Here is a 144,179-nt window from a genome sequence, read left to right as displayed (position 1 = left end):
CGACTCAGCTTGTGAGATTGAGAGAAAACCAACTATGAATATATGATTTCAAAAGATATTATTACAAGTGGTAATATTTATTTGAACGAAACACTCTATAAGACTAAATTTATTTTTTTAGTAATATGGATTTTATTTTAGTGTGTAATTCGATGACTTGTTCTATTAGTTCAATTATATATCTCAATTTGGTCTTAAAATTTAATTTCATACCCAAATTGTTTCTAAATTAAATACTTGAACTTGTCTTTTAGATTCAAATTGATATTTAGATTTAATTCAATAATTGAAATAAATCATTTACCACAACTACTAATTTAGAAAAAAAATTAAATATATATATTAATTTGAATTAAAAAGATAAGTTGAAGTACTTAACAAGGGGAGTTATGTTGCGTGACAACTTAATTTAAGATTAATTTAAGACGGTTTTAATCTAAAATATTATCACATTTAATTTAAAAATTATATAAATTTATAATATTTTCGGTTAGAATAAAAAAGTTACATTTTTGAGATCTAGGGCTCATAATAAAAAAAGGTTTTACAAATTTGTATTTTTTTTTGTTGAAACCAAAAATAATATGAAAAATATAATATTTTCAATTTTAATTTAAAATGTTAATTAGTTAGTCTACAAAGTTATGATTTTGATAAAAAAAAATCGATTATAATTAATTTTTTATTCTTATATTAATAGGTTTGTATTTTGAAATTTTCGATTCAATCAAAAGGAGTGGACCCACAAGTCTCAATCAGCAGCCATCGGATTAGAAAGAAAAACAGAGTAGGGCCCAAGGCTCGGACAACTCTCATCTCTCAATATCATTCGTGTGAAACACCCTCTTCCATGCCCTTTTTTGTCCATTTGTCTTAATGTTGTTTAACACGTGCCGAAATTTAAAAATAGAATAAAATTAATATATTTCACTATTTATGCGATAAAAAAATGACTTGATGAAGACCGTAACACGTCATGGATCTTTTGGAGATATACTCGAATGCCCTCAGCAGTTACCACGTGGCCTGAGAATTATACCTCAGACAACCAAAACTCGCATTTGTTGAACTTTGCATACAATTGACAATTTTTAAGGTGCGCTTAGTTCACGGAATGTAAGATTATCGGTAGGAATAAAAGATTATTAAGAAATAAGATTACTGAAAATATTATATTTTGTGTTTGGTTAGTTTAGCAGGAATATAAGATTACCGTGTTTGGTTAAAAAAATATTAATATATATTTGACCAAATTATCTTTATTATATATATATATATATATATTAACAAGTTAAAAAATATTTATATATTTTCTTTAAAAAAATTAAATTCATAAAATTTATATATATTTTTTATAAAATTAAAAATATAAAAAGGTTTAATGAAATAGTAAAATTTTATTTTAACCCCTGAACTTCATATAAAATTTTAATTATAGAATTTTTTGTAAATCTAAAATAGTTTAAGGATAAATTTATAATTTAACTTTCGTATAATTTTTATTATTCAATGACATAATAAAGATATTTTTGAAAGAAAAGAAAAATAAGGGCATTTTAGTCAAAAACACCGGTAATCTAACAATACCTAAGGAAAGAGAGATAATAACATTCTCGATAATATACCCAAAAAATTTACTATTGGTAATGTAAGATTATCGGGAATGACATTCTCACCAACCAAACGGGAGAATGTGAACTCCATTCCTATAAAAATTTCACATTCCCCCAACCAAACACACCCTTAGTGTTTGGAGCACAATTCGAAGATGACGATCGTGGTCCTCCTTCGACCAGGAGTACACTAAAATATCGACTATAAACACCACGATGAATTTATCCAAATAAAGGTGGAACACCCGATTCATTAAATCTATAAAGATGATAGGTGCATTAGTAAGCCCAAATAACATCACTAGGAGCTCGTAGTGGCCATATCTAGTCCTGAACGCCGTCTTGGCCACTTCCTTGTTCTTGACTTTCAGCTGGTAGTATTTTGACCTTCAAATTGTATGTTTTTTATTTTGAAATTTAATAATTACTCGTCCAACTCAGTTGGTAAAGCGCAAGACTCTTAACCTTGTGGTCATGGGATGGATCGAGTCTCACGGTGGGCAATTCATAATTCTGACTGTCGGAGGTCTCTCACGGAAGCTGCTCTCAACGTGGCGTTTGGGACAACCTACTATCCTACCTCCCCCTTACCCAATTACACATGAGAATAAGGTCAGCTAATTTTTATTTTAAAATTTAAAATTTCTATCATATTAATATTTAATCTATCATTTTATTCTATGTCCAAAAAAGTAACAAAAATTTTTTTGTTGAAAAAGTTGGAATTAAAAAAATAACAATTATAGTAAGAATATGATACGTTGGCAGATCTAGGAATTTAAGAATAGGATCTAAAATTTTAATTTTCTTTTCTTAAAAATAATAGGAATACAAAAATTATAATTTTTTCTTTTTTCCTTAATACATTAAGTTAAATTTAATAAATTTTTAAAATAATATGATACACTTGACCCCTATGGGGGCTTAGTACATCCGTCATTGCGTTATAGATAAACCATCTATATAGGTCAATAAATACATGGTTAGTTTTCATTGACTGGAATTATAATTACTTTTAATTTCGTTAATTTAGATATCAAAGATAAAAAAAATAAATATACTAAAATGAGAGAAGAAGAAGAAATTAAGGGTTAAACGATAAATAAATTGAAAGTTGAATGAGGGGATTATTCCATGAACACCGAATCGAATCTGATGAGTTTCGATTCAACCTAACTGATTGGGTCAGATTTTTTTAAAATTTGGATTGGATCGAGTAGGGTTAATTTTATAGACATTGTGTTAGGGTTGAATTGAGTTCGGATTAGAGTTAAAAATATTTAATCCTGAAAAATTATAATTTTATTTTATACATTTAAAAATAATTACAATAATAATCACCAATATATCATTTTTTCAATTAAATTTTTATTTTTATTTAAAATAATATATTTCAATAAATATATTATTTGGAGATAGAGCTAAGAAATAAAAACAAAAGAGCAAAAGGTATTGAGTGGAGTGTTGGTGGTTATCACCTTGATAACCGTGTCATCGCCCACTTAGCACGGCGGCTCCCAACTTTCTTCAACCGGCTCATTGTTTTATCAATAAAATTAATAAGTATACACAAAATAAATTTATATAAAAAAACTACTAGTGCGATGGCAAAAACAAGTTTTGACAAATTATGGATCTGATTAAAAAATTATCAAAAATATATATTATTATAACTATTTAATCGATTATTTTAATTTTTATTCTTTTTAAGTGTTTTAATCTCAAATATTTTAATTTGTATTCAAAATATCTCATATTAGACGAAAATAGTTGGTTATTTAATAGTTAATGTATATTAGTGACGCGATATTTTTTTACATGTACTTAATTGATAAAGTAACACGTGTCACGTCATCATTTTGAGTGATGTGTAATATAATATGTTATCAATTAAGCATATTTAAAAATATCACATCAATAACATACATTGATCATCAGTCAACTTATAGTTTCTAATCTAACATCGACTATTTTGAATAAAAATTAAAAATTAAGAGTTAAAATGTTTTTAAAAAATAGAAGTTAAATTGATCATATATACAAACGTTGGAGTTAATTTTATGATATAATGTCAAAAAATGCCCACAACACTCCAAAATAGGATTCATTTCACTTAAAATGAAGCGTTGAGGGACAAAATGTTTAAAAAATAAATATTAAAATGACTATTTGATTAAATATTAAATTTCTTTTTATCCTAAAATGAAACGTTGATGACTAAAATACTCAAAATAATTATTTTGAAAAACGAAGAGCCTAACTTTAGTATTATGCTTAATTTTATCATTATTCCTTAATGAATTCTAACAAAGAAATTATGTTGTAGAAAAATAATATGAATGTTTTAGTTAAAGTTAAATCATATTAGAAAAATATATGATTTAAATATATAATGTCAAATTTTCGTTCGCTAAATAATCTAGGTGGAAATTCTTTTCGAAAAACAAAAGTGTTTTAAAATTAATTTAAGATCTAGGTCATTTGTTATTCTGCACGTGAAACTTATCGTAAAGGTGTGACAAGTTCCATAAAATATATTAAATTGTATAGAACTCATCACGATGGAATGATGAATTCTATACAATTTTGTTCAATTTCATATGACGAGTTCTATTTTTCAATATATTGAAACTTGTCATGAAAGGGTGACGGGTTTCATAAAATATATTAAAAAATTATAACTTATCAAGAGGGAATGATGAGTAGTATACAAATTTTGTTCAATTTCATATGACGAGTTTTATTAGAATAAAAAATAGATTGGTATATTGAATGATGTTATATTTTATTAGAATCATGTAAAATTTTATAATATAGTTTGAAGTATTCTTAAAACCGCCATGAAAAAATGAGAACCAGCCCCTCTCAAAATTTTTGGTACAATGACATTTGAGGTCCTTATAGTTTAAATATTAGTTAAATAAGATCTTTACTCCTAATTTTTAAATTTAAATATTTAATTAATTCTTATTTTTTGATATAAAACAATTTTACCCCTTCAACACTGGATATTAGCTCAGTCATGCATCATATTATTTACACATTAATAAAAAAATCACCATTGAGAACATGAAAACCCGTGACTTGATACAATTTACTAAATTATGAGAAATTCTCACGTGTGTCATACTCAATATACAGTTAAAAAATATTACTAGTTTTATTATTATTTTTTAATAAAATTTATAAAAAAATTAACGAAAATATTATTATTTCTATTGATTTTGTTATTATTGGACGTTTTACCGGTTTTGTTAACTTATCTAGTAAAACATTACCTAAAACATTATTTTTCTTCTGATTTTGTTATTATTTGACACTTTACCGGAAACGTTAAAAAATATTAATGTTTTAGGTAGAAATAATAATATTTTAGATAATTTTTTACCAATTTTATTAAAAAATAATAATAAAATCGGTAATGATTTTTCTTAACCTTATATTAAGTTATCACACGATAGAATTTCTCCTAAATTCTTTATAAAATTGAGGGATAAAATTAAAAGATAAATTAATTATTCAAGTATATCTGTTTTATCAGCCCACAAAATACTCTAATAAATTTTTTAAAAAAATATTATGAAAATTTTAAGAGTAAATATATTTTCACGAGGCATTTATTATGGGTCCCGTAAAAAAGAAAGACTTTCTTACCGTTTATAGGCTAAATTGACACCGTTTGCTTTAAATTTTCCTTTTCTGACACCGTTTGACTAATATTTCCAGAAATAACACCCTTTCTGCTGATTTGGCAAAGACGCGTCTCCGGGGACGCGCTTTACCCGTGTTTTCGCTGACTAATATATTATGTAAAATGTTTCGATTATAATGTAAGAATTATCAAATGTATTTTGTTAATGTGTGTTAAAGGTGGAGTGAATTATCTACATTAATATGATATAACAATATATGAAAACCAGTTTTGACTTTATTGTAGTTATAGGAAAAATGTATGAAATTATAATATTACACATATGGTTATATTATTATTTTTGATTTTGATTATCGATCGCGCCTTTGCCAACTCAGCAGACACGTATATTGTTTTATAATAAATAGTTTATTTTTTTATTATTATAAATTAATAATATATTATGTAAAATGTTTTGATTATAATGTAAGAATTATCAAATGTATTTTGTTAATGTGTGTTAAAGGTGGAGTGAATTATCTACATTAATATGATATAACAATATATGAAAACCAGTTTTGACTTTATTGTAGTTATAGGAAAAATGTATGAAATTATAATATTACACATATGGTTATATTATTATTTTTGATTTTGATTATCGATCTATTAATTTTATCAGTTAATTATTTAAATGTTATCAATCTAGTCATCTCATATCAATATTTAACGAAAATATTGATGCATAAGTTAATAAATTAGTATAATTACATATTTAATCTCCAGGACTTACATATTTTATAAAATTAGTCTTATTGAAAATTTAATTTAATAAATTTAATCCTCCAATCAGAACATGAAATGTGTCATCGTATACATAAATTTTTTAATAACTTTTAATTTGTTTAATTTAATATTTTTCTCTACTTAGAAGGTGGAATTATTATTATATTTAAAAAAATTATAACTAATAATATTAATTATTATATTAAATAAATATATTAAATATATTTATGTATTTAAAAGTTAAAAAAAATTATTTAGGTGTACATACATTGACAAATTATATAAATGCAATAACATTAAATTATTAGAAACAAAAACATTCATTTAAATACAATATTAATTACATAAGAGTTAACGGTTATATGATGATAACAGAGCTGGACATTTTTTTCTATTGTGCCCGATGTTTCTACAATGCCCACATCGTTTTTGTTCTGTTGACTTCTCCCGAATATCCATATCACAATGTATTCTAGTAGATTTTGGACGACCTGAGTCCCTCAATAGAAATGGATCTGGTACAATTGTAAGCCAAGTTTGAATCTCATTTGGGTCTCTTTCGTTTCCTATGGGCAGAAACTCAAATTCATATACCTTGAATACTTGTGAAAGTTGGTATACGGGATCAACATAATTTTTGTAGTCCAAATGCGAATGTGAGCAAGCAGCAATGACATGAGAGCATGGATATTTGAGTGCTTGAAAGAAACCACAATCGCACCACCTCTCTTGCAGATTAACTCTGAAAGAGTTAGCTTCAATCCCTTGCAGCGGACGTGGCATTTCGGTTACACGAAACAATTCACGGGTGCGAGAAAAATTTGTAACTAACATCCCATTTGATGCAGCCACTTTTTTCTGTAAATCAACTACTAGTCTTGGGTGGTAAATATGTCCGTTTTGCATCCAAGTAAGAGCTTGTCCACCGAGCTTTGCAAAGAGTTGACCCAAACGAAAATAAGTCGTTTTAACCAACGTCGTGACTGGTAAATGACGCGCCCCCTTTAAGGTTGAATTTATTGCTTCAACCAAGTTTGTTGTCATATGACCATAGTGATACCCCCCGTCATATGCATTTGTCCACATTTCTTTGCTGATGTCCATAATGTACTCGCACCCCTTCTTATTTTTGCCAAACAGCTCTTGTAGCATCGACTCAAACCTTTGAGGTAAGAGTTCGTAACCTAAGCCATTAGGAATATGTAATAGTTAATATGAAGTATAAATAAGTAATAAGAAATTGATAGAAAAATTGGGAAAAAGTAACATACCCATCCGCACGACTAACTGACGTTCATCGTTCTTCTTGTATTTTCCGTAATAGTTTGCAGCAATATGACGGACACAATAACGATGTTGAACATGTGGAGGTCTATACATTGTACCCAAAGAGTCCATTTATGCTTTTATCCCGGCTCCTCGGTCTGAAATAATGCATAGTCGTTCCCTGGTGACAACATGTAAACGTAAATTTTTAAGGAAAAAAGCCCAAGACTCAATGTCTTCTCCTTGAACGAGGGCAAACGCAACAGGAAGAATATTACGGTTTTCATCTTGGACCACAGCCAATAATAAAACTTGCTTGTATTTCCCATACAATAAAGTACCATCAATTTGGACAATTGGTTTACAGTACTTGATTGCATTAATACACTGAGGGTAAGTCCAAAAGACTCGGTAAAATTGGTAGCGATCGCGAACCATTCGATCATTCACGTAATGATGTTGAGTTTCGAACTCAACAATTGTCCCGGGATTAAGTCTTTGCACAACATGAAACCAATTGGGCAGCTCGTTGTAAGAGGAATCCCATTCGCCATGAAGTTTGCAAATGGCATTCTGTTTTGCCAACCACGCTTTTTTATATGAGACAGTGTACCCATATTGTGACTGTATAGCAGAAATCAACACTGCAACAGCTATATGAGAGCTTTGCTTCACAATGGGCATGATTGCTTGAAAAATAATGTTGGAGTCCAAGTTGGGATGATCCTGGTTTATACCTGTTGCACAACATGTATGAGGACCGTTGTATCTGGTTAGTTCCCATAAGTTGTTCTTCCTCTTCCTCTTTGATACACGGACCATCCATTGACATCCGTTGTCACGTTGGACGCAGTAGCAGACATATTTCTCCGTGTTAGATCGATCAACTCGGGACTGAACTGAGTTACGAATATTGTAACTCTTTATTGCCATCATTGCTTCCTCCTTCGATGCGAACTCCATTCCAATATATAAATTACCGTCATTGACTGATGATTGAAGTCCATAGTTGCCAACATCAGGAAGATCTAGAAATTCAGGCTCATACATTGCATCATAATCAGCCTCATACATATGTGCAGGAAGTTCGGCTGGTGTTGTATTTATCGGAACGTCATCCTCGTCATCATCAGAATGTACGTTAAACTGTGGTGAGTCAGGTTCAACGAATAATCCCGTTTCAGCACCATCTGCACCTGGCTCCCGAAGAGGTTCTTCTGGTGGAGATGAGGGTTCCTCCGATAATCCAATGTTAAGGTCAAATAAGTTCCCGCTTGCGTGTCCTCCCCTTGAACTTGAGGCCATTGTATCATGTGGGATGTGATAGACTGTCGTCTCGTTGGCATTTCCATATGTAAGTCGAAAACATTGGCAGATGAATGTCTGCCCCTTGAAGTATAAGAGATGTTGCCATATGGATTATTGGTGAAGCCACGTGGGTTGAGATCATAAGCAGTTGCAGATGAATGGCTTCCTATTGAACTTGATGGCATGGTATATGGCGTTGGATCCGCCATTAATGATGTGAAATCATTACAGATCAGTTGTGTCGGGCTATCAACTTGATCAGTTTGATATGTAATGCCAAAGTGAGAGGAACATGAGAGACCACGAGTTGCACGAACCTCAATAAAAGTGGCATACATTTCAATAAGAGATTGTGAACTCCCCATATGAGCATCAACCATCATAGAAACATCATCATCGTTTGAAAGCTGAAATGATGTATACGTAAGCGGAAAAAGTTCAGTAGGAAATCTGTACTGAAGTGAAGATAGTCTTCTCTGGCCTGCTACACGAATCTTTAACGAAATTTTTGTGATTAACTCCTCAATTGTGATGTTTCTCTTCAAGGTTAAGGGGATATAATGATCTGACTCAAAAACAACCCCCTCTTCAGCTTCCTTAATTTCTCCATCATACAAAACAATAGCAGAAAGACGACTCATTTTCAGAGAATTTGAGAATTTAGAGTTTGGGAATTTGAGAATTTGAAAAATTGTGAACTGAAGTTTGTTTTGAAAGTTTATAATACGTTGCATATAATAGTGTCTATAATCGGAGTACTATTCACATGAAGACGCGTTCCCGGGGGCGCGCCTTCCATTATTTCGTCAGAGAATATGTTATCATTGCCCTATTATGTCACTCATGTCCCTCGGGGACACTAGATATATCAGTGCCTATTATTTCTCAGGGGACATGAAGGCGCGTTCCCGGGGGCGCGCCTTCCATTATTTCGTCAGAGAATATGTTATCATTGCCCTATTATGTCACTCATGTCCCTCGGGGACACTAGATATATCAGTACCTATTATTTCACTATTCACATGAAGGCGCGTTCCCGGGGGCGCGCCTTCTATTATTTCGTCAGAGAATATGTTATCATTGCCCTATTATGTCACTCATGTCCCTCGGGGACACTAGATATATCAGTACCTATTATTTCTCAGGGGACATGAAGGCGCATTCCCGGGGGGGGGGCGTCTTCCATTATTTCGTCAGAGAATATGTTATCATTGCCCTATTATGTCACTCATGTCCCTCGGGGACACTTGATATATCAGTACCTATTATTTCTCAGGGGACATGAAGGCGCGTTCCCGGGGGCGCGCCTTCCATTATTTCGTCAGAGAATATGTTATCATTGCCCTATTATGTCACTCATGTCCCTCGGGGACACTAGATATATCAGTACCTATTATTTCACTATTCACATGAAGGCGCGTTCCCGGGGGCGCGCCTTCCATTATTTCATCAGAGAATATGTTATCATTGCCCTATTATGTCACTCATGTCCCTCGGGGACACTAGATATATCAGTAAATCAGGTAAATTATAACCAAAATTTAACTTCTTTTGAAAGTTCAGCAAGTTAAGAATAACTTAAATTAAAACGTTATGTGAAGTTTGAATAAATTAGATAAAATGTTATGGATAAATTGAATAAATGTGAAGTGATAAGTTGATTGTGAAATTGAAATTGTATGGAATGAGCATTGAAATGTGACATTGAATAAATTGCCAATTCACCCCCCTCTTGGCTGATTCCGTCGATCGATGAACTCAACATAAGTTGATTTTAATGTATACGCTTTAATATATATGTTAATGATAAAATCATATGTATGGATAAATTTAATTTCAATTTAAGTATTGTGAACTATAATTGGAATATAACTTTTAATTTCGAATACAATTGGAATATTAAGTTGAAATTTAATGTTAAATTTCGAATACTATAATTTATATTTTAAATTTAAATTTGAATAATATTATTTTTATTTTTATTTTAAATTTCGAATAATATAATTTGTATTTTAAAAACATTTATCAAACATTTAATGTTAAATGTGAATAAAAATAACATTAAAAAATATGTATGTAACAACCATGAAACATTTAAATAACATAACCAAATTACATAAAATTCTGAAATATAATTATTTAAATAACATTAAATATAACTGGATCACCGATGTCGTCTTCTCGAATGAGTTCCATATGGCGGTGGTTGTCTATTTCGTGGAGGATTTCTTCGTGAAACTTGTTCTTCAGTCTCCTCATCTTCACTATCATCATCAACAACATTTTCTTCATTTGGTGTAGATGACGCTGAAGGGGCTGAAGGGCCTGTATAAAATAACGACCCTGGAGGAGTGCTAGTAACAATCCCACCGCTCCCCGGGAACTGTGAAAACTGTGGAAACATTGGCATCGATGTATGTGATCCAGATGGAGATTGAGGTGTCTGCGGAGAAGCACCACCAGCCAAATAAGATGCATATGAACCATATGCTGGATCATTAAACATAGTCGTATATGCACCTCCATATGGTATAAAACCCTGCGGGCTAGGCATGTAACCTGGCGGGCTAGGCATGTAACCTGGCGGGCTAGGAATGTAACCCTGCGGGCTCGGAATGTAACCCTGCGGAGATGGCATATAAACTGGTGGGATTGGCATATGAAGTGGAGGGCTGGGCATGTACCCCTGCGGCATCGACGAATAAGGATGTTGTGGTGGGACTGATGCAGAACCGGTAGCGCCTTCTCTCCGTCCACGCGTCGGGGGACGATGATATTGAGACGGTTGACGTCTTTCTCGGCGCCTAGGAATGTTAACCCCTCGTGCTTCCGCCGAAAGTAGAAACGGCTTCCCATTTTCATTAAACCAATCCATATAGTTATCCGTAACCATATGACCAATTTCAGCGTAATATTGTCGAGGGGCCAACAGTGTATATCGGTTCTCCCAAAGCGCAATCCAATCTCTGTGTCTCACCACCCAGTTAACATCTTTCTTTCCTCGTCTATCTATGTTATGCACGTCGTCTAAATTCCTAGGAGCTCCAGGAATATATTGCGTACAACCATACTGACGGAGCACGCGATCAACTGGATGCCACTCAATAATAGCATAACATATAAGAGGTATAACCGATATCCATACCTCTAATGACCCACTAAGGTGGGGTGGGATGCAAGCTTTCACTTCATCGCTCGCATAAGGTATCCACTGAAACTGAAATATAAATATACAATTCAAATAAATAAAATATTCTAATTATATCTAACAGTTTAAATTAAAATATTAATAATTAAACAAATTTAAAAACATACCTCAGACCCAGCTTTCGTATCAATAAGTAAACGAATTTCCTCTAACCCAGTAGGTATACTTTTATGGTCATTTCTTTTCATCGACCACCTATGAAATATAATATAAACTAAATATCACCCTATTTAATTGAAAATATTTAAATCAAAATTTAGTTCGAAAATTACCTCAACAATAAGGGGAATACGTATGGTTCATTCACGATCGGGCATAAGAAAGGCATGCGGAACCACGCCCATGATTGTAGAAGCAGAAGACATCCACCGATAGCAGTTTTCTTATAATTCGTCGCCCGACACATTTCTCTAAAGAGAAATGCCAAAACTGCAGCACCCCAACTATATCTTCCAGCTTCATCAAAATCGATCAGATGCCGTAACCACATACAATGCACCTGGTTGCGAGATTTATCGGGCATCAATATTCCTCCAATTATTCGTAGAATATATGCCCGAGCACATGCCTTTGCTTGATCCTCTGAAGCATTTTCATTTAAAACCTCAAAATTAGCTTTCAACCAAGATAAAGCTATTCTACCTCCATTAAACTCTGGCGGAGCAGCTCCAAGATAATCAATGCACATTGATTGCCAATCACCATCCGCCATACCACACATCATATTTCCGTCGACGGGAAGCCCCAGATGCATAGAGACATCCTCTAATGTAATTGTCGCCTCTCCACATGGAAGGTGAAAAGTGTATGTCTCGGGCCTCCACCTCTCAATCAGTGCAGAAATTAGGACAGGTTCGAGTTTGCAACCGCCTATAATTGTTGCAATATACCCGAACCCGGCAGAAGCCAAATATGGCAAAATACGTTCCGGTGTCGGTATACGTGGATTTTTAATAAAAGTCTCTAAAATACGATCAGCATCCTAAATAATATACATTATAAAAATAAAAATTAATATAAATTCATAATAACTTTAAAATAAAAATAAATTTAAATATTAACATTAATTATAAAAAATATTACCATATCGCTAAAATGTCTGGAGATATGATCAATATCCAATCGCAACAGCATTTCGTTTTCCATTATAACTGTAGACAAAACAATATAATTAGCAAAAAAATTAATAATTCTAAATAAATAATAATTATATAAATATTATTTTAATAAAAAATAATATTTACATAAATATATTAATATAAAAAATAATAACTATTTAAAAAAATACTAACATAAAAATAAATTTCTTACCACTAATAGCAAATTTAAAACTCAAATAGTTGGAGAATTTGAGTTATATAAGAGAGGAGAATATGATTTTGGTGTGAAGAATGAGGGAGGGTTGAGGGGGTTTATATAGGGGAGGAGGAGGGGTAGTTAAGAAAAACGGATGGGGGCATATATGACATTTAATGGAAGGCGCGTCCCCGGGGATGCGCTTTCCACACGTGTCTGTTGATATGGCAAAGGCGCGTCCCCGGGGATGCGCCTTCCACACGTGGCATCCAACCCAGCGAAAACACGGATAAAGCGCGTCCCCAGAGACGCGCCTTTGCCAACTCAGCAAAAAGGGTGCTACTTCTAGAAATATTAGTCAAACGGTGTCAGAAAGGGTAAATTAAAAAAAAACGGTGTCAGTTATATAATTTATCCCAGTTTATATCAACACGTGTCGAGACTACTGGATGGTGACGTGGATGAATATGAACGGTGGGATAAGTTAATTAAAATTAAAAAAACAAATTTTATTAGCACGGAATTTTCTGGTCGCTTCTTAATTTTCAAAGAACCAAACAGAAGTGAAGAAAAGGTTTCAAAAAGGTTGAAAGAACAAACTAACGACCACGAAAATATGCCAAAACTGTCGGCGGCGGCGGCGGGCGGTTGTAGACGACGTATGGGCCACGACCAATTGATTGAATACGGTCAAACCACGCAAAAAATTGTACGTATAGTAGTATGTTTCGTGGGTCCCATAAAATCATTACTCCTTTATATTTGGACTTTGGAAATATACACACACACATATATATTAGATTTTTATTTTAATTCATTTGTAAACTCTTAGCCTTTCTCTTCCCCTCTCTCCATATTTTTTATTTGCATTTTATGTTTTTTTATAGATAAAATCAACTTGATTTTATAGTATATTTATCTTTATTTTTATGACATATTTTTTTAATTTTTTTCTCGGTTGTTTAGTTGTTTCTTTTATTTTATGTTTTCTCAGTGTTATAATAGACAATGTTACAACTGATCAAGATAACGTTTATTTGTAATTTTGTTGATATTCCTTGCTATAGACCTTGAGATTGAATTTGAATAAGTGATTTTGTATTCGTTGATAGTTTCTCACGACACTCGGTCATGATTTACAGTTCTCGATAGTCTTTTAATAGTTTAATCCCCTTTTATGCTTTATTTGTTGATGCAGTCAGATTTATTTGTATCTAATTTTTATTCGAGTTTTTTGGTTGGGGTTTTAAATTTTTTTTTTCATGTATGGCCCTTATAATCTAAAGTGATTAGTTTTAATGTTATATGAAAATTTTCAAATTATGTATTTAGTTTATGATGATAAACTTAAACTCTTTTTGTAATTTATTTTCATTTTTTTAACAAGACTACTAGCTTCTATTAAACAAATTAAAACTAAATTTATCTTAATTAAAATTTTAGGATAAATTACGTATTTAGTACTTAAACTATCGATTTTTATCTGTTTTAATATCTAAACTTTCAATCTTTTTAAAATTATACCTAACATTTATTTTTTTGTATCATTTTAGTACCCTATCGTTAAAAATTTAACGCGTTTAGTATTTAAACTATCAATTTAGGTCTGTTTTAGTATCTAAACTTTCAATTTTCCCAAAACTTGACGTTAAAATTTGAACAAGGGTACTAAAATGAAATAAAACTAAACTTTAGGTATGATATAAAAAATAAAATTTAATTTCTAAAATGGATCAAACTGATAGTTTATGTACTAAATACCTAATTTATCCTAAATTTTATTATATATAGGAATATTTTTGATATTATGAATGTATCGTTTACTATTGTAATTATATATATATATATAAAGTAAATAATTTTAATTTCTAGATTGGAATAATGTTAAATTTTGTTATTAATTTCACTATTATACATAAATTATATATTTAATCCACATATTTTAATTCATATATTCAAATAATATATGGATAATATGAATAAATCATAATGATTTAAAATGATTAAATTGAAGAATATGTACTAAATTTACAACTTATCATAACGTAGAAACCCTTTTCGTTTGGTAATGCTTTATAAAAAACTTTCAACTAAAATGTTCGCTTTGAAATTAAATTATAATTTTACCTTTATTAATATCTGTACTCCACTTAATTTTGTATTTATATTTTATTTTAATAATTTAATACTAACATCCTTAAAAATAATTTATTATTTTTAATAATTATTTTTAATTATTTAAAAATAAATAAAATTCATGTTTTGTATATTAAAATATTAATAGTTAGTTATATAAATTATGTTTTTATTATAATTATATTTTTTTATATTTTTTATTTTATTATAGTTTAAATTGATTTAATTCATATATAATAATATATTTTTTTCAATTTATCATAGTTTAAATTGATATGATTCATATATAAGTGTAAATATAACTTAAATATTATATTTTTAATTTACAACATAATTTCTATAAAAGATATTTTATCTTTACAAACTCACTTTCTAATAGTAATCCCAAACAGTTGAATTTTAAACTGAACTTTTATACTTCACTTTAAAAGTTCATTTCTACAATACTTTTAATAGGCCTGTAAATTAACTGAACGTTCAGAGAACCGTTCATGAACCGTGCGGCGGGAAATTCGTTTATGTGTGTTTATTTATTAAATGAGCGAACATGAACAAGATTTTTTGTTTGTTTAATTAAATGAACGACCATGAACATAGGTCTCGTTCGTTCATTTACGTTCGGTTATGTTCGTTTATGTTCATTCATTTATGTTTAACCCAATCTTCTTAAATCAATTTTGGTGACCAATTTGTAAGCATCTTAAAAATATTAATTAATATGATATTCTGATGACCAACTCCATAATTAACCCAATTTTATTTGGAGATTAAATCCAATATGTTAACCCGTGAGGCACCTCTCACCTATATTCATTTTCCATTTTTTTTCCCAAACCCTTGTGTTCACTGGAGAGTAGAGACGATCGCTGAAAGCTTCAAAACAAGTTATATTATAGTGCAATATGAAGTTTTACAGGTCTGTTTTCATCTCTTTCTTTATTTTATTTGGCTTAATAGTTGATATGTAAAGTTATTGCGGGTATCTTCACATCTAAAACTCAAGAAAACATCATACTTCTTTCTAGAAATAGATGGGAAGATAAAGGTCACAATCAGAAGTATATGAGCATCAGTAAAGAGAAAAATATATAGAATTTACCAGAAAACAAAACAAAGGTTTCTATGCAATTTCTGAAAAAGAGTGTAATAGCGGAAGTAATGAGTTTTCCAGGAAGAACCCATTAATAAGTAAAAAATACACTTTGACAATGAACTTTTGTTTTCATAGTTCTTGTGTGACCTTTAGTTGTGGAGTAGACTTTAGGTACGTTAAAATTTTGAATAGTAGTGGTTATAAATAATATCAGTTACGATATATATCATCGAAGGGACTCCGGATCTATGTTATTACCTTGTAGTCTAATTTGTACCGTTCGAAATCTTCATGTTGTTAAATTTTCTACTCTGCCAACGGAAAGGACCATTATTAATAAACCTCACTAAAGTCTGACATTGATGTCACAAAACTTTTAGCCGACGAATTTATTAGAATAACGTAGTGGAAAATGATTGTTCATATGTAATCATGGACCACTAAGATAAATGTTATAGCGTTAAATTAAAGTCATGTGAATTATTTAATATCATTAAAAGATCGATCAAAATATTTGATATCTTCAAACATTTCATCACTACTAATTAGCTCTTACGCTATTTATCACTGTAGATTTGGTTGATTTGCATTGTCTATTATTTTTCATGAAAGAATAATGGAAGGTAGGGTCTCCAACGTTTATGTTCGTGTTCATTTACGTTCGTGTTCGTTTATGTTCGTGTTCGTTTATGTTCGTTTATTTATTAAATGAACGAACATGAACAAGTTATATTCCTTAATAAACGAACATGAACAAAAAAATTTTTTGTTCGTTTATGTTCATATTCATTTATGTTCGTTTATTTATTAAATGAACGAACATGAACATACCTCCATTCGTGTGCGTTCGGTTCGTTTACAGGCCTAACTTTTAAAAGTCACTTTTCAAAATCTATACTAAACTAACTAGTAAATTTGACTTAAGATCAATTTGACATTACTTTTGAAAAGTGTTGTAGAAAAGAAATTTCAAAAATATTTTTAAAAATTGCAGTTTAAAATTTAACCGTTTGCAATTTTGTTAAAAAGTGATTTTAGAAAAATAAAATATTTATTTTAGACATTATTTTATAAATTTAAAATATAATATTTAAATTATATTTACACTTATTAGTATTATGATATATAAAATATATCAACTTAAACTATAATAAAAATATAAAAAATATTTTAAGATAAGTGAATAATAATATTCTTATATATAAAATATTTTATTAAGAAAAAATATATTATCAATACATTTTTAACATTTGAATTTTAAACTAATATTTTAATTATTATGATTTAACCACAATCACTCATTCAAATTTAAAATAAAATAATTTAAATGATATATTTATCCTTTTAACAATTTAAAAAAAACATATATATTATAAATAAAAATTTAAAATTATTATTATTATATATGAAATTTATCAATTTAAACTATAATAAAAATATAAAAAAAACAAATAAAATATATAATTATAATAAAATATATCTTATAATAACCCACTATTAATATTTTAATATATAAATCATAAATTTTATTTATTTTAAGTAATTAAAATAAATTATTAAACAATAAGTTATTTTTAAAAAGATATTAGTATTAATTTATTGAAATAAAACATAAATACATAATTAATAAAATAAATTAAATTTCAAAGTTCTTTTTCCAGCACAAATGAGGGAGCCAATATATTAATAAGGGTAAAAATATAAATTTGTTTCTAAACGAAAAGTTAGAATTGAAAAAATTAGAAATCTCAGCTTTTGTGGTTGTTTGAAACCATCGTTTTCAGTTTTCACATCATATTTTTTGTAATTTTTACCCGTTTGACATTAATTTTATGGTCAAAACAATATGTTTAATTAAAATTGCTTTTAGACAATATTACCAAATGCGATCTTAATAGATTTAATACTATTGTTAAGATTAAAATCAAAATTTAAAAATTTAAAAAGTGTAGAGAGTCAAAATAATAAAATTAGAATACAAACACTAAAAGTTTATGATTTAAATATTGCTGAATTAGTTTTAAAATTAACTAACGTCTATCAAATATCCGTCAATTTTGTGAAGGAAAGTGAATAATCTGTCAAGTAGCCTGCCTTGTAGATGATGATTTGCCTCCTGCCTCGAGGCCAGGAGTCCGAATGCGAACGTCGTTACGAGACCAATGACCGCCGTCCGACGAGCGGAGGATGGTTGGCTGGCTCCCAATGCTTGACTAACCCTTGTGGAGATGATGCTGCTTATTGGGAAAGGGAAATCATACAGCATATCGGTTGTTTGTATCAGGATCCCCATGGCTGCAAGCAACGCTACCCTTGGGGTTTTCGAGCAAGCTGCCACAAAGGAACAACATGATTTCAAACCACCACCATTCGAAGCGCGCCGAGTGGAGACTCGGCGACGCGAGTGCGCGAAAGCAACCAGCGCCAACCTTGACAGATTGAGATAACGGTGACTCCATGGCACGGTTTCAAAGTGGCATCCAGTTAGATGTTCCATCGAATGTTGGGCAAGGAATTTAAAGTGAATAGGACAGATACTAGCAGAAATCCCTTGCCCCTTTATGGTGCCCTTATCCCTGTCTCTTCATTTAAATTACAGATACGTGTTTGTTTCAATTAATTGTTGTAAACCCTATTTGTTTAATGTAAAAAAGGTTCTTTATTTTTCCTTCTTTGGCTAACGTTCAAATTAAAATTTAAAAGTTTTGTTTTATATTTTATTAATGATTTTTAATACCAATTAATATAATATATTTATATTAATAAAAAGGCTTAACATAAAATAAGTGCTCAAGTTATACCTCTTTTCTATTTAGGTGTCTAAATTTTTTTCTGTCAATTTAAGTGTCTAACGTTTCCAACGTTAACATTTAGGTGCCTACACTGTAATGCATGTTAAAAAATCCGTTAAAAATAAGTGAATCAATCAATATTCGACATGTGACATGATTTTTTATTTCCTTTATTTAAAAAAATAAAATTCATAATTTTTTTAAAAAGCTCAATTTTTCCTATTTTCATAAAATAGCCCAAGACCTTCAATTTCGACACCAATCACCACCACCGCTGGTGATCACTGACTCACTCGCAGGTCACCAGCCCGTTAGCCACCCACTCACCACTTACCCACCGATTAGGAATTTAGGTTTTGAATTTAGGGATTTGGGGAGTTTGATGTTACGATTGATGACCAACGATGGGTGGGTAGGCAACCGATGAGGGCGATATCGACGGTGGATGACCGACGGGTGGGCTGGATTATTTGAGATTAAGGATTTTGAGACTTTTTTGAGATTCTAAAAATATTTTGGGTTTTTCTGAAAAATAATAATAAATTTAAATAATTTTTAATATATTTTTTTAAATTTATAAACATGTTATGTGTCACATTTTGAATTGTTGACGGAATTTTTTAAATGTATGTTACGACTGAGGTATCTAAATGATAACGTTGGAAACGTTAAACATCTAAATTGATCGAAAAAATTTAGGCACCTAATGAAAAATAGTATAGTTTAGACACTAATTTATATATTAAGCTTAATAAGAATTGGTATTATTTTTTTACTTTTAATCTATTTTAATTGATATTAAATTTTCTAATTTGAATTTAAAAAATAACTTACGATTTGATTTTTCATGGTCTATAGAATTTCTTTTATATTTTCTAAAAATAACTTACGATTTGATTTTTCATAAGTCGTTTTCTGAAAAACATAAATATTCAAAATAATATTATTTTATATATTTAATATTCATATTTTAGTGTATCAATTTAATATAAAAATTAATAGTTTAATATTAATATAATATTTTAGTAACAATTTAATAAGAAAGTAATTATTAAAATATATTTATTAATAATTTTAATAATATAATATTTTATTTTTAATATTGTAATATATTCAATTATATTATAATGATATATGATATTATATTTTTATTTTAATATTAGTGCCAATTAAAATAAATTAAAAGTAAAAAAGTTTTAATATCAATCCTTATTAATATAAATATATTATATTAATTGACAGTATTAAAAATATGAATAAAACATAAAACAAATACTTTTAATTTTAATGGGTGAATTCAAATATCTGAAAACTTGGTTAACCCGAGCATGTCAAAATGCGGAGGAAAATGACTTAAAATATATTTAATTTTAATATTAATAAATATATTTAAATATTTTAATAATTAATATTTTGATTAAAATGATATTAAAATATTTTATTAATATTAAATTTATAAAATAAAATTATTTTGAGTATTTATTATTTGAAGTAAAAAGTTCGGAAAATGACTTACGGAAAACCAGACTGTAAGTCATTCCCAAAAAAACACAATAGAAATTCTGTTGATCAGGAAAATGTTTTACGTTGACCAACTAGTTTTCCTCCAATCAAACACTAGAAAACATTTTCTGAAAAACGAATTACGTGAAACAAACAAGGGAAAACATTTTTCGGAAAATAAATTACGTAAAATAAACACGGGATTTTGGGGAAAACCAATTCCGTAATTGATTTTCCCCCAAAACAAACAGACTCTTAGGGTGCGTTTAGTTCACAAAATATAAGATTAACAGTGTGAATAAAGGATTATCAGGGAATATGATTACTGTGAATGTTGTATTTTGTGTTTGGTTGGTTTAATATGAATGTAAAATTATCGTGTTTGGTTAAAAGAATAAAAGATTATTAAAAATGTATATTTGACCAAATTATCCTTATTATATATTTATTTTTTTAACAAGTTAGAAAATATTTATATATTTTCTTTAAAAAATTTAAATTCATAAAATTTATATAATTTTTTTTACAAAATTGAAAATATAAAAAGGTTTAATGAAAAGGTAAAATTTTATTTTAACCCTTGAACTTCATATAAAATTTTAATTATAGACTTTTTGTAAATCTAAAATAGTTTAAAGATAAATTTGTAATTTAATATTCGTATAATTTTTATTATTCAATGACAGAAGAATGATATTTTTGAAAGAAAAAATAATAATGACATTTTAGTCCAAAACGCTGTTAATCCAACAATACCTAAGGGAATGGGGTAATGACATTCCCGATAATATACCCCAAAAATTATACTATTTGTAATAAAAATATTACCAGGAATAACATTCCTGACTAACCAACGGGGGAATGTGGATTACATTCTCATAGAAATCCCACATTCCCCCAACCAAATACCCCATTAGATTTAATTCAACCGCATTTAAATTAAGTATTATTTATTTGTTTAAATTTACTTTTGGGGTCAAATATTTTCAAATCGTTGATAATAAGTACATCACGTGATATATGAGATGAGAGTCAGCAAACACCAACTCTCACACGTGCGGTGTTAGTGTACAGAAAAATCAGATAATATTTATATTTATATGATCTCTGATTTCAGCATGATTTTTCTGTCCCCCCCACTCGTGCACAAAATTACTTGTACTAACTATATATACTATTTTGTCTCCTTTTATATTTTAAAAACATAAATAATAACTTTTGATTTAATATTTTTACAAATTACAGATTAAAATAATGCAATGTAAAACAATCTTTTAATTCTTTGAAATCTACATGCAAATATAAAATAAATATTTTAAATATAAAAAGCCCACAAAATAAATATTTTTTCTTTTTCTTTTTACACGTGCAATGCATAATTAGTTTAGGTCTAAGGGTTCAAGTACTCACATTGTTAAAAAAATCAATTTTTTAACTCATTTGAGTACTCGAACTGATAAAATGAATCAATCAAGTCCTACAACTCAAATAAATTGTAGATAAGGAAAACGAAGATTTATTATACAAAGTCCAAACAAAAATAAATAAAATGGTCCCCAACTGATAAAATTAATGGGTCCAAGCAAGGGAAATATACAAAGTCCATCAAGTGGGAGGTGGGTTTGGACATACTCTCAACTTCCCCACTTTAATCTTACCTCACCCACATGCAATAATAAAAAAAATAAAAAAAAATAATTCTTACCTACCAAAAATAAACAATTATAGAAGACCAATTCAATTTGGATAAAATATTTTGTCCATTAAAAGTCGAATCTATGTCTTATTATAACTCAATCCAAAGTCTCACAAGAAAAGAAAGAAGTTTGTCCTCTTTCCAACACTCCATTTTACCGTTGAGGTCGTTCAATGGATTAATAATCTTTAAAAACAGATTAAAGTACGTAAATGGTCCTCCGATTATAGTGTATAACTTTATTAAATCATTCAACAATTAAAAGTTATAAAATAGTCATTTGACTATAGGATGTTGGTTTATTAAGTCATTTGATTGTTAAAAGTTACAAAATGGTCGCCCAACTATTAATTATGTAACACCCTAAACCAGTACGACACACAGTCGACCGATCAGAATGTCACACGGAACCACCAGAGTGACTAACCAAAATTTTCTTTTAAATTTTTCCGTTTTAAAAACTACCACTTGTAACCACTAATGCTAAAATAAATCAACTACAATTCAAATAAAATAATTTACATTAGGAGCTCCCAAAATGATATTTAAATCATACAAATTTTCTTTTAAAATGCTCATCGACTAACCTGCGTAAGGAAACAAATTCCAAACGATGAGCTAACTAGCCCAAAGCCACACTAACAACCATGCCATACTAAAAGTGTTCATGTCATGCTCAAGCTAACTGATAACTGTAATAGTGAGTATACTCATATACTCTACTCTTTACTCTATGATAGACATCATGGTGTGGATAAGGGTTTTGCATCTCGGAGCTCACACACCCCTCTAGTCTACTGAGGTTGGTTACTTAGAATCTTTGCATCGGGCAACCCCTTCGACTAGTCCACTCCTTGAGTGTCGGACCTTGTGCCTAAGCTAGTTAGGTTTAAGTGCCTCGCGCACTACCTAAGGATATATCCGAACTGAATTTATACTTTTGATAATGCTAACGTTTTCTAAAGAAACTCGGGTGTCCTGATCGTTTCTCGAGCATCGTCCAAGGTTATTTTTATGTCATCCTAATTGATATTGTTTCTAAGTGTAATATTAATATCATTAATATTCTCACTTGTAGTCTTATTTGATGATAACATGGAGTGTTGAGGTACCTCGTGTAACACCCCTAACCCGTACCTGACCTGAATACGAGTCTGAGGTGTCACATTGACTTTTCAAACTTTGACTCTTGAGAAAATTCAAAGAAAATTTAAAACTTTCATTAAAATAAAAGCGGTTTATTTAAATTAAGCAACCAAAATCAATCAGAGCATTTTCAACTCAATCACTTAGTACATGCCAACTATATTCAAAATAACCAAACACATTTAAATTATCTATTTTTTGATCTGAAATTTTGTAAAGGAGATGCTGACCTGTCTTGCTCTTCTTCGCTTCTCTTCTCGATTCTGTACCTACGTGTGAAACAATCACACGCTAAGTCTATGACTTAGCGAGGCAAATAAACATATAATGTAACTATAACTTATAATCATGCAAATAAACATATATACACATATACTCATCATTTTCATCATTAGCCTCATTTCATTATCAATATCATTATTATTTATTTCACTTCATACATATCCTCTTATACCTAGCATTTTAACCAACATTTTACTCATTTAATCATACAATCCACATATCATCATATAAATCATATAATACAATTCATAGCATAAAAGCATACAAGTCACATGTAATATGTTTGTTGTTATTTCTTTATTAGCCCATGTACACATGTGAGAACTATAAATATGTGAGCCTATAGAGGTTGTGCACAAATGTTGTCACCACAGCTCGTATAATTGCACCGAAGTGCCGCATAGAAATGCACTGTAGAGCCACGTAGGATTGCACCGAAGTGTCATATAAAATGTCCCTAAGGACCAAGTAGAAAATTCCTTAAGAATCATATACATATACAAAGGATCAAATATGTGTCTCAAAAGACATCACACATGTTCCAAGGAATACATATATGTCCCGAAGGACCGCGTAGACCCTTGACTCTTGGCATGCCAACTATACCCCTAGCTCTCATGACACATATCATGGGCATTATCTTTTATATCCTTTTTCATATTCATGTAAATATATCACATATTCATAGCTTCATTAACATATACATTTAATCACTTAGTTCATGTAAATTCTCATATCATTTCGTATTCATGTATCACATGGCAAATAACACTTCTCATGTGTTCCTATAAACATGTCATATCCTATGACTTATATCTTTTCATATAATTTATACTTTAATCTCTTATATTCACCTGATTCAATATCATTTAACTTGTTTCACTTTCTCATATCACATATACTTTCTCTTTCATATATCTAATATCCGGTATCATATCTTGTAATCGTGTAACCATATCTCTTTAATATAATTTACATAGTAATGCCCTATATTTATATCCTATAATGATTTAACTTAAGTCCTCCTTTATAAAGTTTATAATACATGATCAAATAGTCTCATTCTATCCTATAAATAATTTCTACTTATTTTATCTCATTTCCCCTTTCACTTACATAATCCATCTATATATACTAATTTAATCTATTTAATTAGTTCAATTTCTCATTACTTCATACATATACTCTTTCATAAAGCTTTGTAGCTCTTCACTTTATAATTCATAAACCATAGTTTCCTTTAACTATATAAATCATCCATATATAACTTATGTATCCTTATTTATACATAAACCCACGAATTTATACTATCCTCATAGAGTCTTCTAATCTTTCTCGTGTAATCACCTATACCATATAATATGACTTATACTCGATTATCTTATACTCACTCGTTCATTTCATTCCTTATGTCTCTATCATATAATTTATTTCCTGTTCTTCCATTATTACATTTTAGTGTTTTACACAAAATCCTATAGGATATTCAAAGCATATCAATATCTTTAGTTATGCATACATACACTTAATGTAAAATATATAATCACATATAACACATATAATAATAACAACCACATAATCTCATTCATGACTTCATGCATATTATTCTAGGAAATAGACTCATCACAAGTCCTATTTCCATTCAACAATACATGTCACTATTATGCACTCACCTTGGCCTAACTAAGTTTCGACCCCCTTTTATGATTTCCTCTCTTTTGATCGAATCTTAACTTGATATTTGTTCCAGAACTTGTTCATGTTCGATATTTACATAATCATACATTAATGCATATCAATATCCCATTGATATACTCTAATCTATCATTTCTTAGACTAAAAGAAATGTCTATTTCAATTTCCCCTTGAAGTGCATCGATGCATTCTTTAACATGTGCATCGATGCACTACCCATGCATCGATACACAAATTACCCTCGATGTTTTCATTTTAAGGGGGGTGCATCGATACACTTCTAATGCATCGATGCACTAACTGCATTCGATGTTTCCATTTTTAATGGGTGTATCGATACACTTTGAACAATTCTGGAAATTTACCCTTAATGCATCGGTGCACATTGAATGTGCATCGATGCACATAGCCCAGAATTCATTTTTAAGCCCGAAAATCTACTCAATTCAACTCAAATGCTTCATCTTTCATCCTCTTTCATGTTCTCAACTTATATACACATGTTTAAACTCATTTATGTTCATTTACCTCTTCTTGAACCTTAATATCCTCTCCTCTTTATTAACTTCCAGAATCATACCATATTTTCAACATGTTTTAAAACTCATTTTATCACTTCATATCTCTTAATTTAACCCTTGACAAGTCAAATTCAACTTCAAAATCTATTAACTCCTTCTATTTCACTAATTCACTTAAAAACTCTTCATATTTAATCCTCCCTAACTCATCCATTTTGAAGTTTCAACATACTTTAATCTCTAAATAATCTTTCTTAGCACCCCAAGAATCAAAACTAAGCTTAAAACTCAAGAATTAACCAACTGAAATTAAACTTACCTTTTCCATGGAGCTTACGGGAAAATAAGAGGAAGGAGATAACCCAAGCTCCAGACTTTTCTTTTCTTCTCACCCTTTCCACGTGTTTTATAACCTTAAAAGTAAGATAAAAATCTTTCTGGTCAAATGACAATTTTACCATTTATTTCCTTTAATAATTACTAAATAACCTTTATCATATATTTCTAATAATCATTGAACTATTTCATTCTTCTACTTTAGTCACCAAATTCTGAAACTTTACAATTTAGTCACTAACCCGGTATTGCAGATGTTACACCTCGAGTCTAATTCTTTTAAAAACTGTCATTTTTGCCCAAAATTGAATGAAAGTATTGATAATATCCCAAGAGTATTGATACTCCTGCAAAAGTTTCAATACTTTATATAAGTACTAATACTTTTAAACATTATGTTCTGCCTAATTTCAAAACTTTCTGGGAGTTTCGAAACTATGACTCAATGTTTCGATACTCTTGCCGAGAAACTCACAGATTTTCCCAAAACGAAGAACAAGTAATGATACTATCCCTATAATATCGATATTCTACATGCATAAGTCATAAAACAAGTACAAAACACTCTATTTTTCAATCCCAAAGACATTAGTGAGGTCCATAAACATGCTTAAAGTTTTATTTGATCAACAAATGTCATAATAGAGGCTTTAAACACATTTATAACTCTAAAACAAGAATTTCATCATGAAAATGCTTATCACGCTCAATTCAAACATTTAAACTATCTTGAACTTCTAATGACTCACTAAGAGTATAGAAGAGTTATAAATGTGTTACCTTGCTCTGTGGATGGCTAGAAATTTCTCAACTCACTCAAGATTCAAATTTTCTTTTCTTTAGCTTTTGAGCTTTATCCTATCTCCTTCACTAAACAAAATGAGAAAATGGAATACCAATCCATCTAGGGGTTGAATAACATCTAAACAAACTCCTTATAACTTAAAACTTAGTTAGAATCCATAGATTCTCACAAATGTCTCAAGACCCATTTTTGGTTCTATGCTTAAAAACTAATTAAATGGAACTTAAAACAAAGCTTGGAGGATGAAGATTGGCATTCTCACCTTAGTTTCACCACACTAGACTTAAAATGCTTGAACTCTCACTTGGAATGAAAGAGGGAAGAAAGAAATTATGGAAGAGGGAAGAAAGAAATTATGTAAGAAAGAATATGAGCATTTGGTGAGAAGATATGGGGGAATGGTTCACGTAAAAACATAATATATGGGAGGGTTTCCAGCTTCCAAAATTAACCATTGTAAACTATACTTTTACTCCCCCAAACTTCTAATTTACACAACACCCATAACCAACCACCAAAACTCTTAGGCCCTAACTCAAGCCCAAAAACAATAAACTTGGTCCACTAATTTATAAGGTCCTTTGGGCTCATCTTTGGGTCTCGGGTTGACCCGAAATACTAACCCGAGTTTCAGGGTGTTACAAATTATGTTCCAAACTCGTCATTTTCCGTTAAAAAAATTGGTTGTCTAAGCTAGACGTTAACATGATGATTGAGATATGATAGTCGTTTGAGATTATGTGATTAGATTCTATCATATCATAGTCAACATATAAACGTTCAGGTCAGAATACCATCATTTTTTAACATAAAAGGACGAGTTTGGAACATAATGAATAGTTAAGTGACCATTTTGTATCTTTTAATAGTAGAGGGACTCAACAAAGCAACACTCCATAATCAGAGGATCATTTTATAACTTTTAATAATCGAGTGACTTAATAAAATAATATCATGTAATCAGGGATCATCTATGTACTTTACCCTCAAATATACAAAGTAATAATAACCATTAATGTATCAAATAGGAAGAGTCTACAGCGCACGTCGCATACCGTAACGTACCACTAAAGCTACGTACCAAAACGTACAACAAGTAAATTTGTCCTCATTATGTAAATATTAAAAAGTATAAGGATTTATTTAAAATTATCATTAATTAAAATTTAATTATATTTTTAATATAATTATAATTAATTTATAATTATTAAAAATAATAATTAATTTAAGTAATTTATTTATTTAGAATTAGAAGTCATAAATTATTTAAGTTAGGTCACCGTTAGAGGTGCACAAAAAATTCGAATATCTAATTTTGTGTAAAAAAATATCCGAAATCGGATTTGGGAAAAACCGATTTTTTTAAACCGGATCGGATATTTTAAAACCGGATAGTATAACCGGTTTGAGAAAAAATTGGACGACCGGATTTTTTACCACATTAAAAACCGGTTTGAAAAAACCGGATAAAAACCCGGTTTTTTATCCGAAAAATATCCCGTCTGGGGTTTAAAAAACTAGCTTTGAAGGATTATTTGGATAGAGCGGATTTTTTACTGGATTAAAAATCTGTTTTTTTTTAAAAAACCGGTTTTTTTCAAACCGAAACCGGTTACACCATCTGGCCCTCCAAACAGGTTAGAATCCGAACCGATTTTTTTAAAATCCGATTTTTTGGCTAGGTGAAAAAACCGGATCGGATTTAAATCCGACTTTGTGCATCCCTAGTCACCGTCGGAAACCTTAACTCGCCGGTAAACTCATCGGAAAATTCACCAAAAAACATTATATTATAAATCCAACGCTATCGTTTGTCGTCACCTAGTTCGTCGTCGCCCAGCATTCACCCAATGTCAGCCGTCGCCCATGAAAAACTCTGCATAAAGGTTAGCCGGCACCCCCTCTGTGTTCCAATTGGTTTGCGCCGGCGCCCCCGTGTGTTTCAATTGATTTGCACAAAGGTGGGTTTTAATTTCGAATGGTAAAATTACATTTTAACCCCCTATATTGTGTTTTATTTAGAATAGTTAAATTGCATGAAAACCCCTCATACTTTCTTCTATTTATATTTTAGACAAACGATGTTTTTGTTTTAATAGACATGGCAAAATTACAATACCCATACTTTTGTTTTAATTTAAAGGTCAAATTGCATGTAAACCCCCTCACTTTTCCCAATTTAGATTTTATACTTCTAGGTTTTAAATCTTTTATAATTTGTACTTTATTTTTTTTTGATAATTAATTTTGAATTTACACTTTTATTTTAATTAACAATTAATACTTTATTTTATTCATTTTTTATTAGTATTAATTTCATATCATTTTATATTATTTGTTATCATTAATCTTAACAATTTGATATTTAATTTTACTTGATATTAATTGTGACTATTTGAATCATGATAATATTAACTTGCTAATTCGAATTATTCTAAATCATATGCTTGTAGTTGTTTCTTATTGTTTAAATAGAAATGTCATAACATCAATGTACAAGTACCATACGAGTTGAACTTTTAATTCAAGAAATTAAATAAATATGTAACAATCATGACTTAGAAATGTATTGTAAATCTATGAATAAACCCACAAAAGCAATAAATAAAAGTTCAAATTTATTGAATCAATATGAATAATTAATATTAATAGCAAGTCAAACTTATGTATCAAAATTAATATTAAATCAAAAGCAATGATAAAAATGAATATCAAGTAAAAATTAAGCATCAAAATTAAAATTATCATGATTCAAATACTCACAATTAATATCAAGCAAAATTAAGTATCGAATTGTTAAGATTAATGATGACAAATAATATAAAATGATATGAAATTAATGCTAAAAAAATAATGAATAAAATAAAGCATAAATTGTTAATTAAAATCAAAGAGTAAATTCGAAATTAATTATCAAAATAAAAATAAAGTACAAATTACAAATTATAAAAGATTTAAAACCTAGAAGTGCAGGGAAAAGTGAGGGTGTTTACATGGAATTTGACCATTTAAACTAAAACAAAAGTATGGGTATTGTAATTTTGCCATGTCTATTAAAACAAAAATATCGTTTGTCTAAAATATAAATAGGAGAAACTATGGGGGTTTCCATGCAATTGAACCATTCTAAATGAAACACAAATAGATGGGGTTGGAATGTAATTTTACCATTCAAAAATTAAAACACACCTTCTTCGTGCAAATCAATTGAATCACACAGGGGCGCCGGCTAACCTTTATGCAGAGTTTTTTCATGAGCGACGGTGGAGTGTGGGTGACGAATAACAGGGTGACGGCAAACGGCATCCTTGGATTTATAATATAATATTTTTTGGAGAAATTTTTATGAATTTTTCGACGAGTTAAGGTCTTTGATGATGACCTAAATCAAATAATTTACAAATCCTAATTTTAAACAAATAAATTATTTAAATAAATTATTATTTTTAATAAAATAATTATAAATTAATTATAGTTCTATTAAAAGTAAAATTAAATTTTAATTAATGATTCCTTATACTTTTAATATTTACATAATAAATACAAATTTATTTGTGGTGTATTTCTATACATCGCTTTAGTAATACATTAAAATATGACTCTCTATATCAAATATAGATAAACCTCAAAACAATATATCATTATTTAATGATATGCAACCGATGATTACATAACACAACAAAGTTAAACTGAGGAGCTGGTTGGGCCATTAATTATGGACTGTTATGTTAATAATCATTAATTTAATCGGGAAACTTACAACCTCACCCTAGACCTCTGTAGGGTACCCTTAAATTTGCCAATTTATTATAAATTTGTAGGAAGGAAAGACAGAATCTTGTTGGGACATGCAGCAGCCAGAATCTGCGGACTCATGCTGGTCGAGTCGTCTCGTCTGCTCTTTCATCTTTTTGCTCCTCTCGTCGCACCCCATTTCCATGCATATGATATTTTCGAATATAATTATATGACAAGAGTATGATAAGAGGATTTTTACCATATAAAATCATGGTACAAATATACAAATATTTATAATATATATCTTCATGCATTATTGTTTCTTTCATGGTATTAGGTCATGGAGCTTGCACATTCATTTACTTGCAAAAGACTAGAGATTAATTAACATAATAAATCCTCTTATTAAATAATAATAATAATAATAATTTCATGGGTAGGTAAAAGTAAAATCAAGTTTCAATCTCTTTGTCCCACTAAGGTAAAAGTAAAAGTAATATATATGTATATATATAGGGTTAGTATCGACTAACACAGTGTAAAACTCTTTAGTTTTACATATATTTAGAACCATTAGATTAGTGAAAATAGATGGATGAGATTGATTATTTGTTTTTTCCCTAGTAAATATCTTCACATGTTCTACTTTTAATCTCAATCATCTGTTTTCACTCATCCAACGGTCCTAAATCTGTGTAAATCTAGAATATATATATATATATATATATATATATATATGATCCACTTACACAATGTAAAACTTTTTAGTTTTACACAGATTTAGGACCGTATGATTAGTGAAAATCGATGACACATATTAACAGTAGAATATGTGAAGATATTCACTTGAAAAAAATGAAGAGTCAATCTGAGCCATCTATTTTCACTCATCCAACTGTCCTAAATCTGTGTAAAACTAAAAAGTTTTACATTGTTAAGTTGATTCTAACCCAAATATATATATATATATATATATATATATATATATATATATATATATTAGTCTTATACTGATGTAAAATTACTAGATAAATATAAATTAAAAACAAAAGAATTTTTATAATTAAAAATAATTTTGAAAGAGTTCAATAATATTATATTATAACTCAAATTTACTTGAAAGATTTGAATTTAACTCGATTTAATTATCCATGTTCTTCCCTAAAGGTAAAGCTCTCAAGCCTATGTGGCTATGTCTTCTCCATAAACAAAAAGGTTTTGAGCTTTCAATATACAAGAATGAATTTTAGCGAAAAATAAATGTTGATCAAAATTATTTTAGGGATGTGGAGATGAAGGGCTAAATATTTAGGAAATTAAAGATGTTTGAACATTACATGAAGAAGTCGTCGATTGCAGTAGGCGACTTCAAGGGATGTCGTTGTCTCCTATAAACAAATTTTAATAATTTTATATATTTTTAAACTGAATTACTTGTTTGTGTAGGAGGTCCTACGTTATCAAAATATATATGTCTTTGACAAATAGCATGTGTTTATTTTTTGGGGATAAAATTCTCATAAATTTTACCTTATTTTTCCATTTTTTTCATCCTAGCCTAATCTTTACTTGTAATGCCATATAAGTGAAAGGTCTAGTCTGTCAGTTTTAAAGATGTGTCTAACGTGACATGATTTTATTTTACGTGACATAAAAATATGTTAATTTGAGATTTAATTCATAACGGATGTTAATTTAAAAATAATAATTTTTAGATGATATATATAGGTGGAAAAGCCTTATCCTTTATTATAAACCCTTAATTTTTATTCTCGTTATCTATTTTTTTCATTAATTTTTATAAAATTTTAAGCTTTTAAAAGTAAAAAAATTATTTTTCACATAATATTTATATATAATGAAAATTGAACTTACTTCCTCAAGGTAAGTGGACCTCAGTGTCACCAATCTTATTTATTTTGATTTTCAAAAAGAAAATCGTGGAACATAAATGACGGTAGATACTCTGACTTTGAGAAGAAAAAAAAAACTTTGGTAACATGAATATGGTCATTATCAAAGTTTTAAAATAGTAATTTGTTTTCGGAATAACAATTATTATATAGTGATTAAAGTATTGATTAAAATCGTTATTGTGTAACCGTGATACTCGTAGTGATCATAATAATATTCATTATTATTTTAATTACGATAAACATAATGCAATCGAAAAATAACATTCATCGTAATTTAAATGTCTTGTCGTTATTGATTACGTTATCAAAGGCCTTCAACCAGTGCATGAATTGCAGGAGGTAGCTATGAGCACTCAAACTATCTTAAATGTCTTTGTTTCTTTTTCATTTGTCCATTTTCGAAACAAAGAGAGCTTGTCAAGATTTTTTGCTGCAAGAACATATTGAATTATGTTACAAATCATGTCATTCGGACATCACAGAAATCAAACCAGATTTGCTTGAAAACCTTGACAATAACATCATGGTATTCGTTAGAATTGAGGGAAAGATAACAGGCAAGCAAATCCTCTAAGTCCTTTGATGTTCTTATGTTGTTCTCCATGATCATCTCCACCATTGATTCCCTGAAGTCCTTCTGAGGATCCGACGACGACTTCACCACCGCGAAGCTACCCGAAAGACTCGAACTCGACGACGACGACGACGCCGCCCTTCGCCGACCGTGAATCCTTCTGCTTACTATTCTCGGAGAGTTTACCCTAAGCTTCACACCGGGAGAATTCACGGTGAATTTCTTTACACCACTATTGTTCTTCTTAATTGTCTCTTTCACCTTGGCCGAGCTCCGATGACACTTGATCGGAGGGAGTTCAAGTTTGAGCTCATCGGCTTCGGAGCTCACGAGTTTACAGCTAAATTCAGTAGTGAGAATGCAGTCAGACCTGAATTCTTTCTGCAGATTAGAGCAATCATCGGAAGTTGATTTTCTTGGATTTATTTTCCCGGCAAGTTGTTTCGAAGATTTGGTCTCGAAATCACCACCGGGGATAAGCTCCCTGGTGAAATGATACGACTTTCTTGGACAAAAACGGTGGGGTTGCTCAGGGTTTTGTTTTCTCCTGGTATTATCATTACAGCGGCCGCCGCTGCTACTGGTGTGGTTTCTTCTGCTTCTGCCCATGTCTTTCAGCTTGTTAAACCAGACATTGGGTATCATGTCTGATAACCTAAACTTGTAATTGCCCATGATAAGAATCTATGTCTCTCTTCGTGTCGAAACGTTGATGGTATTTTCTGCAGAAGAAAATGCAGAGAGAAACACAGTGATGAAAAATGGTGAACGAGTGGGGGTCAAAGGAAAGGTAGAAAGAAAGAAGAATGGGTTTCCCGGTGGTCTCTGGCTTTTGCTACTTTATAACGCTTGATCATCAAACCAAACCTCAAATTTTGGATTCTTTATCATCCGCACTACTTTGTTCGCTTTCTCAAATACGTGTACAAATAATTCTTGTAAGGGTTGCAAATAATTGAATTCTAAAAGTTTAGGGTTAATTACATGATTGATAACTTATGTTTGTGTTCTGTCTACTTTTTCTCGTCGATATTAAAAAACATAATATATGATCACTTTCGTTTTTATTTAATTAAGATGTGGTCATCACGAGTTAACCGTCTTTAAATGTTTTGGTATGATTACACATTTGGTTCCTTCTATTTACATACTCTATCAATTTAGTCCTACGTTTAATACATTAAAATAAATTTAATCCTCCAATCGAAGATATCACGTCACTAGTACAACTGGCGTGTCATGTGTCACCATTCGGTTGGAAGACTAACTAAATAATAAATTAAAATAAACTAAAATAAAATTAGTCCTCCAATTGAATGGTGACATGTGGCACGACATGTGGAACCAATGACATGTGGCATCATTCAATTGTAAGATTAAAATTATTTTAATTCATTAAAAGTATGACAAAGTTGAGAGAATATATAAATAACAAGGACCAAATATGTGATCATACCAAAATACCACATCACCTAGTTAAAGACAGCTAACTCATGGTGACCACATCTTAACTAAATAAAAATGAAAGTGACCATATCTTAATTAAATAAAAACATTGATGAGGAAAAGTGGATAAAAACAAATATAAGTGATGTCAACATCGTTTTTTCGCTCGGGTGGGGGGAAAATATTGCGACTAAAAATGAATGGGGTTTTTCTTTGAAAATGTTTTTTTTGAAATGCTGGGAGTCTCCACCAATCATTTTAAGGTGTAACTGAAACACCAAAAATCAAGTAATTTCAATAAAACATTTTATTTTATCAAAAATACCAAATTTGAGTATATGAAAACCAGATTTTGGGTTCAGGGGTCAGTTATACGTGGGGATGGATTAGCACCCCACAACGCCTATAAATTAGTACATAGTCGATTACCCTATATTTAAAATTAAAAATTTTGGAGTTCGAAGTTTTATTTAATTTAGAAATCACTATGGATGCAAAGTTGAAGAGGGTGCTCGTTTATTAAAGCCAATAATATTCACCTCCTAGCATGAATGTGTGAGATCAATCATTGTGCCCAATAACCAGACATTGCCTCAAAATTTAAAAAAATGAAGGGTTTTGAAAAGGATGTCCATCTACTTCAGGAATTATCAACGGTCACCCATGAGCATAATACAGAGGATAAGCCATTAACTCCTTAGTAAATCAACATTGCCTTGTTATTTTAAATCCAAATGCAAGCAAACAACTTTTTATTTTACCTAATTAGGATATGTGAGTTAATTAAGGCTTTCCCTAACCTAAAGTGTCAACTTATGTAATTTAAAGAAACTAGAGGACTAAACCTAGAAATGGAGGCTCTAATATTAATCCTATTTGATTTTAACGAGTTATTAGATCGAATAATCGAGATGGTCCCTTGAGCATGCAGTCAAGGGCCAACTCAGACTACTCCCTAAATTAAATGGCTAGATAGTAATTTGCCCTAAAATGGAGGCTCTAATTAACCTAACTGATTATTTCAAAAAGAATATCTAATTAAGGATCTAAAGGAGTAAATTGTGAAAAGTCTAAGGTTAAGGCTTTAATTATTAACCCTAATTAATTCTCCTTTTTATTGAATTGAATAATCGAAATGAGCCCTCAGGAATCTAAATGCGAGAGCCAAATCAAATTATTCTTAAATTAAAGTCTAGGTGTGAGAAGTCTAAATCTAAGGTTTAAATCTAAAATCTAAGGCTCTAATTACTAACTAAACTAAGGATCTCGAACTAAAAGATTCATCCTAAAGTCTAATTGATTAAAGAAAAATGCTAAACTTAAAGGTAAATAAATTAAAACAATTAAAATTAAAGAATCAATAAGCATGCAAGAAGGAATAAAATTAAAGAAACAAAATTAATAATTTACAAATTACAACATGAATTTACTTAACAAAATTAATACTATGACTAAATAACAAATATTAATCTAAGGAAATCTACACAATCAAGACATGGAATTTGAAATAAAACGAAAAAAGAAATATGGGATCAAAATGCAAAAACACAGTAAATGTTGGAGGACTTGAAGGAAAATAACCCCAATAGAAATTACTAAAACATAAAAACTGGAAATAATAAAATAAGGACATAAATTTTTAAATAATATGGATTAAATTGATATTGGTGACCAAAATGTAAGCCGATGAAACTTAGGATGGTTGCGGGTGTGATTTGACCACCAGGGACCAAAACGCAAATGTATAGTCCAAAACGGTGCCATTTTGCTTTGGGTATAAATATCATTTATCATTTTTTCATTTTAAGCATGTTCACTCTCTCCCCTCTTCAAAGCTTTTTCCTTTCTCTCTAAGCTTCTCTAGAAACCGACGAGAGCCCAACCGCTGACAGCCGCGTCGGACACCACCGACCACCATCGTTGGTGGACGTTAGGTACTAAAAAACACGGGGAGGTCCACTACAACGCCGAGAGTGTGGATCCCCGAGAGTGTGGATCCGGGCTCAGTTTTGAGATAATCGACCCAACTCCATGGAAACGGTCGAGAACGCTTCGGCTTTCGAGGCTTCAATCACCTCCGCCCACCGTCGGATCAAGTTGTTTTTCAAGTATGTTGGTCCACCCATCGATATACTCCTCCCCACCGTTCAGATAGCCACTGGAGGTCCCTAACGCCAGTTAAAGGTCCAGCTGAAAGGTAATCCTCTTTTTTGTTTTTTACTTTGTTTTGAAATGTTTATCTCTCTTTAGTTGATGAGATTTGTTGAAATAAAAAAATAAAATGGTGCTTGATTCCTTTTTGCTGAAAATGAGAAGAAAAAAATTTATTGCTTTTTGAATCAAAACGAGGAACCCCTATTACATTGCTTGCTTTGGGTTTTATAATAACCCGGTTACAACAATAAAAAATAAATATTACATCTCTGATTTGGGTGTTTTTGGGGCAGTTTGCAGGAGATGGAGATGGCAGTAGTTGGGGCATAGGCACCAGCATGAGATGCCCGAATTTCGTGGGATTTACGTTCCCTTTTTTTGTTTTTATTTTTGTAAATAATAATATAATAGATATATTGAGGGTAAAAATGGTGATTAAAGTTGCCCCTATTTGCTCATTGTTGTGGAACATGAATTAAACAAAGATAATAAACACATTTTTTTATCCAGCTTGAGCTGCTGAAATGCTTGAGCTACAAGTTCTTCTTATTATGAACTCTTCACTCTCATGTTATGAGTTCTTCTCATTATGAACTCTTTATCGGGAATGTTTATCCACCTCATTCTGTAATGGAATCAAGTAAAGGTGACACTGATTGAACTCCTTATACAATGGAATCAAGCAAAGGTGATGCTGATCTAACTCCTTATACGATGGAATTAAGTGAAATGGTGATGCTGATCTTACTCTTTATGTTATGGATGAGCCAAGGTTTGAACATTTGCTTGTCATTAGGAACTTTTTCCCTGGAAATGCTAACCCACCTCCTCATTCTGTGATGGATTCGAGCAAAGATTGAACAAGTTCTTCTCATTGTGAAATTGGTTGAACAAGTTCTTCTCATTATGAACCTCTTCTCTGGAAATACTGGTACATCTCCTTATATGATGGGTTTAAACTATCTCGAGTGAGATGATGTTGATCCAACTCCTTATGTGATGAAATCGAGCGAAGTGGTACTGCATCCAACTCCTTATGTAATGGATGAGCCAAGGTTGAACAAGTTCTTCTCATTATAAACTTCTTCTCCCCCATTGGATGAGTTCTTCTCATTTTGAACTCTCCACTTGAAATGTTGATTTATCCCCTTCTGTGATGGAAAAACCAAGGTCGAACAAGTTCTTCTCATTAGGAACTTATTATCCCTCATCGAATGAGTTCTTCTCATTATGAACCCCTTTATTAGAAATGTTGATCCACCTCATTATGTGATGGATGAACCTGAAAAAGAAACTAATGTATTTGATTAGCACGTCTGAATATTTATTTTTATTATTTATTATTTGTTAGAAATGATAGTCTTATGTGAGACTAAAAAAATGATCTTTTTATCTCAAGGGAGATAAAATCCGATTTTCAAAGTACGGGATTTCAAGAAAAGTTTAAAAAAATATTCTGAGTGAGGAAAAAATTGTTTCAAGAGCAACATCCTCATGTGAGATAAAAATTTTATTTTGAGTAAAATGATATTAATATTTATATTTCAAAGGAAACTATTTTATAGAAGACAAAATTTGTTTAAAAAAATATTAAGTAAGATAAAATTCGTTTTAAGAAAAACAATCTCGAGTGAGATGATTTTTTTTTAATAAAAACAATCTCGAGTGAGATAAAATCTTGAGAGAAATTAATGGTTTTTTGAAATTTGAGTTTTGAGGGAAATTATCTCAAGCGAAATGATGTTGATGAAACTCCTTATGTGATGGATGAGCAAAATGTTAATGTTGATCCAATTCCTTATGTGATGGACGAACGAAATGTTGATGCTGATCCAACTCTTTTTGTGATGGATAAGCCAAGGTTGAACAAGTTCTTCTCATTATGAACTTTTTCTCCCTCATTGGACAAGCTCTTCTCATTATGAACCCTTCCATTGAAAATGTTGATCCACCTTCTTCTGCGATGGGTGAACCAAGGTTGAGCAAGTTCTTATCATTAGGAACTTCTTCTCCCTCATCGAACGAGTTCTTATTATGAACCCCTCCATTAGAAATGTTGAATGGTCTATCCTCTCTTTGAAGAGTTTTAAATCTGCAAAAGATTATCATATGTCAGTGACATGTATTAAAGTACCCAAAGGTTGTGACCCGATGGTCCTCAATTATTTGTTGAGATCCACTTCTTTCAATGATGAAAAAGTAGATTGAATATTTGTTGGGATCATGTTCTTGTGCACAAAATTATGAAATGAAATCCTTTTGAATTCCTGTCAAACATTCAAGGCTTTGGTGAAAGAATGAATACATATGCTCCTATTTTGCAAATGCCTAAATATGCATGCATAAAGTCATTTTAGCGTTGCGAGCTCCACTATCTCATTAATCTTTGCTTCATTCTCTTTGCCAAGCCCTTATCCACCGGAGATCTCCAAAAGATAAACCTCTTCATTTGTTTTTTACTTCTTTTGAAATATTTATCTCTCTATGGTTGTTAGTATTTGTCAAAATAAAAATAAAATAAAATGGTGCTTGATTCTTTTTTGCTGAAAAATGGAAAAGAGTTTTTTTTATTGCTTTTCAAATCAAAAAGGGGAACCCCACATTACATTGCTTGCTTTGGATTTTATAAAAATCCGGTTACAACAATAAAAAAATTATATCTCTGATTTGGACACTGTTAGAGCACTTTGCAGGGAATGGCGATGACAGAGAATTGGTGATGATAGCAGTTGGGGAATGGACACCAGCATAAGATGCCCGGATTTCGTGGGATTTATGTTCCCCTTTTTCTTTTTAAATAATAATATAATAAATATTTTTAGGGTAAAAATGGTGATTACAAGTGATCAGTCATATAGTTAACTCAAAATTTTAAAGGAATTAAAATGTAACTATGTTATTATTTTATTTTGAGAGAGTAAAATTTAGTTTGATTTCAAAAATTTACTTTTTTTAATTTTAATTTGTTTGAGTTATTCAAGTTATTTGAGTAATTTATATTTCTATTAAATTTTTAAAATTTGAATAATCAAAATGATGTTATTTTGATCTTTATTTAATTAATTTGAAATTTTTATTTATTTGATTTCTTTTTTTTCCAGTTTATTTTGACCAAATTTAATTTCATATTCCTTAAACATTGTAGATTAAATGTGTAACTTCAATTTTTTAGTAATAAATTTTTTAGTTTTTAAATTATTCTCCCAACTTTATTTTTCATTCATTTTAGTCCAATGATTACAATTTTTTTACAATTTCTTTCCTCTTATCAATTATTTAACTCCTTTATTATTATTTTTTTGATTAAGATAAGATGATTACAAAGTAGTATTTGTTCTAAATACTCTCAACCATTTGACAATAAATTCTCAATCACCCCTTGCATCCGTTGGTGCTCGAACTCGTGACCTCTAGGAACAACAACGATTCCTTTAACCACTAAGGTAAATTGATTCGTGCTTTAAAATTTATTATTTAAAAATAATATTACAAATATATTATATAAATTTAAATGGTTTAGATTTATTAAATAACACTACAAATCTTATTTACGCGTGTGAAAAACAATATATATATATATATATATATAAAGAATAGTTTAAATTGGAAGCAATCTATACATAACATTATAAATAAAGGTAAAACATTTAGTACCTAAACTATTAGTTTTAGTCTAGTTTGTATCTAAACTTTCAATTTTTTCAAAATCATACCTAACGTATAGTTTTGTTTCTTCATTTTAGCATCCTACAGTTAAAAACTTAACGTGTTTAGTACCTAAACTATCAATTTTAGTCCATTTTAGTACGTGAATTTTTTTTCCAACATTTAACGTTAAATTTTGAACAGGGGAACTAAATGAAACAAAAACTAAACTTTAGGTAATGTTTTGAAAAAAATTGAATGTTTAGGTACTAAAATAGATCAAATTGACAATTTATGTACTACACTCGTAATTTACCCAATGAAGTAATTACATTTAAAATTTAAAACAAATATATTCGATTTAACTCAACTCGAATTCCATAAACTCGAATAGATTCAATATAATTTTTTTAAATAAAGTTTGAATGGTAAGATGATACTCGTTAATTCAACCGATTCGATTTTTTTCCACTCAATACGATTCAACTCTTATAATTTTAGAAGAATTAAATAATATATCTTATATATATATATATATATCCCTCCACTACAGACCCCAGGCCCCATCATATTTGTCATTGGTACTAAGGTTAAAAATGATCAGTTGTTCCATATGATAATTCACCAAACGTTGTATCGACGTGGCTCACATGACGGCCATTAGACTGATCCCACAATCACCATCTCTTGTTTTCCTTCCAAGTGTAAACTGGGAAAGTGGTTTTGGTAAGATAATAATGGGGCCTGTTTTCCTGAATATGCCTTTAAACCCTCAATTTACATGCACTTTGCTTTTTCTGCATTTGAGGAATGGATTGGTTTTAGATGAAATGGAAAGCTGAAAAACAACAAAATAAAGTTTGGGATTTTGAAAAGGAGCTTGTGGGAAAGCAATGCGTTTGTCACATTGAGAAATACTATGGCCCATCGATACAGATTATTATTATTTTTTATGTAAATGAAGTCTGCTACTGATATTGGACACTTTGCTGTTCATGGGAAAGAGTCTGATACATTATTTCGATACAACCAAATAGTTGGTTGTCTCGATACAATAAATCTATTGTTGATGAAAATAAATGAGCTGTGTCGATCGTTGAATGTTCATAATTTATTCTTTTCTATTTCGATAGAAAATTGTAGTTGATCGATGTACTGTTGATAACCGGTTGAATATGATAAACGATTTGCTTTATGTGCCGATAGGGGGAGAGGAAGCATAATAAGAACCAAAAGAAAAAGAAGTATGAGAAGAATCCACATTTCTATGTACTTGTAGTGTTGGTGTCAGATGCAAAATCATGGTAATTACTTATAGATTGATAGGTTAAATAAATTTATTGTTAGATAATGGATCACGTAATCCTATCATTGGTCGTGTCAAAGTTCTTTAGCAACCCAGTATAATAAGATTAAACCATTAGATTTCAAAATTAATGGAGATCTGAAAAGTACTTGATCTCAAATTTAAAAGGAACATAATTTAATTTGACAATTTTTCTACGATAAATTCTAAAGTTAATCCTAATCCTACCTAGAGGGCGGGGAGGAGATTCTAAGAGAAGGAAGAAGAGTGTTTCTACTTTCTAGTGAGTTTAGCACACAAGGAAATATGAGGGAACAAAGATGAACAGCTTGCTCAACCCGCTAAATGAAAAGGCAATTTTGTGGTATTATTTTCTAGGTTAAACTACGTATTTAGTCAATAATATATTTTTATGATTTTGTTTTAGTTTCCCAATTATTTTTTTAAAATTCATACTTAATATTATGTTTTAGTTTCGTTTTGGTCATCCATCATTAAAAAAATAAACAATGATACTGACGTGTCAACATAAGATAATGACTAAAATAAAATTGTGAAAATAAGTGGTGACTAAATTTGTAGTTTACCATAGTTTCTATCAATTAAAGTTGTTGATTTGAAGAGATATTCCGAAGAGGACGTATACAAAATATTGGTTAAACTTTGTGGCAAAATTAGGTGCTTAGGGCTTAAATGTTGGACAACCGAGGTTTTTATCAGCAATGAATCTTTTTGCAACAATTAGAGGACAAAATCATGAGTCAAAACAAACACAGAACGAATTGAAGCAGAAACTATGGGGCATTGAGTCATCAACTGTGTGATCCCACAAGGTTATCCAATCGTTGTCTCATTTCTGGACATCCTTAAAGTAGCTAAAACAAAACTGCAAACACAACCTTTCTTGGCCATCGCCCCTTTTCACTGATACGTTAGCGTCGCTGAGAAATATTCTTAGAAAGCTTGTTGGTACGCATTTACAACATCGTGACAAACATATTCATTTGTCTTCCATCACTGACACTTCTTGATTTATTACACAGACTCCATCGTACAAAGATAATGGCAAGTTGTTCAGAGGATTCTAATTTAAACAATAAGGGATGGAGCTAGAATTCTAATTCAAGGGGATAAGGTATATTTAACAATAAAAATGAGGGGATAAAATCAAAATAAACTAAAATTTAAAGGTCTAAATATATGTTTTTTCCCATATATTTTTTAACAATAAAAAATGGGGGGCAGTGTTTCCCCAGCCACACATAGTCTGTCTGCAAACAACTGCATCTCTAAGGTGTATCAGATACTATTTTGTAATCGGTTTAAACCATTAAAAAACAAATAATAATAAGCATCAGTGGAGCTCCATTTTCGAGGTTTTTAGATTTTGGTCCCGGTCAGGCCTGGTGTGGGCGTGTTGCTTGAGGACGAAGACCAAAGAGTGTAGGGGTATAGTAAATGTGTCCAAAGTCTGTAATCAATTAGGGTGGGGACCTAGTGGAGATTGTTTGACCTGCCTCGAATATTTTTTTTTTTTGATGGGCACGTTTGTTGAATCATTGACGAAGGAACCTGAATGTTTTTTTACACAGTTCGATGTGAATGTAGGTGTGTTTTCACATGATTCATTGACCGGAGATTTTGGGATCCAAGGAGTTCTGAACGTTAAGACAATGTGGCCTTAATATAAGACATGGGATATGTGTAGACATGTGAATTGTGATTAGGGACGGGCATACAACTCGAAACTTACGGGTTTTGATTTGATTCGATTTGATCGAGTTAATTTTTTTTTAAATTGAGTTTAGATCGGGTTTTCTAGAGGTAGTGTTCAGGCCGGGTTAGATTCGGGTTTAGGGTAAAAAATATCCGACCCGACCCGGAAAAATATAATTTTACCTTATATATTTAAAAATAATTACAATAATATCTCTCTATATATTATTTTTTTCAATTAAATTCCTATTTTTATTGAATAAACATAATATTTTTTAATAAATATATTATTTCAGATCAGATCGGGTCGGGTTTGGATTTTATCTTAAAAGGTCAGATCAGATTCAAGTAAGATGGAGGATGTAAAATTTTCAGGTTGGATCAGGTTAACCGAAACTCGACCCGTGCCCATCCCTAATTGTGATTCGAATAATCTAATTGTATAATATGTTATTTGATATTTGAATTTGTCTTTTTTTCCCTTATGAATGTGGTATATGTGTTTTTTTAACTAATTTAGTTCATGTCTTTCACCCTATGCTGTATCGATATAGGTATGGAGACAGATACAGGAATGGATAGTGAGACCAAGAAATGATAATTTCTAAACTTGTAGGATGTAGGTACAATAAAATTACGATAACCCAAATTTTAAAATGATTATTTTTACTACACTTGGATTTAATTTATTCCTTCCGAGTTGAAGGAATAAGTATTATAAATTTTTCACAACGAGAGAATGAAATAAGTATTATAAATCCTAAACCCTAAATCCTAAGCCCTAAACTGACATTAACCCACCAACTTTTCGTATCTAAAGAATATCTCTTTACAAGAAAAAATTAAATCCTAATTAAAAAAATAAAATCATATCCTAATTCATCTATATCCTCTTTATTATATAAATCTTAAAAATAATCTTGAGTTCGTGCGTGAATATTAGATATTGTTCCTGATACGTCTCTAAGGCATACCAATTAAATTCAACTAGACTCCTTAAACATAAGACGTACTCGTTCTGTATGCATGTCGAGGACATATCAAGTGCTTAGTACGACACTAAATTAACATACTCTACTCGTCCTACATAACGGACACCAACACCAAGGAACTTACTAATTACTTCAAGTACCATTCCTTTGATCGGACTTTAAAAAACACAAACACCCAAGATATCAGACACACAACGGTGTATCACGAAGATGCCGATAGGGCCTATAGGACTGAGCATCACAAGCATGGTTTAAGTAGACCCTCGTTAAAGATCTCAAAGTAGAGCGGGGATGGATCGAAATGGGTTGACGAGGGAGGTCGTCTTTTTTAAAATTTTAAATTTTCATATAATATATATATATATATATATTATATTAATAATCTATTTACACCTTTAAACTTTTATAAATTTATCCCTTATAATATTTTATAAATTTACTGTTAACACAAAATTCTACATCTGTCATGAGAGAATATTTTATATGGATCCCTAACCCATCAGAAAGAAACAAAGGTAGACCGTAACACGGTTAGTTGAGATGGCAACATTTATTTCTGTGCCCAATTTAACAATCAAACTATACACTAGAACTATGGGTGACCACTTTAACCACAATAGATCATGCTTCACTCCTGGGTCAGGGAGAGCAGCCCAAACTGATCTTATGAGGCAGTTTCAGCTGGATGAACTATTGCTGGTGTCTGGTAATCATCAACCTCGGGATGGACTCACCAAGTTGGAAACCATACAGTTTGAGCTGCAGATAAATTTAAGTATTAAACTTCAGATAAATTTTCAGTCTATTGAATATATATGTCGTATTATAGGATCAAATACTAATCTCGAGTAAACTTTTTCTCCAGGTTCTACTTGGTGCAGTGGCAGACTTGGACAGCATCATTTTCCCTTGTTAATATCGAAATATATTAATTTTTCAAAGTTTTTTATAATTAGAATTGACCGAGGATCACTCGATTCATTAGAAAAAGAACCCTAAATCAACCTGAGCTATATAATTAACAAGTCCAGCAATGGATGAAAAGTAGAATGCTATTCAACCAAAACAAGCTTCTATTGGATCAAAATTTGCAGGCAAACTTATTAACCAAGTATTAACACCATGAACAGCATTTGAACATAATTTCCGCAATGATTAGTGCATGTTTTTTTATTAATCCAGGGTGCTTATATTTGTTTTAAAGACTATCAATCATTTGACAATGAAAACTTAAATACCCTACAGTCTCTGATGTTCGAATCTAATATCTCTAGGAAAAACAACAATTCCTTTAAGATCTCTAGGGTGCTGTTTTCCCGTTTGTTAGGGCCAGAAGGTAGCAAAGTTCCCTTCGGTAGAAGATTTAGCACAATAAGCAACCAGTTCACATTGTCATGCAGGTGATAACAGAATTCCAAGCCCTGATTCTTCTTGATGTACTTAATAACTCGAAGTAGTACTTCCATACGACTCCTTGTTACTTGTTGCACAAACTGACTCAAGTGATGAAACACATAAGTAATGTCTGGTCTAATGTGAGTCCATCTCGAGGGTGGACTCACTGAGTTGAAAACCATACAGTGTGAGTTGTGGTAATGTATTTTAAAAAAATTATTTACACGAATAAAGTGACCTAGGTGATAAATGAATTGATGTTATTTTTTTAAGCTCCGGGTTTGAGCACCATAATTGAATGTTATGGGTATGAACTTTCAATGTTAAATAACTGATAGTTATTTTTTTGACAGATATTACCATATACTTATCACAAATTAAAAAAAAAATTCTTTTTACCTACGATCACTCTTATTCATTGGCATTCTTCAGATTGATATCTTTTTGTTTATTTTATTCTTCGATGTCTTCAGCATCATCAACATCTACTTTGGTAGATTCATAAGATCTCTAAAATTATTAAAATGGTTAGTTTCATTTAATTTTTGTTCAATTTTAATCACTGTTTTTTTTAAATAGCGTTTTGATCGCTGAGACGTTTTTATCGTTACTTTAACGACATGATATGTTAGTAAAAGAGATTACTTTTCAATCTGGCTCTTAAAATTTAAATAAAAATATTAATTTGTCTCCTAAATTTTAAATAAAATACCAATTTAACTCTTAAACGTTAAATAAATTTTAAGTCTATTCAACATATGTCATATTATTGGATCAAATACTAATCTCAATTAAACTTCATCTTTAGGTTCCACTTGGTGCAGTGACAGACTTGGCCAGCATCATTTTCCCTTGTTAATATCGAAATATATTAATTTATTTTAAAGTTCTTTATAATTAGAATTGACCGATGATCACTCGATTCATTAGAAATTTAGCCCTAAATCAACCTGATATAATTTCATAAGAAATTACCGTTTTAGTAATTGTAGAATTTTTTACCTAAATAATATATTTTTATATGACTAATCACACTTAAATAATAAAAAATTGCTGTTGACTCTCATGTTTTATTTTTTTTTATTTCAGCAATAAATTTGATGACTTACAACCCTTGTGAATACGATTACAAAAGATGAATTTTAGTATCAAGAGACTATTATTTTGATTAATATTAGCGTAAATCACGCGTTTAGTACATAAACTATCAGTTTTGGTCCGTTTTTGTACCTAAAATTTCAAGTAAAATCATACCTAAAGTTTAGTTTTTGTTTCATTTTAGTACCCCTGTTCAAAATAACATTATTTTTTGAACAAAATTGATAGTTTAGGCACTAACTGCGTTAAGGTTTTAATAGTAGGATGCTAAAATAAAACAAAAAACTAAACTTTAGGTATGATTTTGAAAAAAAATAAAAGTTCAGGTATTAAAACAGACTAAAACTTATAGTTTAGGTATAAATATATAGTTTACCCTTAATATTATTGCTGCTATAATATTTATGAGATCAACTAAAATGATAGTTGAGACATTCTTCTCCACACATTTTATAAATATAAACACTGGAATTTATTTGAAATAAAACCAGCCACACCAAACTCCAATAATTGCACATATCATAATCTAATAATAATAATATTCGATTTAATATCCGAATATAATTTATATTTGTGGATAGTGATTTCAGAGGGATGAATTTGAATCCATTAATCGTTTTCATTTTAAAATATTTTTAATATATCATATTAGTATATTTAAATAAATTTAAATATACATATAATATTATTAAAGGTAGATTACATCAAGCATCATTAAACTTTACTCTTTCTCTTATTTTACTTACTGTAATTTAAATCCATTCAATTTCATCACCAAATTTAATATAATTAACATTTTGACCGCTCAGCCGTTTTCTTACGGCATTATAAGCTGCTATGGCTTTTTTAGTTTTGCCATTCTGCTTTGTCTTTTCAGTTTGTTTTGTTGGGTCTTCTCAGTTTTGTTTGGTTGGTTCTTAGTTTGTATTTTGGAACTTATTCTCTAATAATATCATACGGTACCAATTTCATAAAAAAACTGAGTAAAAGAAATAATTTATATAAAAAATCAATGTTTTCAAATGATAATAAATATAATTATAATAATATTTTAGAAAATTCTATAGCGTTCGACGAGCAGCGATGAACACTACTAACGACGAGTATAATTAATTTAATTTATAAAAATTTAAATTCTAAATGACTCAACGTATAATTATAAATTAGTTAAAAATTTAAAGATAAATTATTTAAAATAAAGGGTAAACTATACTAGTGACCACCTAATTATTGCTCCTTTTCATTTTGACCAATATTTTTGAAATTTTGTCAATCAGGTCACTCAACTATTTAAATGCATTCAATTAAGTCACTTGCCGTTAATATTTAATGGAAAAACTGATGTGGCGGTTAAAATACTTGGTATAATTACACATTTGGTCACTGTTACTTATATATTCTATCAATTTTGTCCTAATTTTAATAAATTAAAATAAACTTAACCCTCAAATCAAATGGTGCTATGTATAATGACCCAAATTTTAGCTTTTTATTTTAATATTAAAAGTTACGACATATTCTATATTTATAACAAAACCTTTTTCTAAAAACTTGAATAACTCAAGCAATAATTTATGATACTAAATTTAAAGCAAACTAAATTTATCGCCCTTTTGATATAGGTCAATCTCTCAATGCAAAATTTTCCATGCTAAGTGCACCGGGAATCTTATCAGTATAAACTTTTAATAAAGATGGACATAAAATTTTATGGTAGGAGATGAATTTTTAATATTTTAAAGGAAGACAGTGCTGTGAAAGAAATATATGTCACATTTTTCTATTAGAAATTTACTGGATAAAATTTCTTAGTTTTACAGATTAGACTAAATCACCTTTTTCTAGTAGAATGTCATTTACAAATAGTAGTAGGATAAAAATTTTGTCCATCTAACTTTATATGCATGGGCCAATCAACTACATTTTCCTTAAAACCAAAAGAGGTGATGGTACCATTGACAGGATGCTTCTGAGAACCATAAATGGAATTTCTAGTAAAAAATTTATTTTGTTATAAATATAGATACGTCGTAACTTTTAAAATCTTTTAAGATTAAAGATTTGAGGGTTAAGTTTATTTCAATTTATTAAAATTAGGACCAAATTCATAGAATATATAAATAATAGTGACCAAATGTATAATTATACAAATATTTTAACTGCCACATCAGCTTTTCCGTTAAATATTAACGGCAAGTGGCTTAATTGAATGCATTTAAATAGTTGAGTGACCTGATTGACAAAATTTCAAAGATATTGGTCAAAATGAAAAGGAGCAATAGTTAGGTGGTCACTGGTATAATATACCCTTTATTTTAAATAATTTATCTTTAAATTTTTAACTAATTTATAATTATATGTTGAGTCATTTAGAATTTTAAATTTTTATAAATTAAATTAATTGTACTCGTCGTTAGTGGTGCTCATCGCTGCTCGTCGAGCACTATAGAATTTTTTAAAATATTATTATAATTATATTTATTATCATTTGAAAACATTTTTAATAATAAAAAAAGAAAACGAGTCTTTTAGAGAAATAATATTTAGATAGTTTGTTGGTCAAGTTGCTCATATTTATTTTCTCATATTTTTCAGGTCACGGGTTCTAGACCCACTATGAATATTCTCATTTATTCTCCTAAAATCTCTCTATGATAGGATTTGTTTTAGAATTTGTCAAAAAAATATCTTATTTTTCTCAATTAATTTTTTTACTCAATTAATTAATAATATCAACTTAAACAGCAGCAATATTAGTAAGTTTTTATTTTAGTAACCCATCATTATTAAGGTTTTATTTTATTAACTCATTATTAGTAAGCTGTTATTTTGGTAATTTACTTATAAAATATATATATATAATTTGATTATTAATATTGTCGACAAAATAATTTTTTTTATGTTCGTCAACTCTAAAATATTGATGATATGATTGTATAATCATATTTTTAATATCTAACTTGACAAGTGAATTATAATTGAACTTTTGATTTTTTGTGTGTACTTGATTAAGTCCTTATATTATAAAATTTTGCCAATTCATTCCTTTTGATCAACAATAAATTTAATATCTAAAAACATATAAAAGCTAATAAATTTAAACTTAATTTGATTTGTCAATTTCAAACTTTAATTGATTTAATTTTTAAATTTAACGATTTAATTAAGTATATAACTTCAAAAACTTGATTATTTTTAAAAAAAAAATTAAATAGCTTCATACTCTTAAATAGCTTCATACTCTTAAATAGCAAATCTAGAATTCTGGCAATTAATAGGGATGCCCCTCGCCCATGTGTGCCCCTCGTGCTACCGAATCAATCTCAAGAAATGAACATTTTCTTCATAAAGACAATTACATGAGGCGAGGAAAAATGGATTTGATGCATTATGGAAAGCACTTCAGAGAAGAAATATCCTTGTTTTTGTGGTTATAAAAGATACATACTATGATTTTATATTACGAATTGAAATTCTAAAATTTTGAGAGGGAATGAAATTTTAACGAAAACATATTATCAATAAAAAAAATTAGGATAAATTATATCATTATTCACTGAACTATATTGTTTTTTTCCTATTTTACTTACTGTACTTTCAGTTTTTCTAATTTACTCACTGAACTTTTGAATTGCTCCTGTTTTGGTCTCTCCGAATTGTTGTACTACTATTTTCGTATGACATGGCATTTTTTTATTATTATTTAGTACAAAATAATTTAAAATATAAAATAAAAACAAAATGTGACCAGACACCATCGTCGATCGCCGTCAACCGTCGTAGATGATAGTCGCTCGATCCTAAATTCCATGGGTCGCTTTGCCTCGACACAGTGAGTTCGAATCCGAACCCAATTTTGTCAGAATTTGCTCCGAAATCCACAAATTAGAGATTGAAAGTGAGAAAGCCGAAACATTTCAGTCGTGATTCACGGGTTTTGTAACCATCAAATTCGGACTCAGGGGGTCGAGACGAACCAACCCATGAAGTTTGGGACAGACCACCATATACGACGGCTGACAGTGACGTCCGACCACCTTCAGTTTTATTTTATATTTTCAATTATTTTAAAAAATACAAATCGTACCAAAATAATAATTATAAAATAATTCAGAGTGATCAAAACATGAGCAATTCGAAAATTCAGTAAGTAAATTAGAAAAAAAAATAAAAGTAATATGAGTAAAAAAAGAGAGTATAGTTCAATGAGTAATATTATAATTTACCCAAAACTTTAAAATATATGATAATTAGAAATTTTTAAAGATAATGTCCCCGATCGTTCTCTCGATCTATCTCTGGATGTAAACTTGTGCATATGAGTAGCTAATATAAAATCAATAACGAGTGAACAGAAACAGTTTGCAGTTTCGCCCATGCCCTGTAATTGTTCGAGGAAAGTCCCAAGAAAGTGGAAGGATGGAGACTTGGAGATTCTCAGGATCCCAAAGTATTAATGCTGTTTCGAAAACATATTCCAAATGAATCAAACCACCAATGGCATCGAGCGAGATATATAACGAATAAAACGAGGGTAAATTATGTAGTTAGTACCTAAACTATTAGTTTTAATCCGTTTTAAAACCTAAACTTTCAATTTTTTAAACTCATACCAAACGTTTAGTTTTTATTTCATTTTATTACCCGTTAAGAACTTAATGTTAAGTTCTGAAAATAATTGAAATTTTAGGTACTAAAACGGATGAAAATTTATTTTTTATATACTAAATGCGTTAAATTAGGGATGATAGACTGGTACAGTTTCGTGAATTTCGTTCCGCGACCGCTCCAATTGGGGCGGGGATTGATATAAGGTTGATGGGTAGTTGGTGGTGTGAATGTAAAAAATCATACTCGTTGTGGGTAGTAGGTAGGTAATGAGTTTAATACCTTACCCGCTCCGCATTCGCCTACCCAGCATCTTCCCGCCCACTAATTATCCACCACATAAATTTTGGACCATTATGAATTTAGGTACAATTTCAGAGACTATTCTATAAATCTTAAGATTTTATAGGACATAATTTGTAATTTAACCAAATGTTAGGGTATAAACACAATTAATCATTGGTTTATTTTATTATGTTTCTTAATCGATGTATTTGTTTTGTATTTTGTTGCTTATATAATCTGTGAGTTTGTTGATAGACGGGTATTGACGAGTACAAACAGGTACAAGATGGATGGTGGGTATCCAATTGAGTAGTGGGTGTAGGGATAGTTTTAAGAATGTACCCGCATGAGCGAATATGAATTTAAAAATTTTACCCGTCTAGGTGATGAGTAGGTGAAATTAAGTGGGCATGGGGATAGGAAAAGGGGTATCTACATCTGTCTCGCCCGTTTGTCATCTCTAAATTAAATTTTGAACTAAACTTTAGGTGAAAAAATTCAATGTTTAAGTACTAAAACGGACTAAAACTGATAACCTAGATACTAAGCTCGTAATTACCCATAAAATTATTATGCTTCTAGCGAAGTTGGGTCATTGATAGCGGTGTTTATTAGCAAAGCAGAATAGATTATATTTCAGTACATCGGCCACTCTGACACCAAAAATGGCCAAATTTTGGTAAATAATACATTTTATATAATTATTTAATAAAAAAATTATTTACAGAAATGACATTTATTTTAGTTAAATATAATAAATATACACTTTATCAAATTGCATTTTTCACACGTGACAATCCGAATAAAAGATGTTGTTAATCAAGCACGTCTTTTACTAATTTTATTTTTAATATTGGGTTTAAAAAATTAAATGATTTAGGGTTCTGTAAATTTGATTTATGATTTTTCAAAAAGGGTTTAGGGTTTTTATAAAAAAAATAGTTTAGTTTGGGGTTTTAAGGGTTACAGTAGTAGGGTGTTAGTAGGTTTTAAAGGAATTAAACTCATCTTTATTTTTAATATTTATTTTTCTTGTCTTTGTATTTTCCAATATCATATTATTATTTTTAATTTAAACCTTAATGAGGAAAGACTGAATTGTAAAGAATTCATATAAAAATTATTATTTTATTTAAGATTATATAAAAGTACAAAAAAAATTTATCCGCATGATTATACATTTATTTAAAAAAATCAATCATAAATTATTAAGCCTAAAAAATATTCAAAGTTAGAGACTGGGAAAAAATATTTGAAATCAAGTATTTTTTTGACTTAACTTTAACCCTAAAAATCTAGTTTTCTTTCATTAATATACCGTTCATCTTTTTTTTTATCTTTGTCATTGATGTAATATTGGTTATCGACCATCGATATTTTTTATTATCTTTTTTATATATATTTTATCTTTATTTTTTTTTTGATTTTTTATTTTCAATAAGTCTGCATGTGTTGCATGTTTTCATATACCTTTACGACACGTTTTTTTATATTTTTTTTGATATTTTTTCGGTTCTTTGGTTGATTTTTATTTATTTATTTTTCTAAGGGTTTATTTAACATCGTCACGACTGATCAAGATGACACTTATTTGATATCTTGTTGATCTTCCTTGCTTTGGACTCTCAGATTGGATTTAGATACCCGATTTGTATTTGTGGATAGTCTTTTTGTATTTGTGGATAGTCTTTTACGTCGCTCGAGTCTAATTCGCGATTTTCCGATGATCTTTTAATAGCTTGATCTCCTTTTGTGGTTCGTTTGCCAATACAATCAAATATGTATGTATTTATCTTTGTTCGAGTTTACCGTTTAGATTTAGTCTTTTCTTGTGTGGTCTTTATGTGGTCTTAAATTACTAATTTTATTTCAATAATTATAATAAAATTTTCTAATTATGTATCTAACAAACGGTTGTGATTATAAATTTTTATTATAATTTAAAATTTTTCTTATTTGGAATAAAATTAATATTTTCTATAAAAAAATGATTTGAAATCTAACGAATTAGAGAAAAGCATAAGTTGAGCGAACGAATCCTTCAGCGACGACTGATGAATATTCGCATGGAAGGAAGCGTGACACGTGGGACAACTTGTCTTCACGCCATCTCGAAGACAAAATCTTCAAGCTAACGCGATGTGTGAGAATATGGGAAGTTCTACCATTAGCCCGTAATATGGTGATACCGATTTTGTTATTATTTTTTAATAGATTTAATAAAAATTTATCTAAAATATTATTATTTATATTTAAAATATGAATGTTTTTAATGTTTCTGGTAAAATGTCTAATAATAACAAGATCGATAGAAAAAATAATGTTTTAGGTAACGTTTTATTATATATGTTAACAAAACCGGTAAAGTGCCCAATAATAACAAAACCGATATAAATAATAATGTTATATGTAATTTTTTATCGGATTTGTTAAAAAAATAATAATAAAACCGGTAGCACATTTCCTGAGTCGTATATTAAGGTTATCGCACGTGAGACTTCTCCATGGGAATAGAATTTTAAATTATTAACACGAGTCGACCTTAATAGTTGAAAAGGTCATTGTTATTTTTAAAATTTTCGGGTTTGTGCACTAATTATTAAGAATATTTGAGCGTTTATTATTAAATGGTTGAAAGTCTTTAGAGTATATACTATCACTTTTAATCACTCTAAATTAATAAAAAAATTTATCAGCATGAACAAATGACATTGGTGATAAAATAATTGTTGTTATTTTTTGAGATCTCAGGTTCGAGCATCATGAATGCCAGGGGTAATGAGTGTTCAATGTCAAATGGTTAAGAATTATCTTTAAACATATATTACTTTATAATTACACTAGATTAATAAAAAAAAGATTTTTAAATTATTAATTATGTAAATTTTTATATAAAAAAACATATAAGATTATTATATTTTTACGTGGATTTTAATTCATTATACAATAATATAATCACCTAATATATTAAAAATTAGGGTAAATTACACATTTAATACTTAAACTATCAGTTTCAGTTCGTTTTAGTTCATAAACTTTAGGCATAATTTTGAAAATTGAAAGTTTAGGTACTACAACAGATCAAAACTGTTAATTTATGTATTAAACGCATAATTTACCTTGAAAATTATAGGGGGGAAAAAGTGTGAATCAAGCAACCTCTATGATTAAAAAATTATTGTTATTAGTTGAGATCTCGAATTCGAGCATCATGTATGTAAGGATGTCTAAGCATTTAATGTCAAATGATTGATAATCATTAAAATAGTACATTATATTCGCCTTATACTAATAAAAATTTGTAACAAAAAAGGGTTTAATTACAAATTACATACACCTACTTCATGAAAACTAAAAAAACTATACTATTTACTTTATGTGTTTTAGATATATTGTTAAATTTTTTTCGTTAAATTGTTGATTTGGAAATCAGACTTACGAGGAAATTAGAGAGTGTATAGTGCAAGTGGGATTTGATAGTTTATTTGGAATTTTTATATAGTTAGGATTAAATTGATTCATATTTAAAAGTTAAGAATTATTATTATTATTTATTTAAGACTGAATTGACGTAACGAATAAAAGTTATTTAAAAGTACAAATTATAAAAATTTAATCATATACCTAAAACACATATATCATAAAATTAATTAACCTTTCTCCCTCCCCATTCCTTTTTTTTTACTTTACGGACACATCAAATCAATTTATTCTTCATTGCTTTCTTTAATAGGTGATAATATCGATTTTGATATTGATGGCTGACCGTTGGTTATATTTTCTATTTATTTTTTTTAATTTTTTAATAAAAATAATTATATTTTTGTGACATATTTACTAATGTCTTTGTGGTAAAATTATCTCTATTTTTGTGACACGTTTTTATTTGTATTTTGGTAGTTTTCGTTTGTTTGGCCATTCTTTTCGTTTATCTTTTTTCTCAGGATTGGATTTGACATCGCCACAACTGATAAAAATGATACTTATTTTATTATCATGATGATCTTTCTGCTCTGGACCATCAGATCGATTTGGTTACATGTTTCATGTTCGTTAATAGTTTTCTCACGTCGTTCGACTTTGATTTACAATTTTTTCTATGGTCTTTCTTTAACGATGCAATCAGATTTATTTGTATCTTTATTTTATTTGAGTTTTTCTTAGGTAACTATGTGATTTAGGTGACTAATTTTTGTGTGAATCATGATAAAAAAAACATCCTATTATATTTTAATTTAAGATTATCCTTGTAAATCTTCATTGTAATTATGAATATTTTTTATTTTTAATAATACTAGTTTATATAAAAAAAATATATATCATAAAATTAATATACATAGATTCGAAACTATATATATGATAAAATTGAGACCTTCCCCGCATATATATATAATAAAATTATAAGTTTTATATTAATTTATGATAATTGTTGATATATATGAACAATTATCACATTTGGGGCCATGAAAAACATTGCACGTTATCACAAGCACTAAAATAGATGAAATTTTAAAGAACTCAATTATTATGGTGAAATTTAAACAATAGTCCCTTAAAATTTGAAAATATACATCAAAAGTCAAGTATTTGAGAGTATAACGTAAACGCTAAGCATATGATAAAACAATATAAGATTATTAAGTATTAATTGAGCCCTCAAGAATATTCAAAACAACGACTACGTCACCAAAAAGACAAAACCGAGTGATTCCGCCATGGATAAATAGCTTCAAACGATTGCCTTCCTGCTGGAAGAAAATCAAATCTCATTATCATATTCCCATTTCCTTCGTGGGTTTTTGTTGAAGCTGTAAGGGACAAAAAAAAAATTCAGTTACTTATCCATTAAAAAAAAATCAGTTTCTGAATCGAAAAGAAATGCCTGAGGTTGAAGACACTGCTAGCTCCAGTGGAGCAGGTGAGTTGCCGGAAATCTCATCAGAGATTACCCTGTTCGGGAAATACGAGATGGGGAAGCTGCTTGGATGTGGAGCTTTCGCAAAAGTCTACCACGCGCGCAACGTGGACACCGGGCAGAGCGTGGCGATCAAGGCCGTCAGCAAGAAGAAAGTCTTCAAAGGAGGGTTCATGGCGCAGGTAAAGAGGGAGATCGCTATCATGCGCCGGTTGCGCCACCCGAACATCGTCAAGCTCATCGAAGTGTTGGCTACCAAGACGAAGATTTATTTCGTCATGGAATTCGCCAAAGGCGGGGAGTTGTTCACGAGGATTTCGAGGGGTCGTTTCAGTGAAGATCTCAGCCGTCGGTATTTCCAGCAGTTGATCTCCGCCGTCAGATTCTGCCACTCTAGAGGCGTTTACCACCGCGATTTGAAACCGGAGAATCTCCTCCTCGACGAGAATTGGAACTTGAAAATAACGGATTTCGGACTCAGCGCCGTCACGGATCAGATCCAACCCGACGGCCTCCTCCATACACTATGCGGTACACCCGCGTACGTGGCACCGGAGATTCTAGCAAAAAAAGGATACGACGGCGCTAAAATCGACTTATGGTCATGCGGCATCGTTTTGTATGTTCTCCACGCCGGATATCTACCGTTCAACGAGACCAACCTAATGGCGATGTACCGCCGTATTTATAAAGGCGAATTCCGGTTCCCGAAATGGACGTCTCCCGATCTCCGACGATTCATATCACGATTTCTAGACACCAATCCTGATACAAGGATCACCGTCGATGAAATCATCAACGATCCTTGGTTCAAGAAAGGTTACAAAGAGATCAAATTCCAAGCCGAGGATTTCGAATTGAAAGGAGACGGTAGTCAGAGCACCACCGGCACCGACTGCTTAAACGCCTTCGACATAATCTCATTCTCAACCGGTTTCGACCTCTCCGGTTTGTTCAACGAGCCTGACTTTTCCGTTCGGAGAGAGCAGTTTGTATCGGAGGAGAAGCCGGAAAGGATAATATCGAGAATCGAAGAAGAGTTCCGGAGAATCGAGAAGGTGAAGGCGAGGAAAAGGAAGGAGAGAGGGGTGTATTTGGAAGGTCAAGATAGTAATTTTATCCTCACCGTGAATGTTCATCAGTTGACGGAGAATTTAGTGGTGGTGGAGATACGGCGGCGGGAGATTAACTCCGGTCCGACAAATGATATTTGGGGAGAAAAGCTCAGGCCGAAACTTGTCGATATCATATATGACCCGGTAACAGTGAATGCTTCAGAATAATTATTGGACAACTATTATTGTAAGCCGTGAACCGCCGGTCGAGCTCGGCAGTTGTAATATTAAGGTGAATTTTTTTTATCAATCTCTCCCGAATAGGGTTGTAAATGAGATAAGATAGATCGTGAGTTATTCGAGATCGACTCGATTAAAGCTCGATAAATATTCGGATCAAATGGACTCGACTCGAACTCAACTTGAGTTCTTAACGAGCTTAAACGAACTACTCGATATTCGACTCGAAAAGCTCGTAAGCAGATCGAAAATATAATATATTAAGATTTTATTTTAAAAAATAAATTAATATTAATATTAATATTTATGTATTGATTTTTTTAAAAAATATAGTAAGATTTTATATTTGAGTTTAAGGTTTCAATCGAGTTAAGTTTAAGAATTTTTTTTTTCATTTCGAGCTTTTTCGAGATGCAGACGAGCTTCGGTTCAAAATTTTGAGTTCGAGTCGAGCTTGAAAATTTTAAACTCGCGAGTTTCTAGTCTAGTCGAGCTCCACTTCAGATTTTTCGAGTCGAGTCGAGCTCAACAATACTCGAACTCGACTCGACTCGATTACACCCCTACTCCCAAACATGAAGTAAATTTCTTAATTGGTTTTTAGAGTATGTATTAGTTTACGTGAGGATTCAACATTACATTAAAGTAATCGTTAATCTTATTTCGATTATATTATTATTAGGGTAAACTATATAATAATATTAAAACTACTAATTTTAGTTCGTTTTAATATCTAAACTTTCATTTTTCTAAATCATACATAAAATTTAGTTTTTATTTCATTTTAGTACTCACTAAAATCAGATATGAGACCTGAGTCGATTCATATTAGTTGAGACGAAGCCTTGAAATTAATGAACAACCAAAAAAATAATTATAGAAGACTTGTGGTACCAAGGGTGCACCAATATTTAGGGGTGTTCAAATGGGTAATTAGGTTAACCGACTGAACCGAATTACCCAAATTTCATTAATCGAATTACCCAAATTTCATTAACCGAATTTTTTCTCCCTTAACCGGTAATCGAACCGAATTTTTCTAAAAAAATTAACCAAGCTAAACTAAGTTTGATTAATTGATCGGTTAACCGAATTAACCGAAATTTTAAATAATATATAAATAATGTATATTATATATTAAATTTTTAATATTTTTTGGTTTATTTGGTCGGTTAATTAACCGATTTCGAACCGGATTAATTGAATTTTTAAAAAAAAAATCATTAACTGTTAACCGATCGAATTTAAAATTAACCGACCAATTAATCGATCAAAATTTCGATTCAATCGATTAATTCAGTTTTAACATAACACTGAACATCCCTACCAAAATTCCCTTTTAAAGGGTATCACGTGGCCTTTTGATATCCTTGACATTAGTTCTCCAATTTCCATTTAGTATTCTATCTTCTAAATTTTTTTATTTTAATCCTATAAATCTTAAAATTGTTCAATTAAATTCTTATGGTTCTTTGTTTAAATTAAAAAGGAAGAATCACACATAACTATCTCCTAAAAAAACTTTAATTAAAGCATGGTTAGGGACATAAGTACAATTTCATGTTAGGGGTACAAACTCGAGTTTTTAAAATTTTTAGGGGATGAAAACACATTTTCAATAGAAAATACATAAAAAATCTAAAATGTATAATCATTTTTTTAGGAACAACTTCCTCCATATGTTCCTCGATCCATCCCTTGAATCGAAGGGAAGGCTATAGATCGATGGAGATTGAAAGAGCTATTCAATTATGACGAATAAGAAGATTAACAATTTTATAATGTCACGTCATTGTCTATATAACATGATTATAAGAAGTACAAATCAAACGATTTTAATGATTAAATTCTTATTATTATTTCTTAAAATGATGAGATTAAGCATTACGGATGTGAAGGTATAGACACTCATTGTAAAATATAAGTTTAAAATCAATTTTGGTATATCGTATATCAAAATCGATAAAAAAATATTTTCATAGTTAAAATCTCGATAAAAAATATATCAACATAAAAGAAGCATATCAATTGAGACTATCTACCCTACTAGAACCATAAATAGTCATCATAATTTTATGACCGAGACGGACATTATAAGATTACTATAAAATATTTCGATTAAGATCAAGAGAGGGAATTGAAATATGAAATCCAACTTACAATTTTTCTTTCTCACAAAATATCAAATTTTAACACCACTCAACAATTGTCTGATAATCGATTATGACTATCGATCAAAACTAAAAATAATGAATCGTTATAGTCATCATAATCCATTTGTTCAAGGACAAACGCATGATAATCGATTATGACTATCGATCAAAACTAAAAATAATGAATCGTTATAGTCATCATAATCCATTTGTTCAAGGACAAACGCATGATTTTATTTTAGGGGCGAACTTGAATTTATAAAATTCCAGAGGGGGCGAAAACATATATTCAATAGAAAATACATAGAAAAAAATTCTAAAATTTATGATAATTTTAAATTTTCAAGAGGAGCGACTACCCTCACCCACTCCCTCGGTCCATCCCTACTTGTTCCATCAACAAATATAAAACAAAAATAATAATGGTCAATTGTGGAAGGAAAGTACAAGAGTTGAACATATAATTAAGTCTAAAAAATCAGGTCAGTATAATGAGTTGAATTATGTTAAATTAAAGAATAACGACTGAATCTGGAATTCAAATACGATAGAGGGACTGAAACTATAATTTAACCTTTTTTGTAATCAAATCAAACAGGGGCAATGTTATATCTCGTACTTATCTAAAACTTGACGAATCAAACATGGGATTATATTGGATTTTACCCTTGTAAGTAAAGAATAGTTTATATAGGGGGTGTTTGGTAAATAACTGATTGTTGATAGCTGGTAGTTGATTACAGTAATTGAATTGATTGATTGATTTAATTAACTGTTTATATATAATTGTTTGATAAAATTTAGCTTATAGCTAATAGCTGATATGAGTAAAATGATAAATAAGGGTACATTTAGTCGTTAAGTAAATATATGTTTTATAAACTTTAGTATTTATTAAGGTGAAATTATTCGGATAAAATGTTTTTGACAATAAATTAAAATTTTCTTTAAAAAATCAGCGAATATTTTTAAAAATTTTGAATATATTTTTTAAATTTAATATTTATAAATATTAACCTTGTGAGATTGATACATACTATTAATTATTTAATTTTGTATAAAATATCAATACTATATTTTTTTTATTTTCGTGTTTTGCTATATTTTTTTAAATAAAATATATTTGAGAATCTACAACTAAAAAATAGAATAATAAAATAAAATTTCAGCTTAAATATATTAGGAACTATTTCATTATATTAGGTGGTAAGGATGTAATTATAGAAAAATTAAGGTCAAATATGTCATTTAATATCTTATTTTGCAATCAGCTCTTTTAAATCGTTAAATATTTCAACATTTTTATTTTTAATTTATTTTGTACAATAATTTTTTTTAAAATGTTTATCAAACATTAAAAATAAAATATTTAACTACTAATTAATTATTTACGCTCAAATAAATAAAAAACTGTTTTAAAAAGAGGGCTAAATTTATTATTATAATTTATACGTTTAAGGGAAAGTGGAAACCAAGGTGACCGCACGGAATAAAAGACATGGTCCTAATTAAACCGTTGATTCCTCGCTTTTTATTTTTTTGTGGTTGAAAAGGGAGGGCACATATTGCTCTTTAATCATTAATTGCCCCCACAAAATTTTGAGCACGAGGGCCACATTTTAAGATCTAGACATTTGGTATACTTATTGTAGACTTTTGTACTTTATTTGATATTATTTTTCGAAACATTAACTCGATTTTGTAAAAATTAAAAGGTACTCCTAGTGGCGGAGCCACAACTTGACGTGTTCATTTTGAAATCTAAATTTTTTTAATTAGTTATTTGTTTTATTGGTGATGCTCATCTTGAAATTTTTCATACCCACCTTGAAATCTGAGTTTGTTCGATTGATTACTTATTTTACGAACGATGCCTACCCTAAAATTTTATTTGTACCCGTTCCATTTAAATTTTTATGTTATTTACATATGTGTTCCCACCCTGAAAAATATTTCTGGATTCGCCACTAGGTACTCTCAATATTTTGAAAAAAATAAATTCGGGTTAATATCAAATGCAAAATTCTAAGAACATGATTAAATATAAACTGCTCAAGTGACTTCAGTGATTACAAAAATTTCCTTCTCCTTAGAGATTTTTGGTTCGAGCAGCTAAGTTTGAAAGGTATGTGCATATTGTTAATGATTAAGAAATATTCTAAATAAGTATCACATTATAATTAACTTATACTATTAAAAAACTATTATTAAATCTTAATGTAAAACTAATAGTTTTTAGGGTAAAGTACACAAATGGTCCCATGACTATATGATACTGCTTTATTGAGTTTCTTGACTATTAAAAGTTACAAATTAGTCTCTCGACTATATGTAGTTGCTTTGTTGAGTCTATCTACTATTAAAAGTAACAAAATGATCACTCGACTATTCATTATGTTTCAAACTTGTCCTTTTTTCTGTTAAAAAATTAATGAATATGAGTTAGAAGTTAACATACTGACTGTCGTTTGAGATTATTGAATAAGATTTTATCATATCTCAGTCAGCAGGTTAAAGTATAGTTCAGACAATCATCAAATTTTTTAACGAAAAAGAACAAGTTTGAAATATAATAAATAATCGGATGAACATTTTGTAACGGGGACTCAACAAAACAACTCCCTATAATCAGAAGATCATTTTGTAACTTTCAATAATCAAAAAACTTAATAAAATAATATCCTATAATCGGAGAATTATTTATATACTTTACCCTAGTTTTTACATCGTTTAAGTGACCATAGATAGGGGTGTTCAAAATTCAAATTTTAATCAAATTAATCGACCAAATCGAATTAGTTCGATTAATTCGGTTAGCCACCAAATTAGTTTGGTCGGGGAACAATTAAGGATTTTTTGGAATTCAGTTAATGGTCAATTCAGTTCGAAATTGGTTAATTAATCGAATTAACCTTTAAAATATAATTATATTAAGAGACTTAGTCGGCCCAACCTATTTAAAACCCAAATCAATATTAATTAATTAAAATAATCTCAATACTAAATGCAAAATGTTTGAATCAAATTAATTAGATATTATTTATAATTAGATATTATTTAAATTAATTGTAAATTATTTTTTTAATTAAAAAAATATTAAATTCTAAAATTCTAAAAAAATTCGGTTAATTCAAAAATTAACAGAATTAACCGAAATTTATTCGGTTTGATTAATACCTTCAAAAAAAGTTCGATTCGATTAACGATTAAAGAAAAAAATCAATTAATTCAGTTAAGGATATTTCAATTCGGTTAACTACCGTTTTTAACCGAATGAACACCCCTAACCATGGATTCATTTCCCATGTATAAAAGGAGCGTAATTCTTTATTTTCTTATTAATGGTGCGTATAATTTTTTGGTTTTTGGGATAATTTATCATGTTTTGATCATTTGTATTCAAGATTCTCTTAAGTTGTGGATGTATAAGTTAGTTATTTTTTATTGGTTTTCTCGTCACCATTTTTCTCTCGGGTGAAAAAAAAATTAGTTCGACTTGGAGATTTTTCTTTGAAAAGATTTTGAAATGTGAGGAGTCGCCACCAACCATTTAAGGTGCGATTGGAACACAATAAAAATGGGGTGAATTTAATAAAACATTTTATCATACCAAAATACCGAGTTTTGGGGTCTGAAAAATCCAAAAATCAGGCTTGGGAGTCGGTTACTCGTGGGAAAGGGTGAGCACCCCCACAACGCCCATAAATTGGTACCTAATTGATTAGCCTATTTTGAAATTTGGAAATTTTGAGTTCGAACTTATTTTATTTAAAAGTCAATATGGAAGCAAAGTTTGAAGAGGGTGTTCGTTTATTTAAGTCAATAATATTTACCCTCAAGCATGAATGTGGGGATCAATTATTATGCCCAATAACCGGACATAACCTCAAGATTTAAAAGAATGAAGGATTTTGAAAAGGATGTTGACATATTACAAGAATCACCAGTGGTTGCTCCCAGAGCAATGGCGGGGACTATACTATTGATTCTCTAAATAAGTGAACATTGCCTTATCTTTAAAAATATATGCAATCAATCAGTCAATCGATTATAATCCTAATTTTACTAGGTGAGTTTGTTAAAGGATTTCTAGCCTAAAAGTGTCAAATTATGAAATTAAATAGCTTAAATGACTAAATCTAAAGTGAGGTCTCTAATATTAATCCTACAATTTTCATTAACCAATTATGAAAGCAGATAATTGATTTGAGCAATCGGGCATTTTCATGCGAAAGTCCAAATCGAATCATCCCCTAATTGTTAAGGACCAAAGATGAAATTAAACCTAGTGTCGAGGCTTTAACTGTTAATCTAATCAATTATGTCAAATAAATATCTAACTAGAAAGTTCAAGAACTAGAGTGTGAAAAGTCTAAAGTTAAGGTTCTAATTATTAACCCTAATTAATTCTCCTTTTTATTGAGTCGAATAATCAAAATGAACCCTCGAGCATCTAAATGCGAAAACCAAATCGAATTACTCCCTAAATTAAAGACTAGGTGTGAGTAGTCTAAATATAAGGAGAAATGATTGGATTCAAAGAGAATTGAATCTAAATGTTTAATCTAAAGTCTAGAAAATTAAAAGTTTAATTAAACCAAACAATTATGAAATCACTTATTAAAATTAAGAAAATTAAATAAACAAATGAAAACTCAAAAGAAAAGGCAATCTAATTAAACTAAAGGCAAATAAATAACAAAATAATCTAATTAGAATGGAAAAGAAATAAAATTAAATTAAATTAAGATAATCATCAAAGGAATAAGGAAGAGACGAAGCCATAGATTAAGCATATTTCAAAGGAAGACTAAATTGGAAAGGAATGCCAAGTCAATGGGATTAAGTAAGTCAACAAAAATTTAATACACAATAAAACGAAATTGAAACAAAATTAAAGAATGACAAACGGCCTAAAATAAAACAAAAAAACTAAAGCATGCCAAATTAATAGGCTACAGCCAAAAGAGAGAAAGGATAAGGCATAAATTTAAAATTGGGAATTAACACTGGTAAGTTAGAAAATAATTAATCGGTAATAAAATTGGTGAATGATAATTAGTAATAATAAATAAAATGCAAGAAAACACTAAAAACAGTATAGGTATTCAAATTAAAATAAAACAACATAAATATCAATGACCAAAATAAAATAAATGATAAATGACATATTAAAATCAAACTAATAAAAACGAAGCCCCAGGGACTGAAATGAGAAAACACGGCAAAGCTCAATGGCCAAAGTGAAAACAGCCCTAGAAGTTTCGATGGCCTGCAGGTGAATAAACCGAAAAGTTAACACTAAATATAAAAAGGGAAAATAGCAAGATGAGGACAAATATTTTAAAATAAACATAAAATAATAAAACAAGTGACCATAATGTAATAAAAAACAAAGTAACGATGACCATGGGCATGATTTAACCCCTGAAGCCGAAAACACATAGGCTTGAATCGAAATGACGTCGTTTTGTTCGTGCTATAAAACCCTTTTGATGTGTTTTTCCTCATTTTTGCTTATTCCCCCTCTCTCTCTTCCTTTAAAACTCTCTCCCCTCTCTTTATTTTCCAGACTCCGTCGAAAGAGCTCCGTCGGCGGTCGTCGTGCCGACCGCTGCTCCGTCGCCATCTCCTGTGATCGTTTGGGGCCAAAACTTCCGGGCTCGCTCGCTCTGATGTCAGAAGTCCAGATCTAGCCTCGGCTTCACGAGATTCGGCCCCCGGCTTGACGAAATAAGCCGAGAATCTCTCTACTTCTAACGCTCTAATCTCGGTCATCCACTGTTAGATCGAGCCTATCTCGGAGTATGTTGCTTCATCTCACCGTTCGAATTCACCAGTGGGGGACTCTATCACCGAAAAATGACTCCAACTGAGAGCGGAGATATCTTTTCCTTTGCTTTCTTTTGTTGTTTTGTTTTTTGTGGTTTTGCTTCGAATGAAAAAAAGAAAGAAAAAAAAGAAAATGGTTGTTGGTTTTGAAATATAAAATGGATGCTAAAATTATTGTTTGTATTGCTGCTCTTGAGAAAGGGACGACTCCTTTTGTACAATGTTTTCTAGTTTTTTCGAATGGAGGGAGTGTTCCCTGTTTAAATCGACATATATATATATATATATATATATATATATATATATATTTAGAAGAATGGGAGAGCACTGCTACAACGTTTGTTTTAATCCACCGAGAGCCCTCATTTGCAAATGTGATGTTGGAGTTTTTTATAATCTAATTACATTTGTTTTTTTTTTCTTCTTGCAGGCTGCTGATAGGAGCTTGGTACATGTGACCGACGGGTCAAACATCGACGCAGACGGCGGTGGCAGGCGATTGGCATGTCAGGCGCTAGTGCAGGCAGCCGAATTTCACAGGATATGTTCATGCTTTTTGACTTTTTTATTGTATTTTGTAACTTTTGTAATTTAATAATATAAAAAAATAAAAAATAAAAAGTAAAAAAATAAAAAATAAAAAAAATGATGATTTAAGGTTTGTATTGTATTTAAGTACGAGCTTTATTTTTCAATTCCAAGTGGGCATGAGCATCGAGCACATGCATACATTTAATTACATTTTTCTTTTAAATATTCAATTAGTAACAATATGTCTTTCGGCAATAATTTAATTTTTTCCAATTATATTCAATATTCTTTTTTTTTTTTGTAAATGCATTGTCAATAGTTTATCCAATAACTTTAGAGTGCATTGATCAATGTTTTTAAAATCGGATCAGGTATTGAACCGGTGAAGGTACTAGTTCACTGGTTTAACCTGGTTCAATTATGGTTGAACCGGATTTTATATAAAATAATATATTTTTTTAATTTTACATAATATACAAAGCAATATTAATATATATATGTAACATTTTTTTTAAGTTTACAATATTAAAAGGTATAAAAATATCACAAGTCATAACATATATAAATTAAAAACCATAAAATCAAGTGAAACAAAATGATTCAAATCAACTACAACATAATATTTAAGGTAAAACATATTAAATAATAAATATAATTATATAACTATAATAAAAAAATAAAATTGGGGCTTAAAAAAATCATAACAAATGATGTCATTTAGTTTAATTTTTTTTAAAAAAACAATCCCACATGGCTAAGAAACATAGAAGAGCATCCCAAAAGTTTAAAGAGTAAAAATATGAGAACAAAACAATCCCACATGGCTAAAAAACATAAAAGAGCATCCCAACTTACTTCTATAAATAATAGAGGTAATTTGACATTCAAAATCATTGAGCCTTTTGGTGAGCACAGAGCGAACTATTCTTTCGTTTCAAATGAGCTCAAATTTTAGGCTTCAATCGAACTTCTAATTTTTTTTGAGTTCGAGCCTTTTCGAGTTCAAGTTTTAATATTATATTTCGAGTTCGAGTTGAACTTGAAAATTTTTAGCTCGTGAGTTTTTGAGTCAAGTTGAGCTTATTTTTAAAGTTTTCGAGTTTGAGTCGAGCTCATCAATACTCGAATTTGACTTGGCTCGTTGAACAAACGACGTCGTTTGATTTAATTTTTCTTTTAAAAAGAAAAAAAGTGAAAACCGGTTTTCAGCCGGTTCACCCCGATTTTACCGATTCTACCGATTTTCAGCCGATTCATTGCCAGATTAATTTTGTGAGGTAACCGGACCGGATAAACCATCGATTCACGGTTGAACCGGCCGATCCGATCCGATTTTGATAACCATTGTATTGATAATTGATTGGTAAGTGAATGTCTTTATCAAACATAGCGCACAACACTCTCGCTCTCTCACTCATTGCAAAAGGATATCCTAATTTATTCAAAAAAAATTGTAAATATTTAATAACTTAAAGGAAAATACATGTTTAATAACCCAACTAACACTTTTTTCTGTTTTGACCAATTAATTATTTTTTGTTTCAAAATCATATTTAATTATTACATTTTGATTTCATCTTGGTCACTGGCTGTTAAAAAATTAACGATGATGCTTATGCGTAGGGCGAGCAAAATTGACTCGACTCAAAAAATCAATTTTTTTTCAATTTCGAGTTATTCGAGTCAACTCGAATTATAAATTCGGTTTTTGAGTTCGAGTCGAGTTGAAATTTTGATTTTTTGAGTTACTCGAAAAAAACAAAAATTTGACCCAGTACTTTGATAGTTTTACGATTTAGTCTCTGATTTCATTATTTCTTCTATTCCTCCTTCATTTTAAGTCTATTTTTTTACCAAATTTGAACCACATGCTCCTCAATCATAGTAGAATACGTGTATTTTCAATTCCTCTTTTTTATAACAAATTTTTTATTTTTCAGTTTAGTATTTAAATCTTTCATAGTCTCCTTATTTCTTCAATTTGTCATTTATTTTAAGCCCCTTTTTTTTACTAAATTTGAGCCACATCATCCTAAACCATAGTAGAATACACGTGTACTTTCAATTCCTCTTTTTGATAATATATTTTTTATTTTTCAATTTAGTCCTTCAATTTTTCATAATCTCCTTATTCCTTCATTTTTTGATTTATTTTAAGTCACTCTTTTTACCAAATTTAAACCACATACTCATATACCACAATAGAATAACTATGTAACTTTAATTATTATTATTTTAACAAAAGATATACTATCATTTTTACTTAGTCCCTAAACTTTGCATTTTACTCAATTTGGTCTTTTAACTACAATTGTTTGCAAATTCTTTCTTCTTATCAATTCCTTGACTCATTTATACTCTCATGAATATTTTACCCTCAAAATACTTTCTTTAAAATTTAATATTATGAATATTTTTCATAATTTTAGATTGTATTTGATATATTAAATAACATTATAATATGAAAGAATAATATATATGTATATATATACTATGGTTAGATAAAGTCAAAAAAATTAGAACAAATAATTGCCATAATACTATAAATAATTATAATAAAATTAGTACAAAAACTTGAATAACTTGACTCAAATTTCTCAAACTCGATTCGACTCGAAAAAATTTCAAGTTAAGTTCTAGTTGTAAAATACGACTCGTCAACTCGAATAACTCAAAAATTTTTTACTCGACTCGATCGAATGGTCACCCCTACTTATGTGTCACAATAAAATAATATCACGTCATCACAATTTTTTTTAAATATCGTGTTAGTAATTCTATTGACTTTTTAACGGCTGATGAACTAAATGAAATAAAAATGTAATGTTAGACATGATTTTGAAAAAATAATAATAATTGGATGACCAAAATAAGATAAAAGATATAATTAAACATGTAGTTTACCCTAACTTTAAATTCAGGTGACGACAATTACAGGGCAACATGGAGATCAAGTTTCAAAGCTATTCAATCTTGCATTATTCCAATATTTATTTCATTTATATATTGTTTTGTTAATTTCAAGAGCCTAAGTGCTTTTTTTTTGTCAAGTCAGTTTTTGTTCTCAAAATTTACATTATATGTAAGTTGTATTTTTTATTTTAATTACATTAAATTTTATATTTTTAAAATCTTATTTTTTTAATATTGATTCGAATAAGATATGTGGAATATAATTAAATTAAGAAGATTTAAAATATCAAATTTTATATATTCAAAATATTGAATATAAAAAATTTTATATTTTAGACTTTATTTTTATATTTCAAATGAAATCAAATTATAAATTAATTTTTTTCGTGAGCTTCTTCAACGTTGAAATATAACTTTTCTTAGATATGTTATTTTTAAAAAAACATAAATTATATATATATATATATATATATGATAAATAGGCCATTTAATTATTTTTTCAATAGATTTTTGTTAAAGTAATTCAAATTAATTGGAATATTAAAAAGGGTAAATTAAAATTTCATCACTGAACTTTACTCTCTCTCCTATTTTGCTCATTGAACTTTAAAAGTTTTCAATTTCCTCACTAAACCTAATACATTACGTTTTTTTGTCATTGAATTTTACTCTCTCCTATTTTGGTCACTTCACCGTTAAATAGTAAACAACGTTAAAACAATGTCGTTTAAAAAAATCACCAAAACGACGTTGTTTCACATATATATAATTGCCCATTTTAACGCCGTTAACTATTTAAGGCCAAGTGACCAAAAATATCCAATCTATTAAGTTTTGTGAGGAAATCGAAAAGATTCAAAGTACAATGAATGAAATAGGATATATAATAAAGTTCAGTTACCAATTTTGTAATTTACCTGTTAATCTTGGCCCTTGTTTCCACTCGGGCAAAACTTTAATCTCGGGAAATAATTTTCTCACATTATTCTGGCATTTTTACCCATAAAAGTTACTAGTTAGTGGTATTAAAATACTTTTAGCCTTTAGGTCATAAAATCACAAAAATTCATAAAATATAGTGATTCATTAAATATTAATTATATATTTATACTCGTTTTATTCATATACCTAAACTGGGTTCAAATGACATGAATAAAAAGTACAACACTTTTCACTTAATCCGATTAGAGTATTTTTAATATTATGCCATAAAAATACGAGGGTAAAGTACATAAATGATCTCGTTGATTAGTTGAGTTATTGATTATTAAAAGTTATAAAATAATCTCCCGTTTATAGAGTTCTGCTTTGTTGAGCCTCTCGACTATTAAAAGTTATAAAATAGTTAACAAATCATTCATATATTCTAAACTCGTTTTTTCCATTAAAAATTTGACGATCGTCTAACATAGACGCTAAAAATTTGGGTAAATTACAAGTTTGGTAGCTGAACTTTACTCTCTCTTATTTCACTCATTGCACTTTCAATTTTTTCAATTTTTTCACTGATTAAGATTGAATTTTTTGTTATTCAGCAGTTAAATAATTAAACGAAGTTAAGACGTGATAACTTACATAAAAAATGATGTTATTTTGAATTCCTAAAAAAATAAATTTTAGACTTAAATGACGTCGTTTGGATTAAAATACGGCCATGTTAGAACGACGTTAATTATTTAATGGCGGAGAGAAAAAATCAATCCATAAAATTCAGTGAGTAAATTAAAAAAAGTGAAAGTACGGTGAGTGAAATAGGAGAAACTAAAATTTAGTTACCGAACAGGTAGTTTACCCTATTTATTTTCGTGTCATTTGGGTTTGATTCAACGGTCACTATGTTTAACCCACTCAATATCTTAATACATTAATTGAAATCACAAGGCATGTCATGGTGGTAGCTCTCCTTATTTATTAGACCTTAATCACGTGATGGGGACTTGATCTTCACTTACGAATATGGAACATATTTAGTAGTTTTTAATTTATTTCTTTAGAATTTATTTAACGAACTTAGCGATAATGAATTGTTCTCTTTAAATATTTCGAGTTTAAGTAATCGTGCTTGTAGATTTTGTGTATTGTCCATGATTAAAAATAATTCTGAACATATACTACCTTATAATCATTTAAACTATTGAAAAGATAATTTATTTCCTACTAAAATATTTGTGACAAATTAATTAATTATTACTATCTACTATTACTATTCAATTTTAACATAAAAATATAATCAAAATACTTTAATTATTAGGTTTAGAAGCTTTATATATAAAAAAAACTTAGTTTTCTCTAGTTGGTGTGTCGTTTATCTTTTTTTTTGTTTTTGTTAATTGGCAGCGACATTAACTTTAATGATAATTGTCGACCGTCGGTATTTTTTATTTTCTTTTTATTTTCTATATCATATTTTTATTTTCTTTTGTTTTTTGATTTTTTAAAAAGTTTGTTTTGTTGCATGTTTTCATATACTTTTATGACAAGTTTTCTTATGTTTTTTGTATGTTTTTCGGTTATTTGGTTGTTTTTTCATTTATCTTTTTTCTAAGGGTTGATTTGACATCGTCACGACTGATCAATATGTCACTTATATGATATCTTGTTGATATTCCATGCTTTAGACCCTTGAATTGGATTTGGATACCTGATTTGCATTCGTGGGTAGCTTTTTTACGTAACTCGAGCCTGATTTGTGGTTGTTCGATGGTTTTTTTGTGGTCTTTTAATAACTTAATCTCCTTTTGTGGTTCGTTTGTCGATGAGATCAGATCTGTTTGTATCTATATTTGTTCGAGTTTCTTAGTTAGATTCTTAATCTTTCATTGTCTGGCCCTTATGTGATCATAAGTTGCTAGTTTTATTTCAATAATTATAGAAAATTTTCTTAATTGTGTGTTTAATTTACGATTATGATAATAAATCTTTATTGTAATTTGAGATATTTCTTATTTTAAATAAAATTATTCGCTTATGTGAAAAAGTAATAATAATAAATAGTTTTCAAACACACCAAATGCAATAAATGGTGCAAAGAAAAAATCTAGAAAGAAATACCCGCGACCGGCAAAGCCATTAGGCCCGTTCTCTTGTAACGTTTGATGATCTGATCAATGCATTCACAAATGACCTATTGACCATCAAAATCGCCAGTTTTATAAGGTCAAATTCTAAAAAAACTCCATGTATTATGAGTTTTTGATCGATTTAGTCCCTTTATTATAATTTGATATTTTTAAATCGTATATTTTTATTTCCAAATAATTTTTCGGTAAATCCATCAAATAAGTCGCGCAATTTTTTTAACAGGATACTATGTAAACACATTTAATAGGTAGAAGGTTCAGTCAAATTTTTTAATAATTGTATGAATTTTCAATACGATTTTCCAATTTTGATTATTTTAATGAGTTATTAAATTTTAAAATCGACGTTGGAAAAAAAATACAAGAACCAGATCATAAAAAGTTATTGAGTTTAAGGACCCAATTGGTTTATTATCCCAAAAAGAGAAGTCAAATTAATAATGTGAAGGTTGAATTTCTACTTTGGTTTTTAGACTTTCAACTTTGAAAAAGTCTAATTATTTTTATTCTATAGAATAGGTATTTTAACTCTATTAATAAGTTAATGAAAGGTAATATCCGTTATAAGTACTCACAATTATTTGATAATAAACATTCAATTATTTTTATAATCGTTTGATGTTCAAATTCATACTCTCAAAAAATAATAACGATTTCTTTAATCACTAAAGTAATTTGATTCCCGTAACTTAATACATTTTTTTATTAAAAATAGTATAGAAAATAAAATAATGAAAATATTGACATGTTAAACAATTAGACCGACCATTTCAACGAATTCGGGTTTAGAAATAAACCGGTCCAGCAGGATTGATTATATATACAAAATTAATTATCTTTTCGTCCCCATTTTCTTCCTCTCTTTTCTTACAAAATTTTCATCTCGGAGGGAAAAAATCTTACCGTTTCTTTGTTGGTAAGAAAAATTGAAGGATCCAATTCACCGCGCCGACCCGATTAGGCTCCGGAAGGGACACCTGATTTTGTAAGTTCGCCGGATTCCTCACGCATTCGATTGAGTATTTGCAAAAGTAACCTTTTGGGGGGAACCCTAAACCAGTCCATTTCTAGGGATGTTGTTGCATTTTCCCATGCATTTAATTCATTGATGATTGAAATATTACTTTGAGGTTAAGTTTTGTTTTTGTTTTATATTTTTGAAGTATGTGCGATTGCAAATGCTGTGTAGGGTTCTTGAAGCACCAAGGAATTGCTGCGTTTAAATATTTATTTTCATTTCGGAGGAGAATTTAGGGTTAGGGTTTAAGATTTGGTATATTGTTTTTCTAAAGAGGAGATTGGAGGGTTGGGGGGTTTGACTTTTGGGTTGATTATATAGACTGGGAAGATAGAGGGGGGGGGGGTTAGAGGATAATGTGTATACTGTGTGTGATTCAGAAGTGGTCTCGCCGGGTTGCTACCATGCTGCCTTGGTTAGTTACACCTCTCCTATGTTTATGGGCTCTTTCTCAGCTTTTGCCACCTGCTTTTCGATTTGAGATTACGTCCCCCAGGCTGGCTTGTGTGTTTGTTCTTTTGGTTACCCTTTTTTGGAATGAGATTTTGACGCCTCAGCTCTCTGCTTGGCGGGATCGAAGGAATCGACGTCTCCAGGAGTGCAAGAGGTTTGAGGCTATAGAGTTGCAGAAGCTTTGTAAGACTGCGACACGAAGGTGTCGGAACTGCCTGACTCCATATAGGGATCAGAAACCCGTTGGTGGTCGGTTTATGTGCTCTTATTGTGGTCATATATCAAAGAGACCTGTTTTAGACTTGCCTATTCCACCTGGTATGAGGATTTCAAATTCTGGGATTTTTAAAGATCTTGTTGGAAAAGGCTGGAAAATCTTGAATGGAAAGGGGTGGTCTGAAAATGTGTGGACGTGTGGACAGGATTGGTTGGAGAATGGCAACTGGGTTGCTGGGTCTGTTTCAGGGAAGCCTAGCTATTGGCGGAGGAATGGCACTAGAGTTTTTGGTGGAGATGAGGATTGTTTGGCAGAGAAGTCTTATTCAGGCATTGTTATTTTTGCATGTAAGCTGTTGACGTCCCTCTTCTTGAGCGTTAGGTGGCTTTTGAGAAAGTTTTTTAGGGTTAGTTCATCGAGGGATGATGCTTCATCTGATTCAGAACATCGGGGGATGTTGACTAACAAGGGTGAGAATGGGACAACCTTCCAAGAGAGCAGGGGAGAGAAAGCACGTCGCAAAGTTGAAGAAAAGAGACAGGCTAGGTTAGAAAAGGAGCTTTTAGAAGAAGAAGAGAGAAAGCAAAGAGAGGAGGTTGCAAGATTGGTGGAGGAACAAAGGAAACTGAGGGATGAAAAACTGGAGACTGAAAAAAATTGCAGCAAATTGTCTACACGTTCTAGGGAGAAAGAGATGAAAAAGGAAGCTGAAAAGAAGCGTCAAGATAGAAGGAAAGAGAAAGATAAGACATCTAGTAAGAGTAATTCTGATGTTGAAGAGCTTGAGAAGAGAACTAGTACGGAAACTGAACAGAAGCGTGGCATTGATAAGAAGAGTGAGATAGATCACCGGGAACATCAGAAGTCTTGGCTGGATAATGTCAAAGCTAGTACTCTAGAAACAGGACATGGCCTGAAATATACTTCTTCAAATAACGTTAGCCGACTAAATTCTGGAACTAGATACTTTGATCGTGTGAGGGGTACATTTTTCTCATCGTCTAAGGCTTTTAGTGGAAGTAGTTTCTTTGGAAAGAGTGGTAATACACCTGCTACTATTACAAAGGAAAACAAAACTACCAATTCTGTTGACCATGCAAATACTTCTGCCCATAGGAGAGCTTTTTGTACATCTGAGCATGTAGCTGGGAAGTCGAGTATCAATGGAGATGATAAGAATGCTAAAATCAGCCACCCGGTAAGTTTTTTTATTCTGTTTGTTGAGTTCATTGGTTTTGTAAATTAGTTGCAACTAGTATAAATTACTATTGCTATTATGAGCGGGATGGTCAATTACTTGCAACTAGTATAAATTGCTATTGCTATTAAGTGGCACCTTCCAGCTATAAACTACTATTGCTATTAATAGCAGGCACCAGCCAGTTTCAGTGCTAAATGAATTTTTTTCTTGCTTTCCTTGTTAGTCACATATTTTAATTGAATTTATGCCTTAAATTCCCCCCTTTTTTCCAGATGAGCATTTTCCAATTCTATAGGATTGGGTGTTCTTTTGAGGTTTTGCACTTTGGTGCATTATAGCATTTTATCTTGAAGATGACTGTGTTACAATGTTGGGCTGTTCACTGCAGGTGCTTTCAGAACCCCAACCTAGAGCAGCGCCGAAAAAATCTTGGCAACAGTTATTCACTAATTCAAGTGAAAATGTTATTAACAGACCAAATTCAAAGATTCAAGCAGAAGATAGCCCACCATTTCCTGGTCATTCGTCAACAATGCAAACCTTTGATAGTCCTATAAATATTACACTGCCATCACCATTTATTTCTACATACCAAAATGGAGTCCCCAGCAGTAGTGTAGGTTTCTCTGCTACTGGATCCGCTTTTTCTCATGCTTCTGAAGGGCTTCACGAAATTATTCCAGAAGAACTGGAGCTTTTTGAAGACCCCTGTTATGTCACTGATCCTGTATCCTTGCTTGGGCCTGTTTCAGAGTTGCTTGATAATTTTCAGCTGGACTTGGGTGCTGGCTATGGAAGGGATATCAGTATGGGTATGGAAAGGCCTCGAACTTTGAATAATATATCCGCTTCTTCTGAAATTAACAAGCCCTCACCTATTGAGTGCCCATTGTCAAGATTACGGTCTGTTGATGAAGGGCATAACAGTTCTAATAGGTTCCCGACTACCCCAAAGGCCCAAAATCTTCGCTTTTTCCCTGGGGATGTTACAAATGCAAATGATAAGGGGACATGGAAGATGTGGAATAGTTCTCCTCTTGAGGATGGTCTTGGTTTGGTGGGTGGTCCTGCAAGGTGGCTTTTACCCTTGGAGCATAATGTATCAAATAAAGAAAACTTTTCACACCCTTCCATGCAAACAACTACATCATTGTTCACGAAAGAGGACCCTTTATTGGCAGCCACACAAACTCAGCAGGTTTTTATTGGCAATGGCCAGCATGGCGGGGCATTCAATCCTGTAAAAGGTCCAAGTGGTCATGATCCATGGTTTCAGAATGCTTTCTTTCCACCATTCTCAGGCAGTGATAACCATTTTCCTATCAAGGTTCAGGAGGATGTGAGTGAAAGGAGTTATGGAAGTCTCAGTGGAGCTGCTTGTACACATCCATTCGAGCTTTCTCCTGTGAATTGTTGGCCCATGTGAGTGCATCTAACTTATATCCTGCCATTAGTTTCTAAGGTTTTACAGAGTTGTAGATGGAAAAGCAAAAACCTTGAATGTTGTCTATTTTCCTGCCAAGTTGGCTATTGTCAACTGTGTTTTGCAAGGACTCTTCATTGTTCTTGAAGCCCCCATATCCAACACTCATATTCGACATAGAGATATGGGGATATGACCTCCAAAGGTTCTTTAATTACATAATAAAATTTAGAAAAATCAAATCATTCCCATTTCAATTACATATATCCATGTGCATGCAAATTTTTGGTGGCGGTGTAAGGTAACAGGCAGAATTGTTTATTTTCAAGATTTTGAGCTATCATCTCAAGTAATTTCCAAATGCATGCATGCATAATTTTTTTAGTCATTAACGACGAACAAATCCTGCAGACACAGTTGCTTGAACTTGGGCTCTCTAGAGAGAACAACACTCTAATCACTGAGGCATCACTAAGACCCCTCAATGAGTTCATGCATGCATACATACACATGTTGGGGATAGGGCCATGTTTGCTTTTATAGATTCGCTTGGTTTATGATAATTTGTTTGTAAAATTTGTAAATGGCTGATGCTGAGGGCACTGCTTTTGGTTTTGGCAGGAAGGGATGGGGTATTAAGCAAGAAGGTTCAGGAGGAGGAGCTGTTGGGAACACTTCAATTGCAAGGCCATCCCCATCCCATGGAGGGGGTTTATTTCCCACCCCAGATGTACAGTCACTTTGGTGATCTTGGTTGAAATAATAGGTTCAATTTATTTATTTTAGTTAATATAGAAATACAGTATTCCCCAATTGGATTTTGTACCTTCTCTTCTTCCATGGTGAGGAGAGTATTAACGTTTTACTTACATTAGCTTACATAGGGAATACACGTGGGATTCATTCACTTTTAGGATCTGTATAATTTAAAATGAAGATTCTTTTACCCAAATTTGAATGAATTTTCAATTGAAAAACCCTAAATCCCAAGGACACATACAATCATTTATGGAACTGATAATGCTACTAAGGTTTCAAGGAAAAGATGCTATATTAATTTGATTTGACATGGAAAAAGCCCTTGAAGGGGCTGTACTGGGATGAGGACCCGGTGGTAGGGCTTTTGTAATCACGTTATTTACCAAAAAAAAAAGCCCTTGAATGGTAAACTACCCAAAAGAGGAGACAATGAAGAATGATAAGTCATTCTCATTTGTACCCTTCATTTAGACTTAACAGGGTAATTAAATTTAATAGAGAAGGTATTGGTATCTTCATCAAATCAGCAATGAATTCAAGCCAAGAGCTAAAGAGAAAAGTGTTTGAGAAAGGGTAATTTTCCCAGCCCCCAAGGATTTAAATGTCTCTCTCCGTCTTTGAAGTTAACTCCTCAATCCGATTGTTAATTTGATGATCAAAGGATGGATGACGAAAGCTAGGGTTTGGAAAGCAAATAAATGATATTTTATAACCATATGTAATTCATATATATTTTTTTCGTATTTTTTTAATATGTGATTTACATATACCAAACAAAGTTGAGGGACTCGATTTAAACTTTGACTTAAACTTGAAAATCAATTTTATTAATTATTGAAAATTTTGAGTTATTCGAGTTGTAAAATGCAACTCGTTTTGAACTTGAAATTCTTTTTAGAATCGAATTTATAAAATTACAATTCGAAACCAATTCGAGTCGAGTAAAAAAACCGATTTTCGAGTCGAGTTTTGTTCACCCCTGTTAAACACCATAAAGGAGAAAAAATTCGCAGCTTAGTTTTCTATATCGGACAAGTAAGATGAAATTAAGATCAAGAAAATGATTAATTTGTTTTACAATAAAAAATTCTCTTGCATTTGCTGTCGATATAATAAAATTCTTTTATGTTTAATTTTTTTAATGTAAATTTATGTTTTCTTGTTTGCATTTACTTATTTATTTCTCTCTATCTGAACAATAAAAAACCATTTTCTACCCAGACGAATCCCATATATATTATTTATATTTTTAATAATCATATTAGTGAAGCCAATAAGATGAAACGGCACCGTTCCAAAACTTGGTACAATTTAGTTGAAATCGGCTTTGAGGACCTGTACCAGTAGATGTGATCCAAAATCATCCTCTAGAAAAGAAGTGGAAACACTACCATACCAGAAACCTATAGTGTTATTAATTTCTTATTTTTCTTAAATTATTCGTGTCTGATGCTCGTATAGTCATATTTGATATATAAAACCTTTCGAATAGATAAAAGAATCGAACTAATCTTTATCGGGTACATACCAACACACAACCTCGCACCCGAGTCCGAATTAATCTAACATGTTGCTAAAAATTAATATCGAGTGGAAAAGATTTAAAATGATGATTGGGAGGGGGGGCACAAATGCAATCCCAGTCCCAAAGCTGTTCAATTGAATACAAGACTGAACTTGCAAAGTAATTTTATTCTAGAGCCATTTTGAATTGAAATCAGCATTCGATATTCAGTCATCTTCTTCCTCAGAATCAGCAGCATTATCGATGTTTAATCGTTCAATCAACTTAGCTTTCCTTTCCTCGTTTATCATCTTCTTCAACTTAAATCTGCAATACAAAACATGTACACGACACACATATATCAAGAACAGATATTCTTTAAAAGGAAGTGAAGAGTTCTGGGTGATAAAGTCATAAAGCGCGTAAAACTGACCTCTTGTGCTGCTTAGGAGGCTCCATTTTCGGACTCATTAGTGATTTGGTCGGCGCTTACAGCAGCATGGACTTTCTTGTACAAGAACTCGATTTTATCGGTCTCAAGTCCTTAATATACACTGAAGAAAGCTAAGGCCTATGTTCTCCACAAATTCATCCAGGAAGATACAGCAATTAAAACTCTCAAGGCTCATATCATTTGTTACACCAATAGATGTAAAATAGTCAATTTCTATACTAACATACCACACACACACACACACACACATATATATATATATATATATGAATAAGGAAGCAAGCACATCGGAAACAAAAAACCAATCTTCAAACCCATATTTCTCCTTGGTTAATGTCAAACTGCAGAAAGGCTAGCCCACTTCCCAAGTTCATAAGGATCAGCATAGTAATACAACTTGATTCTATTTGACAGAGACAAGCCTGCAGCAACTACAGGAGCTCTAAAACTAGCATCATCCTGCTCGGGCAGCTTGTCCGTAAATGCTGCAACATCTCCCAGAAGTTTGAAAGAGATTCTTCGAGTTTGTAATTGTCTAGGGAAATCGAAGTACAAAGCTGTTCCTGGTTTGGTCTCAGGCAATCTGTATTCTGCAATAGTCACCATGTTCGATCCTGTTCCTTCCTGTAATATTATTATTCTAGTAAGTTTCCCAGGAAATAATCAGTAGAGATAAAATCTAACACTGAATGACACACAAAGGTATAATTACAAAAAGTAGCCCAAACTGATGAATAGATATGAAACAGAAATCAGATGAAGTGGGACTGGGTTCTCGGTACCACAGCAAATGCCAAATAAATATGAACAAGAATAAGTAGCAGGCAACAACACCTCGTTAGTGTGTGTGCGGTAATCACCATTAATGCATAACAGTGATTTCTACTTTATTAATACTGTAGCCACTATCATTAACCAGGTATAATAAAGTATTTGACTCATAATGCAAACCTACAATCAGAATAGAAGAAGAATAGGGGCTACAATGTAGTATTAGCATTTTAGAACTCATTAAAAATATTATAACTCGGTGGATTCAGACACCAAGGAACATTTCCGGTATCCCATTTCACTAAAGTGTGCATTCCTCTAGAAAATGGAAGAGAATAATATAGGCTTACGAAAGTGAAAGGAGGTGTCAAACTGTCCCATCAAGGCGATAAAAGGGGGTAAAGCAAATTGTTTGTGCTTATCTGTCCTTATCTCTTCAAAAATCTGTTATTAAGGTTCAGTACTAATTTCATTATGTTGTTGCCCCATTGTAATTCTACCACCATAATTATCCTGGTTAAAATTAACAAGAGGTACATCAAAGGCAGGTCTAACAGATACCTGGAGTGCAGAAACTTGAATATAAAGAACAGCAGGAGAGATATATCTATCCTCTAAAAATACTGATGTATCCCACATATCTGCATCTGAAGATGGTGAGTGGGTAATTCGTAGTTTTATTGCATGGAAAGCATCCAGGCGGAATCCAGCAAGCAAGGGTGAAGACAGAGGCATATACTGCTCTAAGATTAGATCGTAATCCATTAGCCTCTCTGCCTCAATTGGAACCTGAAAGCGAACCGGGGTTAACTGAGGCAATGCACACACAGAATGAACATGGAGCAAAATGCTTGAACAATGCATAAACAGTGCATCAAAGCATAACTATTACCTTGAATCTATTTAATTGTGGAGTTCTGTCCAGCCAGTTTCTCTGCTCATAGCTTTTTGACGATGTAAGCTCCATCTCTTTTTTCACAGGGCATCCAGCTATCACAATTCGTTTGGCATGAAGGCATGGATTACTTTCAATTGGTCCTCCAAAAGAGGCCCGTCGAGTTTCTGCAAAGGGATTTTCGTTTTCGTCCAGAGAAAATAAACTGAAGTCTTTACCAAAATTTACAGAGCTTGAACCAGGCCGCTGAAGGCGCAGTGTTATCCAAACAATGCGACATCGGACGGGATTTTTGAAAGTAAATTTTATATGACGAGGCAACTTATCTTCTCTGGTTGACTTTTCAGGTCCATAAAATTCTGGCGATGAGGATATCAGGGACTGGACATCCCATTTTCCAACACAGCACTTTTCTTCCCCGTCTATTTTATTGCTTACCCAGATTTGCACCTGTGCCATAACAGGAGAAACATTTTAGAAAAATAATAACATTGAGAAAAGTTAAAAGACTACCTTTTTTGGCAGAAATGAAACCTGAAATAAAATTGCCGTACATTCTCTCTATGTAACTAGGAATATACACTAATTGCGATATGGGAGAGATGCAAAATTGCGATATCAACATGAAGTTGATTCTAAGAACAACACACGCATAAGTTCACTGACACTGATAGGCCTTGCCAATTTACTTTAACAAGATAAAATTAAGCAGGAAAATGGGTATACTTACAATGGGAGTATCAGCTTCAGAATAACCACATGGACTAACAAGCAATATGACTCCACTGACATCTGAAAGTGTGCCAAGAACAATAACAAATTCAACAGAGGTAGTATCACGGGGAGCCTTCCAATATGAATGCTGTGATCCAGAACAAAGTGGAGTGAGCAACGACAGAAGCGGTGCTGAATCTGTGGCTGTCTCAACCTACAGTTTCATTGTAGGTTATTAGATGCTGTAAGACTAAATCAAAGCATCTCAAAAGTTATTTTTCTCAACAAAAATTATGAAGTGTAAAACTTGTAGCATGAAGATTGCATAGCAGTACAAAAAGATATTCCTTAATCACCCTTTACAGACAATGAAGAGTTGCATTTTTTCCATACGACCTGCCTGACTTTCTAGACATGTCTATTATTATAAACACAAGATAAGTTTGAAATTGGTAAAAGGGCATAAAAGTTTTGGTTTATCATTTTTCCTCCATATACTGAGTTTAGTGATAATATCATGAGCTCATTTTAAAAGTTTTATCCTACAAAACTCAAATGATTATAAGGAATTGGGGAAATGCACTTAATATGCGTGCCTAATCTTTCTAGCAAAAAGTACAGATTTTCTAATGATTCGGCTGCCAAGAAGAAACGGCCAACCACTTATAAAAATATATTAAGTTATGATTTTCGTTTCCTAAAGTTAGGACTCTTCAATTAGGGCACACTAACATTGCTTCTGCTTAAACACATTTCATATTTCTCTAACTCCTTTAGAAGGAAACCTGGCATGTCACCAATAGCCTATCAAAATTTACCAGCCCAGCTGTCAGGTATTTTTGGCCATTGGAGAAGCATCACACTTCATGAATGTGAAATATGCTTCATCTATGTTCAGGTACCTAATCATGCATTTTTTTAGTTAAAGTATCAAATAGAACATTTGACTACATTTCAAGTATCAAATACATCATTAACCTCATAACGAAGTACAAATAGGTTCACGCTTTTAATAAGGAGACAGGTCATTAGCATTGGACAAAAGATGCAACGCGTTTCATAGCTTGGAATGTTGATGATAGACAAGAAGCATAAAACAGTTGGAAAAGATGTAATTTTCATATCCTTCTTGATTTAGGCTGAACTTAAAAGGACAACTACTAGCAGACTCTTATCATGCCAATGCCTACTAAACCACATTATTTCAATATAACCATTCAACTAATCCAGACATTGCATCAACAAAAGAACAATGTAATCAATATGTTAAAATAGAAGCCAAGATTATACCGAATTTAGAAAGCTGGCAAATGGAAACTCTGCTAGTGATTCTTCCCTGGTAAGTAATTGTTTCAAAACTTTAACAGCTATATGATTACCAAAGGACCTTTCAGAAAGGCTATCTAGGAATGAAGATCCTGTAACCTCATCCAGAGCTTTACATGCTGCACTATCAGCACGGGCTTTTCTTCGTGAGCTAATCAAGACCTTAACATAGTCCAAGACCAATGCATCAAGAATTATCTTATGACAGCACTTCTTGCAAATAATACTATCCAGTGCCACTAAGTGGTTTGTAGTGAGATCAACTTGGCTACTATAACTTGATCCACCGGGATTAGATAAGCCATTGTAATTCGTCGCCTCCCTTGTATAATTTGGCAGAAGAAGGGCTCCTCTCCCAGCAGAACAAACTCGACAAGCCTTTTTCCGACATTGAAAACACAAGAAGACAGATTTTGAACCTTCTGTAGATGACAACATTGAGGAATCAGATAGAGTTGCCTTAGTCTGAGCCCGCACTTCACACTTGCCACCAGAACAGCTCTCCCCAATTCCACTAATGTTCCAGTAATCTATAACATTATCCTCAATCTTCCCAATACCAATAGAACCATTAATCTTATCCTCAAGAGCAACTTGCCCAAGCAATGCAAGGGTGCTTGCCACCCTGCATAGTCTCCCTATGTATGATTCATCAAGCAAAAAATTTGGATTTACAGTTGCTGGATCAGTTCCAATACACAATAAAGCTCTATCTCTTTCAGCTGCAGAAAGATTCAGATGAAGGCGTTCAATTTCCAGCTTCATTGCTTCAAGGTAGTTTAGCTTTCTGTCCTGCAAAATTGGATAAATCGAATGGGCGCATTCAATGTTCTATCAGGTTGGAACTTACCACCCAAAAACTTGTATATTTATCTATTGTAACTTCATGTAACTAGCAGAAATATATCTTCTCTACAGCCCATACATGCATTCAGATGATGCTATGCCCACAAAGAAAAAGAAAATCAAAAGCCAACGTGGTAAACATTTTCCAGAGAAAATAAGAACAGGCAGATAGTCACAACATTTTTCGCCTTAATCAAGACAAGACGCTGCTATCCAGATTAACATGGGAACTGAGGCCCTTAGATCATTTGCTCGTCATAGTGTTCCCAGGAACTTATTCTCAATTTTGGTATTAGAAGGGTTATACTTTGGACAAGTTTGGAGCTTTTAGCTAATTGCTAAAAAGTTGGGAAAAAGTTCAGATTAATTATAATGATTAAAAGTTACAAAATAGCAAATACACATTGAATAAAGGAGGCTTTAGAGATCTTTCCCTGTAAAAGATGCAAAAGGAGTCAAAGAACAAAATAGAAATCTCTAAATTCTCACTCCCTCAGCAGTGTAGTATAACTTGAACTAAAAGGCTATCGAGCAAATAAGAATGTACACTATAGATTAGATACCACCGATACTACCAACCCTGGATGCTCTTTCTATGACCAATTCCTATTTATCTTCTATTTGTTACATATGATGTTGAAAAAACAAAGAAGCATCTGTAAACTCATAATAATACAATAAGTAATCACCTGATCGAGAAATGTTAAACAAAAGTTAATAAAAAGTAAACAAAGACAAGGAATCATAAGTAGCATTCAGTTCAATTGACTCATGGGGAAAACAACGGGAAATTCTAGCATAAGGACCTTAAAATAAGGTAAAAAAGTTTTAAGGAAAAATTACAAACGTTGTTACAACTTTGTAACTTTTTTGTGTCATACTCAATTACACAAAATGTTATCAAATTACATAAATTGTTACAGCTGTCCAATGTTTGTGTAATTACACAAAATAATGCGCAATTCATAATATTTTGTATAATTACTCAAAAATGTTACAAAGTTGTAACAATTTATGTACTTTTCCCTTAAATTTACCTTATAAGTTCCTTATCGTAGAAATACCCAGAGAACAACTCATGGAGGATGAGAGTATTCAATGGAGGGAGTGATTCGGACTTCATTAGTTTTCCCCAAACATGTAAGATTGAAGAAACATACAAGTAACAATTAATAACATACCATTCGTAGCCCTGCCAAGAGTTTTACACAGTTTATGTACTTCTGTGTACCACTATCTTGAGGACCTCCATCCTCTGGCGCAGAGGGTTTATGATCAGTTTCAGGACCATGATAGTCCACAACAGATTGGTCCAGAAAATCAAGCAAGTCACCTCCCCCATAAGTAACATTTTCTGTAACTGGCGGAGAAACAGATTCAGAGAGAATGTCACCTCCAGTTAATAGGTCAACCAAATCATTTTCAGAATCCTGTTTTGCTGATGTTGACACAGCTTGATTGGATAGAGAAGTTCCAGAAAATGGGTTTGTGTCCAAACCGGATAAAAAAGAGTTGCTATCCTTTTGAGATTTATTTGCAAGCTCAGTTAGTCTGGCACCAGTCCCTTCATTAGCAAATACACCATTCCAGGGGAGAGAAACTCCAAGGATTTCTACCTATAAATAATTTTGATACTTATAGGAATAATTTGGCAGAACTAGAAAACCTCACTGGGTAAATAAAAATAAAATGAAGACTGAAACAAATTAAAACAGTGGGTAGGAAAGGAAATTAGAATTAATATTCAAAATTGTAAGGGCAACTGCATCTCCCCCCTGTGTTTATGAAAAGTATAAAGCTATATTATCCACAGCCATAATAACAGCTCTAATTTCCTTACAACCTCCTTCAGATCTCTCATAAAAATAATAATCATACAGAGAAAAACTAATTGCATGCAATCTCTTTCATCCTTCTACGCATCCATCACTAAACCTCTACTTCAAATAACCATTACATGACAAGTTAGCTAAGGAGGGGATAGGTTGAATGTCCTTACTGCTAGCGGTTATGTTTGGTATTTTACTTCGGGTGATGTTGTAAGTTATAGTTTTATGTAATTCGGGTTTATAAATATATTGAGGTACTCTTTTCCTCCTTCCGCTAGTTGCCTCTTCTCAAGAGGCAACTATGAGGGAGGTTTTTAATGAGACCTCCTATTCCTATCAAAAAAAAAAAAATAACCATTACATGCCCATGACACCTAGTCCAGCGAAACAAGCAAATTGTGCAACAAAAAGGCAAATTTAGAATAAAAGAAACACAGTAGATCAGGCAACACATTTCTGAAAAAGAACTGCTTATACCCTACTTTAACAGCACTAATATCTCTCCAACCACCAAAAATACAACAAGAGAGGGAGAGAGAGCAAAACTAATCACCATACAATCTCTTTCTGATGGTTCCATATTACTATCTATCAGTAAACCTCTACTTCGAATACTCAATAAAGCACATGACACTCATTTCTGCACAATATTTGTTCAATAGAGAGGCAAATTTAGATAAAAGATACATAGAATATCAAACAACAATTTCTGAGATATGCTTTTACCTCACCAAGAGTCATAGGACTTCCAGATTCAGCAGGATAAAATGTAAGTGCCACTACACGAGTGAGAAAGTCCAATTCTCCCTCTAGTTCTTCAAAATCATACAATAATGACATAGAAGAAGTAATTTGATCATGAAGGCGAGCACCAGCTCCGGTGACAGCCATGTCCTCAGTGCTAATTGGACCTGATAAAGGAATCAGAAGATTTGTCCCATTTCCACACTGGGGTATGGAAGCTCCCTGTTGATGCAATCCAAAATAGGATTAGAAGGCTACTCAAACTCAAATAAATCAACACAGATGGAAAAAAATATGCTACTCTAGGGGGAACCTTAGAGAGAGAAATTTAAGGATACGCTTGGTAGAAGGGCGAAACTAGAAGGATAGAAAGAGAAGAGTGGGTGTGCTTGGTAGGAAAGAAAAGTAAGAGTAAAGAAAGTACAAAAGCTAAATATTTTTTTACCCTGATGCATGAAAAGAAACCATTTCAAATTGGAATAATAAAAGAAATGAGTTGTGTGAGTCAAGCATGCATATTTACAAGATTATCCATCGTTTTTAAAATTTATCTTTTGATCTTAATTCATAAAGAACATCAACTTCTCAGAAGCCTAATACACTAAAGATGAGTGAGAGAGATAGGAACGTAGAGAGAGAGAAAAAATTTTGATAGAAGATGAGGCCTCGTAAAAACCCCCTTTTTTTACCCTCCATGTTATGAAAGTAACATGAAGGGCATTGAAAGGAGGAAAAGAGCGCCTATAATTATATTAAACAGAAGAATAGTACATAGCCAACCCTTACAACAAACAAAACTTCCCAAAAAGCATAAGACTTAAAAACCACTATCAGCTGGACATCGTAGTCACTAATAACATAAGACTGAGAACCAAAATCTGCAGTAATAAAGTGAAACATACACACCAACTCCCCAAATACTAAGACAGCAAATCAACCTATACCATCTTTAGCTAATCTGTCCGCTTCCCAATTAGCAGCCCTCAAGATAAGCCTTAACGTAATGTCCAACCCTTCCATAGTAGAGACTATCTCCTTCACCAATGATTGGAATAAAGGGGTGCTTAATTCCGGATTTTTGATCCACTTCAGTGCGTTGGAAGAATCTGATTCTAAAATAATCCTCTGATTACGAACCCCACCTGAATCAATAAGCAAACCCAACCCCCTCTTAATAGCCAGAAGTTCTGCCATAATCGGGGGACCTCCCCCAACATTTTCAACAAACCAATGAATCAACTTACCACTGCTGTCCCTAATCAGGCCTCCTATACCTCCTTTGTTCCACCCCTTCACCATTGCTCCATCAACATTAATCTTTATGAACCCAACTGGAGGAGGAACCCAGCACGAAGGCTTGGATCTTACTTTGTGACTGACCATTGAATCAGCAAGTGTTAGATCACCCACCAGGGAATCGAAAGGAATCTGCGAATCAAAACTAGCGGCAAACCAAGAAACTATTCTAAACCGAGCAATAAAGAACAACAACACCACATCCAACTTCCCTTTCTTAAAAATAACTTCATTCCTAATTTTCCAAACCGTCCACAAGACCGCCCTTGGAATGTATTTCCAAATAATAGAATTCGGAAGAAGCTCGTCCCACTGTGTGATGCAATCTAAAGGTTTATTAGGAATCACCCAATCAACATCCCACAAATTCAAAAATCTGACCCACAGTCCCCAAGCAACCTCACAATGCAGAAAAAGATGGGAAACAGATTCACCAAATCTGCCACACAACGGACATAAGGAATCTTCAATTCCAGCCACTCCATGCTTTAACAATTCCTCCTTAACCGCCACTCTCAGATGAACTACTTGCCATAAAAAGGTTTCAACACGGGGAGGTGCTATCCCTACCCAAACATTTCTGTCCCAAAAATCCTGATTCCCCTCAATACCATTCGAGTCAAAGAAACTCTTGATACATGAATTAGTAGAGAAGCAGCCCTCTCCATTCCCAAATCAAATCCAACAATCTTCCTCATCATGCGACAAAGAGGTGTTATTCAGCAAAGAAATCAGATGCAACCATTGGTCAACCTCCCAATCCACCAGATTTCTTCTGAATTGAATATCCCACACCCAGCCCGCAGCATGACTCTCCCTAAATTCCACTACTTTCCCCTCTTTATTCGTCGAAAGAGTGTACAATCTAGGGAACAAATCTTTGAGGGGGACTTCTCCCAACCAAGCATCATTCCAAAATACCACAGAATGGCCATTTCCAGTTTTCCACCTCAAATTACTCCTAATGCAGACACCAAATCCATCATTGGAAAAGAAGTTATTGATCACTCCTCTCCAAATCCAAGAAGCACGAGCAGTCAAAGAACTCTCAACCTTTTTGGAGTTCGGGTCCAAATTATTAACACAACAGACTACTCTCTTCCACCAAGAATCCTTTTCAGAGGCAAACTTCCAAACCCATTTACCCAACAATGCTCTATTCAGAATAGCTAAGTTCGGGATCCCTAGGCCCCCCAACCTTCTCGGCTTGCTGACCAAACCCCAATTCACCCAATGTATGTTTCTTTTATCATTCGACCCCCCCCCCCATAAAAATGCAGTCATTATAGAATTTAATTTCTGCAGCACCGAAACTGGAATTCGAAATAAAGAAAGGAAATAAGTGGGAAGAGAGCACAAAACAGATTTGATCAACACCACCCTCCCTGCTAATGCTAGAGAATTCACCTTCCAGCCCGACAACCTATTATAAAAATTCTGCACTATTGGCTCCCACATTGCAACAGAATTTCTCCTAGACCCCAGAGGCAGGCCTAAATAATCTGCTGGAAACTTACCCACTGAACAACCAATTTCCTTAGACCAGTCAACAAGCACATCCTCCTCAATATTGATTCTGTAAATTTTGCTCTTGACTAGATTAATCTTCAACCCCACCAATAGCTCGTAAATCAAAAGCACCCTTCTAACATTCTTCAAATCCCGAATTGAAGCCTTTGAAAAGATAATAAGATCATCCGCAAATTGTAGGTGCGAGAGCTTGAATAAACGATCTTGAGCTCCCAATTCAAAACCCGAAAACAATCCCAAATCCACTGCTTTAGTTAACATCAAATGAAGCAATTCACCACCCAAATTAAACAACAAGGGTGATAACTAACATCCCTGTCTAAGACCTCTTTTTGTATGATTTTTCTCAGTAGGAGTCCCATTCAGTAAAACAGAAACTGAAGCAGTTGGCATACACTGAAACATCCAAGAACGCCATTTTTCGCCAAACCCCATTTTACCCAAAATTTTCAACAAAATCAACCAATCAACTGAATCATATGCTCTCTTGAAATACACCTTAAAAACCACCCCCTTCAACCCTTTCTTCCTCCAGAAGTCGATTCCTTCATTCGCTATGAAGGAACAGTCCAGAATGCTCCTCCCTCGGATAAAAGCAAATTGGGACGGACTAATAATGTCATTAATGCATAAACTGAACCTCCTAGCCAAGACCTTTGACAAAATTTTGTATAGCCCTCCCACAAGGCTAATTGGCCTAAAATCCCCCATCCCCTCCGGGTTAATCTTCTTAGGAATAAGAGAAATAAAGGAATGGTTCACCTCCAGATCCCACTCCTTCCCCTCGAAAAAGTCCTTAAAAAACAGCATAATATCCTCTTTCAAACTAGACCAGAATTTCTTGAAAAAGCCTAAATTCAAGCCATCCGGGCCAGGAGCTTTGTTGCTATCCGAATCAGCAATTGCTCTCCAAACTTCTTCTTCCGAAAATGGCTTTTCAAGTGCTAACCTCTGCTCTTCCGATAATTTTAAAAATTCCAGATTTATATCCTCAGCCTCCAAAGAATTTTCCTGAGAAAACAGACCATTGAAAAACTCCACTACAGAATTTCTAATTGAGGTAGGATCTTCTATGACTTCATTCCCCACCAAAAGGGACTTAATGCCATTGTTTCTCCCTCTAACTGAAGCAGTTTGGTGGAAGAATATGGTGTTCTTATCACCCTCCAATCTCCATTTCAGTCTCGATTTTTGCAACCAAATCGATTCTTCTTTCTTTTGGAGGTCCCATAAATCCCTCTTTGCTTCAATTATTGACCTCATTGTCACCGAGGAAAGGCCTTGTTGCATATCCAACTCCATTTCGTGAATTCTTTTCTCCAACTTTTTAATTTTTCCAAGCAATTCTAAGTAACCCCTCCCAGACCATCTCATTACCACGCCCTTCACCCTCTTAAACACCATAGACATGGACTTCCCCTTTTCCTCTTCGATAATCTAAGTAGAAGAGTGTCTCGACGAGAGTTAAGGGAGTTGTTCTCAACTCAGGGTGTTCATTCCTAAAGAAACAAGGAATCCGAAATACAAATTCTCCACTTTCGCCTTTGTTCATTTTGGTAACGAGGAAAGTCTAAAACGGGCTATTAACAAGCTGAATGGTTCATTGATGGATGGTCGGAGAATTACAGTTGGTGTTGCACGATTCAAGGATGCTCGTATGAGGTCAGCAGGGCAGAATAGTTCACTGGAGATGACTTTAAAGCAGGTCTCAGTTGATACTTCAAGGTCAAAAGAGAAAGTTGATATTAATAGGAGTTTTAAGGATGAAAGATGTTACAAGGATGCCTTACTGTCTAATAGATTGAAGAGTAATGTATCGGACCAAAGGGAAATGGCATATGAAGGTTTCAACAGAAGGAATGGCATAAAAAATATGTGGGAAATGCATATTCCTTCAGAGAGCTCCAGTTGGGTGAAGAGGTCATTAACGGGGATTGTTAAACATTCTTTTGAGTTAGAATTAGTCCAGAAGTCTCTAGTTAATGAAGGTCTTGAAGTTCAGATTGTCAGATGGGGTTACGTTTGGAATTCATGTGTTGTAACCTTTAAGTCGGATGAGGAAATGTTGGATGCATGGTCGACGAAAAAAGATGAATTACTTTTCTGGTTCAATAGGTTGGCACCTTTATTGAATGATGATGGCATTCCAATGGCTTTTTGCCTCATAGAACTATCTGGGGTTCCACTATTATGCTGGCAAAACACCTTCTTGGAACGTTTAGCAGGAAGGTGGGGAATGGTGGAAGATATCCATGAAGATACAAAAAACAGAGAAGACCTCTCCATGGCGAAGATTTTGATCAGGGTGGCGAGCCCATATGATGTCCCTGAGGTGTTAAAACTTGGAGCTTATGGAAGATCTTATACAGTGAAGATTAAGCGGGGTTCGGTGCTTGAGTATAATTCAGATTTTTCTAGCAAAGCGCCGGTGGGAGGTTCCGATGAAATTCAAATTGCTGAGAAGTTTGCTGGAGAGGAAGCTGATAGGAGTGTGTCAGAAAGTATGGAAAGTGCTGAACATTCAGAAGAACACAGCAGACAAAAGGTAGACTTATGGTTTGACAAAGGAGCTTTTATGGGTTTGGTTGGAGCAGGAGGGGAAAATCATATCCCAATGCTTAACAGAGATGGGAAAAGCATTAATTGTGAGGTGTTAGACTGCCAGGACCTTGGGAGAAACAATTTAGGTGATTATGCCGGTTTGGGATGCAGAGTTTTTAATTTTTCGGCTGATGGGTCTGAAGCCCAGTCAGTTGAAAGTGGACAGCCTGGTTCTACAGATTTTAAAATAATTCCAGCTGGGCCAGTTATTAAATTGGATAGTTTTGGGAGAATGGACCAGAACCAATTTATTGTTCAATCTGTCAACATGGAGGAAGCAAATAATGGAGGTATACCTCATTCCAGTTTGATGCCGCGCAGTGGGGAAGGAGTGTTAACAGCAGCAACTAAGATGATCGACTCTAATGCACATGCTGGAAAAATGATTTCTAGGGGAAGATCGCTTCATCGATCTAATTCATCTTTAACTACTAGGAGTGAGCCGTTGGAAAGGAGAAGAACGGTTAGCTATAAAAGGGTGTATTCAAGATCAAGGGAGAGAAGACATTGGCCATTAACTGCAGAAGAGGAAGCCTTAGACAAGCTAAAGGGTAAGGACTTGGTGCTAAATTCAGTTCTGCCAGTCAGTCCAGTAGCAGATTTTAATATGGATGGTTGTGTGGAGTCTACTGAGGAGAGGCATGTTGCTAATAGCAGTTTGGGTAATACGTGTGAACGGTGGTTTTCAGGAGGTGATGATTCTGATTTCAATTCCACTGCATTAATTCGAAGAGCCAAAAGGTTGTTGATAAGGGAGGCATTGGATCAGGCAAGCATTTCAACAGTTTCTTCTCCAGCTTTTTCAGTTCTATTGGAGGAAGCCTTAGCTACTTGGGAAGTCGGTAAGCTTCTGGGGGTGTCTTTCAAGGAAGGGAAGTCATCTTTTTTGGAAAAAATTATTAAGTTGGAGGAAGATTTGAGGCTGGTTTGAGCTTCGATTTTCTTGGCAGGTCTGGTTTTTTTTATTTTTGTGATGATTAACCAATTAGCAATTATTTCATGGAACGTTCGGGGATTGGGAAGAAAGGAAAAACAAAGATCTGTTCAAAATTTAGTTCTAAAGAAACGCCCTATTTTTCTTTTGCTTCAAGAAACGAAAATGGAGAAGATTCAGAGGCAATTTTTTAGGAGGAGTGGCTTGAATACCCTTCAAGGGTTTTCAGAATCTCCAGCAGTGGGTTCTTCTGGAGGTTTATTGAGTTGTTGGGATGAGGGCATGTTTGAAGTGGAAAATCATGTTATAAACAGAAGGTTCATTGCTACGTTTGGGAAATTTCGAACTTCACAACTTAGGTGTGGTTTTATCAATGTTTATGGTTTTTCTGTTGAAGAAGAAAAAGCTTGCTTTTTTGAAGAGTTAGCTGGTTTTATTTGTGGTCAGAGTATTCCTCTTTGTGTGGGAGGTGATTTTAATGTGTATCTTTCGGAAGAGGAGAAGATTGGAAGAGCCCAAAACAGAAATTCAATTAGAATTTTCAGTCATTTTATCCAACAGACAAGGTTAATTGATTTACTTCTGCATGGGGGTAGGTTCACATGGTGTAGCAATCAGGATATACCCACCTTTGTTAGACTGGACAGGTTCCTTGTTGATGTCCGTTTCTTGGAAGCCTTTCCTGAGACTATACAGTATTTGTTACCTAAGACTATATCAGATCACAATGCCATTTTTCTTGAGAATGGTGGAGTTAGTTGGGGTAAAAATCCATTCAGGTTATTTAGTTATTTGATGGATGAAGAAGGTTTTCAGAATTTAGTTGGCTCTGCTATACAAAACTGCAAGAGTAAACACAACGGAGCTGGAATTTTTTCTATCCTGAAATCTACCAAATTGGCGATCAAGGAATGGGCAGGGAATAGAGATCAATATCCAGCTGTAGAAATTGCAGAATTAGAAAGGAATATCCACTTAGCAGAGGAAAATTTCCAGCAAATGCAAGACTATAATGGCTGTGAAAAAGTTGCAGAATTGAGGACTATGAGAACAAAATTATGGAAGCTTTATAAAATTGAAGAACAGATTTGGTTTCAAAAATCGAGATCAAAATTGGTGCAAGCAGGGGATCGTAATACAAGATTTTTCCATGCATGTGCTTCAGTCAGGAGAAAGAGGAATTTTTTTAGTGTTCTAAATATCAATGGTGAGGTTATTCAAGATCCAGCTATCATCAAAGCTACTGTTAAGGACCATTTTTTTGGAATCTATAATTCTAAGTCTACCTTGGAAGTTGAAGATTTGAAGCTGAATTTTCCAGAATTTCTGGGGAGCAAAGTGTGTTTTTGGAAAGAGAATTTACAGAGGAAGAAATTTGGGAAACTCTTCAATCGTGTGATAGTAACAAAGCTCCCGGACCGGATGGATTAAATATGGGCTTTTTCAAGAGATTTTGAACTATTCTAAAGGTAGATATTCTGAAATTTTTTCATAATTTCTATAAGGGGAAAGATTGGGAACATGGAGTCAATCATACTTTCATTACTCTTATTCCCAAGGTGTCTAATATTGGTGGATTAGATGATTTTAGACCCATAAGCCTTGTAGGAGGGTTGTACAAGATCCTTTCTAAATGTCTTTCAAGGAGATTAAGGAATTGTATTACTGGTTTGATCAGCCCAACGCAGTCTGCATTTATTCCAGGTCGTCAAATATTGGATTGCTCTCTTATAGCTAATGAGGGAGTTGACTTTTGGAGGAAGAAAGGGCTTAAAGGATGTGTGTTTAAAGTGGACTTCAGAAAGGCCTATGATACTGTGGATTGGTCCATTCTTTTTACGGTTATGGAGAAAATGGGATTTGGCTTCAAATGGAGGAGTTGGATCAGACAATGTGTAACAACAGCCTCAATTTCAGTTTTGATTAATGGGGTCCCTTCTCAGGAGTTCCCTATGGCAAGGGGTCTCCGTCAGGGCTGTTCTCTATCTCCTATGCTTTTCAACTTAGTTGGGGAACTTCTAAACTTACTGCTTTCAAAAGCAGTATCTGAGGGACTGTTTTTTGGACTACAATTTGGAAGAAATGAGACGGCTTTTAATTTATCTCATCTGCAATTTGCAGATGACTTAATTATTTTATGTGGAGCTTCGAAGAATCAGATTTTAAATGTTAAGAGGGTCCTAAGAGTGTTTGAACTGATTTCTGGCCTTCAATTGAATTTGAAGAAAAGCATATTATTTGGTGTTAATAAGGCTGCGGAGGAGGTTGAGGAGTGGGCCTCGTCTATTGGTTGTTCAATTGGGAATTTTCCCTCTGAATATCTAGGTTTGCCTCTCGGTGCATCTAGGAATTCTTCCTCTCTTTGGGATCCGGTGGTTTTACAATTTAACAAGAAACTTGCAGGTTGGAAATCGAACACTCTTTCATTGGCAGGCAGGTTAGTCTTGATTAAATCGGTTCTCTGTTCACTTCCAACCTACTATTTATCTCTGTTTAAAATTCCTTCCTCGGTTAATTCCAAACTCAATTCCATAATGTCTAAATTCCTATGGTGAGGTGGAACGGATAAAAACAAAATTCATTGGGTCAACTGGTCCAATGTGTGCAAATCTAAGGAGGAGGGAGGTTTGGGAGTGTTGAATATTATTAATATGAACAGAGCTCTACTGGGGAAATGGTCTTGTAGGTTTGCTAATGAAAGGAATGTTGTTTGGAGGATGTTGATATGTTCAAAAAACAATTTGGATCCCTACTATTTACTGTTCAATAGCAAGATACCAGCTCAATCCTCTTGGATTTGGAGTTCAGTGGTTAATTCTCATTTTAAAGAAGACTCATTTGGCTCAAAATTTCGAAGTATGTGCAGAATTCAAGTTGGTTGTGGTCAGTTTATCCGATTTTGGCAGGACAAATGGGCAATGGACTGCCCTCTTAAGGTCTCTTTCCCAAGGTTGTTTGCTTTCTCTTCAAATCAGAGTGGTAAATTGATTGATTTCGGCGAGTTTAGTTCTTTAGGCTGGATTTGGAATATTCAATTGAGGAGGAATTTGGCTGATTGGGAATTTGAACAGTGGACTAATCTGATGACAATCATTTCTAATTTTTGCTTGTCTAAAGATGCCAGCGATGCTCTGATCTGGAAAGGGAAAGGGGATGGTGTTTATTCTGTTAATTCATGTGTGAAGATTTGTTCCTCGGTTTCTCAGGCGAACTCTTTTTGGAAGAAAATTTTGTGGAAAGGATTGGTGCCACCAAGGATTGAGACTTTTATGTGGCAGGTGGTCCTTCAAAAACTACCAGTGAGGACTGAACTGGCTAAAAGAGGGGTTTCAGATATTGTAGATCTTTCATGTCCTTTATGTAATTTGGCGGATGAATCCTCTTCTCATTTATTTCTCTCTTGTTTTGTCGTGTGGTCTTTGTGGAATAAATTTTTGCAGTATTGGAGTATCAGTTCGGTCTTTCATGGAAATGCGCAAAACTTTCTTCTAGCTTGGGAAGATCAAAATTCCGGTTCTACTATTTGGAACTTTATTTCGACTATTGTTATGTGGACTGTTTGGAAAGCTAGAAATGACATCGTCTTCGATAGAGGGAAGTTGGATCAAACTAATTTATTTTTCTTAGCTAGAGTAAGGCTTGCATCTTGGTTCCTAGCTAAGTTTGCAGATTCGGTCATTTCTTTGGATTCTCTTATCAGTGACCCTTCCCTTGGGGATTCATGTTTCCCTTCAAACAAATCAATTGTCTCTACCATCCCGTGGTCCCTCCCTCCTAAGGGCTTTGTTAAATTGAATGTGGATGCAGCTACTAGTTCTGACTGGAAGAGCAGTGGAATTGCAGGTATTCTAAGAGATGAAGAAGGTCTACTTTTAGGTTCTTTTAAGATGGCTTTTGGTCCGGGTCCACCTATTCTGATGGAGTTAAAGGCTATTAAGAAGGGTTTAAATTTCTTTCACTCAGTGAGAGGAGGTATTAAGGGTCGGTTGATTATAGAATCAGATTGTAAAATGGTAGTGGATTGGATTAAGGATGGATCTTGTTGTCCTGTTTTCTATGCCTCCATTGTTAGGGAGGTAGCTGTTAAACTCAAAGAAGTCGTGGGAGTTATTAGATGGGTGGCTACGACAACCAATATTGAGGCTGATGGGTTGGCTAAGTCCGGTATTGGTTAATTTTTCTTTGTTGTTGGGATATTTTATTTTGGGTTTTTAGGTTGTTTGTAAGGGTTTTATCTTATTATTGTATCTTATGTATCTTTATTAATAAAGTTTAAGGCACTCTTTTCCTCATTCCTCCGATTTAGGAATTCAATATGAGTTCCTTAAATCATGAAGGGGTTTTTTAATGAGGCCTCAATTCCTATCAAAAAATAAAAATAAAGAACATAGTGGTAAGATGATATAATTTTCATTTTCTTATCTCATTTTCTTCTCTATCTTTTCACTTTTCTCCCCCCATTTCTCCATATTCTCAATTTTCTTTCCACCCTCCCAAGCAAAACATAAACGCTTCATAAAAAGTTCAAGCCAGACAGATTAAACTACAATCACATAAGGGAAACTAGAGGAGCTTCTCTCTAGGTTAGGCGATTTCAAAATTTTCTTTCTTTGAATCTCATACACTATTGCTTATGGCGAGTAAGGTGAAAAGATCTGTTGGGAATAATTGCGTTACGGTTATCATCTTTAATATTCCAGAGTTTCATCATCATCAAGGTCTTTGGCTAATTTTCGATAATTATGGTGAGGTGGTTGATTCTTTCATCCCCAACAAAAGAAGCAAGGGAGGAAGTAGGTTTGGATTTGTTCGCTTCACCAGATTGGAGGACGGGAGGAAGGCTATCAAATGTGCTGATAGATCTAGGATTCAAGGTAATGAAGTTAGAGTTTTCATGGCGAGATTTCAACCTCGTGATGCTTTCTGGAGAAAGAAGTTTTCTGGTCCAAAACCAGCCGAGGCCAAGAGTAAAGTGGAGAATGTTAGGCTTTCAGAGGCTCCCATTGTCGGTTGTGTTGACGAGGATAAGCTCTTAACTCTCAGAGATAGTTTGGTAGGTTGGTGCAGAAAGTTTATAAAAATGAAAGAGTTGGTTGTTGTTTTGCACAAGGAAGGCATATTAGGTCCGAAAATTATGAGGTTAAGCGGGTTAGCAATTTTAATCATTTTTGAAGATGAAGAGAGTAGGGATTATACTCTTAAGAATCAGATTGGGGCTTCGAATAAATGTTATGACAAAGTGGAAGTGTAGTCGGAAAATTTTCAATGCAGCAGCTGTCGTGCTTGGCTATCGTGCAAAGGGATACCACCGTTTGTGTGGAGTCATTCCACCTTTAGAAATATTGCAGACAAATGGGGAGAACTTATCTCTATTGAGGAAGGTACAGTAAATCCAGGTTCGTTTGATAGGGCTTTGTTTCAGATTATTACGAAATGCCAAGCTCGAGTGGAAGAAACCGTTGAGTTGAAAGTCGGGGAATTGATCTTTACAGTTTATGTTTCTGAGTTTGATCCTTGTTTCAGTTCAGATTCTGTCTGGGTAGACTCGTCTTTATTGGATAAGGCAGTTGCCTCCCCGTTATCCTTGGTGGGGGAGCTCGTCGGTGTCTCGCCAGTAAAGTCTCCCGAGTTGGAGGTATGTGCTGAGGAAGCAGGCAGACGCGTGGACTCATCGGAGGAGAAGAATTTCGAGAGGTGTTCTGAGGAAGAAGACAGTCAATTATGTTGTATGGGGAATAGATCTAGAGGCAGCAACCTGTCAGGTGAGGAAGAGGAAGAAAGGAACATAGGGGAGGAATTAATTATGGGTCTGAGGAATATTGTTCCTGGTCAGCGGATGGTTCAATCGAAAAACGAGGAAGTGGTGGAACACGAGATTGTGCTAGAGCATGCGGAGAGAGAGGCAGAAAATGACAACAGGAAAAGTTGTATGTTTGCACGTGCTATTGAGGGAAGGAAGGATTATTTTATAATGCTGGATCATGCGGAAAGAGAGGCAGAAGATGATAACAGGAATTGTTGTAAGAATGCATGTGCTAATGAGGGAATGAAGGATTATTTAATTGATTTTCCCATCAAAGGTGGTGCACGAAAATTGAGGGATGATATATTCTCGCACAATCCCAGGCAGAACCAGAGAGCAAAGGACAATAAATTTAGCTCTCTCCATACTTTTCAAGAGAAATTTTCGACTCCCCAAAGGATGACTAGTTTTTGCCGAAGCAAGTATAATAAGAAGAAAGTGCCACGCGAAGATGAATTGTCTGATCTTGAAGGCAGATTCCTTTATGATTCTGACTTTCCAGCTTTGGGGCAGAGTCAAAAGAAGGAAACAACAGAATCCATTCAGATCGGGAATGAATTGGGTTTAGAGTCTAAAGGCTCAGTGGTGGTTCTGTTTTCGGAAAATTACAGCAGTGGAAGTTTTGGAAGGTGACTCGCTTATGATCATTGATTTTGGAGTTGGAGGTTCGGATGGTCTCCGACGACAAGACGAGCAATAAGTGGCAGAAAGGCGGATAGAGTGTTTTCGAAGCTTGCTTCTTTGCACTCTTATCATGTGGAAGTTCATGGTTTTTGTGTTAGATTTTGGATTCTATGGTTTGAGTCAGCTGTTTTATTTGGCTTCTATTATAGTTGTTTTGTTTTGTGGTGTCATTCGGGCCAAGTACAGGCTTTAAGTCTGGTCAGTCATATTAGAGGCTGTTGTTGTGCTAAGTTGGATTAGGATGAGTTAATATTGGTGTTTAGGGTTGTTTTTTATTATTTTTGGTGTTCTGTTTTTGTTGGGGGTGGCTCTCTGGATGTATCTTGTAATTTCTTATGTTTAATGAAATCTTAAGACACTCTTTTCCTCCTTTTGCTGATTAAGGAGCTTCTCTTTGAACTCCTATAATTAAGAAGGGGGGTTTTAACGAGGCCTTCAATTCTTATAAAAAAAACATAAGGGAAACTGGAAAATAAACCTCACAACCTAAGGAGAGAGAAAATATAAAAGAACAAACCTCGACAACCAGCTTAAGCCCATCTAGGTTACGGCCTGTCCTCACATCAACAGTCGAAGGATAAGTTGAATCATCAGCACCATGGGAAATTGTCAGTAGCAGCTGACAGACATGGCAAGGTTCACCAAGATAGATAAATAATTCAACAACATCCGCAGCTTGGGGACAAACCTGCAAGAAACAATTAGATCCATGCATTCCAACAAATATTAAATAAATTAACAACAAAATAGAGAAGGGAAAAGTACAATTGATAAGTTACAATATAGTTTTCCTAGATGATTAAGAGAAAACCATTAGTACCCAAATTAGATCCTTTTTCTTGAAACTCAGTAGACTAGCTCCACCATTGGTGGTTGGGAAGATACTGCCTATAGGCTTCAGAAGGAATCCAGATGGTCGAGAAAGTACCTGTGACGAACAGTATGATAAGCGTGTGTAGACTGATATATATAAACAGCAAAATCAACTATAGTTTTCAAATTGAGCACTTTTTTTAGACAAGAATATACACCCTTGTGTGGAAAAAGAATTTTCACTTAAAACAGAAACTCTAATAAATAAGTCAAAAACTATATCATCCAAAGAATGTGGCATGGTCATCCCAAATAACAAGCTCATGTGTTTTGTATTAAGAATCATTATTGACCCATTTACTAACTTTTTATTGTCTTCTTATAACCATAACCTGAAGTAGCCACAAGAAAGCATGTGTTCAACTTCAGCAACAGAGTTTACCATCCAAGGTCAGGTTCAATTTGTTTGAGAGAGCTTCTTTTACCCATATGAAATTCCATGGTAAATTGTCCAAAACATAAGAACATCTAAGTAAAAGAAAATGTTGATGGAAACCAAACATTTACGAGCAAGTCAGAGTCTATAGTGATAAATCTGAAATCTAGAGCCACTGATATTACATACATGCAGAGGTTGAACTGCAACAGATGGGAGATGCTTGAAAAGCCTTATTCCAAGGAACATCTCTAACTGCTTTTGACGAGAGCTATCCACAAGTGCATTTTTATATCTCCTCTCAAGAGTGATTTTCAGATTTTGTGCAGCAGAAAATTGCTTGAACTTTCCTGTTTCTTCATTAAATATGCTTAGGATTTGGCTATGCATGGCTTTGGAACCCGTATAAAGTGTTGCATGGATATCACCAGCAAGCAGGAAAAGATCTGCGAGCTGAGACACTGGAGATAAAATCGTTGATCTCTTGAACTCATCAAATGTCATGTCAAATCTCTTCCATGGTTTATCTGGGCATGGATGATTCCATGTTGTGGTCCTTGTATTGTGATCAATATAATAAGTTTTACCCGTTACTTGATCAGATCGTTTCTCCCAGCCAGGTGGGAGTGGAGCAGAATACCCACCATAGTTATTAACTGCCTGGTAACCATATGTCAAATCACTATCAAGAGATATCCCAAGCCGCCTACACTGCTCAACAAACACTTGCAGTGCCCCAAAGAAACTAGCAGCATTGGTTCTATCCAAAGAATCTGCACAATTGAAACGTAACACACCATTTTGATGGGATCTTAAGCAGAAGGCCCCTTCAAAATCATCATTGTAGATGATTTCACCACTGCAATCCTTAAGTCGTTGTCGCGAAGGCAAATAATCTCCTTCGGAAATGCCTATAGCCAGTGTGGGTGCTTTTAGAAGTTTCCACAATTCCTCAATTGTTTGTTGTTCACCTTGTAGCTTTATCCGGGCATGCCAGTCATAATTTATTAAATGAATTCGAGTATAGGGGAGTTTTCCGATGGATTTAATATGGTTTAATGATTCCGCAAAATGGTGAACTAAAATGCATTCAGATTTTCCTTCTCCATTTCTAAGCAAATTGACACATACAATTGGAACAAAAGGCTTTGGCTTCTGATTTTGCCCAACACCAACATCTAAGTTACGAGCATCATATCGATTACTTAATCTCTGATAATACTGTGAACTTCCTCTATAAGGTTCACGATCTGAAACATAAATTTCTGCTTCAGCAGCAGTCATCTTTAGTTCAGCGCCCCACCAGATTGGTATTGTGCCCCGTCGCCAAACATATGTGTTAAAAGGTACACTTTGACCTGCCCTTTTAGGCACCCATACAACTTGTTCACACTCTACTTCATTCCCTATGAATATGATGTTCTTTATAAGTTACAAGAAAATGCATGTGATAACAAACAGTGTAATGAAAGGCAGGACAAAATGGAAATTGATGCAAAATGATATTAAAAAAAACAATAATCTAAAAGAGAATAAAGAAACTTGCATCTAAATTACATGATGTGCAATAGTAGCTGGAAACACTTGAAAAGTGTTCAATTACTTATTTTGAATCTAAATCAATTCAGGGTACACATCTTGAATAATTCACTGTTTTCATTCTGGTTTCTCAAAATACTTTAGCAGAGGTCAAGCAAAGTGTCATCAAGAAATTTTCAAACCAAATATGCTGCATCACACTCACAGCAAGACTCTAAAACCACCTGTCATGCCACATAATACACATGTATCTTAAGTGAAAGACCACTCATCATTGTAGCTTAAATACACAATGTAATCATGCACTGCAAGCTATAGTCAATCAACTCTCAGCAGAGAGATAGAAAAGTCAATTCAACATAAGGCATTGAATTGAAAAAGAAAAAAAAAGTGATCAAACAATTAAAACAAAAAAAAATGAAAGAGTAGCTATAATAGAAAAAGGGGTTAGTAACCATATTTAAACACTTGTGAGGAGAGAAACAATAATCCCATCAAAGTAACATGCAAAACTATAGAAGAAGACAGATATGTAGATTATCTTACCTGTGCTGAAACATGAATTTATACCCCTAGCCAAGTATCGAGTACCAGGATGCAGCCTACTTCGACGAGCTATGAGAGCAACAATACCTTCTACCTGACCTGAACTACCAAAACTTCGACTTTCTGCAAACCCCTATACAAAAATAGCAGGAAAGAAAGAAGTATTAAAATATCAAACTCATGCAATACCTCTATGTGCATACAGGATACAAAAAGAAGCATAAACATGAGGAGAATGTCATAGCAAAACAGTAAACAGCATGACAATCACAAATTGAACATTTTACTACCACAAAAGAGTAGTAAACCAGAAATTCTTCCATCTAGAAAAAAATTGCATTAAAAAATCAGATGAGCATTAAATTGAAGATACCGAGTATGAAGCAAAACCTGCAGAAGAATGACACAATGTCGTGTCAACCCAATGTTTTTAAATGGCATTGAAAGCCATCCATTCCAAACAAATTCATCATCAGGACTGAGCAGTGGCATGCGACTCGGAGAAGGACGAGTTATATCTCTTGTCTCACAGAAGTAGTGCTTCCCATCAATGTCAAGCTCAGTTAATTCTTGTATGTTCTTTATTTCTCCTTTATCCTGGGGTTGAGGATTTTGAAGGGGTATTTTGATCCATTGACTCTCCACAACTGTAAGCACACATCCACCACCAGGCATATAGGGAACGCTAGCAATTAACTTTGTAGCAACAAGAAGTAACCCATAGCTTCCCAAGGTGGCATAGCCCAATATTGCCCTGGCATGAATTTTACTCTTACACTGCCAGGGTGATCCATTGGTAACAGTTTCCAATGCTTCATTCTCAGACCTAAAAACATCAAGACCAAACTTCCCATGATAGCGGAGCACCCCAGTTGTTGGATCGACATAAATAACCTGTGTGTCACTCCTAGTAGACAAGGTAACAACAATATAAACTTCACCCGTATCCAATGTAACCACAACAACAGATGTGCTTCTTGAACCACCACCTACAAGTATACCCGGATATAATCAGATAAAGCAGTAAATTAAACTTAACCAACCATCAAAAACCACAATTAACCCAAAGAAATAAATACAATATCTGATCACCTGGTGATTCCATGAGCTCGAAATGGAACTACAAACTAAAAACTTCCTGAAAATAATCCGCTAAAACAAAATGAAACCCAAAAAGGGTAAAGAATCAAATCTCCAATTTACATGAACAAATTGCAAAAACAACCAAAAGATGCATTCAAACCGAAAGATAAATTAACTCCCTATGGACGAAAAGGCAATTACATTGAAGCAAATAATCGATGACATATAAATATAAGCAATCCCCTAAATCTAGATCACAAAATTCAACTTTCCTCTTTGTTCCTGAGATCTAAAAGGTTCAATAATAAATTTGTGAAAAAATAGAAAAAAAATGAATAATCCAGCAAAAAGTAAGAAACTACTCGATTTCTGGTTATTTCGCTACGATCTCAAATCGAATCAATCATTCAAACCCAAAAAACAAAAATATCAAATTCACCTAATTTAGTACCAACTGACTACGGAAATGAGTTCTAAAATGGAATGAATGAATATGAATGGAACGAAAATTAATATATTTTATTATTAGAAATTGCAAAAAAAAAAAAAATTGAACTTTGAAAAGTATATGAACTGACCGGAGAGTCGGAACATCGGGGAGAGAGGCAGGAAGAGAACAGAAAGGTTTAAAGGACGAAGAAAAAGAAAAAGAAAAGATCGTCTGCGGTTGCGTACAGAAAGTGTTATCCAATTACCCCTGGCCATGTTGATTTATTTCCTTTTCTTCGACTCTCCAAATGTCCACTATCAAAAATATATATTAAAATCCAAATTAGTTTATAAATTTAAAAATAGTTTAATAAATTATTTAAAATCACTTTTATAAAAAAAATTATGTTCTTAGTATTATCAAATTTTTACTAATTTGAATGTTAAGTATGATATATACAAATATTTATGACATATAATCTTAAATTTTAATTAATAAATGTTATTTAAATAAAAAATTTGTGCAGTGAGGATTCTTGGTGGTTATATTTTATCTATAAAGGTCTTAAGAATTACGTAAGATAAATGTTTTGGAGACGTATAATTTGCTTTATGATCTATGTAACTTTTAGAGTGTTAGTTGGACGAGTTAATTGTATCATATGTTTCTAAATTATAATCATTATTTTAAATTAATTTTTAAACTTCTAAATATTTTTGATTTCATCTTAAATTATGAGTCTCATTTTAAATTAGTTCTTAAACTTTTAAATATTTTAATTTCATCCCTAAACCCCGACTCTCTTTCTAAATTGGTCTCTAAACTTTTGAAAATTTCAATTTCATCACAAATTCATCTAAATATGTAAGTAGTTTCAACCATAACCTAAATTTTTTTTTATCAAACATATAATAATAAAGCTCGGTCTGATCATTTTATTAACAAGGGGTGTGATTAGTATATACATATAGTTTAGGATGCAATTGGAATGTTCAAAAAGTTTGGGGACCAATTTAGAATAAAGATCATAGTCTGTGGATGAAATTGAAAATATTTAAAAGTTTGAAGACTAATTTAAAATGATAGTCATGATTCAAGGATAAAATTAGAACACTAAAAGTTTAGGGACCGATCTAAAATAAGAATCATACTTTGAAGACATGTGATGCCAACGAGGTAGAGCTCGATAACGTTGAATCATATTAAACTACATCTGCCAACGAATGTTAGTGGACTATCTATAATTTCTTATGTAAATCACAATTAGATTTTGAGTATGTCCTGACCCTAAACTAAGGGAATCACCCTTAACCTAAATTTTATTGCATAATATATATATATATATATATATATATATATATATATATTAAACTACGTCTCTTATGTGTATTATTCTCGTAATAACCACTTTTTGTCTAAGCCTGTTTAGTCCAATTGAAATAAAATTTTATTTATTTTATAAAATAAAATAATTAAAATATATATTTTTATTCTTTTTACAACTCAAATAGCGTAATAAAAACCTACATGTTACACTACACTCGTGATCCGAAGAGTTATTAGCATGCCTAATAGTTCAATATGCTAACTAATCAAGGGCAACAATCGAACGGATACACATGTAACTCAAATTAGGACTACATTGATAAAATATATAAATATTTAAGATTAAATATGTAATTATATAAAAAAAATTATTTGTCACGTCACTCTCTATTAGATTTTAACGGCTAGTTGCTCTATTGAACCCATTTAAATAGTTAAATTATCATATTGATGTAAATTTAAAAATAATGATTATTTCGATACTTATACTATAGTTAAGTGGTCATTCTAGTAATTTACCCTATAATATATCAACCCGTTTACTAAACCGGTTTTGATATCTTCAAGACTTCAACGTACGTTGAACTCGAAATGCGAATACGAAAAATCTGTCCCCACACATAACAAGAGGCAAAGCGCTGCGCCAAGTCAGTCATTGAATGGATTAAGTACAATCTAACAGCTTCGACAAGCCACACGATTTTCCATCGTCACCCATTTCTTTCTCTTCATACATATTTCATTTTCTTCCATTCTTTCTACTCTCCTTCCTTGTACATCAACCGATTCCTTTCAACTCAGCTTGTTTTTTATGTTTCATCCGCCTTCAATTTCGTTAGAAACTTGCATTAGGGAGGGCGAATTACTTGGTATACATTTTGATATTTGATCTTATTTTTTGTTCTTTGTAAAGTTTACGATTATCCCATGTTAAAGAACCCTTTTTTACTGCCATTTGGGTGTTGTCTAGCCTATAATATAGTCTATAGATTAAATTTTAAGATATATAAAAGAAGGGAAAGAGCTAATGTTTTGATCTTGTTGCTACAAAGATGAAAAATGGGTTGCCCTGATAAAACCCTCTGATACTTTTGATTCATTCGACTTAACGTTCCTAAAAAATGGCCTTTTTTTGTTTGTTTCCCTGGATTTCATGTTATGGATTTGTTATTTTTAGTTTGATGTGGGGTTTTTTTGTTGTTGGAATTTTAGCAGATATCGAAGTTTGTTGAGTTTTACCAAGTGTGGTTTGCTATTCAGATCATTTTGAACAATGTTGCCAGTTTGCTCAGCCGCTGCTGGCTGCTCTTCACATTCTCAGGTAAACTTTTCACTTTCTTGAACCATAAATTTTCTTCTTATGTACCCTATTTGACTCGCTTGTTTTTATTTTATGGTTTTAAATCTTTTCCCTATTCTTGAATGTTACAACTTTCATGCTTGAATAGCTAAATTCTAATCAAAGTTATGAAATTTAACTGCCATGGAATACTGAATCAGTTTCAATGTAGAGTAGTTGATAATAGTTGGTTAGTAAGTGGATTGAGCTGCATTGAGGGTATGCTTTGTGTCAGTGAAGACCATAATATGTCCTAATATTTTGGGGAATTTATGTTTATAGGATATATTAGTAAGCATTGCTCGTTTATCTTCTTTTTTCAAGGTATAGCCTTTCTTGTGTAACAATTTTTTCCCAAATCCCGACAATCTTTAAAATAATTTTGCCTCAAGAAGTAGTTCATTCGTGTATTTGAAACAATGACCTTGTACTAGAGCTTCATTCAGGGCATGCCTTTGCCAACGAATGCATTTCTTTGTGTAACAAATGTATTTCCTGCATCGTGAGTCGTGGTGTATCCTTAAAATGGCAGTGCTTAATTGTCTTTTAAGAAGAAGTTCATTCAATATTCAAACTGATGCCTCTAGCAGATTTCATTTCATGGAGATTTGCGGCCTTTCACTCCATTTGAAAAAGACTTTCAGTTCAGATGTAACTATCAAGACAGGTCTGCTTTCGGCATGTCAAATGAAAATCATCTCCATAGAATGTGTTTTAAGCCACAAGCAACGAAATCTTTATACTCCAATTTTGTTGAAAGCACTGAACAACCAGTATCTGTGGACCTTGTTAATGGTTATTCTTGCCCAGACGAGGTAGTTGATGTTAAATGCAAAATTTCTAATGAATGGAGTTCTTCGGTTGAAGCAATAATGTCACCCGCAGATGTCGAACTGAAATATGTTGAAGATTCTAGCATATCTGATGCAGAAGAGAAATTTGTCGATTCGTCAAACCAGTTAGTTGAAAATGCCAATGATTACATGGGCTTGGAGGGACCGGAAACCATATCAACTATTGACACAACGCCTGAGACTTCCACTGCAGCATCTAGCTCCCTGAACTTTGACAACGATTCACTATCCAATGCCAAAACTGGTCTTGATGATTTTCTGTCTGGGGTTAACGAGACTGTTAATTATTCGCTAGACAAGGGAGAGAATGCTGTGAAAAGCTTATTGGAGAAAATTACTTCTTCTATAACTTCTGTTAAGACAAGTGCTTCTGAAGCTGTCGATAATGCTCAAGTATTAGCTGACAATAAGCTATCAAACTTATCAAATGACTTGAAGGAAGTATCAAGTAAAGCTAATATTTTTGCTGTCGACTTGTTGAGGCGTACAATTGTCGGAGTGGAGGATTCTTTAGCAAACGGGGCTTCCACTTTCGTATATTATTATGCTTCTGCTAAGGAAAGTCTTCCGCCGGAGATCAAAGATACACTAACTTTGTATGAAGAGAAAACAGGAAAAGTCTTAAAGCCTGTTGGGGATGCCCTGCAACAGGTATCCTTTTGTTTGGTGTTCATATCAGTTAATGGCTCATGGTTTTAATGTTCAAGCATAGGACTCTATTTTTTCATCAAATCCATTATTTATTCAGTTGTGAGCTTCTTCTTCTTCTTTTCATTTTTATTTTAATTCAATTTGTTGTAAGCAGATTTACATTGGCATTGAGGGGCTGGAAAGGAGTGTAGGCTTTGATCCGAATGATCCCATTGTCCCCTTTTTCCTTTTCATTGGCTCCTCAGCAACTCTATGGTATGAATGTTCTTATGTGCTCATTTGAATTTTAAGTTTAACTGAATATTTTCTTTTTTGCATGTGGAGTTTATATTTTGTATCAGATCTGTACAGGGCGTTTTACTGGGTATGGGCATATGGTGGTTACTCTGGGGACTTATCTCCTAAACTAACTTTGGAGCTCTTGTCCGGAAAGGAGAAGGCTTTACTTATTGATGTGCGGCCTGAGGCAAGACACCGCAAACTATTTTGGCTCTTTTTTGCCCCCCTTTTTTGTGTATTTGCGTAAGACGAGAAAGTGCCATAGCTCAAACTTAGGTTCTCAGTCCTAAGCCTACCCCACAACCCACTTGAGCTGCACTCCAATGTGTTTCAGGCCATCTGTTTTGTAGCATGGATTATGTTCTGAATTTTGAAATTCAATTCAAAAAGACTTAACCAACCTAGTTCCATAGTGTTCTCATGCTTCTTTTCTTAGGATGCTTTTTTCCCTCATAGATGATTAATAATCTATTATTTTTCTGAAGTTGAAATTTGTTTTTTCTATTCTATTGAATCTGAAGTGGCTTATTTTTGGGCATTAACTTTGTCAAGGTCTTAAGAGAGAGAGATGGCATTCCCGATCTTCGACGAGCAGCACGGTCTCGTTATGCTAGTGTATATTTACCTGAGGTCTGTTTAGACATAACCATCTTACTTGAAAGTTTTACTTTATTCGCTTTCCCAAAGCTTTATCTTTTATGGTTTTCGTTTTCTTTCAGGTTAATGGTTCAATACGGCAATTAATGAAGAGCGGAAGGGACCTTGATGATTCCTTGATTGCTATTGTTATTCGAAACTTGAAAACCATTGAGGTTTGTATCTTCTTATATTTCATTGTTTACCTCTTCGCTGGTTTTAGTTGCTTTTTAATCTAGAGCTTTGCAGAAAGAGCGAAAGAAGAACTTAGGGTCAGACTAATCAAACTTTGTAATGCATTCATATTTAGGCTACTAAGAACAATTTAGCATATGATTTTGTACCTTCGTATGTCTATGAACTTTCGTACTTTTTTGCTCTTCTTTGTCAACCTAGTTTTATTGTCATACCAAATCCATGGCTTGTTGGAAAGGTTGGAGGAAGAGGGAAAGGGGGGGGGGGTTGATCATGCACATCCAATCTTTTTTCTTATTTGATGTAGCTAAAGTTACCTACTGAGCGTGGCCATTGTTATTGGCCTTTGAATAGAACATCATAATTACTATGGTTATGAAGGGGTTTTTTAATGAGACGTCTTCTCTTTATCAAAAAAAAAATAGAACATAATTTATGTATATTTTCTTTTCTACCACTTGTAGGACAGGTCGAAGGTCATAATTATGGATGCCGATGGTAGTCGCTCCAAAGGAATTGCAAGATCATTGAGAAAACTTGGGGTTAAGGTAAGCATGTCTGAATTTTCAAAGTTTAAGAAAATAGCTTTTAGATGCCCAAAACTAGGAGAGAGGAGAGGGGGAAGGAATGCGAGTTACGATACCTGGAACTCATATGTTGTTTTTTCCTTTTCTTTTCATGAATTAACATTCATATCTTAATGTTGTGTCTGGCTGCTCGAATGTGAGAGATACTACAATGCCTCTCTGAAATATCACAGTTAGATATTTGAATATTTGATCTAAGGAGTGATATTAATTTGGTCTGTTATAGTTTTTGAAGACTGGTGACTAAAACCAAACTGAAGTATTCAGGACCTAAATGGTTAAATCCGTAAATCCTAATATCTCATTTTGGAAGCTGAGCATTGCATTGTTGCCCGCTGACTCAGTTTAATATGTGTTTTATATCACAGAAACCCTACCTGGTCCAGGGTGGCTTCCAATCATGGGTGAACCAGGGTCTCCGAGTTAAGGAACTAAAACCAGAGACAGCACTTACGATACTCAATGAGGTATTTATTATGCTGTTTATTGTTCAATTAGAGGACACCAAGTAGCTCTGGATTCATTTGTGACTAAACTGCCTAAAGTATATCTGAAAAATATTGGACCAAGAATAAAAGAGGGAGAAAGTCCCAATTTATTGGAAACTACTTGGTCATCATGGAACATAATCACATATTCTTACGCTAATGTGATTGATTTTGGTAGTTTCGTCGCATTTCGTCTTCAATCTTAGATGTTCCTGCTACCGGGTATAATAGCTATTTTAGAGCTGATGTTTACTGAACCACGTCGAGCAGTTGCAACTAACACATCCCCACCATGTGATGGAGAAATGAAGAAATAGAGAAACAAACAGCTAGGGTATCCATATCATGTTAAACATATATCCTTAAAATCCGATTCGCTACTGCTAGAATGTCCCACCTTAATATAAGACGCTTCCAAGCCAAATTATTACTGATCTAGGATTTCCAAATATGTCATCCATGAATGATTTGAATAAAAATGCTTTCGACTGTTTTTTTTTAATTTATTTTTTTCATCAGTGTAACGAATTTTAACTTGTATTCATCCCAGGAAGCTGAGGCAATCTTAGAAGAAATTAGTCCTTCTCCAGTGCAACTTCTTGGATATGGTGTGGTAAGACTCAGGTTCCTTTTATGATGTGTGAGTTTTAATAGTTTATGTACTAGCTAAAAGAAGGGTATTCTTATTATTTCACTAGTTTGAGTAATATTCGAAGCATGTTTGTTTTCTCGTAAGGTGGTCCGATGTCATCATTATCCTCACTTGTAACAAGTTAATTATATCAGTTAAAACCCACAAAATGCTAATGTATATCTTTGTGGCAGGGTTCTGTAGCAGCAATTTACGCGCTGCTAGGTATATTTATCTTATCCTTCCTTGAAAGATCAATTCCTTTCCTTTTTTCTCTTTAAAATTAAACTGAAACCTGGAAGCAATAATTGATTGTGATTTATCCCAAGGTAGTCTAGCAATATGCATTTTGCACTTAGAATTTCGGAAATGCTCATTTGTTGTTGGTTTTTATTTGTAAATTATGGAGTAAGAGAGAGTAAGAGAGATTTCTATTTAATATATCTTCTCTCTAATATATTTTTCGAGGTATTTTGTCATGCATGTGCACTTCGTAACTCTTTAATGTCGATTTTATGTTTACTGGCATTCCGCTTCTTTGTAGAGTGGGAGAAATCATTACAGCTGATTGGCATTCTTGGTCTAGTCGTGGTACGTAAACCTCCTGGTTTAACGTGCTCTTGTCGAGTTCTCGGTATTTGATATCTATTTCCTTGTTTTTCTAAATTAAAACAAACTTTTGATGTTTTGAATAAAAATGAAAAAGAACGAGCCGTTACTTTGTACAGACTCTCGTCTGAACATCTTCAGTTTCTCCTATATTTTACTTTGAAGAGAATGTTTTAGCAGCTCTTTTAAATTTAGCTTATTGATAATGGTGATTCTAAAACTTCTTCATTGTCGGTTTGTAACTTTTACAGACCATTTATCGGAGGGTCTCTTCATACGAGAGCTCCGAGGATCTGAAAAAAGACATAAGGTACACCCTTCTTCAAAACATTTATGATACTGATACTGTGATATTCAAAAGATTGTTTGTCTACATTCATGATTTTTCTTGAAGTACTTGTGTCTGATCCCATTTCCAAACTATATGGCTATTAACGGCGTTGTCTTACATAAAACCGTTGTCAAGGAATAGTTGTGGTAGCTGTTGCCAATGCAGTATCTGCAGAATAATGAGAACTAAATAGATCTTATGGACTTGGTACTCGAAAATGTCTTTTGATTGTCGGTCGTTCACGTTACGTAGAATTGTATGACCTTGGCCTTCCTGCTTTTGTCATCTATGAGTTAGCTGCTGATAAAGTTATTAATTTTGCATAATTATTGTCTTACTCATGGACCAAGGATCAAGATATTAAATCCTTCTAACCAATTTGTTGGATTTTACTGAAACCTTGACCACAATTTGTTCTTCCAACTGAAATGCTTCTTGAAGGTTTTTGCTAGCTCCTGTCAGATTCGGAACCCAGGCACTTTCATGGGTTTCCGGGAACTTAGAAACCAACGGCATTGGACTTCCAACATCACCCTCATCGTCAGATGTTCAAAGCCGAGTGTTGCAGGCTGCTGCGAAGCATGAATCTAAGCCGTCCGATTCAGAAGATCCCGATGCAATGGCTCCGATGAATGAGAAAGTCGACCTCTCCGAAGCATAGGTGTAGCGCAATTTTCTCGCAGTAAAATGTCTCCATTTGATCATCAGATTGGTGAATTCAAGGCCACCTGGCTCACTAGGATGTAGTGAACAAAGAGTTTGCAAAGATACTGACCTGTCAAAACCCTAAAAACAAGTCATTTACATGAGTTGGATCATTTCTGTTCTATAATACTCATCAAACAATCATAGCAACTCCAATCAATAAAGAAGCTTGGTTAATCATTTCCAAACTTACATGTTGGTTTTGGTTGGTGTCATTATGGATTTATCTCCATGCTGCTTGTTTTAGAGAAGTAGAGGGCATTATTTAGTCTGGCTATGGTGCTTCTGTGTAATGCCTGTGCTCGTCACATCTTGAAAAGGTGAAGGACATTAATCCCACATCGAAAAGGAAAAAGGAGATCCAGTTTATAAGCGGTGACACTACACGTCCTATCATACATATCTTTCAGAAAGAGGTAATGGACCTCATATTGATGGATGCATGCTTTTCAACCAGTTCGAACCTGAAGTTTCAAGCTTTAGCATACATCAATCACCCTACTAACTTCACTTGTAGGAACCTATTTTCATTGGCTGTCGGAGAAATCTGCATCGATTACATCCCCATCAGACCCCTTGTTTCACTACCAGGTGCAGAGCCAGTGGCACCACCAGCGCCAGGATGCGTTGGTCCTCGGAAAACATTTCACACCAACCTCAAGCACTGCACCAATATTACCAAATGCTCACAACAAAGCATTTGCCGGTGTTATCTTCACTTCTTCATATTTTAATATTTTAAACGTATTAATCCCTTTTAAGAACATACAATCAGATGAGAATCCAAATAAGGTGATTGAGAATCTTTTTCACTCAATAAAGTTAAAGAATTTATTATCGATGTTATTGAAAAGTATCAGTATCGAATTTAGATTTGTTGTTTTGAAGTATTAATATTAGACAAAAAGCATCAGTGTTTTAGTGGAAGTCTCAATCCAAACCCCCATTTTCAACTTGATTTATTAATGATTTAATCACTCAATTTTCAAATTGTTCATGTTTTAATCACTCTAATTTATTTTATTAATAATTTTGTGACATGACATTTTTATTATTATTTTATTAATATATAATTAAAATAAAAATTAAATTTAAAAATTAGAATGATTAAATTAGGAGTAATTTGAAAGTTAAGTAATTAAATTAAAAAAATAAACTTCAATGACCAAAATAAGAGTGAGAAGATAGTTGAGTGATGAATGATGTAATTTACCCATAAAAGTGTAACGCTAACCGACACCAAAACGAAAACAAAGTAAGCATTAGGTATGATTTTGAAACAAACGAAAACAAAGTAAGCATTAGGTATGATTTTGAAACAAATGAAAGTATAAGCACTAAAACAAAATAAAATTGATAATTTAAATACTAAGCGTGTAATTTATCCTATATTATAAGGCTTTAAGATAAGTGGAGGTTGTATGTAGAACACATCCACCGATCGAATTTTTTATATTAGTTGTTTATTTTATTGAATGTGTCCACTTAAAATTTTATTTGTGTCTATCCCATATAAAACTTTTTTTGTTTTTTATACATATGTGTCAACTTTAAAAAAATATTTTTGAATTCACGGTTTAAGATAATAAATTTCAGGCTTATAAAAAATTAGTACTTAATTTTGACAACGTTTTCAAATTGATATTTGATTCCCCCAAATTAGTACTTAAATTTAAAAAAGAATATAATATTGAACCCTAAGTTTTATTTTTTTTGTTACCCTCCTAATTTTTAAGATTTTGTTCGGGTTAATCTAAACTGATCTATATTATACACTTAATTTTAATAAATGAGTCTCTTAACATGGATTTTCTATATTCACAAGAACTCGAACATAATGAAATAATAGTTCAACGCTCAATCAAATTATAACATGTGATATTTAATGACATCGTCATTATGATTTATCTATACCATGTTAAATATTTGATTAAGTGGTTATATCAAATCAACACAGACACGATTTGACAAAAACTTAGAAATTCATATATTAATTTGTATAATAAACCTAAATTCCATATGTTGTTGAGGAAAAGACGTTTATAATTTTTTTGAATTTCTTTCTCAACGGTCACAAATTTTAAAAAATTCGAACGTTAACGCAGAAACTCGTCGCCGTTTATCCTTGTTCTCCTTTCTTCAATCTAAAGAACACCTTCAAATCTTTCTCCAGAAGCGAAATTTCAAGCTCGAAATTTTGATTTTTCATCGATGGGTCTCTCAATCGAGAATTCAGTAAGAGAGTCCCACAGCCGAACCCACAAATTCTTCTTGATCAGCAATTACCTCCTCCTGGGATCCGCCTCGAGTTGCATCTTCCTCACCCTCTCCCTCCGTCTATTCCCTTCCCTGTTCGGCTTCTTCTTCATCCTCCTCCACGTCGTCGCCATCGGGGGCGCCGTATCGGAGTGTTCCGTCGCGATCTCGGGGTCCAACAAGTGGTACTTGTCTCACATGGTCACGATGGGGCTGACGTCGATATTCGAGGGCTCTGTTTCGGTGCTCATATGGACCCGAACCGGAGATTTCTTGGGGTACCTGAAGTCCTACGTAAGGGAAGAGGACGGGGTTCTGATACTGAGACTGGCCGGCGGGCTGTGCGTGGTGGTTTTCTGCCTGGAATGGGTGGTTTTGGGGTTGGCCTTTGTGTTGAGGTACTATGCTTTCGTTGAAGGTCATGTGGTTGGCAATGGCGGATCATTGAAACAGAGGAACGGGAGAGTTGGAGATGAGGGTCTGAAGAACTGGCCTGGCCCTTTCCAAGTTTAAGAAAAGCTAAATTCTGGGTTTTGTTTGGAATTACATTATGTTACATTGTAAATTACTGGTGATTTTACTGTTCTTGTACTGTATTTGTTTGCCTGTTCGATCTGTTCGTGATTAAAAGTTCAATAAATTGTTGATTTCTATTTCTATATGATTTTTGCTTATGAATCCAAGTTTTTGTCATGATCAGTAAATTATTAACGTGTTACAAAATGGTCACAACGGTATTACAAAATGATTATGAAATTTTATCGAACTATTACAAATGATTCTTAAAATTATCAGAATTAACTATTATTATAATATTATAGTAATCATTTTAGGTTCAATACAAAAATAAATGTCTAAATTATGTCTCGAAAAATATTTTAGTGTCTAAATAATTTTTCGCTAAAATAGATGCTTAATATTTTTAACATTATATATTTAGGCTTTGACACTAACCGCAATTAAAAATCTACGTTAAGTGATATATATCTAAAGAATTTTGATAATTTATTTAAAAATTTTAAAAATAAAAATATTTTTTATTAAAAAATAAATATATTTTTCTAAATAATTTTTTGCATCAATTTTACCCAAATAACACCATAACAATGAAATATTACTTATTAGACACATTTTCTCCAAATATTACCGATCTAGCACATTTTTTGATAAAGCACAGATCATGAGGCGCTTTTTCACAGGGTTTTGTCCAAGCTGGCGCCACGGTGAAAAAGCTCGGATCATGAAACGCGCCTTCGTGGGGTTCTGTCCGAGCTGGCGCCACGTAGCAAAGGCGCAAATCATGAAGGGCGTCTTCAATGGGAAATTTAACACGTGCAGGGAAGGCGAGCCTTCTATTATTCATGAATTATTGCGCACTCCATTATTACCTGACCCAACTCTCTCGGTCACCCATCCCTCTCCCCTATAAATACCTCCGAATGCAAACATCAAACCACACCAAATTAATTTCACATTATTCATTCTATCAAGCTAAGTAGATTTTGTTATAGTTTTTAGAATGTAAAATTATTTTTTATTATATTATATTTATTTTATATTTAATTATTTGACCAAATTTTATTGTAATAATTATTTTTATTATTTTTTTAGGTTGTAAATGGAATACGGGATTATATCTCGAGATATTTTGTCGATACGGTAACAAAATTAAATTATGTTATTTAAATTAGTGATTTTTTATTTGACCAAAACTATGTATTTATGTATTGATTTATACATGCATTGCATTTTATCTTTATTTTTAATTTTCTGACTGCTAGAGGTCTTCCACGGAAGCTGCTCTCAACCTGGCGTTGGGGGCAGCCTACTACACTACATCCCCTTATCCCATTGTAAATGAGAATAGGGTTTTGTTGTTGTTGTTATATATTATTTATTTAATTAGGTGTATTTCAGCTATTTTTTTTGCAGATATATAACTCTCATTCTTTCAAACTCTCGAACTCTCAAAATGAGGCTTATTTCAGCTATTGTTACCATAATGGAGAAATTCGGGAAGATGAAACCGACATTGTCTTCGCATCAAATCATTCAGTCATAATATCCTTAAAGAGAAACAACACTCTTGAGGAGTTGATCACTAAAATTTCAAGGAATGTTCATATTGGAAATACTAGAAGACTGTCCTCACTTCAGTACAGATTTCCAACTACACTATTTCCGTTAACTTATACTGTGTTCGAACTCTCCAACGATGTTGCTATGATGGTTGATGTTCAGAATTAAAATTCAGACGGTGATACAAAAATGTGTGCCAACATTTGTTGAAATGTCTACAGTTTGTGATATGATATTATGCTCACACTATAGGCTAGCTCAACAAGTTGATCAAGTTGACAGCCCAACTCAAGTAATGTGTAATGATTTTAACTCATTAACGGGAAATCCACATCCTGATACCATCCCATCAAGTTCAATGGGGAGACATTTATTAGCAACTTGTTACGATCTCCACCGATGTGGCTCCACGAACAATATGTATAACAATATCACTTCCAGTTCAAGGGAAAGGCATTCATCTACCAATTTCTTGACCTGAATATGGAGATACCCTAGATACAACAATCTATTCAGTACCTATTTGATACGATGCCTACAAGTTTTAGGGGAGACATTCAACTGTGAGCTTCTTCGACCTCAATATGGAGATGCATGCGACACAACACTCAGTTCAAAATCCATACGACACAATGCCTTCAAGTTCAAGAGAAAGACATTCAACTACCAGCTAGTTCGGCCTAAATATCGGCATCACAGAGGAACCCTCATCTCCACCAGAAGAACCTCTTCGTGAGCCAAGTACTATGCTGAGACTGGACTATTTGTTGAGCTAGAATCACCACAGTTCAACATGGACTCCGATGATGATGATGTAGATATAGTTCCCACAAATATGGTACACACGGAACCTTCAACACACATGTATGAAGCTGACTATGATACAATGCAGGGCCAAAAATTACGGACATGCCTAATGTTGGTGACTACGGATTTAACTCATCAGTCAATGATGGTGAGTTATATATCGAAATAGAGTTTTCATTCAAAGAAGAAGCGATGATTGCAATTAATAATTACAACATTCGTAATTCTGTTCACTCTAAAGTCGATCGATCCACTACCGAAAAATATGTCTGCTACTATGTCTAACGTGATAACAGATTCAACTGGATGGTTCGTGTATCAAAGAGGAAGAGGAAAAATAACATGTGGGAACTAACAATATACAAAAGTCCTCATACATGCTGTGCTAGAGGGATCAACCAGGAATATCCCAACTTGGACTCCGACATTATCTGCAAAGCCATTATGCCCATGGTCAAAGAAAACTCCTATATAACTATTGCGGTGCTGATTTTAACTATACAGTCTCAATATGGGTACACCGTCTCCTATAAGAAAGCATGGAAGGCAAAATAGAATGTCATTAAAAACTTCACAGATAGTGGGATTCATCTTACAATGAACTATCAAGTTGGTTTAGGGTAGTGCGCAGATTGAATCCTGAGATAATAATGGACTTCGAAACTTGCCATGCATACCACAATAATCGAGTGCTTCAGGATTGATGCCAATTCTACTGACTTTTTTGGACTTACCCATAGTGCATTAATATTGTGAAATACTGCAAAACCGTTATTCAAATTGATGAGACATTATTGTATAGAAAATACAAGTAAATTTTGTTATTGGCAATTATCCAAGATGATAATCGCAACATTCTTCCAGTTGCTTTTGCCCTTGTTGAAGGAGAAGATACATATTCTTGGGCTTTTTTCCTAAAAAAATGTACACTTACATGTTGTTACGAGGGAAAAAATCTGTGTCATTTTAGATCGCGGAGCTGGGATCAAAGCATCAATGGAGTATTTGGGTCCAATGTGGCAATCACCCTATGTCTAACATCAGTAATGTATCCGACATATTGCTGCAAATTATCATGGAAAGTTCAAGAAGAATGATGAGCTCCAATTACTTGTGCACATGAGTATATCACAATGTCTAATTTCATTTCTCAATCATTTTCATTTTTTTATGGGAGCTTTACAATAAGTACTACATTTGACGCTCAGATTACTAACTATTACCTTAAACGTTTGAGTAAATGCTTCAATATTTACGAGGAAAAAAGAGCAATGGTACAATTTCATCAACCTCGTCAACAAAGAAATGTGGACAAATGCAGACGATGATGGATATCGATATGGACACATGATGACCAACTTGGCTTAGGCTATCAATTCAACCTTAAAGGGGGCACATCATTTACCAGTAACAACTTTGGTTAAAACGACTTATTTTCGTTTGAAAGTGCTTTTTGCAAAGCTCGGGGGACAAACTTTAACTTGGATACAAAACGACCATACTTATCACCTAAGATTAGTTGCATATCTACAAAAAAAATTACTACATCAAATGAAATGTTTATAACAAGTTTCTCTCAAACCCATGAATTATTTTATGTCACATAAATGCCACAACATGTTCAAGGGATTGAAGCTAACTCGTTTAGAGTTAATGTAACACCCCCAACCTGTACCCGACCCGGATACGAATCTGAGGTGTCACATGGACCTTTTAAAAACCTTTACACTTATAAATATCATGAAAATTTTAAACTTTCATTAAAATAAAGTTAACCAATTTACATAATTATATTCAAAACATTACAAAATCGATCAGAGTATACGTAATTCACAATTTTGTTTACATGCCAACATATTTATTACAACAAAAGACATATTGTGTAAATTACTTCTGATCTGATCTTCGAGAAGAGGTATGTTGTTTCTGTAGATCCTAGTTCTGATCCTCTTGCTTCTCAGTACCTACGTGTGAAACACTCACACGCTAAGTGATTGACTTAGTGAGGCATACAATCAAATAATGCATTTCCTAAAGTATAAACATGCAATCCAATAATTCCATATACAATCATAATTATCAAATCATTATTTAATCATATCACATATGGTCCATCATTAACAATAATAGCATGATATTTTATGTTAACGTAAACTCTTATATCTTTTATGTGCTCATGTACATTATTGAGAACTTAAGGTATGCGAGTACATTGAGGTTGTGCACATATAATGGTCTAATGAGTGGCATATAAAATTTGTCCCAAATGACCTAATGTATGTCCCAAAAGACCTCGTATATATCCCGAAGGACCTCATATAACCCTCAAATTTTGGCATGCCAACTATACCTATTGCTCTCATATCACATAACATGGGCTTGAATATTTATATGTTCCATATAATCATTAATTCATCACATATTCATGTACTTATATAATTTATCTTATAATCACATATATCTTATCACATACCATATGTCACATGTACATATAATCATCTATTTCATATCATATAGTTTATGTTATTTGATTATGTTCACATGGATCATATAACATGTATCAAAACATATAAACATATAATACTTATGCATGTGTTTATAATGATTATAGTATATACATGTTCATAACTATTAAGCTATGAAATTTAAACATAGGAAATAGACTTATCACAAGTCTTATTTCCATTAAACTACATCTATACTATAGTATGCACTTACCTTAGCCTCACTTAATTCAAATCAACTTCTATGACTTTATCCCTCTTGATCGATCCTAACTCTTCGGTCGTTACAGAACTTGCTTATGCTCGATATCTACACAATCATACATTTGATATTCATATCAGAATTCTAAGTATTATAATTCAATCCTTAATAATCTAGACTAAAAGAAAGGCTTATTACAATTTTCCTCTTTGAATAGTATAAGTACCCAAGGTATGGTACCGATACTTCCCTATCTATGGTATCAATATCAAGCCTGGGTATCGATACCCTTTCCTGGTTCTGGAATCCTTATTTCCAAAATGGTATCTATATTTGACCTATTGTATTGGTACCCTTGGTATCAATACTACCCTTTAGGTATCGATACCCCTTGAATAAATTGTCCAATTTTGGCTTATGGTATTGATACTGTTCAACCAGTATCGATACCCCTACTCTAAATATCACTCTTTTTCCTTTGAAGTATCGGTAATGAATGAAGCAGTACCGACTCACAGCCCAGAAATCACTTTTTAAACCCAAAATTTACCAATATCAACTTAAACCCTTCATTTCTTAATCCCTTTTATACTCTTAAACTCAAGTACACATACTCAAATCAATTTCTATTCATATGACACATCCTTATCTTCCATATTTCATCCTAATTCTTGAAACCAAGAATATTACAAATTTTCTAACATATTCCAAATTCAATTTTAACACTTCATACTTCTTAATTTATCTGATGACAAGTCAATTTTAGTCTCAAACTCTACTTACTAACTCTTTCCCAAGATTTCACTTATCACCCTCTTATCTTTATTCCTTTATAACTCCTTGATCTTTTAGTTTTAAGATAACTCAAGCTTTCCTTAAGCTTAAGTATCATCTAAGGAACATAACCCAAACTTAAATTCATTGGATAATCAATTAGCAAGATACATTTTCTTTTGGTAGCTCACGACTGAAAGAGAAAGAAGAGTGAAGAAGATATCTCTGGAAACTTTCTTTTCCCTTATTCATTCAATTCCACGTGTATATATCCTCACCATAATACATTTTTAATTCATTTACTGGTCAAATGATAATTTTGCCCTTCCAATCATCCTTCTTTGATATTCATTCATGCACAAAATTTTCCATATAAGTCCCTGAACTTTTCAATTTATATACTTTAGTCACTAATTTTTGAAATTTTACAATTTGGTCACTAACCCGGTGTTTGGGATGTTACTACAAGATAGGTGATGTGATTGTGGGTTTTTTCAAGCTCTGAAATATCCATTCTCTCGTGTAATAGCAGCTTGCTCTTATACCCGTCAAGACTATAACCATTTTGTGGATCCCGTATACCGACTTTCAGAAGTATTTAAGGTATATGAATTTGAGTTCCCCTCATAGGTAATGAGAAATACCCAGATGAGGTTCAGAATTGGCTTTCGATTGTACCAGACCCGCGCTTGTTAAGGGAGACATATCGTCCAAAATCCACCCAAATTCATTGTAATATAGATATTCAAGAGACATTCAAAGAAAACAAAAGATGTAGGCATTGTAGAAACCTAGGCCATAATAGGAAAATATGTTCATCTCTTTTATCATCATGTAACCGTTGATGTTGTGACGATGTAATTGTTGTTTATGAAGCCTTAATTTGTGTTATTTCATTTTCGTTTACTTCTAATTAATGTGCTACTCAAGTGATGTTTTACTCAAGTGAAAATTAAACAAAAACATTACAAACTAAATAATAAAAACAATTAAATAGAAACATTAAATACAAATGTTACAATTCAAACAATTAAATAATAAAAACATTAAGAAACAAAATAAATAAAAGTCCATAATTAAATAATAAAAACATTAAGAAATAAAATAAATAAAAATCCATAATTAAATAATAAAAATATTAAAAACAAAATAAATAAAAAGTTCATAATTAAATAAAAACATTAAGAAACAAAATAAATAAAAAGTCGATAGTTAAATAAAAACATTAAGAAACAAAATAAATAAAACAAGTCTATCGATGTCTGCGTCTTGAATGTGTTCCATAGGGCGGTGGTTGTCTATTTCGATGAGGATTTCTTCGTATAAGTTGATATTCCTCCTCACTCTTATCAGTAGAAGTAGCAGCAGTAGCAGCTACATTTTGTTGATGAGGGATAGATGACGAGCACCTCCATAGAATAAGGACCATGGAAGTGTTTGACTAACCTTCCACCACTCATAGAAAACTATGAAAACTGCGAAAACATCGATATCAATGAATGTGAAAACTAAGCCGGAGGTGTCTATGTCTCTGGTAAACCATCACCCGCCAAATAAGCTGCATATGAAGACCACGGTGGATCTATAAGCATGAGAGTATATCCGCCAGGAGGTGTCATAAAATCCTGCGGTTGTGGCATCTGAAATGGTTGCGGTGCCATTTGAAATGGCTGCGAAATATAAATCGGTGGCTGTAGTGATGGTTCTGGTGCTCCAGCTGAGGATGAGCCGGAAGCTCGTGCTCTCTTTCCACGAGTCAGGGGATGATGATGCTGTGACAGTGGACGTTTTTCTCGATGCCGATGAATGCTCTCGCCTCGTGCTTCCTTAGAAAGTAGGAAAGACTTTCCGTTCATGTTGAACTACTGATAATGGTCATCCGTAACCGAATAATAATCCACATAAATTGGCTCCCTACAGGGAATGCGTCCGCGTCGATCCTCCCATATCATTACCCACTCGATGTCCATCATCAGCCAATTTACTTTTTTTTTGCCCTGTCTATCGATGTTATGCATATTGTCGAGATTCTGAGGTGCTTCAAGAATAGATTGTACGAAACCAAATTGGCGGAGCACACGATCAATAGGATGCCACTCGACAATAGCATAATATATCAGAGGGACCACCGCTATCCATACATCTAGTGTGCCACTCAAGTGAGGTATGATGCAACACCTTATTTCTTCAGTAGAATAAGGAGCCCATTAAAACTAAAACAAATATATACAATTATTATCAAAATAATATTCTAATTATATAACAATAATTAAAGGTAAATAATAAAATTTAAATATATACATTCGTACCAGCCTTTTGATCAATGAGCAGTCGAATTTCTTCCAATTCATCCGGTATATCACGATGATATTTCCTTATAGATGACCACCTATTCAATGTAAAAAAAATTCATTATATACTCGAAAAAATTATTATTAAAATTACCTCAACAATAACGGGAAGACTAACGGGTTTTTCACGACTAGACATAAAAAGGCATGTAATACCACACCCATGATTGTAGAAGAATGAGAGATCCACCGATAGCATTTTTTTGATAATTAGTTGCTCGACACATTTCTCTATATAGAGATGCCAAAACCACGGAGCCCCAATTGAATGAGCCAACAACTCAAAAATCTGCGAGATGACGCAACCACATACAATGAACTTGGTTGTGAGATTTATTGGGCATAAAGATCCCTTCTATGAGTTGCAATATGCAATCCCGGGCAAATATTTGAGCATGTTCCTCGAAACTGTCGTCGCTCAACCGTCAAAAATTTCTAGCCAACCATGATAACGGTATTCGACCACCGTTGAAATTAGGCAGAATACCTTCAAGATACTCCTCGCACAAGGAATGCCAATCACCATCTTCCACACCAGAAAAAACATCCCCATCTACCAGAAGCCCCAAATATAAGGAAACATCCTCCAGCGTAATAGTACACTCCCTACACGGAAGATGGAATGTGTGTGTCTCTGGTCTCCACATCTTAATCAATGCAGAAATAAGGTTGAATTCAATGTTACAATGCCCTACATATTTCGCTATGTAACCGAATCTAGCCTCAGCTAAATACGGCCAGACACGACTCAATATTTCTAATTTAGCATTATGAATAAATGGATCTAATATACGGTCATTCGTCTAATTAAATAAATAAATAGTATACCAATTAAAATATAAATTAAAACTAAAAAAAATAAATGAATAAAGCATTCATGATAAATAAAATAACAGAATTTAAAATTATTATAGTATCGGCAAAATAACTCGATATATTATTCTCATCTAAATGAAGCAACCCCACTGCCATTTTATAACTGCAAAAAGTAATAAAATTAGTACAATAAAATATAATAAAATAATAAACTATTAAATGATTATAATATAATAAAAAATTTAGCTTCTAAAAACGATAACTATACTTACTTAAAACTTGATACAACGATATGTAGAAGGAAAAAATAGAGCTTTTTTTGTGTAGTATGAGTGTTAGATGAGGGGGTATTTATAGGGGGAGGGGGACGGGGGGTTGGGTGGTATTTAAGGAGGGACGGTTTGGGATTTAAATGTAAGGCGCAGATTATGATTTGCACATTCTGCCACGTGTTTGATTCCTAGCAAAGGTGCGCTTCATGATACGCGTTTTATCACCGTGGCACTAGCTTCGATAGAAGCTGTGAAGGCGCAAATTATGATCCGCACTTTTCCACCGTGGTGCTAGCTATGAAAAAATCCTACGAAGGTGTGCCGAATGATCCGCGCTTTGTCAGAAATGGTGCTAGATCGGTAATATTTAACTGTTAGGGTGATTTTTGGGTAAAATTGCCAAAAATAGGTACCTAATGTTTTTAACATTATACATTTAGACACATGAACGCTAATCGCCATTAAAATTCTCCGTTAAGTGACATATGTCACGTTCGGATAGTTTTGAGATTTATTTAAAAATTTTTAAAAAAATATTAAAAAACAAATATATTTTTTAAAAAAATAAAAAAAATCCCCCACCCCTGTCCCTGTCCCTGTCCCCGTCCCCGTCCCTTCCCCTTCCCTGATGCCATCGCCACAACAGTTGGTGGTGTAAACCGCCACCAGCAACAGCTTAGTCGGCGCCTCGCGACCCCAACCCTGACCAACAATAAGAATTCATTCGTTGTCCTTCACCGCCGAACCCTTCTCCGACCAGTCGTGACTATCACCGCTTACACCAGTGAGAATGTCGTCTCACACAGGGGGAAACCCAACCATCCTCTCATCGAGTAGCGTCGTCGTTTGTCGTGGAGGAAACTTCAAAGCTCCAGTGAAAACTCAACCGGGGTTATTTTGTAAGTTTTAAAAACTTTGGATTTTTTATAAATAAATTAAGTTTTTTAATTTTTTCTTTTTCTTTTATAAAATAATTTTTTTATTTATAAAAAAAACGGCAATCACCTAAAAAATAATTAAGAAACGTTAGACACCTATTTTTAACAAAAATTTCTATAAGCACTAAAACATTTTTCAAGGCATAACTCTTATTTTTGTATTAAGCCATCATTTTATATCTATTCAAAAAGAAAATAATGATAATTTTATAATATTTATAAATTTAGTGACTAAAAAGACCATTTAACATAATTTATTGACCATTTAAAATCACACTATGAGCAGCCCAACTTGGATCGTGAAACTGACCTTTGAGGCCTCGAAAGAGTGTGTAATTTTTCGTCTACATTCATTGTACCTAGACACTATTTTCTCAAATATTTTTTTCTATTATTCCTTTTTCTTAGAAAAACATAACTTCCGTCACGCATGATATTATTATACATTGGAGGGTCAAAGAGTTGAACATTTGATTATTTGTTTTGATATAATTATTAATTTTTAACTCAAATTAAAATTAAAATTAAATTTAAGTTTAATTTAAAAAAAAATAAAATTTAGATATAAAACAGAATAAAAGTAATAATTTAAATATTAAATATGAAGTTTGCCCGATATATAATTACCATTCTATTTATTGTTCGATAACATGCGTAATTGTGAGTGAGTAATGATGGGATAGTCTAAGTCACCACAATATAATTTAAGGTTAAAAATAGAAGAGAATGAGTGCGGTCGAAAATATTATAAAATACATAGTAATATTTTTAATTGGACACAACTTAAATGTTAAATTTTTTTAACATTTTTGGTTGATTAAAAAATATTATTTTCTTGAAAGTATTTTTAACTCAACCAAAATATTAAAAAAATTAATATTTAAAATGTCTCAACCAAAAATATTATATATTTTTATAACATTCTCGATTACACCATCCTCTACCATCCTCAGCCTTAAATTAAAGGGTAAAATATATATTTATAACTCAAATTGTTAATTTTGATTCGTTTTAATATTTAAATTTTTAATTTTGTCAAAACAATACCTAAAGTTTAGTTTTTGTTTTATTTTAGTACCCGCCATTGAAAACTCTAGTTTTTGTTTCATTTTAGTACAGTCGTTCAAATTTAGCATTAAGTTTTGAAAAAAATGAAAATTTATGTATTAAAATAGACTAAAACTGATAGTTTAAATACTAAACGCATTAAATTTTTAATGACAGATAACTAAAATGAAATAAAAACTAAATATTAGATATTATTTTAAAAAAATTAAAAATTTAGATAACTAAAATTAAATGCATATTTTACCTAGGTTAAACTGTACTACTCGGAATAATGCCAAAGGACGCAACGCAACGAATCAAAGATAAATATCTGCAGGCTTTTGGAAACGAACCAAAAAGAGGAAAGCAAAACATGGCCGCAGCTTCTTCTTCCTCTATCTTCTTCAATCCCTTGACTTCTAAACACTGCAACTCCAACAAGATTAAGCCCTGCTCCGACCTTTCTGCCGGCGCTCTCAAGCTGGGCTTTTTTGGTCCCACCACTAACACCACCGCTGCATCACTGAGATTCAAGAAGCTGAATTATGGGAAAGGATCGTCTTCTGGTTTCTCTGTTGTGTGTGAAGCTGTTTCGGTTAAGCCTGACACCGCGATCGAAGGGCTTAACATTGCTGATGACGTTACTCAGGTCTCATTTTCATGGTTTAATTTATGTTTGTTTCTTGAATTTCGGTCGGGATTGAGAAACGGGTTGCATTTATTTTCGGAGAATTTGGCTTTCAGTGTTTAGTTTGACTAGATTTTTGAAGTGTTTCGGATTCTTGGACATTTTCAAGTTCTGCTTTCTGGGTTCTTAATTCTGGTGCCACTACATGTTTTTCTGGATTAAATTTTGTACTTTCTTGTAGGTTGACTGTTCGATAGAGTCGAATGAGTTATTTGTTTTTTTCGAGTTCAATTCAAGCTGTTCTACTTTCTGTTTAAATTTAATTGTAAATATTTATAATGTTACTATACTAATTGATTTTAATTTAAACAGTTTTCTATAACCATATATAATATACCTATATAGTTCTTTCATATGTTATATTTATTTATCATGTAAAGTTGAGAGACTCAACCTAAACGTTAAAATCAATCCACCAATTATTAAATATTTCTAGCTATTGGAGTACTAACTCAAACTTTATTTGAAAAATTTTCAATTCGGTTTTTTGAAATTGCTAGTTGAGTATAGTTAAAACGAGTTTTTCAACGTTGAGTCCTGTCAAAAAATTCAGTTTTTTTTACTCGAGTCAGTTTTGTTCACCCCTACTTTCGTGACCTCAATAATTTTAGATTAGTATTAAGATTAGTTGATTTGAGGTTCTTTGTTCCTTTCATCAGGATGTTATATATCTGAGGGAGTGAAGACTATTTGTTCAGCATCCAGAAAGATTATTTCTTGAACAATGTTTAGAAATGATTCCATTTAAAAAAAGTACAGTGTCTGAGTCTCCGGTTTTTCTATATGAAACTCTTTGCTATTTTGCTCGTAGCACATGCTATCTCAATGGCGAAAGAACCAAACTTGTATAAATTTAATAATCAATGAACCTTTCTATTTTTGTTTTGCTGAGTTATTTATTTAGTTCTATTATTTGTTTTGTAACACAGCTTATTGGAAAAACACCAATGGTGTACTTGAACAATATTGTGAAAGGCTCTGTCGCAAATATTGCAGCCAAGCTTGAGATTATGGAGCCATGTTGCAGTGTGAAGGACAGGTAGCGAAATTTTTTCATAAGCATCATGTAGCTTGTATGCATTAGTTAGAAAGCTCGTTATTTGCTAATAGTTAAAAAGCATTACCTTGAGATCTAGGAGAAAATGGTTGTTATTTTTGCTGAACCCTCTGCTGAAGTTTTGATAAGGATATCTTTTAAGTAGAGTTCATTCAGGCTTTTGTCCTTATTTAAATTCCAGAATCTCTCTTTTTTTTTTAGTCTTTGAACAGATATTACCTTGAATCACCCCAGATTTATCAAATTCCAGAATCTCTTGGATGAGGGTTGATGCTATCTGTTCTGTCACTGAACTTTTAATATAAGGAAGACCAGGCAATTAACTGCTTTTTTCAAAATTTGTTTCAGGATAGGGTACAGTATGATTGCTGATGCTGAGCAAAAAGGACTTATAACAGCTGGAAAGGTAATGAGAGGTAGATGGGACTTCTGTCCGTGTGTTGTGTATGTTAAACAACAAATATATAGTCAAAATTTGCTTTCTCACACTGTTTTGAATACTTTGTCTTAAATTTGGTATTATTGGATGGTCTTCTGAAAAGGAAAGTGGGAGTTCTATTTTATGTATAGGTTCCCACTGTTCGATCAATATGCTTTGCTATTTCAGCAATCTTGAGCTCATCAGTTATGCCTAAAACCGTGGCTTTAAATATATATTGTGAAGCATTCAGATTTTCACGTCTAATATCACAATCAATGACTTAGGCTGTCCTGTTGTAGAAAGAGAGGCCTAACTTCGTAACATAAGGTTGGAGTGATGTGTGGCTCCGTATAGATGCCTGTATTTTACTATCTCATCACACAGCTGCTAGGCATATTTTTCATTTGACTTATTTTATCCTGCATAGATTCAAGATCCAGTCTTGCATCTTATTTTTTGGCTTTTCATTAGAGGTTTTTTAGTGTCAAAATCCTGTTATATTTTGTTGGTAATGGCTTTCCTAGCTCTCTATGTTGTCCACTGATGAAATAGAGCCTGTGCTCCGATTTGAATGGAAAAATATGATATAATTCTTTTATCTTTTCTATTTTATTATTTATATACTTGCATTTTGGAGATTGTGATTTAAATTTAAAAAGACCCTTTGTAGATCAATCTTAGTCTCCACTATTGTTAACTCATGTGTGATTGCTACTTGTTACATGTTTTATTTTAGATAAATACCGGTACTTATGTGCTGATGCTCACCATTTACTCTTAAACATCTTTAGAGTATTCTTGTGGAACCTACAAGTGGAAACACAGGCATCGGCCTTGCGTTCATTGCTGCCTCAAAAGGATATAAACTTATCTTGACAATGCCATCATCAATGAGTTTGGAAAGAAGAGTTCTTTTGAAAGCATTTGGAGCTGAGCTTATTTTAACGGATCCGGCAAAAGGCATGAAGGGTGCTGTTCAGAAAGCTGAAGAGATTGTGAAAAGTACACCCAATGCCTACATGCTTCAACAGTTTGATAATCCAGCAAATCCCAAAGTCTGTATTTACAACTCCTTATTCGCACCTTGCTGAGTTTTGTGGCCTAGGTAAAAAAATCATATTTCCTTTTGCAGATACACTATGAGACAACCGGCCCTGAGATCTGGGAAGACACTAGAGGCAAAGTGGACATTTTTATTGGAGGGATTGGAACTGGTGGAACCATATCTGGAGTTGGCCGGTACCTTAAAGAAAAGAATCCCAACATAAAGGTGATCATCCACTTTTAACAGACCCTGAATGGCATTTATATCACATGCCCTTCGGAACATTTTCGCATTGAATTTTTGAGATGTCTTATAGAGAATATATGATCAAACAAAAACAATTTTTAGTATTAACTAACACCACTGATTTTCTTTAAGGAATTCTTTTTATTTTATTTTTTCAAGAAGGGCCTTGCCTTATTTTGCAGCTGAATAGTTGACTGTTTATGTCTTTGGATGTATTAGGTTATTGGTGTCGAACCTACAGAGAGCAACATACTTTCCGGTGGAAAGCCTGGTAGGAGGAGATAACCTTCTTTTTATCCTCATTTGTCAATTTTTTGGAATATGCACGTCATATTGACACCCCACCTTACCCTTATCAAATACAGGTCCTCACAAGATACAAGGGATTGGAGCAGGATTCATACCTGGGAATTTGGACCAAAATGTGATGGATGAAGTTATTGAGGTCTGAGTTTTGTTTTCCTTTTTCGTGGCTAAATTTTTGTGATTTCTGTATGTTACTTTTATGTGGCCTTAGTGTCATCAAACTGGTAGTTGAGGTTTTCTTCGTATTAAGTTTCTCTATTGGCTTCGGTTCATGAAGTCGTGTGTTCTTGTGATGGATTTGAATTGACAGATATCCAGTGATGAAGCTGTTGAAACTGCAAAGCAATTAGCTCTTCAAGAAGGCTTGATGGTAAATTATTTTTCTTCAACTTGAAAGTGACTTAAAAGTTTGGACTGAAAGAAAAAATAAATGGTCCTTTACCGACATTAATTTGTTATTGCCATGTTGTTACTATGATTGGATGTTCAGTGGGCTCTTTTCCCTCAGAATATTTGGGACTCCCTCTAGGTCCACATAGGAACTCCAACATTCTATGGGATCCAGTGGTTCAAAGCTTTAATAAGAGGTTAGCGGGCTGGAAAGGCTCCTCTCTGTCACTGGCAGGCAGGCTAGTTCTAATTAAATCAGTTCTATGCTCACTCCCGATTTACTTTTTGTCAATGTTCAAGGTTCCAGCTTCAGTTTACAAGACTCTAAATTCTATCATGTCAAATTTTTTGTGGGGTGGTGGTGATGGGAGAAAGAAGATACATTGGGTAAGCTGGTCCGATGTTTGTAAACCAAAAATTGAAGGAGGATTGGGGGTTCCTAATTTAAAGGTGGTGAATAGGGCACTTTTGGAAAAGTGGGCTTGGAGGTTTGCTATTGAGAGGGAGGCGGTTTGGAGGGAAATGCTCTGCATCAAATATAAATTGGATCCTTCCTTGATGCAGTTTGACAGTAAAGTCTCTCCTAAACTATCCTGGATGTGGAGAGATATTGTGAGAAATCATTATAATGCTGATTCGTTGGGCTGTAGTATCAGAGGTAAATATAGCTTTAAAATTGGCAATGGGAGTAACATTCGGTTTTGGCAAGACAATTGGACAATGGATCATCCTTTGATGGTTTTGTTCCCTAGAATATTTTCTATTGCAGTAAATAAAGAAGGAAGATTATCTCAGTTTGGGGAGTTCAGTTCAGGGGGTTGGATTTGGAACGTTCAGTTGAGGAGAGAGTTGAATGACTGGGAATTTGAGCAATGGGCAAATTTGATGGTTGTTATCTCTGATTTCTCTATTTCTGCTGATGCCACTGATGGACTGTTTTGGAAGGGGAATGGGGAAGGGGTTTTCACTGTGAAATCATGTGTCAACCTATCTTATTCGGGTTCTCCCGATTCAGAGGAAGCTAAATTTTGGAAGTATAATGTTTGGAGGGGTCGGTTGCCTCCAAGAGTTGAGACTTTTCTTTGGCAAGTTATATTAAAGAAGTTGGCGGTCAAGACAGCTTTGGTTAAGAGAGGTGTTCGGGGCATAAATGATACTTTGTGTTCTTTCTGTAATCTTGAAGAAGAGTCTTCATCGCATTTATTTTTTTCCTGTTCGTTTGTTTGGCCAATTTGGATGAAATTCTTGGGATATTGGAATTTTCAGTCGGTTTTTCATGCAGATGCTAAAAGATTCCTATTGGCTTGGAATGACTTGAAGACCAACTCTCTTATCTGGCCATTTATTCCTGGAGCTGTTCTATGGACAATTTGGAAGACCAGGAATTTTATTGTGTTTGAAGGAGGGAAGCTTTATCGAGCAGAGATTTTCTTTCTAGCTAGGTGCAGGCTTGCTTCATGGTTTCTAGCTAAGGAAACTCAAGTTACTATTTCCAAGAATGATATTATTGCTGACCCGTCCATAGTGGATTCCTACTCATCCCATTCTTATCGGGTTTCAACCGTGTTTCCTTGGTCCCCTCCTCCAAAAGGTTTTGTTAAACTTAATGTGGATGCGGCTACCTCGAGTGATTGGAAGAGGAGTGGCTTAGGTGGTATTTTGAATGACATGTCTAGTTCGATTCTTGGCTCCTTCAAAGAGCCGGCTGGTCCGGGGCCCCCAACTTTAATGGAATTGAAGGCTATCCTAAAGGGTTTAGATTTTTTTGAATCTATTCGTCATAGGGTTAAAGATAGATTGATTATTGAGAGTGATAGTCAGGTGGCAGTTGGCTGGATTAAGGATGTGGTCTCTTGTCCTGTTGTTTATGTTCAAATAGTTAAAGACATTATTCAAAAGCTTAGTGTTTTTGAAGGTTTTATTAGTTGGGTTAGTAGGACAGCCAATATAGAGGCGGATGTCCTAGCTAAGGCGGGTATTGGTTGAATTATGCTCTGTTAAGGGCTGTTTCTTTTTGGTTTTATATCTCTTGAGGGAGATGGTTTGTATTACTTTGTTATATTTGAGTTTATTGAATCCTAGGGCACTCATTTCCTCCTTGTGTGGATTAAGGAACTATTTTTAAGTTCCGTTAACCACCAAGGGGGTTTATTGAGGCCTTTTATTCCTATCAAAAAAAATAGGAAGTTAATACAAATGGGAAGAAGTCATTTCTCTTCATACGTATGACCTTTGTAACTCAAAAGCTTGACCTAAGCTTAAACAATCGGAAGGTTCTCGGACTTGGCTCATTCAGAGTCATGTGGTTTGTGTTCGCGGAAGACTTTTGAAACCCCTTGGAAATAAAAAAATAAAAAATGAGCAAACAGAGACAATTATATTCCGTTCGTATATCGTGTTCTACATATGCTATATAACATAACTTCGTTACTAATTTGATTCATTATACTGTTATCAGGTTGGCATATCCTCTGGCGCAGCAGCAGCTGCCGCAATTAAAGTTGGGAAAAGACCGGACAATGCTGGGAAGCTGATTGCTGTAAGTATTTTTCGCATTTACTAAGAATTTGACCTGCAGTTTTTCTAGTAGGATACTTGTATTTTGGAAATCGTAAACGTCAAATAGAACGTTAAAGCTAGAAATAAGCATATAAAATTAAGGGGTGGTAGTGAATAGAAGCTTCCAAACATAAGAACAGTGAACTTTGGATCGAAGCTTATGTAGAGTTGGCTGGTAGTCTGCTAGAAAATAGCTGGGACTAGGTCTTTCCTTGTAAAAGTCTCATCTGAATATGACCAACATGAAGCCAAACCCTTATGTTATAATGTTATGTCACGAACCTGCCTTTAGGCATTATATTCCCGATGTTAACCCTTCCCTCCTCTTGTTTTGTTCACTTCTTTGGTGCACACTAGCACTTGTACGCTCGTGCATATCTGTTGCATGCTTATTCTTTTCCCATTTTTGATAGCTATACAACCATTTTCAAACATGTAATATGACATAACTCACAAGTATTTGAATACTTTCAGGTCTTGTTTCCAAGCTTTGGTGAGCGATACCTCTCCTCGGTACTTTTCCAATCCATTCGAGATGAATGTGAGAAAATGCAGCCTGAACCATAAGTCTCTTGTACTTTTCTATGAATAAAAACAATTTTTTCCTCCATGGAGATGTTGGACCATTTTGGTAATGGTATGTAAACCCTTGAGAAGGCATTTCCTTGAAATTCTTCAACTATGAGTTACGGCAACAATAAATTTGATTAGAATTCTGCTGCAATTTTATAAACAAAGTTGTCTGATATTAAAGATCTATAAAACAGTCCCTTACTACTGAGTTTTTTTTATTGTTCATTTTCTTAAACCCACGAAATCAAGAGGTAGTTTCTCAAATTCAAAGCAGAATCAACTGCCAAGAAGAAACAATAACAAAAGGTCATTAGTTTAAGGGCATTGTTAGCCAGATGCCTATAACATAAAATCTCAAGCTTCGAGTTAAAATCCTGTAAGTAAAAATCTGGGCTCAAGCGCTGATGTTGAAAGAAGAATTCATTCTCCTGACAAGGTGTGGCAGTGTCTTCATGTTATCCTCGATTGACTGGTTGACACACGACTCCAGCTCATTGACTGCATCGGTATTATTTTGTTGAAATTTAGCCGATTCAAACTTATCTTGGCAGACCATCAAGGATCGGTTTAACCTTTCCTACATCCATTACAACAATTATCCATCAATGTATTATTATGGTGTAATATCTGGATGAAAGGTCAATAGAACAACAAAATCTAAACATGGAGAATCCTTAGATTGCTACGTAGAGAAGAATTAACGTTGTTTTCTCCAGAATAAAAGCTGAAGAACCATACACCGAGAATTCTCTAACATCGAACACAACCACTGGCTATATTGTGAAATAAATTTATCGGATGATCAACATAAGGTTCAATTAAGGTTCCAATTGAACATTCAAAGATATCATCAGACCAACAAAGTGACTAGCAAAGCAACAGGGAAACAGTGATGTAATTCAACTTTTCTAAAGAACTCATTTCCCTATTCTTTGTCGGTTCCTGTTACACCCTCCAAAATGTATGGTACTAAGGTAGATATTAAGTTCCAGCTACTTTGGAATCATTAATCACATTCAATCAGGTGTAAACTACGAATCGGTTTCCACCAATAACTATTTGTCATTTGCATTTTCTCCAGAACTTACAAACTACCCTTAAGATGTCATATGCTGCCTTTGAGCATTTTCCAATGAGCATGAAACGGCAGCACCTTATTTCTATTTTGACTTAACAAAAGGGGTTGGACATCAGTTCAATGATGCTTGATGTGAACATTTCTCGAACATTATTCAGAATCACGGGCAGCCTACTGAATGATTAGAGGGACAGCGTATTGCCATTCAATCAACTCCACTCCACAGATTAACTATTATTTTCTCAAAATGCATGAAGTGAGAGAACAAATGCAAGAGGCGATGGGTTCAAGTTGCTAACTTTAGGAAACCACCCTTCTAAAATAGAACTCCAGAAAAAGCATAAAACATACAGACTAAGAGCAGCTCGATTTTAATACAATCATGGAAAGGAAAGGTCCCTAAATTTGTTAGGACAGAAAGAAAGGTAGAGTGGAACTAAGAAAGTGAAAGGGAAATTTTAACCATAGAAAAGTTAAAACTGTTCAATGAAGAGAAAACCAAAGCCCAAGTATCTTCATTGAAACAAAAATTTGTAGACATGTGAAACTCACTTGAAACTTGGCCATTTCGTTCTCGAAATGCTGCTGAGCATTAACAACAGGAACACTGCAATGTTCAACACAATTGCTTATCTCCTCTTGTTTCCTTGATCTATCAAAGCATTCATATGCACACTTGAAATACGCTTGCTGCAACCAATCATTAAAACAAATTTGAACAAAATAAATAAAACCAACGCAACCAAGAAAATATCTACAGTAACCAGCAAGTTCAAAGCTTTACAATCTAATAATCAATTTAGTTCCAAAAATTCCTAAGCAAGAATTGAACAGAACCCATCTACAAGAAGCAATCAAATAGCCCGAAGAAATCATAGTTTCAGGGAAAACATTAGGTTATTGTGACTAATATCAATTGAGAAAAATGGAAGCAAGAAAAAGGGTAAAGATTTAATCTTGGAAACCTGAAGAGTGAAATTGATGTGGTCTTGGACAGTAGCAAGTTGAGCTTGAGCTGCTGTGTTTACTTCATCAAGTTTCCTCCTCATTCTTTCTGAAACCATTTGCTGTTCTACTGCTGCTATGTGATCCATTGCTTGTCTTCCTTTCTTCCTTCAGGCAATCTGATTCAAGAAAGGGACACAAAGAATTAGGTTCTAGGGCTTATAGGGGGTTTTGGTTGCTGTTGAAAGGTTTTATTTAAGCCTGAAAGCTCCAATTTTTTTCTTCTCTCTTTGAAGAGTCTTTGGGTCCAAAACTCCAAATTCAACAACAGTTGGGCTCACTTAGCCTATCAACTGTGCTGTTAAGGTTTAAGTACGGATAAACATGTTGAGTTGGGTCGAATTTTTAATCAATCTAATCTGACCTGTTGAAATATTTATTCTATCTAAAATTGATTCGACTGAGGCTTAGAATAATTTCATCCAATCCTAAACTCGACATACTTTGTGAGGTAAAACCTGCATCCAGACTTGTTATATAATTTTTAATTTTATTTAATAAAATAAGGATCTATTAAAAAATATAGAGATATCATTATTATAATAATCTATAAGTATATAAGATATAATTACACTATTTAACAAGTCAGATCGAGTTATGTTAAACATTTTTTTATCCTAAATTAGAATCCGATGTGACTCAACTTATCTTCCATGAGGCTTAAATATAAAATAAGTATTCAAAATATTGTACTTTTCATAAATAGGTGTCTAAAGTATTTTTTTGAATGACCTTAATGTCAAACGTTACTACTTTAGGTATTTGGACCGTCAACGACATTAATTTTCTACGTTAAGTGACATGTGTCACAATATGATAATTTTAAAAATTATATTTAAAATAAAAAATTAAAATCATATATATTTTAAAAAGCACAAAATTTTTGAAATAACCTCGAACTTTGAAAACTTTCATTTCAACCCTTAAACCTAAGCCATCTGTCGCCTTTTGCTGTCAACGAAGCTTTACCCAACCCACCTCCCCCGACGATCAAACCCCATGAAATATTGATCAATCGATGATCGATTGACAATGAATCAACGTTTTATACCATGCAAACCCTAGGATGAAAATCACGATCCCACACGATTCCGATGGCCAATCGACGTCAACTACGAGGACATAGGACTAGGAGGATGGTAAGGACTACGTCTACGGTGGTCATGGCCGAGAAAGGCATCGACTATGAGTTAGGGTTAAGATTTGAGGATTTTGGGAGTTTTTTTGTAATTTAAGATAAATTAGGATTTTTTATAAATATAATAATATTTTTAATATATTTCTTTAAAAAAATAAAACTAAAAGAACAAATTAATATCGTTGATGGTCCAGACACTTAAAGTGGTAACATTTATAAAATTAAATACCAATATTATTTAAAAAATAACTTAAACACTTATTTGTAAAAAAATTATAATTTAAACACTTATTTTATATTTAATCCCTTCTAAAATCCTCAACACGACTTATCTGTATTTTTTACAAAATTATATACAATGAAGTCTGATCCAATCAAAATTCATGGAATTTGATCCCCATGTCCTTCCCCAGGTCTAAGCTTTCCTGCCCTGGAGACTTTCACCATTTTTAGTCAATAGACAATAAATTTGCATATACCCATACCCATCAAACGAAGCACAGATCATCAAGGAAAAAAAATGGAACAAAAAACCCAATCATCACCGCTGACATGCGAAAACCTACCTTCATTCCTCTCTTCATTCGTCGACACCTTCGTAGACTTCTCAGTGAGTGGCCTTTTCCTGCCCCAACAGCAACAAATTCCTCAAAAACCTCTTCAAACTCATTACCCTCCCCCTGACCGCCTCGTCGCCATCGGCGACCTCCACGGAGATCTCGAGAAATCCAAGCAAGCTTTCCGTCTCGCCGGCCTCATCGATGGGTCCGATCGTTGGTCCGGTGGGTCTACCACCGTTGTTCAGATCGGCGACGTGCTTGACCGTGGCGGGGAAGAGCTCAAGATCCTTTATTTCTTGGAGAAACTGAAGCGTGAAGCTGTTAAAACTGGTGGACAGCTGATAACTTTGAATGGGAATCACGAGATAATGAACATTGAAGGTGATTTCAGGTTTGTAACTGAAAAGGGTTTGCAGGAATTTGATGTCTGGGCTTATTGGTATGCTATAGGGAACAAGATGAAGAGTTTATGCCATGGTTTAGAAATCCCTAAGAACCCTTTTCATGGGATTCCTTTATCTTTTCATAGAGTCCCTGAAGATTTTTCTCATAGTATTAGAGCTAGAATTGCTGCATTGAGACCAAATGGTCCGATTTCCCGTAGATTCTTAGCTAATAACTCGACTGTTTTAGTCGTTGGCGACTCAGTTTTCGTCCACGGTGGCCTTTTAGCCAAACATGTGGACTATGGGTTGCAGAGGATCAATGAAGAGGTGAGGGATTGGATTAATGGATCGATGGGGGGCCGAGCACCAAAGTATTGTAGAGGGAGGAATGCTGTGGTTTGGTTGAGGAAGTTTTCGGATGAATTAGCGAAGAACTGTGATTGTTCACTTCTAGAACACGTTCTCGCTACGATCCCTGGTGCGAAAAGGATGATAATGGGTCATACTATTCAAGAGGCCGGGATTAATGGTGTTTGTGATTCTAGAGCAATAAGGATCGATGTCGGAATGTCGAAAGGCTGTGGTAACGGATTGCCTGAAGTTTTGGAGATTAATAAGAACTCGGGGTTGAGGGTATTGACTTCGAATCCGGTGTATATGAACAAGAATCGATCTTTTGCAGATGCTAGAACTAAAGAAGGGTTTGGATTGTTGATACCGGAGCAGGGGTCGAAACAAGTCGAAGTGAAAGCTTAGCAGTTTCTAGTAATATAAGCTAGCGAAAGCCGTTACCTCAGTAACTGCTGGACACATTCATTTGCAGGTAAACTTGTTAGCAAAAGAAATTAACCGTTGGATCTGCATTTTTTTTATGTGAACTTGAACTGCAATCGTTGCTTATACTGTCATCGATGTATGAATTTGTTCGATCAATATGAAGATTCCATTAGCAATTTGGCCGTTGACCAATTCGATGGGAGCTTTATGTTGTTGCTAGTGTTTAACCATTGTCTCGAAATCTCCCCTACGCGGCCAGACATGACATGAATCTTGTATTGGATTCTGGCAAATGAAAATATCAGGCATTTATGTTATTTTTGTTCTTCCATTCTTCATTTTCATGGTATGAATGAAGATCCTGGTAAGAACTAATCTCTGCATTGGTTATATACATAGGGGGTGTAAGCAAAACTTAGTTACTCGATTTTTATTTTGGATCAAGCTCGATCGAGTTCTTAAACTTTTAAAGTGAAACTTGATCAAGCTTAGATCGAGTTTTTTAAACTTTAAAAGTAAAACTCGATCGAGCTTAAAAAAGTAAACAGTTTTATGATATTTTTATAAGGTTTTTTGTTGTTTTTTTGCTTAGAACTATGCCTACAACATCGAAGGCAATAAGCTCATTCTATTTTAGGTGGATGGGGACTGAGGAGATGAAGGTGTAAATTTGTGAGTAGCATAATTGATATTATTTTAGCATTGAACTTTTTACATAAACTTTTTGGGTAAACTATGCGGATAGTCCCCTATGTTTAGTGTATGTCCGACTTTGGTCACCAATTTTAAAATTAAGGGAAAATGGTCCTTAACATTATCAATGCGTTCGATTTTAGTCTTTCAGCCTTTAATTTTCATTAACTGCCTTTTGTTTAAGTTCCTAACATGGTTGAGGGACTAAAATCAAATTAGAGTTAACAATTGATGGACTAAAATTGAACTGTTTGATAATGTTAGGGACTAAAATCGAATGAATCAATAACATTAGTGATCATTTCTCTTAATTTTTAAGCTGATGACCAAATTCGGTCAGACTTATGAACAATCTTAATAGTTCACCTAACTTTTTTTTGAACTTTTCGTCATTAAAGGTGTGATGCGATTGTTTCTTTTTCTTTTCTTTTTTTTTTTTTAAAAATATTGAAAACGTTTTTTTTTCCGTTTAAGGTTAATTATTTATATTTATAATAGGATCAATATTAAAATGTTAATATGTGTTGGAATCATCTTTCGGGTGAGCCCGGAATTGGGCTTCGACTTGGATTGATTGGGTTAGAGTCGTCATCGATTATTTTAAAACGAATTTAGGCGGGTCAGATACCATCTTACCTGATATGCGTTGTATCAGAAACGTGTCGGGTTCGGGAGTCGGTTACGGTCAAGAAATGATTAACACCCTTGAATCGCCCTTTAGGTACTAATTAATTTATCGGTTGTTTTTAATTACAAAAAATTAAATTTAAATTGAAATTTAAAACATTCGATTCGAATTGATTATCTTTGATTAGTTGAATTTTTTTTTGAAAAAGGGTCGAAAATGTTAGATAAAAAATAATAAAAAAGTAAATATTAAATAAATAAAAGGGAAAAAATAATAAAATAATAAATCAAGAGAAAAAAATAAAAATAAATAAGTTTTTAAAAAATAAAATAAAAAAAAGAAAGAACAAGGCAAAGAAAATAAATAATCAATAAAAAAGTATAAAATAAAATAAAAATAAATCGAAGAAAACCAAAAAATATAAAGGGAAAAAATAAAAAAGTTAATTTAAAAATATTAAAGAAATCACAAAAGGTTAGAGTTTAAAAGAAATGAAATAAAAACAATATGGAGAAATAAATAATAAATAAATAAAAATAATAATAATGATAAAATAAAATAAAACTTAGAGGATCAAATTGAAACGAATCAAAATTAAAGGATTAAATCGAAATTAAAATGGGTTGAAAAATAAAGAATAAAAAGTTAGAAGGCCAAATCAAGATTAATCCAAGATTAAAATGATTACATAAGTAATATGACCAATATTAATACATGTGTGTACAAATGCAAAAGCTAAAAACACTTAAAATGTGTTTTAACTTTCAGAAACACTTAAAATGTGTTTTAACTTTCAGAAAGTTAACAGAGAGGAAAATAGTGGTCGATCACCTAGTCGGGAAAGGAGGACCACTACCCACCGCTAGTCTCCCGTGATTATTCGGTGTCAAATTAAAAGGGAAGGATCGGCTTAACGCCAATAGCTCGGATCTAGTCTCGATTTTGTGAGATGCGACCTTCAACTCCTCGAAAAAAAAAACAAAAACCATTCAAGTTTCCACGGTTCCGATATGATTATTCGGCCTTTAGATCGTTTTTGTTCCGAGGTATGTTATTCTCCTCTAACTTCTCATTCAGTTGACTGTTCGTATTTATTATCCGACCACCGGAGCTGCGGTCTCCGAAAATCCGAAGGTAAGCTCTTTCTTTTTTGGTTTGGTTCTCAATTTCTTTTTCGTATTTTTCCGCTCGAATATCTCTCTGTATTTTTTCGGTTTGCTCCCCCCGAAATGCTTCTGTATTTTTCCTTCGAATGAATCTGTTTTTTTGTTCCCCCGTATATTTCCTCTCTTTTTCCTCTGTTATATGCGTTATTTATACTAAAAAAAATAGAGTCATAATGTAACTAGACTCCTTGCTCGGTTGTTGCACGCTTGTTGGTGTGGTTGTTGCGCCGAGAAATCCGGCTAACGTGGAGTGAGGAGGAAGTTGTGATTTTGGCGGAAAATTAGTGTCAACAGTTGCCCCTTTTTGTCCTTTTTCGTGGAACGAAAAAATAGGACAAAGATAAAAAGACCAATTTCTTAAGTTTGTCAAGAAGAAGATGTTATAGTCTAGGTGTTTTTGAAAGTCAAGGAATCTCATCTTTAGAGTTCAATTTTCAAACAACTGACCTAAACTAGATTTGCTTACTCGACTATTCCATCTGTGAAGATAATGATCATCATTGAACGTCATAAACAAAGGTATAAACAAATTAGTTTTGCAATATCATGTGCTAATTACCCCATTCTGTTCACTCTCAACACATACCTGAAAACCTTTGATTGGCTATACATACGAGGAGAGGGCTAGCTTGGTTCTGGTAAGAGAAGGGTATGTATTCGAGTGTATGTTCTAGATCAAAAGTGGTCATTGTTTTGTAGAGTTCAATCTTTTCATTTGTCGAAGATTTACAACCTCAATTATTAAAAAGTTTTTAATTAAGGTTATATTTAAGGAAATTAAATTTTGCTCATTTCCTCAGAAGGAAACATTTTATTTAAAATGTTTGAACGTCGAGTGACTGAAAAATATTCACATATAAGAAGTACGAAAGAAAAAACAAGTTCAAACACGAGGATATGCTTGAGATTGCAACAAAATTCATGATGGATGCTCCATCTGACTCTCGATCAAAATGCCCCATTACACATTGAAAGTCAATGCCCCTGAATCGATCAAATCTTGGACCTTACGTTTCAATACCCCACAATTCTCAGTGGTGTGCCTTGAGCTCCCTATATGATAGCTGCATATGGCGTTAATATCATGGCCTTCAGGATATGGGACCTCTCTAGGTTTGGATTGAATCGGAGTCACGGGATTCTTCTCAACTAGCGCTGGGAGCAACTCTTAATATGTCATTGGGATTGGACTGATGCGAATATTTTCACGGAATACATTATGAGTTCTAGTCCCCATATTAGTCAGGTAAGATTCTTTCATTCTTTGGTTCTCTCCGAGTTCGTTTAGAAGTATCGGATGTTACAGCAACAGTGGTTTTTTAACTTGAGATCGTAACATCTTTGTTGGCGTTGTAGGTGTTGGCATTGTTGATCTCTATTTCTTTGTTCTTCATGGAAGGCTTTTTACTGGAGTCACCTCCCTCAATTTTTTCTTGTTTTATGGCCAGTTCGATCATTTCACCGGCCATGACTAGATATGAGAAAGTTCCCGATATAATTGCCACCAGGTGCCCGAAGTAAGGTGTCTTTAGGGTCTGTACAAACATCTTTCTAGTTTCAATTTCATCCAAGGGTGGATGAACTTGCACAGATAAATCCCTCCATCTCTATGTGTATTGTCGGAAACTTTCGTTATGCTTTTTCTCTAGGCTTTGTAGCATAACCCGGTCTGGTATCATATTGTTAATATGTTTGTATTGCTCCAAGAAAGACTTGGCTAAGTCTTTCCATGTTTTAATATGAGTTCGGCTAAGCTGGTTGTACCACCAAATAGCTGAACCGGATAGGCTCTCCTGAAAGCAGTGGATCAGGAGTTGGTCATTTCCCCCATATCCCATAATATTCTGACAAAATATAGTTATGTGGGTTGAGGGACAGCTATTCCCATCGATCTTCTCGAACTCAGGGACCTTAAACTTTGGTGGAAGCACCAAATCTGGAACCTGGCTCAGCTCAATTGCGTCCACTCCATAATAATCATGGTCCCCTTGGACCATCTTCATTTGATCTTCTAACATCCTGATCTTCTCTTCCATCTTCTTTGCCTTATACTCATCGTCAAAATTTGGGATATGATAGTCTTCCGGATAATTGTCAGTGTTGGTTGCAGAAGCTTGTATATTTGCACCAGATATGACTTTCCCCTTGATAACAGATGAGTCCCCTTGTAATCTGGGTAAGATCCCGAGTGAGATAACCACTTGTAGGGTTGGTGGTATAGTGACCCTTTCA

General features: G+C 32.9%; 9 protein-coding genes and 2 long non-coding RNA genes across 16 annotated transcripts; 7 read left to right on the top strand and 4 right to left on the bottom strand.

Annotated features, from left to right (window-relative positions):
- Positions 1 to 33,227: 33,227 nt before the first annotated feature.
- On the bottom strand, positions 33,228 to 34,137 carry LOC120206620 (transcription repressor OFP1-like). The gene has a single exon (XM_039206215.1). It carries the CDS (start codon positions 34,014 to 34,016, stop codon positions 33,228 to 33,230), a length of 789 nt encoding a protein of 262 aa, XP_039062146.1. The 5' UTR covers positions 34,017 to 34,137.
- A 22,705-nt stretch (positions 34,138 to 56,842) lies between these two features.
- Positions 56,843 to 58,262, top strand: LOC120206772 (CBL-interacting serine/threonine-protein kinase 14-like). Its single transcript, XM_039206368.1, has one exon. The coding sequence runs from the start codon at positions 56,865 to 56,867 to the stop codon at positions 58,182 to 58,184; it is 1,320 nt and encodes a 439-aa protein (XP_039062299.1). The 5' UTR covers positions 56,843 to 56,864; the 3' UTR covers positions 58,185 to 58,262.
- Positions 58,263 to 73,560: 15,298 nt separating this feature from the next.
- Positions 73,561 to 85,114, top strand: LOC120206770. The gene is made up of 4 exons (XR_005524140.1): positions 73,561 to 73,690; positions 73,869 to 73,978; positions 81,576 to 81,589; positions 85,104 to 85,114. It is a non-coding gene; the product is annotated as an uncharacterized LOC120206770 (long non-coding RNA).
- LOC120206764 lies at positions 74,059 to 77,975 on the top strand. 3 transcript variants are annotated; one of them, XM_039206359.1, is made up of 4 exons: positions 74,059 to 75,591; positions 75,983 to 77,016; positions 77,639 to 77,705; positions 77,737 to 77,975. In XM_039206359.1, exons 1-4 carry the CDS (start codon positions 74,080 to 74,082, stop codon positions 77,773 to 77,775), a joined length of 2,652 nt encoding a protein of 883 aa, XP_039062290.1. In that variant the 5' UTR covers positions 74,059 to 74,079; the 3' UTR covers positions 77,776 to 77,975. The 3 variants fall into 3 exon arrangements, with proteins under 3 accessions (XP_039062290.1, XP_039062289.1, XP_039062288.1); XM_039206358.1 differs by having other exon boundaries at positions 77,639 to 77,709; positions 77,741 to 77,975; XM_039206357.1 differs by having other exon boundaries at positions 74,060 to 75,591; positions 77,639 to 77,975.
- Positions 79,832 to 104,789, bottom strand: LOC120206763 (probable phosphoinositide phosphatase SAC9). Its single transcript, XM_039206355.1, has 14 exons — positions 104,703 to 104,789; positions 104,134 to 104,193; positions 103,432 to 104,030; positions 103,042 to 103,174; positions 101,146 to 102,362; positions 100,528 to 100,635; positions 100,225 to 100,395; positions 86,842 to 87,081; positions 85,468 to 85,902; positions 83,405 to 84,232; positions 82,131 to 82,328; positions 81,398 to 81,850; positions 81,067 to 81,294; positions 79,832 to 80,358 (listed from the first exon to the last, which is right to left on the bottom strand). Exons 2-14 carry the CDS (start codon positions 104,144 to 104,146, stop codon positions 80,071 to 80,073), a joined length of 4,911 nt encoding a protein of 1,636 aa, XP_039062286.1. The 5' UTR covers positions 104,147 to 104,193; positions 104,703 to 104,789; the 3' UTR covers positions 79,832 to 80,070.
- A 1,805-nt stretch (positions 104,790 to 106,594) lies between these two features.
- On the top strand, positions 106,595 to 113,328 carry LOC120206765 (calcium sensing receptor, chloroplastic-like). Of its 3 annotated transcripts, none has more exons than XM_039206360.1 (14): positions 106,595 to 106,749; positions 107,096 to 107,201; positions 107,810 to 108,724; positions 108,879 to 108,979; positions 109,076 to 109,190; positions 109,556 to 109,633; positions 109,723 to 109,815; positions 110,299 to 110,382; positions 110,790 to 110,888; positions 111,460 to 111,522; positions 111,735 to 111,765; positions 112,085 to 112,131; positions 112,401 to 112,459; positions 112,922 to 113,328. In XM_039206360.1, exons 2-14 carry the CDS (start codon positions 107,154 to 107,156, stop codon positions 113,139 to 113,141), a joined length of 1,953 nt encoding a protein of 650 aa, XP_039062291.1. In that variant the 5' UTR covers positions 106,595 to 106,749; positions 107,096 to 107,153; the 3' UTR covers positions 113,142 to 113,328. The 3 variants fall into 3 exon arrangements, with proteins under 3 accessions (XP_039062291.1, XP_039062292.1, XP_039062293.1); XM_039206361.1 differs by having other exon boundaries at positions 107,093 to 107,201; XM_039206362.1 differs by lacking the exons at positions 111,735 to 111,765; positions 112,922 to 113,328 and having other exon boundaries at positions 106,596 to 106,749; positions 112,401 to 112,461.
- Positions 113,329 to 113,696: 368 nt separating this feature from the next.
- LOC120206771 lies at positions 113,697 to 133,659 on the bottom strand. Its single transcript, XR_005524141.1, has 3 exons — positions 133,649 to 133,659; positions 129,301 to 129,302; positions 113,697 to 113,769 (listed from the first exon to the last, which is right to left on the bottom strand). It is a non-coding gene; the product is annotated as an uncharacterized LOC120206771 (long non-coding RNA).
- LOC120206767 lies at positions 115,358 to 116,007 on the top strand. Its single transcript, XM_039206365.1, has one exon. It carries the CDS (start codon positions 115,397 to 115,399, stop codon positions 115,952 to 115,954), a length of 558 nt encoding a protein of 185 aa, XP_039062296.1. The 5' UTR covers positions 115,358 to 115,396; the 3' UTR covers positions 115,955 to 116,007.
- On the top strand, positions 127,546 to 134,676 carry LOC120206766 (cysteine synthase-like). Of its 2 annotated transcripts, XM_039206364.1 has the most exons (11): positions 127,546 to 127,669; positions 127,709 to 127,880; positions 128,849 to 128,958; positions 129,325 to 129,382; positions 130,189 to 130,452; positions 130,530 to 130,667; positions 130,908 to 130,959; positions 131,054 to 131,133; positions 131,305 to 131,364; positions 133,843 to 133,923; positions 134,418 to 134,676. In XM_039206364.1, exons 1-11 carry the CDS (start codon positions 127,605 to 127,607, stop codon positions 134,508 to 134,510), a joined length of 1,173 nt encoding a protein of 390 aa, XP_039062295.1. In that variant the 5' UTR covers positions 127,546 to 127,604; the 3' UTR covers positions 134,511 to 134,676. The 2 variants fall into 2 exon arrangements, with proteins under 2 accessions (XP_039062295.1, XP_039062294.1); XM_039206363.1 differs by having other exon boundaries at positions 127,555 to 127,880.
- A 170-nt stretch (positions 134,677 to 134,846) lies between these two features.
- LOC120206769 (protein FAM136A-like) lies at positions 134,847 to 136,817 on the bottom strand. Its single transcript, XM_039206366.1, has 3 exons — positions 136,560 to 136,817; positions 136,147 to 136,284; positions 134,847 to 135,093 (listed from the first exon to the last, which is right to left on the bottom strand). The coding sequence occupies exons 1-3, from the start codon at positions 136,686 to 136,688 to the stop codon at positions 134,911 to 134,913; spliced, it is 450 nt and encodes a 149-aa protein (XP_039062297.1). The 5' UTR covers positions 136,689 to 136,817; the 3' UTR covers positions 134,847 to 134,910.
- A 1,367-nt stretch (positions 136,818 to 138,184) lies between these two features.
- Positions 138,185 to 139,850, top strand: LOC120206762 (shewanella-like protein phosphatase 2). The gene has a single exon (XM_039206354.1). It carries the CDS (start codon positions 138,258 to 138,260, stop codon positions 139,437 to 139,439), a length of 1,182 nt encoding a protein of 393 aa, XP_039062285.1. The 5' UTR covers positions 138,185 to 138,257; the 3' UTR covers positions 139,440 to 139,850.
- Positions 139,851 to 144,179: the final 4,329 nt, after the last annotated feature.

The sequence above is a fragment of the Hibiscus syriacus genome, unplaced genomic scaffold, assembly GCF_006381635.1.
Source record: "Hibiscus syriacus cultivar Baekdansim isolate YM2019G1 unplaced genomic scaffold, ASM638163v2 tig00013960_pilon, whole genome shotgun sequence".
In the NCBI taxonomy this organism is placed as follows: domain Eukaryota; kingdom Viridiplantae; phylum Streptophyta; class Magnoliopsida; order Malvales; family Malvaceae; genus Hibiscus; species Hibiscus syriacus.
The sequence above is the reverse complement of the archived record's forward strand: the minus strand, read 5'-3'. Positions and strand labels throughout refer to the sequence as shown.

Excerpts from the sequence above, each read along its gene's own strand:
- LOC120206772 (XM_039206368.1), top strand. The coding sequence starts at position 56,865 with ATGCCTGAGGTTGAAGACACTGCTAGCTCCAGTGGAGCAGGTGAGTTG.
- LOC120206620 (XM_039206215.1), bottom strand. The coding sequence starts at position 34,016 with ATGGGCAATTACAAGTTTAGGTTATCAGACATGATACCCAATGTCTGG.
- LOC120206769 (XM_039206366.1), bottom strand. The coding sequence starts at position 136,688 with ATGGATCACATAGCAGCAGTAGAACAGCAAATGGTTTCAGAAAGAATG. Across the intron at positions 136,285-136,559 it reads ACATCAATTTCACTCTTCAG|CAAGCGTATTTCAAGTGTGC; the intron begins GTTTCCAAGATT and ends GATTGGTTGCAG. Across the intron at positions 135,094-136,146 it reads ACGAAATGGCCAAGTTTCAA|GAAAGGTTAAACCGATCCTT; the intron begins GTGAGTTTCACA and ends TAATGGATGTAG.
- LOC120206767 (XM_039206365.1), top strand. The coding sequence starts at position 115,397 with ATGGGTCTCTCAATCGAGAATTCAGTAAGAGAGTCCCACAGCCGAACC.
- LOC120206764 (XM_039206357.1), top strand. The coding sequence starts at position 74,080 with ATGTGTATACTGTGTGTGATTCAGAAGTGGTCTCGCCGGGTTGCTACC. Across the intron at positions 75,592-75,982 it reads ATGCTAAAATCAGCCACCCG|GTGCTTTCAGAACCCCAACC; the intron begins GTAAGTTTTTTT and ends TGTTCACTGCAG. Across the intron at positions 77,017-77,638 it reads CCTGTGAATTGTTGGCCCAT|GAAGGGATGGGGTATTAAGC; the intron begins GTGAGTGCATCT and ends TGGTTTTGGCAG.
- LOC120206762 (XM_039206354.1), top strand. The coding sequence starts at position 138,258 with ATGGAACAAAAAACCCAATCATCACCGCTGACATGCGAAAACCTACCT.
- LOC120206763 (XM_039206355.1), bottom strand. Across the intron at positions 85,903-86,841 it reads GTCCTATGACTCTTGGTGAG|GTAGAAATCCTTGGAGTTTC; the intron begins GTAAAAGCATAT and ends AATTATTTATAG. Across the intron at positions 82,329-83,404 it reads TTGCCAGCTTTCTAAATTCG|GTTGAGACAGCCACAGATTC; the intron begins GTATAATCTTGG and ends ATGAAACTGTAG.
- LOC120206766 (XM_039206363.1), top strand. The coding sequence starts at position 127,605 with ATGGCCGCAGCTTCTTCTTCCTCTATCTTCTTCAATCCCTTGACTTCT. Across the intron at positions 128,959-129,324 it reads TGTTGCAGTGTGAAGGACAG|GATAGGGTACAGTATGATTG; the intron begins GTAGCGAAATTT and ends AATTTGTTTCAG. Across the intron at positions 133,924-134,417 it reads ATGCTGGGAAGCTGATTGCT|GTCTTGTTTCCAAGCTTTGG; the intron begins GTAAGTATTTTT and ends GAATACTTTCAG.
- LOC120206765 (XM_039206360.1), top strand. The coding sequence starts at position 107,154 with ATGTTGCCAGTTTGCTCAGCCGCTGCTGGCTGCTCTTCACATTCTCAG. Across the intron at positions 108,980-109,075 it reads GGCTCCTCAGCAACTCTATG|GGCGTTTTACTGGGTATGGG; the intron begins GTATGAATGTTC and ends AGATCTGTACAG. Across the intron at positions 112,460-112,921 it reads GATCTGAAAAAAGACATAAG|GTTTTTGCTAGCTCCTGTCA; the intron begins GTACACCCTTCT and ends TGCTTCTTGAAG.